The sequence below is a fragment of the Daphnia pulex genome, chromosome 12 (genome assembly GCF_021134715.1).
Source record: "Daphnia pulex isolate KAP4 chromosome 12, ASM2113471v1".
Classification (NCBI taxonomy): domain Eukaryota; kingdom Metazoa; phylum Arthropoda; class Branchiopoda; order Diplostraca; family Daphniidae; genus Daphnia; species Daphnia pulex.
In genome coordinates, this window is record NC_060028.1 from 4,602,614 (window position 1) to 4,742,560 (window position 139,947).

The 139,947-nt window shown below is 38.6% G+C and overlaps 12 protein-coding genes and 8 long non-coding RNA genes across 35 annotated transcripts in view; 8 read left to right on the top strand and 12 right to left on the bottom strand.

Annotated features, from left to right (window-relative positions):
• Positions 1-1,806: 1,806 nt before the first annotated feature.
• LOC124209956 lies at positions 1,807-2,578 on the bottom strand. Its single transcript, XM_046608207.1, has 4 exons — positions 2,454-2,578; positions 2,321-2,392; positions 1,994-2,258; positions 1,807-1,933 (listed from the first exon to the last, which is right to left on the bottom strand). Exons 1-4 carry the CDS (start codon positions 2,464-2,466, stop codon positions 1,807-1,809), a joined length of 477 nt encoding a protein of 158 aa, XP_046464163.1. The 5' UTR covers positions 2,467-2,578.
• Positions 2,579-23,553: 20,975 nt separating this feature from the next.
• On the top strand, positions 23,554-24,645 carry LOC124209100. Its single transcript, XR_006880776.1, has 6 exons — positions 23,554-23,643; positions 23,755-23,834; positions 23,902-23,985; positions 24,060-24,133; positions 24,422-24,499; positions 24,571-24,645. It is a non-coding gene; the product is annotated as an uncharacterized LOC124209100 (long non-coding RNA).
• A 976-nt stretch (positions 24,646-25,621) lies between these two features.
• On the top strand, positions 25,622-33,140 carry LOC124209958. Its single transcript, XM_046608208.1, has 3 exons — positions 25,622-25,694; positions 26,442-32,922; positions 33,013-33,140. Exons 2-3 carry the CDS (start codon positions 27,054-27,056, stop codon positions 33,138-33,140), a joined length of 5,997 nt encoding a protein of 1,998 aa, XP_046464164.1. The 5' UTR covers positions 25,622-25,694; positions 26,442-27,053.
• Positions 33,141-35,708: 2,568 nt separating this feature from the next.
• Positions 35,709-36,582, bottom strand: LOC124208979. Its single transcript, XM_046606847.1, has 4 exons — positions 36,458-36,582; positions 36,325-36,396; positions 35,998-36,262; positions 35,709-35,937 (listed from the first exon to the last, which is right to left on the bottom strand). Exons 1-4 carry the CDS (start codon positions 36,468-36,470, stop codon positions 35,811-35,813), a joined length of 477 nt encoding a protein of 158 aa, XP_046462803.1. The 5' UTR covers positions 36,471-36,582; the 3' UTR covers positions 35,709-35,810.
• Positions 36,583-40,816: 4,234 nt separating this feature from the next.
• On the top strand, positions 40,817-41,903 carry LOC124209102. The gene is made up of 6 exons (XR_006880778.1): positions 40,817-40,906; positions 41,018-41,097; positions 41,165-41,248; positions 41,323-41,396; positions 41,685-41,762; positions 41,834-41,903. It is a non-coding gene; the product is annotated as an uncharacterized LOC124209102 (long non-coding RNA).
• A 981-nt stretch (positions 41,904-42,884) lies between these two features.
• Positions 42,885-50,403, top strand: LOC124209959. The gene is made up of 3 exons (XM_046608209.1): positions 42,885-42,957; positions 43,705-50,185; positions 50,276-50,403. Exons 2-3 carry the CDS (start codon positions 44,317-44,319, stop codon positions 50,401-50,403), a joined length of 5,997 nt encoding a protein of 1,998 aa, XP_046464165.1. The 5' UTR covers positions 42,885-42,957; positions 43,705-44,316.
• A 2,670-nt stretch (positions 50,404-53,073) lies between these two features.
• Positions 53,074-53,846, bottom strand: LOC124209960. The gene is made up of 4 exons (XM_046608210.1): positions 53,722-53,846; positions 53,589-53,660; positions 53,261-53,525; positions 53,074-53,200 (listed from the first exon to the last, which is right to left on the bottom strand). Exons 1-4 carry the CDS (start codon positions 53,732-53,734, stop codon positions 53,074-53,076), a joined length of 477 nt encoding a protein of 158 aa, XP_046464166.1. The 5' UTR covers positions 53,735-53,846.
• Positions 53,847-57,107: 3,261 nt separating this feature from the next.
• LOC124208532 (protein dimmed-like) lies at positions 57,108-59,772 on the bottom strand. 3 transcript variants are annotated; one of them, XM_046606348.1, is made up of 5 exons: positions 59,423-59,772; positions 57,983-58,120; positions 57,611-57,843; positions 57,415-57,551; positions 57,108-57,320 (listed from the first exon to the last, which is right to left on the bottom strand). In XM_046606348.1, exons 2-5 carry the CDS (start codon positions 58,110-58,112, stop codon positions 57,215-57,217), a joined length of 606 nt encoding a protein of 201 aa, XP_046462304.1. In that variant the 5' UTR covers positions 58,113-58,120; positions 59,423-59,772; the 3' UTR covers positions 57,108-57,214. The 3 variants fall into 3 exon arrangements, with proteins under 3 accessions (XP_046462304.1, XP_046462305.1, XP_046462306.1); XM_046606349.1 differs by having other exon boundaries at positions 57,611-57,720; positions 59,423-59,573; XM_046606350.1 differs by lacking the exon at positions 57,983-58,120 and having other exon boundaries at positions 59,423-59,544.
• LOC124208535 lies at positions 59,677-61,943 on the top strand. Its single transcript, XR_006880497.1, has 2 exons — positions 59,677-59,800; positions 60,368-61,943. It is a non-coding gene; the product is annotated as an uncharacterized LOC124208535 (long non-coding RNA).
• A 517-nt stretch (positions 61,944-62,460) lies between these two features.
• Positions 62,461-63,716, bottom strand: LOC124208533 (mitochondrial import receptor subunit TOM20 homolog). Its single transcript, XM_046606351.1, has 4 exons — positions 63,386-63,716; positions 63,223-63,317; positions 62,987-63,160; positions 62,461-62,672 (listed from the first exon to the last, which is right to left on the bottom strand). The coding sequence occupies exons 1-4, from the start codon at positions 63,516-63,518 to the stop codon at positions 62,613-62,615; spliced, it is 462 nt and encodes a 153-aa protein (XP_046462307.1). The 5' UTR covers positions 63,519-63,716; the 3' UTR covers positions 62,461-62,612.
• A 455-nt stretch (positions 63,717-64,171) lies between these two features.
• LOC124208531 (poly(A)-specific ribonuclease PARN-like) lies at positions 64,172-67,345 on the bottom strand. 2 transcript variants are annotated; one of them, XM_046606345.1, is made up of 14 exons: positions 67,175-67,345; positions 66,980-67,108; positions 66,633-66,866; positions 66,379-66,532; positions 66,154-66,273; positions 65,862-66,051; positions 65,720-65,771; positions 65,585-65,654; positions 65,380-65,498; positions 65,206-65,316; positions 65,071-65,140; positions 64,947-65,002; positions 64,792-64,878; positions 64,172-64,511 (listed from the first exon to the last, which is right to left on the bottom strand). In XM_046606345.1, exons 1-14 carry the CDS (start codon positions 67,218-67,220, stop codon positions 64,177-64,179), a joined length of 1,773 nt encoding a protein of 590 aa, XP_046462301.1. In that variant the 5' UTR covers positions 67,221-67,345; the 3' UTR covers positions 64,172-64,176. The 2 variants fall into 2 exon arrangements, with proteins under 2 accessions (XP_046462301.1, XP_046462302.1); XM_046606346.1 differs by having other exon boundaries at positions 66,949-67,108; positions 67,175-67,342.
• A 1,409-nt stretch (positions 67,346-68,754) lies between these two features.
• On the top strand, positions 68,755-73,202 carry LOC124208518 (uridine-cytidine kinase 2-B-like). Of its 11 annotated transcripts, none has more exons than XR_006880488.1 (11): positions 68,760-69,006; positions 69,087-69,126; positions 69,190-69,309; positions 69,392-69,488; positions 69,555-69,700; positions 69,764-69,861; positions 69,969-70,017; positions 71,306-71,455; positions 72,290-72,608; positions 72,677-72,687; positions 72,808-73,202. XR_006880488.1 is itself a non-coding variant. In XM_046606285.1 (9 exons), the coding sequence occupies exons 1-9, from the start codon at positions 68,791-68,793 to the stop codon at positions 72,295-72,297; spliced, it is 924 nt and encodes a 307-aa protein (XP_046462241.1). In that variant the 5' UTR covers positions 68,760-68,790; the 3' UTR covers positions 72,298-73,202. The 11 variants fall into 11 exon arrangements, 3 of the variants coding, with proteins under 3 accessions (XP_046462242.1, XP_046462241.1, XP_046462240.1); XR_006880491.1 differs by having other exon boundaries at positions 72,681-72,687; XR_006880487.1 differs by lacking the exon at positions 72,677-72,687 and having other exon boundaries at positions 72,290-72,367; positions 72,479-72,608.
• On the bottom strand, positions 69,354-70,094 carry LOC124208519. Its single transcript, XR_006880492.1, has 2 exons — positions 69,952-70,094; positions 69,354-69,879 (listed from the first exon to the last, which is right to left on the bottom strand). It is a non-coding gene; the product is annotated as an uncharacterized LOC124208519 (long non-coding RNA).
• LOC124208517 (discoidin domain-containing receptor tyrosine kinase B-like) lies at positions 72,023-81,803 on the bottom strand. 3 transcript variants are annotated; one of them, XM_046606280.1, is made up of 21 exons: positions 81,494-81,803; positions 81,275-81,422; positions 80,205-80,310; positions 78,030-78,261; positions 77,746-77,893; positions 76,610-76,798; positions 76,389-76,492; positions 76,295-76,327; positions 76,092-76,200; positions 75,904-76,002; positions 74,714-74,836; positions 74,396-74,571; positions 74,205-74,334; positions 73,894-74,099; positions 73,655-73,789; positions 73,315-73,565; positions 73,042-73,134; positions 72,780-72,921; positions 72,673-72,702; positions 72,482-72,601; positions 72,023-72,400 (listed from the first exon to the last, which is right to left on the bottom strand). In XM_046606280.1, the coding sequence occupies exons 2-21, from the start codon at positions 81,372-81,374 to the stop codon at positions 72,263-72,265; spliced, it is 2,664 nt and encodes an 887-aa protein (XP_046462236.1). In that variant the 5' UTR covers positions 81,375-81,422; positions 81,494-81,803; the 3' UTR covers positions 72,023-72,262. The 3 variants fall into 3 exon arrangements, with proteins under 3 accessions (XP_046462236.1, XP_046462238.1, XP_046462237.1); XM_046606282.1 differs by having other exon boundaries at positions 74,420-74,568; positions 76,610-76,795; positions 81,275-81,803; XM_046606281.1 differs by having other exon boundaries at positions 74,420-74,571; positions 81,275-81,803.
• A 9,966-nt stretch (positions 81,804-91,769) lies between these two features.
• On the top strand, positions 91,770-93,697 carry LOC124208797 (trypsin alpha-3-like). Its single transcript, XM_046606666.1, has 8 exons — positions 91,770-91,906; positions 92,119-92,191; positions 92,272-92,369; positions 92,428-92,513; positions 92,766-92,898; positions 92,966-93,113; positions 93,193-93,323; positions 93,398-93,697. The coding sequence occupies exons 1-8, from the start codon at positions 91,886-91,888 to the stop codon at positions 93,545-93,547; spliced, it is 840 nt and encodes a 279-aa protein (XP_046462622.1). The 5' UTR covers positions 91,770-91,885; the 3' UTR covers positions 93,548-93,697.
• An 11,991-nt stretch (positions 93,698-105,688) lies between these two features.
• On the bottom strand, positions 105,689-108,609 carry LOC124209961. Its single transcript, XM_046608212.1, has 6 exons — positions 108,467-108,609; positions 107,247-108,159; positions 106,676-107,133; positions 105,987-106,520; positions 105,799-105,929; positions 105,689-105,738 (listed from the first exon to the last, which is right to left on the bottom strand). Exons 1-6 carry the CDS (start codon positions 108,607-108,609, stop codon positions 105,689-105,691), a joined length of 2,229 nt encoding a protein of 742 aa, XP_046464168.1.
• Positions 108,610-108,838: 229 nt separating this feature from the next.
• On the bottom strand, positions 108,839-109,233 carry LOC124209041. The gene is made up of 3 exons (XR_006880749.1): positions 109,178-109,233; positions 109,032-109,109; positions 108,839-108,973 (listed from the first exon to the last, which is right to left on the bottom strand). It is a non-coding gene; the product is annotated as an uncharacterized LOC124209041 (long non-coding RNA).
• Positions 109,234-136,865: 27,632 nt separating this feature from the next.
• Positions 136,866-137,938, top strand: LOC124209068. The gene is made up of 3 exons (XR_006880766.1): positions 136,866-136,959; positions 137,015-137,178; positions 137,308-137,938. It is a non-coding gene; the product is annotated as an uncharacterized LOC124209068 (long non-coding RNA).
• Positions 137,779-138,721, bottom strand: LOC124209070. Its single transcript, XR_006880768.1, has 3 exons — positions 138,478-138,721; positions 137,971-138,400; positions 137,779-137,911 (listed from the first exon to the last, which is right to left on the bottom strand). It is a non-coding gene; the product is annotated as an uncharacterized LOC124209070 (long non-coding RNA).
• Positions 138,722-138,800: 79 nt separating this feature from the next.
• LOC124209069 overlaps positions 138,801-139,947 on the bottom strand; it is a 1,907-nt gene continuing 760 nt past the window's right edge. Inside the window, exons 2-5 of the long non-coding RNA XR_006880767.1 lie at positions 139,767-139,947; positions 139,190-139,677; positions 138,978-139,109; positions 138,801-138,908 (exon numbers count right to left, since the gene is read on the bottom strand). The exon at positions 139,767-139,947 is cut by the window's right edge and continues 263 nt beyond it. This is a non-coding gene — a long non-coding RNA (uncharacterized LOC124209069). The remainder of the gene's footprint in view (positions 138,909-138,977; positions 139,110-139,189; positions 139,678-139,766) is intronic.

A 139,947-nucleotide genomic window follows, 5' to 3' on the forward strand; every position in this document is an offset into this window, starting at 1 on the left:
TCAAAAATCGAAAATAACACAAAAACCAATAATATTTTCAATATTTCAAATTTATGCAATGTTCCGTGGTGTATGATGAAGCAGATGCTAATGAAGCAAATAGTCTTATTATTGAAAACTTCAAAATCCGATGTAAATAAAATTTCTTTGCTCACGCTGGGTGATAACTATGACAATGTGTAAGTATGCGCTATCCAACTGGTCACATCGGATATTATTTGTAAACACCGTTGTTGATGTAGTGGTTATAGCATTGCATTAGTAGGTCAAAAGTGTTTGGTTCAAACCCCAGCTCAGGCAAGCAAATAGTACCCGAAACGATGAATTCTTAAAATGAAGTAAATAAATTATTTTTGTTCTTGCTGGGCGATGACACTGAAAATGAAGAAGTATGCACTATCCAGCGGATATCGTCAAGAATTGGAAGAACACACCGCCGATGGGGTAGTGGTTATATCAATGGATTAGTAATTCAAAGGATGTTGGTTCAAATCCACTCTCAGTATAACTATAAAATAGCACTCAAAAAACAGCATGCAAATGAATGGCAAGCTGGAAAAGAATAAATCTTTACATGAATGATTTACTATTAACGTAATTTCTAGATCTAAAGCTTTATAATATAAAATACGTAAACCAATAAAATTTTCCATATTTCAAATTTATGCATCGTTCCCTGGTGAATGATGAAGCAGATGCTTATGAAGCAAATAGTCTTATTATAGATAAATTCAAACTCCGATGTAAAAAAAATGTCTTTGCTCACGCTGTGTGATATCTATGACAATGTGTAAGTAGGCGTTATCCACCTTTAACGTCAGATATTTATTGTAAATACCGTTGCTGTAATGGTTATAGCGTTGAATTGGTAATTCAAAGGTGGGTGGTTCAAACCCCCACTCGGGCAAGCAAATAGTTCCCAAAACAATGAATTCTTAAACTGCAGCAAATAAATTGTTTTTGTTCTTGCTGGGCGATGACACTGACAATGAAGAAGTATGCACTATCCAGCTGGTATCGTCAAGATTTGCAAAATACCACAGCCGATGGTGTAGTGGTTATAGTATTGGTTTGTTAATTCAAGGAATGTTGGTTCAAACCCACTCACAGCATAACTATAAAAATGCACTCAAATTGCATACAAATGAATCGTAATTTGGAAAAGAACAAAGTTTTACATGAATGACTTACTATTAACGTAATTTCTAAATCTAAAGCTTTATCGAAAAAAATACAAAACCAATAAAATCTTCAATATTTCAAAATTATGTATCGTTCCGTGGTGTAGCGGTTAAAGTAATGAAATGCGATTCCTAAGATCAATGGTTCAAATCTAAATTTCGAAAATAATGAATTCATATTAAATTTTCAATATTTATGTAATAAGGATAATGATAAAAATTATAGTGGTTGAAAAAACTCTTACTCATACAATGTCCAATTCAAAGTACAATGTTCTACTTTTCTTCTTTTGAGTTCCATCAAAAATAAAAAAAAAAACGAATATAGCATTAAACATTTGATATTAAAATAAGTCTCCATAGTGTAGTGGTTAAAGAGATGGAATATAAATCCTTAAGGTCAAAAAGTCAATGGTTCAAATCAAGAATCAAAGAGAAGTAGTGCTACGTACTTATATGGATTTTAAAATATTAAGAACATCAATTATGAAGTTGGAAAAATAAAAAAAGCAAACTAAATGAATATTCTAATACTCTGTTTATTACTGATCAATAACCAACAAATCAACAAAATTAACAAATAAAAAACAAAGAAAAAAAATTAAACAAATCGAAAAAAAAAAATCTAAATCACATCTCCAAACATTCTCTGTGCCTCAGCTTCATCCTTGCACATTTTGGAGCGGAATGAGGCCAGCTCCTTTTTGGCCCATGCCTCATTCCGCTTAGATCTTTCCAAAGCAGCTTCAGCACTAAAATGAAAAAAAAAATTACATAAAAAAACAAACATGAAATAACTTGGATAAACTTACTTCTGTCGGTTTTTCTTAAATTTTTCGTGCCGAGTTTTCAGCTGCACTCCACGTAATAGATTGGATCTTCTCCTATCTTCAATCCTCTGAAATTCTGAAATCGTCCAAGATTGAAGAAAGGAGACAGGTGGGGAAGACGGCGGGGTATTGAAATCCATATCCATGGATGCTAAAACCCCGTCAACTTCGTCATCACCCAGTGGATTTTCTTCAGGGACAACCACTTGAGGAGACAAAGAGACGGGGGGAGAAACAACAGGCAAATCTATCAAACAAAAAAAAACAATGAATAGAACAGAAATATTGGATAACATTAAGGAGACTTACCAGAATTGGGTATTCCATCACGGACAACCACTTGAGGAGACAAAGAAACGGGGGGAGAAGCAACAAGCAAATCTATGATACAAAAAAAACAATGAATATAACAGAAATATTGGATAACATTAAAGAGACTTACCAGAGTTGGGCATGTTGTCAAGGGGAAGTTCAGAGAGAATGTGAAAAACAATTATTCGTTGACTTACCAGCAAGATAATAAGCCGCCAAACGAAATAAAAGCACAAAACATAAGCTTCCCTCCAAAAAACCACGCCCACTGGTTGCAATTTTTATCGTTGATATAATGATTTTGAACACGTGAAAAAAATTAAGCATTGCCTCTCCCCAAACCAGGTGTTGAGGGTTGGATTTTTTTTATTGATATTCAATGTCCTCCAATATTTATGTATGTGTAGTACTTGGGGTTTGAACCATAATCGGTGAGGTGTTACCGCCACATACATGTAAGGGCATGGCATTGTAACACACACTCTAACCACTACACTATCAGAACTAATATCATTATCGAGTTCCAATTTCGACAAATGGTTGTCGCGCTTCACGTTTTTTTTTATTAACGTGTAACTACGACATATTTATAAATCCCATTACTTCTATTAAATTCCATCTCTTTCATGGTGTATTGGGTAGATGTGATAGGTGTATCGTAGATGTCCGAGTTTCGATACTTGGTTAAGGCGCTTTAATTCAATATTAATTCAAACATTTATTTTCAATTTTGAAATTGGTGTTTTTAGGGAATTGAACCCGAACATAACGCATAGAAAGCGAACTCGCTAACCAATCGATCACCAATTGATATTCAATTCTGATCTCATTGACAAGTGGTTTCAAACATCTCTGCATCTCGCGTTGCAACTGGCACACAGGTGAGCGCGACGAACCGTGTCTCTACGACATATTTATACATTCCATAACATATAGTGTATTCCACCTCTCTCATTGTGTATTGGTTAGCGTGCTTGATTGTCGTGCGAGAAATTCGAGGTTCAAACTCCGGGTAAATTCACAGTTGCTAATTATTAATTCGGTCATCAATATATTTTAGAAACTATTGTTTATCGGGAGTTGAACCCGGGTACTCACTCATAGTAAGAGAATTCGCTAACCACTTGACCACCTATTGATACCAATACCGATTGATCCTACAGAATCCATTTGGCCATGATTGGATGTATGAGAAATCTAATGACAGTGGTTTAACTGGTAAATTATTTGTCCACAGGCAGAAAATTTAAGCGCACGCTCACGCTTAACGGGCAGGGAATTTTAAATGTCCTTCAGAATACGCTGGGCCATAAGTGGATGTATAAGAAATCTATTGACAGTGGTTTAATTGGTAAATGCGTAACTGAGTTCAACGGGCAGATAGTGTCCAAGTTACAAAAAAACGAGGATACCTTCATCGCGATTCGAGCCCGTGGCGGTGGGGCCCCCGAAGGGGCACCCCCGCGGCCGCGAGAGCTCGTGGTGAAGGAATTCGAGGGAATTTGTCGGGGCAAACGCAAGGTATTAGAGATTCAATAACATTGGTTCAACTTGCGAATGATTTGTCCACGGCAGGAAATTTAATTTAAACTGTTAAAAAACGTGGAGGAAATTTTAAGTGTCCTACAAAACACGTTGGGTGAAACATAACATCTACAAATTTGTTCACATTGGGCCACGAGTAATTGCAACTAATTCGCTAACGTCGGGTGATGAATTTTTATACCTAGCAAATTTTAATGTTCAAAATCGATGTTGCCTTACATTGGTCGATGGCTTCCTTTTAAGAAAATGTGTCAACACATCTCATTAGCCAAGTTGTTAGAGAATAAGATTCAAGTAACGATGGGCTGTTGTTCAAACCGGCAATGAGGAATGTATAGACGAAAACAGGAAATTATGAGGTATTCAGATTGAAAGCCAAGTAAATTATTTCAAACACTTTGTCAATTTTTATTTTCACAATTTATGAGTATTGAACCTAAAGACATAAATGTGCTATGCGAACACTCTAACCAATACACCACCAATAATGTATTTGACTATTACCTCTCAAGTGGTTATTCGAATTTTATATGCGAAGCTGAGTTTTGTAAGTTTCATTAAAATACAGGAGCAAATACTTACTGGCCAAAGAATTACGTCGTGCGATTAATATTTATTGGTATTTAGGGAAAATCCGAATTTACTTAAGTGGCTGATGACTTTTCCCCCTGTTTAACTGATAATACAACTCAACAGCTCAGTGGTTAGAGCATTGGATCCAGGATACAACGGCCCGTTGTTCAAGCCCACATGGAGATAAGTAAGAGATACATGTGAGTCTAAGGGAAGGATTACATGAGGGAGGAGTGTGCAGAGAAGGGATGGTGAGGGTGGGGATGGTGAGGGAGGGGATGGTGAGGGAGGGGATAGTGAGGGAGGGGATGGTGAGGGACGGGATGGTGAGGGAGAGGATGGTGAGGGAGGGAAGATAGAGAGGGGGAAGGATGAGAGAGGGGAGGAAGATGGGAAAAAGTGGGAAGAAATAAATTGGAAGGGAAGAAAGTGAAACGGGAAGATGAGGAAGGAGAGGAAGAAGGAGTTGAGGATCAGAATGGGGTGTTTAACGGTCCAAACGTGTTCAAGATTCAAAAAACCATGGAAAACTTCACCGAAACTCGAGACCGTGGAAAATGTGTCAAATACAATACAACCAAACTCTGAAAAATAAAAGTCCCAAAATAAAACCAAAACTCAACCGATACTTGGTTTCAACGAAAAAAAAACAAGTCCACAAAAAAACCCCAAAAGACCAACTGGCTCACGGTGGAAGATGTACAAGTCCATAAATGGATGAAAAAAAAAGTCCCGGACAGTAAGGAATTGGCCAGTGGGATTATACGAGTGGCGTTTTGGTCCATGTATACTGTGCGCTTAGGTGATTATGTCTAGCCGCCTGGTTCGCCGTCCTTGGACGGGCCTAGGTATACTAGTCTTCGACTGCTCTATAAACCGCGGGCGTGGGTAGGTGACCTTGGCCTGTCTGTGATTCGGTGTGTTTGTTTGTTTGTTTGTTTGTTTGATTGTTTGTCCGTTTTGGGTTTGTCTGTATCGGCGAGACGCAACCAGTGGCGAAAGTTTTTTCGAATTGACTTGGCGAGGCGATACACACGTCAGCTTTCCTCATCGTTTGTCAGTTTGCGCGCGCCCTTCTCGCCACACACACACACACGGGCTCGAACCGTGTGCGTTTTTTTTTTTTTTTTTTTTTTTGGGACAGGGGGAGGGGGAGAGGGGGGGGAGAGGGGGGTAGAATTTGTTAGTAGTCGGGTAGGTTTTTTTTCCATCGGTTATATGTCGATGTCCTCTATTAGATTCGAGTGTACTACTTGGGGTTTGAACCATGGTCGGAGAGGTGCTTCCGCCGCACATCCGATTGGGATGGCATTGTCGCACACACTTTAACCACTACACTATCAGAACTGATATCCATATCGAGTTGGAATTTGGACAGATGGTTGTTGTTGTTGTTGCGCTTCCAGTGTTTCGTGCGCGGCGCGCGCCGTTTGTCTTGGACATGTATTTTTACATCCAATTTCCTCTATAGAATTCCATCTTTCTAATGGTGTATTGGTTAGCGTGCTCGGCTACCATGCGAGAGATCCGAGGTCCGATCCCGGTACAAGGCATTGTTATGAATTGTTAATTTGTAAACTTCAATTTTCAATTTAGAAATTGGTGTCTATCGGGATATGAACCTGAAAACTCACGCATGGTAAGCGAACTCGCTAACCACTTGCCCACCAATTGATATTCAATGATGATTTCATTGAAGTGTGGTTTCAAACATCTCTGCATCTCGCGTTGCGAATGACACACAGGTGAGCGCGACGCGAAGCACCATATCTCTACGACATATTTATAGATCCCGTTACTTACTTTGAAATCCATATCTCTCTTGGTGTATTGGTTAGCGTGCTCGGCTAACATATGGCTAACATATACAGACCTCTCGGTCTGAGGTTCGATGCCGGATCAAGGCGCTGTTAATATTTATTAATTTGCAACGTTTTATTTGCAGAAATTGGAGTGTTTATCGGGATTTGAAACCGAATACTCACACATGGTATGCGAACTTGCTAACCACTTGACCACCAATTGATGTATTTTCTTTGATCTTATTGACAAGTTGTTTCAAACATATCTGCGTCTCGCGTCAAGTCGCTGATGACGCACAGGTGAGCGCGAAGCAATGCACCGTGTCTCTACGACATATTTTTACATCTAATTTCCTCTGTTAAATTCCATCTCTCTCATGGTATATTGGTTAGCGTTCACGGCTACGAAGCGACAGGTCCGAGGTACGATCCCGGGTCAAGGCATTGTTATGAATTGTTTATTTGTAAAGTTCAATTTTCAATTTAGAAATTGGTGTCTATCGGGATTTGAACCTGAAAACTCACGCATGGTAAGCGAACTTGCTAACCACTTGACCACCAATTGATATTCATCACTGAGCTCATTTAGAGGTAGTTTCAATTATTTTGGCGTCTCGCGTTACACACGTCGCGTAGCTCTTGCCTCACACAGGTGAGCGCGACGTGACGCACCGTATCTGTACGACATATTTTTACATCCAATTTCCTCTATCAGATTTATCTCTCTAATAGTGTATTGGATAGTGTGCTCGGCTAATATGTGAGAGGTCCAAGGTTTGATCCTGGGCAAATGCTTTGTTTTTGATTATTAATTTGCAATGTTCAATTTTTAATTTAGAAATGGGAGGGTCGATCGGGATTTGAACCTGAGTACTCACGCATCGTAAGCGAACTCACTAACCACTTCGCCAACAATTTAAATTAAATGTTGATCTCATTGAAGAGTAGTCACCGTATAGTGGTTGTTCATGCCGAGTTGAAAATTATTCACTATTTTTCGCTCACGTCGGGCTGAAAAGAATTCACCCTAAGTTGCTCACGACGGGCTGAAAAGAATTCACTCTATTTCGCTCACGACGGGCTGAATATAATTCAATCTATTTCGCTCACGACGGGCTGAAAATAATTCACCCTACGTTGCTCACGCCGAACTTAAAATTATTCACCCTATTCCGCTCACGACGTGCTGAAAAGAATTCACCCTTATTTTCTCACGACGGGATGAAAATAATTCAACAAAAGTCAATCACGACGGGCTAAAAGTCAAGTGGGATGATTAACTTTCCTGATTTGGCTCACGCTTAACAAGTAGCTACAAAGAATAGTTGTAAAAAAGTGAGAATGCGTGCGACGGGCGAAACGTGTTCAAGGTACAAAAAACCGAGGATACCTTCACCGCGACTCGAGCCCGCGGGGGTGGGGCCCCCGAAGGGGCACCCCCGCGGCCGCGAGAGCTCGTGGTGAACGAATTCGAGGGAATTTTTCGGGTCAAACATAAGGTATCAGACATTCAATGACAATGGTTTAAATGGCAAATGATTTGTCCACGGGCAGGAAATTTAAGCGCAAGCTCACGCTTAACGGGCAGGAAATTTTAAAATTCCTTCAAAATACGCTGTGCCATGAGTTGATATATGAGAAATCTAATGGCAGCGGTTTAACTGGTAAATGCGTAACTGAGTTCGACGGGCGAAACGTTTTCAAGGTACCAAAAACCGAGGATACCTTCACCGCGACTTGAGCCCGCGGGGGTGGGGCCCCCGAAGGGGCACCCCCGCGGCCGCGAGAGCTCGTGGTGAAGGAATTCGAGGGAATTTTTCGGGTCAAACACAAGGTATCGGAGATTCAATGACATTGGTTAAACTGGCAAATGATTTGTCCACGGGCAGGAAATTAAATCTTTTAAACTGTTAAAAAACGGGCAGGAAATTTTAAGTGTCCTACAGAACACGTTGGGTGAAACATAGCAACTAATTCACTAACTTCGGGTGATGAATTATTCTACCAATTTATTGCAAATGCAACTGTTCACTATCGATGTTGCCTCATATATGTCGATGACTTTCTCCCAAGAAAAAACATCAATAACTCTCAACAGCTATGTGGTTAGAGAACAGGACTCAAGAAACGATGGGCTGTTGTTCAAACCGGCAATGAGGAATGTATAGACGAAAACAGAAAATTATGAGGTATTCAGATAGAAAGCCAAGTAAATTATTTCAAACATTTTGTCAATTTTTATTTTAACAATTTATGAGTATTGAACCTAAAGACATGAACATGCTATGCGAACACTCTAACCAATACACCACCAATCATATATTTGACTATTACCTCTCAAGTGGTTGTTCGAATTTTATATGCGAAGCTGAGTTTTGTAAGTTTCAGTAAAATACAGGATTAAATACTTACGGGCCAAAGAATTACGTCGTGCGATTAATATTTATTGGTATTTAGAGCAAATCCGAATTGACTTAAGTGGCTGATGACTTTTCCCCCTGTTCAACTGATAATATAACTCAACAGCTCAGTGGTTAGAGCATTGGATCCAGGATACAACGGCCCGTTGTTCAAGTCCTCATCGAGATAAGTACGAGTTACATGTGAGTCTAAGGGGAAGGGTAGCAATAGGGAAGAGTGTGCAGAGAGGGGATGGTGAGGGTGGGGATTGTGAGGGAGGGGATGGTGAGGGAGGGGATGGTGAGGGAGGGGATGGTGAGGGAGGGGATGGTGAGGGAGAGGATGGTGAGGGAGGGGAGATAGAGAGGGGGAAGGATGAGAGAGAGGGAGGAAGAGGGGGGGAAGTAAGACGGGAAGATGAGGAAAGAGAGGAAGAGAAGAAGGTAAGAATCAGAATGGGATGTTTGACGGTTCAAAGGTGTTCAAGATACAAAAAAACCGTGGAAAACATCACCGAAACTCGAGTCCGTGGGAAATGTGTCAAATACAATACAACCAGACTCTGAAAAATAAAAGTCCCAAAATAAAACCAAAACTCAACCAATACTTGGTTTCAACGAAAAAAAAACAAGTCCACAAAAAAACCCCAAAAGACCGACTGGCTCACGGTGGAAGATGTACAAGTCCAAAAAATGGATGAAAAAAAAGTCCTGGACAGTAAGAAATTGGCCAGTGGGATTATACGAGTGGCGTTTTGCTCCACGTGTGCTGTGCTGTGCGCTTGGGTGATTGCGTCTAGCAAGGTGGTTCGCCGTCCTTGGACGGGCATCTGGTATACTAGTCTACTACTCTATAAACCGCGGGCGTGGCTAAGTGACCTTGGCCAGTCTGTGATTCTGTTTGTGTGTTTGTTTGTTTGTCCGTTTGTTGTTTGTCTGTATCGGCGAGACGCAACCAGTGGCGAAAGTTTCGAATTGAGTAAGCGAGGCGATACACACGTCAACTTTCCTCACCGTTTCTCCGTTTGCGCGCGCCCTTCTCGCCACACACACACACACGGGCTCGAACCGTGTGCGTTTTTTTTTTTTTTTGCGGACAGGGGGGGAGAGAGAGGGTTAGAATTTGTTAGTAGTCGGGTAGGTTTTTTTTCCATCGGTTATATGTCGATGTCCTCTATTAGATTCGAGTGTACTACTTGGGGTTTGAACCATGGTCGGAGAGGTGCTTCCGCCGCACATCCGATTGGGATGGCATTGTCGCACACACTCTAACCATTACACTATCAGAACTGATATTCATATCGAGTTGGAATTTGGACAGATGGTTGTTTGTTGTTGCACTTCCAGTTTCCGTTTGTCTTGGACATTTATTTTTACATCCAATTTCCTCTATAGAATTCCATCATTCTAATGGTGTATTGGTTAGCGTGCACTGCTACCATGCGAGAGGTCCGAGGTTCGATCCCGGTACAAGGCATTGTTATGAATTGTTAATTTGTCAACTTCAATTTTCAATTTAGAAATTGGTGTCTATCGGGATTTGAACCTGAAAACTCTCGCATGGTAAGCGACCTCGCTAACCACTTGCCCACCAAGTGATATTCAAGGATGATTTCATTGAAGTGTGGTTTCAAACATCTCTGCATCTCGCGTTGCGAATGGCACACAGGTGAGCGCGACGCGACGCACCATATCTCTACGACATATTTATAGATCCCGTTACTTACTTTGAAATCCATATCTCTCTTGGTGTATTGGTTAGCGTGCTCGGTTAACATGCGAGAGGTCTGAGGTTCGATGCCGGATCAAGGCGCTGTAAATATTTATTAATTTGCAACGTTTTATTTGGAGAAATTGGAGTGTTTATCGGGATTTGAACCCGAATACTCACGCATGGTAAGCGAACATGCTAACCACTTGACCACCAATTGATGTTTTTTCTTTGATCTTACTGACAAGTTGTTTCAAACATATCTGCGTCTCGCGTCACGTCGCTCATGACGCATAGGTGAGCGCGAAGCGATGCACCGTGTCTCTACGACATATTTATAGATCCAATTTCCTCTGTTGAATTCCATCTCTCTCATGGTATATTGGATAGCGTTCACGGCTACGAAGCGACAGGTCCGAGGTTCGATCCCGGGTCAAGGTATTGTTATGAGTTGTTTATTTGTAAAGTTCAATTTTCAATTTAGAAATTAGGGTTGATCTGGATTTGAACCCGAATACTCACGCATGGTAAGCGAACTTGATAACCACTTGACCACCAATTGATATTCATCACTGAGCTCATTTAGAGGTAGTTTCAATTATTTTGGCGTCTCGCGTTACACACGTCGCGTAGCTCTTGCCTCACACAGGTGAGCGCGACGTGACGCACCGTATCTGTACGACATATTTTTACATCCAATTTCCTCTATCAGATTTATCTCTCTAATAGTGTATTGGATAGCGTGCTCGGCTAATATGTGAGAGGTCCAAGGTTTGATCCTGGGCAAATGCTTTGTTTTTGATTATTAATTTGCAATGTTCAATTTTTAATTTAGAAATGGGAGGGTCGATCGGGATTTGAACCTGAGTACTCACGCATGGTAAGCGAACTCACTAACCACTTCGCCACCAATTTAAATTAAATATTGATCTAATTGAAGAGTGGTCACCGTATAGTGGTTGCTCATGCCGAGTTGAAAATTATTCACTATTTTTCGCTCACGTCGGGCTGAAAAGAATTCACCCTAAGTTGCTCACGACGGGCTGAAAAGAATTCACTCTATTTCGCTCACGACGGGCTGAAAATAATTCAATCTATTTCGCTCACGACGGGCTGAAAATAATTCACCCTACGTTGCTAACGCCGAACTTAAAATTATTCACCCTATTTCGCTCACGACGGGCTGAAAAGAATTCACCCTTATTTTCTCACGACGGGATGAAAATAATTCAACGAAAGTCAATCACGACGGGCTAAAGGTCAAGTGGGATAATTAACTTTCCTGATTTGGCTCACGCTTAACAAGTAGCTACAAAGAATAGTTGTAAAAAAGTGAGAATGCGTTCGACGGGCGAAACGTGTTCAAGGTACAAAAAACCGAGGATACCTTCACCGCGACTCGAGCCCGCGGGGGTGGGGCCCCCGAAGGGGCACCCCCGCGGCCGCGAGAGCTGGTGGTGAAGGAATTCGAGGGAATTTTTCGGGTCAAACATAAGGTATCAGACATTCAATGACAATGGTTTAACTGGCAAATGATTTGCCCACGGGCAGGAAATTTAAGCGCAGGCTCACGCTTAACGGGCAGGAAATTTTAAAATTCCTTCAGAATACGCTGGGCCATGAGTGGATATATGAGAAATCTAATGACAGTGGTTTAACTGGTAAATGCGTAACTGAGTTCGACGGGCGAAACGTTTTCAAGGTACAAAAAACCGAGGATACTTCACCGCGACTCGAGCCCGCGGGGGTGGGGCCCCCGAAGGGGAACCCCCGCGGCCGCGAGAGCTCGTGGTGAAGGAATTCGAGGGAATTTTTCGGGTCAAACACAAGGTATCGGAGATTCAATGACATTGGTTTAACTGGCAAATGATTTGTCCACGGGCAGGAAATTAAATCTTTTAAACTGTTAAAAAACGGGCAGGAAATTTTAAGTGTCCTACAGAACACGTTGGGTGAAACATAATATCTACAAATTTGTTTACGTTGGGCCATGAGTAATTGCAACTAATTCGCTAACGACGGGTGATGAATTATTCTACCAATTTATTGCAAACGCAACTGTTCACTATCGATGTTGCCTCATATATGTCGATGATTTCCTCCCAAGAAAATACTTCAATAATTCTCAATAGCTATGTGGTTAGAAAACAGGACTCAAGAAACGATGGGCTGTTGTTCAAACCGGCAATGAGGAATGTTTCTACGAAAACAGGAATTTATGAGGTATTCAGATTGAAAGCCAAGTAAATTATTTCAAACTCTTTGTCAATTTTTATTTTAACAATTTATGAGTATTGAACTTAAAGACATGAATATGCTATGCGAACACTCTAACCAATACACCACCAATCATATATTTGACTATTACCTCTCAAGTGGTTATTCGAATTTTATATGCGAAGCTGAGTTTTGTAAGTTTCATTAAAATACAGGAGCAAATACTTACTGGCCAAAGAATTACGTCGTGCGATTAATATTTATTGGTATTTAGGGAAAATCCGAATTTACTTAAGTGGATGATGACTTTTCCCCCTGTTTAACTTATAATACAACTCAACAGCTCAGTGGTTAGAGCATTGGATCCAGGATACAACGGCCCGTTGTTCAAGCCCACATCGAGATAAGTACGAGATACATGTGAGTCTAAGGGGAAGGATTACATGAGGGAGGAGTGTGCAGAGAAGGGATGGTGAGGGTGGGGATGGTGAGGGAAGGGATGGTGAGGGAGGGGATGGTGAGGGAGGGGATAGTGAGGGAGGGGATGGTGAGGGAGGGGATGGTGAGGGAGAGGATGGTGAGCGAGGGAAGATAGAGAGGGGGAAGGATGAGAGAGGGGAGGAAGATGGGAAAAAGTGGGAAGAAATAAATTGGAAGGGAAGAAAGTGAAACGGGAAGATGAGGAAGGAGAGGAAGAAGGAGTTGAGAATCAGAATGGAGTGTTTGACGGTCCAAACGTGTTCAAGATTCAAAATACCGTGGAAAACTTCACCGAAACTCGAGTCCGTGGGAAATGTGTCAAATACAATACAACCAAACTCTGAAAAATAAAAGTCTAAAAATAAAACCAAAACTCAACCGATACTTGGTTTCAACGAAAAAAAAACAAGTCCACAAAAAAACCCCAAAAGACCGACTGGCTCACGGTGGAAGATGTACAAGTCCATAAATGGATGAAAAAAAAAGTCCCGGACAGCTAGGAATTGGCCAGTGGGATTATAAGAGTGGCGTTTTGCTCCATGTGTACTGTGCGCTTAGGTGAACATGTCTAGCCGCCTGGTTCGCCGTCCTTGGACGGGCCTAGGTATACTAGTCTACTACTCTATAAACCGCGGGCGTGGGTAAGTGACCTTGGCCTGTCTGTGATTCGGTGTGTTTGTTTGTTTGTCCGTTTGTTGTTTGTCTGTAGCGGCGAGACGCAACCAGTGGCGAAAGTTTTTTCGAATTGAGTAAGCGAGGCGATACACACACACGTCAGCTTTCCTCATCGTTTGTCCGTTTGCGGGCGCCCTTCTCGCCACACACACACACACGGGCTCGAACCGAGCGCGTTTTTTTTTTTTTTTTTTTTTTTTGGGGGACAGGGGGGGAGGATTTGTTAGTAGTCGGGTAGGTTTTTTTTCCATCGGTTATATGTCGATGTCCTCTATTAGATTCGAGTGTACTACTTGGGGTTTGAACCATGGTCGGAGAGGTGCTTCCGCCGCACATCCGATTGGGATGGCATTGTCGCACACACTCTAACCAGTACACTATCAGAACTGATATTCATATCGAGTTGGAATTTGGACAGATGGTTGTTTGTTGTTGCGCCTCCCGTATTTCGTGCGCGGCGTGCGCCGTTTGTCTTGGACATATTTTTACTTCCAATTTCCTATATTTTTCCAACTCTCTCATGGTGTGTTGGTTAGCGTGCCCTGCTACCATGCGAGAGCTCCGAGGTTCGATCCCGGTACATGGCGCTGTTATGAATTGTTAATTTACAACGTACAATTTTTTCAATTTAGAAGTTGGTGTCTATCGGGATTTGAACCTGAAAACTCACGCATGGTAAGCGAACTCGCTAACCACTTGACCACCAATTGATATTATTCACTGGGCTCATTTAAGAGTAGTTTCAAACATTTCGGCGTCTCGCGTTACACACGTCGCGTAGCTCTTGCCTCACACAGGTGAGCGCGACGTGACGCACCGTATCTGTACGACATATTTTTACATCCAATTTCCTCTGATGAACTCAATCCTTCTTATGGTGTATTGGTTAGCGTGCTCGGCTATCATACCAGAAGATGTCTGAGGTTCGATCCCGGATCCAGGCGCTATTATTATTTATTAATATGCAATATTCAATTTGCAGAAATTGGAGGGTCTATCGGGATTTGAACCCGAATACTCACGCATGGTAAGCGAACATGCTAACCACTTGACCACCAAGTGATGTTTTTACATTGATCTTATTGACAAATTGTTTCAAACATATCTGCGTCTCGCGTCACGTCGCTTATGACGCATAGGTGAGCGCGATGCGATGCACGGTGTCTCTACGACATATTTATAGATCCATTTCCCTTTATTGATTCCGTCCCTCTAATGGTATATTGGATAGCGTGCCCGACTACGAAGCGAGAGGGTCCGCGGTTCGATCCCGGGTCAATGCGCTGTTATTAATTGTTATTTTACAATGTTCAATTTTTTCAATTTAGAAATTGGTGGCTATCGGGATTTGAACCTGAAAACTCACGCATGGTAAGCGAACTCGCTAACCACTTGACCACCAATTGATATTCATAACTGAGCTCATTTAAGAGAATTATCAAACATTATTCACTCTTTTTCGCTCACGACGGGCTGAAAAGAATTCACCCTAAGTTGCTCACGACGAGCTGAAAAGAATTCACCCTATTTCGCTCACGACGGGCTGAAAATAATTCAACGAAAGTTAATCACGACGGGCTAAAAGTCACGTGGGATGATTAACTTTCCTGATTTGGCTCACGCTTAACAAGTAGCTACAAAGAATAGTTGTAAAAAAGTGAGAATGCGTTCGACGGGCGAAACGTGTTCAAGGTACAATAAACCGAGGATACCTTCACCGCGACTCGAGCCCGCGGGGGTGGGGCCCCTAATGGGGCACCCCCGCGGCCGCGAGAGCTCGTGGTGAAGGAATTCGAGGGAATTTTTCGGGTCAAACATAAGGTATCACACATTCAATGACAATGGTTTAACTGGCAAATGATTTGTCCACGGGCAGGAAATTTCAGCGCAGGCTCACGCTTAACGGGCAGGAAATTTTAAAATTCCTTCAGAATACGCTGGGCCATGAGTGGATATATGAGAAATCTAATGACAGTGGTTTAACTGGTAAATGCGTAACTGAGTTCGACAGGCGAAACGTTTTCAAGGTACCAAAAACCGAGGATACCTTCACCGCGACTCGAGCCCGCGGGGGTGGGGCCCCCGAAGGGGCACCCCCGCGGCCGCGAGAGCTCGTGGTGAAGGAATTCGAGGGAATTTTTCGGGTCAAACACAAGGTATCGGAGATTCAATGACATTGGTTTAACTGGCAAATGATTTGTCCACGGGCAGGAAATTAATTCTTTTAAACTGTTAAAAACGGGCAGGAAATTTTAAGTTTCCTATAGAACACGTTGGGTGAAACATAGCAACTAATTCGCTAACGACGGGTGATGAATTATTCTACCAATTTATTGCAAATGCAACTGTTCACTATCGATGTTGCCTCATATATGTCGATGACTTGCTCCCAAGAAAATACACCAATACCTCTCAATAGCTATGTGGTTAGAGAACAGGAATCAAGATAGGCAAATGATTTGTCCACGGGCAGGAAATTAAATCTTTTAAACTGTTAAAACACGGGCAGGAAATTTTAAGTTTCCTATAGAACACGTTGGGTGAAACATAGCAACTAATTCGCTAACGACGGGTGATGAATTATTCTACCAATTTATTGCAAATGCAACTGTTCACTATCGATGTTGCCTCATATATGTCGATGACTTCCTCCCAAGAAATTACACCAATACCTCTCAATAGCTATGTGGTTAGGGAACAGGAATCAAGATACGATGGGCTATTGTTCAAACCGGCAACGAGTAATGTATAGACGGAAAGAGGAAATTATGAGGTATTCAGATTGAAAGCCAAGTAAATTATTTCAAACACTTTGTCAATTTTTATTTTCACAATTTATGAGTATTGAACCTAAAGTCATTATTATGCTATGCGAACACTCTAACCAATACACCACCAATCATATATTTGACTATTACCTCTCAAGTGGTTATTCGAATTTTATATGCGAAGCTGAGTTTTATAAGTTTCAGTAAAATACAGGAGCAAATACTTACGGGCCAAAGAATTACGTCGTGCGATTAATATTTATTGGTATTTAGAGCAAATCCGAATTGACTTAAGTGGCTGATGACTTTTCCCCCTGTTTAACTGATAATACAACTCAACAGCTCAGTGGTTAGAGCATTGGATCCAGGATACAACGGCCCGGTGTTCAAGCCCTCATCGAGATAAGTACGAGATACATGTGAGTCTAAGGGGAAGGGATACATGAGGGAGGAGTATGCAAGGAGGGGATGGTGAGGGGTGGGGAGATAGAGAGGGGGAGGATGGGAGTGGGGAGTAGGAGGGGAGAAATTGGGAGGGGAGAAAGTGGGAGGGGGAAAAGTGGGAGGGGAGAATGAGGAAAGATAGGAAGAAGGAGGGGAGGATAAGAGTGGGCAGTTCGACGGGCCAAACGTGTACAAGATACAACAGAAGAAATCCGAGGAAATGTGTCAAATCCAATACAACCAAACTCTGAAAAATACAAGTCCCCAAATAAAACCAAAACTCAACCGATACTTGCTTGCAACGAAAGAAAAAACAAGTCCACAATAAAAACCCAAAAGACCGACTGGCTCACGGTGGAAGTTGTACAAGTCCATAAATGGATGAAAAAAACAAGTCCCGGGCAGTAAGGAATTGGCCAGTGGGATTATACGAGTGGCGTTTTGCTCCATGTATACTGTGCGCTTAGGTGATTATGTCTAGCCGCCTGGTTCGCCGTCCTTGGACGGGCCTAGGTATACTAGTCTACTGCTTCTTTCTTCTATCTTTCTTCTACTGCTCTATAAACCGCGGGCGTGGCTAAGTGACCTTGGCCAGTCTGTGATTCTGTTTGTGTGTTTGTTTGTTTGTCCGTTTGTTGTTTGTCTGTATCGGCGAGACGCAACCAGTGGCGAAAGTTTCGAATTGAGTAAGCGAGGCGATACACACGTCAACTTTCCTCACCGTTTCTCCGTTTGCGCGCGCCCTTCTCGCCACACACACACACACGGGCTCGAACCGTGTGCGTTTTTTTTTTTTTTTGCGGACAGGGGGGGAGAGAGAGGGCTAGAATTTGTTAGTAGTCGGGTAGGTTTTTTTTCCATCGGTTATATGTCGATGTCCTCTATTAGATTCGAGTGTACTACTTGGGGTTTGAACCATGGTCGGAGAGGTGCTTCCGCCGCACATCCGATTGGGATGGCATTGTCGCACACACTCTAACCATTACACTATCAGAACTGATATTCATATCGAGTTGGAATTTGGACAGATGGTTGTTTGTTGTTGCACTTCCAGTTTCCGTTTGTCTTGGACATTTATTTTTACATCCAATTTCCTCTATAGAATTCCATCATTCTAATGGTGTATTGGTTAGCGTGCACTGCTACCATGCGAGAGGTCCGAGGTTCGATCCCGGTACAAGGCATTGTTATGAATTGTTAATTTGTCAACTTCAATTTTCAATTTAGAAATTGGTGTCTATCGGGATTTGAACCTGAAAACTCACGCATGGTAAGCGACCTCGCTAACCACTTGCCCACCAAGTGATATTCAAGGATGATTTCATTGAAGTGTGGTTTCAAACATCTCTGCATCTCGCGTTGCGAATGGCACACAGGTGAGCGCGACGCGACGCACCATATCTCTACGACATATTTATAGATCCCGTTACTTACTTTGAAATCCATATCTCTCTTGGTGTATTGGTTAGCGTGCTCGGTTAACATGCGAGAGGTCTGAGGTTCGATGCCGGATCAAGGCGCTGTAAATATTTATTAATTTGCAACGTTTTATTTGGAGAAATTGGAGTGTTTATCGGGATTTGAACCCGAATACTCACGCATGGTAAGCGAACATGCTAACCACTTGACCACCAATTGATGTTTTTTCTTTGATCTTACTGACAAGTTGTTTCAAACATATCTGCGTCTCGCGTCACGTCGCTCAGGACGCATAGGTGAGCGCGAAGCGATGCACCGTGTCTCTACGACATATTTATAGATCCAATTTCCTCTGTTGAATTCCATCTCTCTCATGGTATATTGGATAGCGTTCACGGCTACGAAGCGACAGGTCCGAGGTTCGATCCCGGGTCAAGGTATTGTTATGAGTTGTTTATTTGTAAAGTTCAATTTTCAATTTAGAAATTAGGGTTGATCTGGATTTGAACCCGAATACTCACGCATGGTAAGCGAACTTGATAACCACTTGACCACCAATTGATATTCATCACTGAGCTCATTTAGAGGTAGTTTCAATTATTTTGGCGTCTCGCGTTACACACGTCGCGTAGCTCTTGCCTCACACAGGTGAGCGCGACGTGACGCACCGTATCTGTACGACATATTTTTACATCCAATTTCCTCTATCAGATTTATCTCTCTAATAGTGTATTGGATAGCGTGCTCGGCTAATATGTGAGAGGTCCAAGGTTTGATCCTGGGCAAATGCTTTGTTTTTGATTATTAATTTGCAATGTTCAATTTTTAATTTAGAAATGGGAGGGTCGATCGGGATTTGAACCTGAGTACTCACGCATGGTAAGCGAACTCACTAACCACTTCGCCACCAATTTAAATTAAATATTGATCTAATTGAAGAGTGGTCACCGTATAGTGGTTGCTCATGCCGAGTTGAAAATTATTCACTATTTTTCGCTCACGTCGGGCTGAAAAGAATTCACCCTAAGTTGCTCACGACGGGCTGAAAAGAATTCACTCTATTTCGCTCACGACGGGCTGAAAATAATTCAATCTATTTCGCTCACGACGGGCTGAAAATAATTCACCCTACGTTGCTAACGCCGAACTTAAAATTATTCACCCTATTTCGCTCACGACGGGCTGAAAAGAATTCACCCTTATTTTCTCACGACGGGATGAAAATAATTCAACGAAAGTCAATCACGACGGGCTAAAGGTCAAGTGGGATAATTAACTTTCCTGATTTGGCTCACGCTTAACAAGTAGCTACAAAGAATAGTTGTAAAAAAGTGAGAATGCGTTCGACGGGCGAAACGTGTTCAAGGTACAAAAAACCGAGGATACCTTCACCGCGACTCGAGCCCGCGGGGGTGGGGCCCCCGAAGGGGCACCCCCGCGGCCGCGAGAGCTGGTGGTGAAGGAATTCGAGGGAATTTTTCGGGTCAAACATAAGGTATCAGACATTCAATGACAATGGTTTAACTGGCAAATGATTTGCCCACGGGCAGGAAATTTAAGCGCAGGCTCACGCTTAACGGGCAGGAAATTTTAAAATTCCTTCAGAATACGCTGGGCCATGAGTGGATATATGAGAAATCTAATGACAGTGGTTTAACTGGTAAATGCGTAACTGAGTTCGACGGGCGAAACGTTTTCAAGGTACAAAAAACCGAGGATACTTCACCGCGACTCGAGCCCGCGGGGGTGGGGCCCCCGAAGGGGAACCCCCGCGGCCGCGAGAGCTCGTGGTGAAGGAATTCGAGGGAATTTTTCGGGTCAAACACAAGGTATCGGAGATTCAATGACATTGGTTTAACTGGCAAATGATTTGTCCACGGGCAGGAAATTAAATCTTTTAAACTGTTAAAAAACGGGCAGGAAATTTTAAGTGTCCTACAGAACACGTTGGGTGAAACATAATATCTACAAATTTGTTTACGTTGGGCCATGAGTAATTGCAACTAATTCGCTAACGACGGGTGATGAATTATTCTACCAATTTATTGCAAACGCAACTGTTCACTATCGATGTTGCCTCATATATGTCGATGATTTCCTCCCAAGAAAATACTTCAATAATTCTCAATAGCTATGTGGTTAGAAAACAGGACTCAAGAAACGATGGGCTGTTGTTCAAACCGGCAATGAGGAATGTTTCTACGAAAACAGGAATTTATGAGGTATTCAGATTGAAAGCCAAGTAAATTATTTCAAACTCTTTGTCAATTTTTATTTTAACAATTTATGAGTATTGAACTTAAAGACATGAATATGCTATGCGAACACTCTAACCAATACACCACCAATCATATATTTGACTATTACCTCTCAAGTGGTTATTCGAATTTTATATGCGAAGCTGAGTTTTGTAAGTTTCATTAAAATACAGGAGCAAATACTTACTGGCCAAAGAATTACGTCGTGCGATTAATATTTATTGGTATTTAGGGAAAATCCGAATTTACTTAAGTGGATGATGACTTTTCCCCCTGTTTAACTTATAATACAACTCAACAGCTCAGTGGTTAGAGCATTGGATCCAGGATACAACGGCCCGTTGTTCAAGCCCACATCGAGATAAGTACGAGATACATGTGAGTCTAAGGGGAAGGATTACATGAGGGAGGAGTGTGCAGAGAAGGGATGGTGAGGGTGGGGATGGTGAGGGAAGGGATGGTGAGGGAGGGGATGGTGAGGGAGGGGATAGTGAGGGAGGGGATGGTGAGGGAGGGGATGGTGAGGGAGAGGATGGTGAGCGAGGGAAGATAGAGAGGGGGAAGGATGAGAGAGGGGAGGAAGATGGGAAAAAGTGGGAAGAAATAAATTGGAAGGGAAGAAAGTGAAACGGGAAGATGAGGAAGGAGAGGAAGAAGGAGTTGAGAATCAGAATGGAGTGTTTGACGGTCCAAACGTGTTCAAGATTCAAAATACCGTGGAAAACTTCACCGAAACTCGAGTCCGTGGGAAATGTGTCAAATACAATACAACCAAACTCTGAAAAATAAAAGTCTAAAAATAAAACCAAAACTCAACCGATACTTGGTTTCAACGAAAAAAAAACAAGTCCACAAAAAAACCCCAAAAGACCGACTGGCTCACGGTGGAAGATGTACAAGTCCATAAATGGATGAAAAAAAAAGTCCCGGACAGCTAGGAATTGGCCAGTGGGATTATAAGAGTGGCGTTTTGCTCCATGTGTACTGTGCGCTTAGGTGAACATGTCTAGCCGCCTGGTTCGCCGTCCTTGGACGGGCCTAGGTATACTAGTCGACTGCTTCGACTGCTTCGACTGCTCTATAAACCGCGGGCGTGGGTAAGTGACCTTGGCCAGTCTGTGATTCTGTTTGTGTGTTTGTTTGTTTGTCCGTTTGTTGTTTGTCTGTATCGGCGAGACGCAACCGGTGGCGAAAGTTTCGAATTGAGTAAGCGAGGCGATACACACACGTCAGCTTTCCTCATCGTTTGTCCGTTTGCGCGCGCCCTTCTCGCCACACACACACACACGGGCTCGAACCGTGTGCGTTTTTTTTTTTTTTTTTTTTTGCGGACAGGGGGGGGGAGAGAGAGGGGTAGAATTTGTTAGTAGTCGGGTAGGGTTTTTTTTTTAACATCGACTGCTCTATTCGGTTATATATGTCGATGTCCTCTATTAGATTCGAGTGTACTACTTGGGGTTTGAACCATGGTCGGAGAGGTGCTTCCGCCGCACATCCGATTGGGATGGCATTGTCGCACACACTCTAACCACTACACTATCAGAACTGATAGTGATATCGAGTTGGAATTTGGACAGATGGTTGTTTTTTGTTGCGCTTCCAGTGTTTCGTGAGCGGCGCGCGCCGTTTGTCTTGGACATATTTTTTTAACATCCAATTTCCTCAATTGAATTCCATCTTTCTAATGGTGTATTGGTTAGCGTGCAGTGCTACCGTGCGAGAGGTCCGAGGTTCGATCCCGGGTCAAGGCACTGTTTTGAATTATTAATTTTTTAAGTTCAATTTTCAATTCAGAAATTGGAGTGTCTATCGGGAATTGAACCCGAGTACTCACGCATGGTAGGCGAACTCGCTAACCACTTGACCACCAATTGATAATTTTCTTTGATATTATTGCCAAGTTGTTTCAAACATTTCTGCGTCTCGCGTCACGTCGCTCATGACGCACAGGTGAGCGCGACGCGATGCATCGTGTCTTTAAGATATATTTTTACATCCAATTCGCTATACTGATTCCATCTCTCTAAAGGTGTATTGGATAGCGTGCTCGACTACGAAGAGAGAGGACCGAAGTTCGATCCCGGGTCAAGGCACTGTTTTGAATTATTAATTTTTTAAGTTCAATTTTCAATTCAGAAATTGGAGTGTCTATCAGGATTTGATCCCGAGTACTCACGCATGGGAAGCTAACTTGCTAACCACTTGACCACCAATTATTATTCGGATTCGATCTTATTGACGAGTTGTTTTAAAGATATCTGCGTCTCGCGTCACGTCGCTCATGACGCACAGGTGAGCGCGACGCGACGCACCGGATCTCTTAGACATATTGGTAGATCCCATTCCCTTTATTGTTATCATCGTTCTAATGATCTATTGGATAGCATGCACGGCTACGAAGCGAGAGGTTCGATCCCTGGTCAAGGTGCTGTTATTAATTTGCAATTTTTTGCAATTTATTATTTTTTGCAATTTATTAATTTGCAATTTTCAATTCTCATTATAGAAATTAGTGGCTGTCGGGATTTGAACCCGAGTTCTCACACATGATAGGCGAACTTGATAACCACTTGGTCACAAACTGATATTCATCATTGAGCTCATTTAAGAGTAATTTCAAACATTTCGGTGTCTCGAATTTCACACGTCGCGTTACACTTGCTAAACACAGGTGAGCGCAACGCGACGCACCGTGTCTCTACGACATATTTTTAGATCCAATTCTCTACGTTGAATTTCATCTCTATAATGGTGTATTGGTTAGCGTCTTATGCTACCATGAGAGAGGTCCGCGGTTCGATCCCGGTCAAGGTCAACTTTATTTAATGTTTACATGAATTAATTTAGAAATTAGGGTTATATCGATATTATATCGAGTCACGTTGCTCATCGAGCAGACGATGGTAATCATTGTTGTTTACAACAACTGACACGTCAAATTTTGTCTCGAGTAATAGATTTCTTCGATTTTGATTTCTCGATTGCGATTGATTTCATACTCCAAACTGTGTAAATTCGAGACAAATTGGGTAAGTCAAACTGGTGTATCAAATAGATACAGTGTAAATATACAATTCTTTCATCATTTGTCAAACGTAAATATTTGTGATTGACTTATGTTTTGACTTACATGTAACAAGACAAAAAGTTTGACGAATTGGTGACTTCATCGACTCTTTTCAAACTTTCAGCCAAATAAAGCAATACTCTTAATTGCCAGGTGACTGATATAGATTTCATTTATCTCAATTCCAACAAATTCAACTGTTTCATGTTTGGCATTATAGATTTCTCGGCCTGTTGTATATATAATCACAGTGACTGTGTTTCTACTTCAAGCCTGCGACTGGCATCTGGATTTTCATAGCCAGGTACAAGTATTGCTATTTTATTTCATTTCAATTACAAAAAAAAAGATGATGAAAATATTTGTTTAATTCACCAGTTTGTAGTGTACTATCGAAAGGACTGCATTCCCTTCTTCGAGCCCATGACTGGCATCAGGATTATCATAGTCAGGTAAGATTTTTCAGTTCACTTTTATCCATTTGAACAAGCCCATGGTTTGAATCTTTGCTACGAACTCATAAGTGATTGTCTTCGACGATTTTCTTCCCATTTTATCCGCTCTCGGTGTAGTGGTTAGCGTGTTGGATTTCAAACACTGGGGTTAATGGTTCGGTTCTCGATAACAGCACTTAAATTTACGATGGTGAAAATTGTTGTAGCTACCAAACACGACCCTTTGAATTGTTTTTGAACACTCGAGTTCTTATACGTGTATGTAATTTGCATTTTAATTTTCAGCCTGTAGTGTACAATCGAGGTGAGTGCCTGCCTTCCTCACTTGCGGCCCATGACTGGCATCAGGAATTTAATTGTCAGGTACAAACATTGCAGTTTATTTCATTATAATTAAAAACAGTAGGATTAAAATATATTTTTGCATTCATTAGCCTGTAGTGTATTATCGAAAGGACTGCATTTCCTTCTTCGAGCCCATGACTGGCATCAGGATTATCATAGTCAGCTAAGATTTTTCAGTTCACTTTTATCCATTCGAACAAGCCCATGACATGAATCTTTGCTCCGAACTCATAAGTGATCGTCTTCGACGATTTTCTTACAATTTACATCCGCTCGTGGTGTAGTGGTTAGCGTGTTGGATTTCAAACACTGGGTTCAATGGTTCGGTTCTCGATGACAGTACATAAATTAACGATGGTGAAAATTGTTGTATGTTCTACCAATCACGACCATTTGAATTATTTTTTTTCCTGTTTTTGAACACTCGAGTTCTTATACGTGTATGGATTTTGAAATTTAATTTTCAGCCTGTAGTGTACAATCGAGGTGAGTTGCTTCCTTCCTCACTTGCGGCCCATGACTGGCATCAGGAATTTAATTGTCAGGTACAAACATTGCAGTTTATTTCATTGCAATTAAAAATAGTAGGATTATAACATATTTTTGCATTCATTAGCCTGTAGTGTATTATCGAAAGGACTGCATTTCCTTCTTCGAGCCCATGACTGGCATCAGGATTATCATAGTCAGGTAAGATTTTTCAGTTCACTTTTATCCATTCGAACAAGCCCATGGCATGAATCTTTGCTCCGAACTCATAAGTTATTGTCTTCGACGATTTTCTTACAATTTACAACCGCTCGTGGTGTAGTGGTTAGCGTGTTGGAAATCAAACACGGGGGGTTAATGGTTCGGTTCTCCATGACAGCACATAAATTGGAGATGGTGAAAAATTGTTGCACGTGTTAGCAATGACGACCATGTGAATTATGTTTTGTATTAATTTTGAACACTCGAATTCTTATATGTGTATGTATTTTGCAATTTGTTTTTCAGCCTGTAGTTTACAATCGAATTGAGTGCCTTCCTCACTTTCGAACTACGACTGGCAACAGGAATTTAATAGTCAGGTACATTTTTTGTCGATTCCATTTATTTTAATGAAAAGAATTAGCTTTCACAAATATTTTCATCACCAGCCTGTAGTGTTCCGTCGAAGTTACTCCGTTTCTCGCTTCCAGCCAACGACCGGCATCAGGACTTTAATTGTCAGGTAAATTGTTTTTATTGTACCTTTTTTCCATTAGAACATGTTTATAGCACGTTTTATTACCTGCTATAAAATTGGTAGTTGATAACTTTAGAACTTTTTTGCCAAAAATTATTCTGAGTTGGTGTAATGGTTAACGTTCTAGCATGGTAATCTCGATCAACAGAGGCTCTGTGTTCAACTCTCGGGCGGTGTGTTTTAATTTAGAAGGAATGTTGGTCGATAATTGAAATTTATGTTAGTGGTTTGCTATGTTTTCGACTGTGTCCAATGCTCAACAAAAGAGACAGAGTTCAATTCAGTAGCTCTAGGCTACAATTTTTTTGTCTTCGAATCGCCAACCAATTTGTACCCAAACATGGTGTAGTGGTTATCACCTTTGGTTTCTAATCGAGTGGTCAAATGTTCGAATCTACTTCCATTCAAATTCGTTTTGGGTCTTTGTGAAGAATTTCGTTATTCTGTTGAACTTTGATTAAGTTGGCAATTGTTTATCATGCACTTCCTTCGAAAAAAAAAAGAAACCAGAAATCGACAGGTAACGGTGATTTTGTCGTCGATTTACTACATTTTTGTATCGGAACGTGGCGTTGTGGTTAGTGCGTTCGATTTCAAACGCACAGGTTGATGGTTCAAGTCTGGTTCCATAAAATAAACTTTACCAATAAAAAATGTGCGCGTCAATTACTGAAGTTGGATAAGATGTTTGCAATTTTTTACTGATACAAGCTTTTATTTTGCATTAAATAGCCTGTAATGCATCGAATTTGTGACCAGATCTTCAAGTCGCCATTCACTTCCGCTCCGGGATGTCTTCCAGCTTACTTCTAACTTCCTACGGCATCAGGACACTCATTGCTCAAGTAAAGTACTTTCCGAATTCCAACAATTTAAAGTCCGTAGCATGTTTTTATTAGCCTGCTAAAGACTTATTAGTTGTGGTGTCCGACGGTTTTCAGCCAATTTGTGCTGGTCTTGGTATAGAGGTTAGCATTTTGGCTTTTAACAGTCACAATTGCGATAAAAATCCCGATCAAGTCAGCATCAAGTTGAGCGCAAATGAAAATAATTGCATAATTGTTGACATTTTTGGGGGTCAGTCATTGTAAAACGAACAGTCGACAACCGGAGAGGAGCTAACCTGCGATGCGTATTTGTTTATCAGATGTGAACCTTAACCGGGCTGTACCACTGGGATATTGAGCACCGGTTGTGTCGACGGCTTACGTTCGAATTTGTGTTTAATTTTAAGCTTTTTGAAATTTTTGCGGTGTAAAGCCCTCCAAAAGCCCTCCAAAAAGCCCTCCACTGATAGAAGCGAATTTTTTTTGATAAATTAGGGGTTATTTTGCTGAGTTGAAAATGCCACCGCGTCGCGAATTAACTCGAGAGGAAAAAGATGAGAAGAATAGGAAGGCTAGGGAAAAAAGAAGTAACGAAGACCCGGAGGCAAAGGAAGTGCGATTGGCGGCTAATAGGGAAAGGGCCAAGATCGCTCGTGAAGAGAAGCGACGTCGGCTCAATCCCGAAGAAGTTCAGGTTGCAAAAAATTTGAATGCGAAAAAGGCTAGGGAAGAGCGTCAGGCAGAGGCACCTGACGAGAGAGCGTTGAGGCAGAGGTTAGATGCTGAGCGGAAGAGAGTCGCCCGTGCTAACGAGACTCAGGTTGACCATGAAGCTAGACTGCATGATCAGCGAATCCGTCAGCAACTCCTTCGACAGGAACAAGCGGAAGAAGAAAATCGTGCTCGACTGTTAGCCGAGGCGGAGCGGCAAGCAGTTTTTCGTCAAGAAGAAGAAAATCGTGCGCGACTGTTAGCCGAGGCGGAGCGGCAAGCAGTTCTTCGTCAAGAAGAAGAAAATCGTGCGCGACTGTTAGCCGAGGCGGAGCGGCAAGCAGATCTTCGTCAAGATGAACAAATTCGAGCTCGATTGCAAGCCGAGGCAGAGCGGCAAGCTGCTCTTCGTCAACAAGAAGCAGCAATTATTCTACGAGCGATGAATCAGAGACCTGCATGTGATCGCCCAAGAGTTGTTCTTGCTAATGATGCTGTGGCAGAGCGTCCAGCAAGACAACAACATCAGGCAAGAAAGAGAGCTGCTGACGACACCGAAACTGCTGAAGAACAACGAGCTAGGTTGCAAGCCCAGGCATTGCGGAAGAAATATCTGCGGAGAGATGAATCGGAAGCAGAGAGATCAGCAAGACTTCAAGATCAGGCATTGAGGCAAAAATCTCTGCGGAACGAGGAGTCTGAAGCAGAGAAATCTTCTAGACTTTGTGAACAGGCTTTGCGGCAACATTCTCTGCGGAAAGAGGAATCTGAGGAAGAAAAATGGGCAAGACAGCGAGCGCAGGCAGTACGGCAAAAAAATTTGCGAAATAAGGAGCTAGAAGTAGAAAAGCAGGCACGACTTCAAGATAAGTTATTACGTCAAAATGCTGTTCGCGACAAAGAAACTGAAGAAACTACTTTGGCTCGACTTTGCGATCAGTCGTTACGCCAAGAAGCTGTACGTGGCAGAGAAACAGGAGAAGAAAGATTGGAGCGCGCTATCGCTGATAGATTCCTTCATCAAGTAAATCTCTTCGAAGAAACTGAGGAAGATACCGCAGAACGACGTGAGCAGCACACGGAAGTCATGACTGATTATAGAGCGACTGAAAATGAGGAAGAAACAGCTGATAGGCGTGAAGAGGATAGGTTGCGAACAGAGCTACAGCGAGAACATCAATTTGAAAGAGAGCGAGAAGAGGAAGAACTGCGAGCAAGAAATGCGCTTCAACACGCCGAAATTGTTCCCGTTGAAACCGCAGACCACGAAGCTTTTCTTCGTGAGATGCACCTTGATCGCAACCGTGCTGGAAATCGGCGAACGCATCGGATAGCTTGCAAAGACATTGTTGTAGAGGATCGGGTTCATTTGCTTGACATTGGAGATTTGACCAAGATTTGTGCTGAGTGTGACGCCAAACACTTTGAAAAAGAGATGCCAAAAGATCAAAAGTTCCAGCGATGCTGCGGAAAGGGAAAAGTGATTATTCCACCACCAAAGCCATGTCCGCAACCCTTGGCCAGTCTCTTGCAAAATCAGCATCCAAAGTCCAAGCAATTCATGAAGCAAATTCGAAACTACAACAGTGCTCACGCTTTTGCTTCGCTTGGAGCAAACCAATCTCCACCACCAAACCGAGGTCCCTACTGCTATCGAATTCATGGCCAGATTTACCATCAAATCACTCCGCTTGGTCCAACACCAAATCCCAGATATGCAGATCTGTATTTTTTGGACTCGGCGCAGGCCACTGATTATAGGGCAAATATCCAGGCAATGTCGGGTTGTTGTAGAATATTGATGGAAGAATTGGACGCTATGCTTCGAGAGAAGAATCCGTACGCCTTGGTTTACAAGATGATGCGCCAAGTTCTTGAAGAAGAATACGTTCAACGCCAGGCCGCAAATCTTCCTCACTACACTGTCGGCATGATCATCACTTGTGATAGAAGAAATGTCGACCAGCGGCGCTACAACTGCCCGACGGCCCACGAGATAGCAGTAGTATTCAAAAGCTCTGATGGAGCTCCGCCATCCAACAGAGATATTCGTGGCCATCTCTATATTCCCGTCAGAGGCCGACGTTTCATCCAGATTAACACACAGAAGCCCATGTGTGATCCGATGTGTTATCCTCTGCTATTCCCCAACGGTGAAGATGGTTGGCATACTCACATGAATTATAACACCACCAGTCGGAGGGAAAGAGATGAAGCAGCAGCAATGGCAATGATTGTTGATGAGGATGAAGAGGAGCAGATTGATCCCCTGTGGCCCAACCCCAGAGTTTTAATTCGTGAAGAAGTCGCCGCAGCAGATGGCAATGCTGAGATTGAAAATGAGCGAATTGTAGAACCGGAACCAGCCGAAGCAGACGAGAACGATGATCAACAATCAAACAGGAACAGAGGCCCACGCTCAAGAGTGACGCAAGCCGAGTTCTACAGTTCAATCATGTCAATCCGCGGTGATTTCAATATCGTTTTGTCCGGGGGTGCCCTCACTCAGCAATATTTTGTCGATTCTTACGTCAAGACCGAGGGGAATCGCATAGATTGGCTCAGAAAACACCAGACAGAGCTGCATGTTGAGCGCTACTGCGGTCTGATGGATTACATCAACAATCGAGCGGAAAGAGAAAATGTGGAAGTTGGCACTATCTACATTCTCCCTTCGTCCTTCATTGGCAGTCCTCGAGCCATGAAGCAAAATTATCAAGACGCGATGGCAATTGTTGCCAAATTTGGGAAACCAACTTTTTTTTTAACGTTTACTTGCAATCCCAAGTGGAGAGAAATTACGGCAAATATTGCGAACTATCAGACAGCTTCTGATCGTCCCGATATGGTCGCACGAGTCTTCCACTTGAAGAAAAAAGAGTTGGTCGACGACATCGAGAAAAAGCAAGTTTTGGGTTTCGCCACAGCTCATATCGAAGTCATCGAATTTCAAAAACGCGGTCTTCCTCATTGCCACATGCTGATCTGGATCGATAAGAGAGATGCCCCTTTATCACCAGAAGATATGGACAAGACCATTTGTGCGGAAATTCCCGACAAGTCTCTCCATCCAAGACTCTACGCCGCTGTTATGGCTCACATGATCCACGGCCCGTGTGGAGCCATCAACAAAAAGTCTCCTTGCATGGATGTTGAAGGGTGCACCAAAAAGTTTCCGAAAGATTTCATCGCAGGAACCATCATCAACGACAACGGCTATCCGACTTATAGAAGAAGAGACACTGGAGTTAAACATCCGTTGAAAAGAGGGAATGTCGTCTATGAAGTAGACAACAGATGGGTTGTGCCTTATAACCCTTGGTTGCTGCTGAAATATGACTGTCACATAAACCTCGAATCCTGCGCTTCACTCACCAGTGTCAAATACATCTTTAAGTACGTGTACAAAGGCCATGACAGCGGAAACATTGAGACAAAAAAGGGAACGCATCAGCAAGTTGAAGGTGAAGATGAGCCGACATTCGTGTGGGACGAAATCACTACTTTTTTGGACACGCGTTACGTCAGCGCACCAGAAGCCGCCTGGAGAATCAATAAGTTTCCCCTCAGCAATCGTTCCCATGTCATCTTTCGACTTGCCGTACATCTTCCATTGGAACAGTCCGTCTTTTTTCACCCGGGGAACGAGGAACAAGCAGTCGCCAACGCCGCTTTGAAAGAAACGACTTTAACTGCTTTTTTCATCTTGAACCGGGATAATGAAGAAGCGAGGCAGTATTTTTACAGAGAGATTGTCAACCATTTTGCTTTCGTCAAGGTTGGTGGCCGTAATTTCTGGAAGCGACGAGTTCAAAATCTCAAAATCATTGGCCGATTGTACACGGTGAGTGTCCGTCAAATTGAGCGATTCTGCCTGCGCTTGCTCCTCATTAACGTCAAAGGACCGACCAGTTTTGAAAATCTTCGAACAGTCAACGGTGTAATTTTACCGACGTTTAAAGCAGCCGCCGCTGCCTTAAATTTGTTGGAAGATGACAGCGTTTGGGAGAGGACACTGGACGATGCGGCCGCCTTTGAAATGCCAGAACGATTGCGACAGCTTTTTGTTGACATTTGTCTGTTTTGCAATCCTACGGATGCTCTTTATCTCTTTGAGCGATCTTTGCCTCAGCTAATGGAAGATTTTATTCGTAATGGTCACGACGCCGAAATAGCAAAAAACTTGACTTTGAAATTTATTCAAGACAAGCTACTTCTCAACAATCAAACGATGGAAAATCTCTCATTGCCTGTTCCTGATTTTCAGCTTATTCATCGTCTTATCGCGGCTCAACTCGAAGAAAATGCTGAAATTACTATGAGAGAGAAGAGAAGATTGGGTGAATTGATGGTTAGTCAGTTGAACGAAGGTCAACGGGCTGCCTTCGATCAAGTCATGGCTGCCGTCAACGATACTGAAAATGCAATTCCGCATCAGTATTTCTTGGATGGCCCTGGAGGAACGGGGAAGACGTTCCTGTACAACACTCTCATCACCGTACTGCAGGGACAAGGGAAAACAGTGATCGCCGTTGCGTCTACCGGCATCGCTTCTACGTTGTTGATTGACGGCACAACGTATCATTCCCAATTCAAGATTTACCCTCCAATTACTGAAGCGACCAGATCAAAAATCGAAGATGGTAGCTTCCTCGCCCATTTGATCAGAAGTGCAGTTCTCATCATTTCTGACGAAGCCACCATGAAGACAAATCACGCCCTTAGTGCTTTCAATTTCCTGTTCCAAAAGTTGCACAAGAACAATCTTCCTCACGGTGGTAAAGTGCTCCTTCTTGGTGGCGATTTTCGTCAGTGTTTACCGGTCGTCCGACACGGAAACAGGGTGACAGTGCTGGAAGTCACTATCCGAAACAATGACACTTGGCCTCAGTTTCGACAACTTCGTCTGACTCAAAATATGCGTACCGTGGCCGGCAGTCAAGACTACGCCGATTGGCTCATTCAGCTTGGAAACGGAACTCTACCGACGCATCCAAAATTGAACATCCCCGATATGATTGAAATTCCTAAAGAATTTTTCAATTATAACCGGAGTTTAGTCGAGCACGTCTTTGGTGATCCTGCTCAACTGTTAGATCCCGTCGTATCTCAACAAATATGCAGTCGCGCTATTCTTTGTCCGAAAAACGGCGATTGCTTACGAATCAACAATCAGATCATCAAAGACATGCCCGGTACGCTTCATGAGTACAGAAGCATCGATACCATCGACTCTGACGACCCTGAAGAAATTTCAAATTACCCAACCGAAGTTCTCAACTCCTTTGACGTCTCCGGAATTCCCACCCATTTGCTGAAAATGAAAGTGGGAGCCGTCATCATTCTTCTGAAGAATATCGATTCGCGTCAGGGACTTTGCAATGGGACCCGGCTCATCATCAGGGCGCTTAGAGAAAATCTGATCGTTGCAGAAATTGCTGCTGGAAAAAACAAGGGGCACATCGTCTACATCCCGCGGATGATGATGTCCCCAACTGATTCGGATCTTCCAGTCATCCTCAAGAGGCTCCAGTTTCCCGTTTTGTTGGCGTTTGCGATGACCATCACAAAGTCACAGGGCCAAACGTTTGATCGGGTCGGAATATTACTTCCAGAACCCGTCTTCAGTCATGGCCAGCTGTATGTGGCCTTCTCCAGAGCTACATCGAAAGACGGTTTATTTTGATTTCTTATACATTTTTAAAATTAATAGTTTCATGAAATATTCAATAATTCTAATATTTTTTGTGTTCCCTCCCAAAAAGGAGTCCGAGTCGAGATTGCTGAGTCTGGGAAGCAAGGCAAGCTTCTCAAAAATCATCCGACAGCCACCGAAGAAGAAAAGAAAAAGGTGTTTACTTTAAATGTTGTCTTTAAAGAAGTTTTATTGTAACCATTTTAGACAACTGCAATTTAAACATTTAGTCAAACATTCTCAAATCTAATTAAGAAATATTGATTTTTTGGTGAATACATTAATACATTCCCTTCCATTCCTTTCCTTCCCAAGAGGAACTAAATTCCGCCTCGGCCTATGGGCCAAAAAAAGGAGCACGGGCATGGCCATGGGGGCAGTTCCCATGTGCGCTCAACCGTGAATTAACAAACCTTATAAATAATAAACAATGGTCTTTCTCAAGATTTTATAAAACTTTTATTTTCATAACTATTTCTACAAGAATTTTTTATTTGTACGAGCAATAATGAACACTCAAAACAAAATTTTTCAAGACTTGAAGCCTAAGACAGAAATAAGCAATAACTGTTGCATGGCCAAAATTCATCAATTTTATTTCAGATTTAAATTTGATCATTTCAATTTATTTTTTTCCATTTTATCCTAAACAAATTTCATCCACTTGAATTAGCTATGTCACTGATTGAACAACATGACGTTTTTTTTCTGGAAAGATTGACTTTTACTTAACATACCTAAAGTCGTTGACGGATGAATAGGAATCCTTATACTACTAAAAAGTCATGGACGGATGAATAGAATGTCAATACTACTCACACTCTCCTTTAACACAGAAAAGGACTCAAATTTTTCAGCAAACACAACGTAGTCACATGGTGTAGTGGATAAAGTGCCGGACTATAAAGAAAGCGGTCTACGGTTCAAGTCCAGACCAGTGGTTTTCAATTTATCACTTAGGATAGAGCAGTAGAAATTAGTCATATAATGTTAATTACTACTTTATTATTTGTGCGTTTACATGAATGATTTACTATTTACGTAATTTCTTAATCTGAAGCTTATCAAAAATCGAAAATAACACAAAAACCAATAATATTTTCAATATTTCAAATTTATGCAATGTTCCGTGGTGTATGATGAAGCAGATGCTAATGAAGCAAATAGTCTTATTATTGAAAACTTCAAAATCCGATGTAAATAAAATTTCTTTGCTCACGCTGGGTGATAACTATGACAATGTGTAAGTATGCGCTATCCAACTGGTCACATCGGATATTATTTGTAAACACCGTTGTTGATGTAGTGGTTATAGCATTGCATTAGTAGGTCAAAAGTGTTTGGTTCAAACCCCAGCTCAGGCAAGCAAATAGTACCCGAAACGATGAATTCTTAAAATGAAGTAAATAAATTATTTTTGTTCTTGCTGGGCGATGACACTGAAAATGAAGAAGTATGCACTATCCAGCGGATATCGTCAAGAATTGGAAGAACACACCGCCGATGGGGTAGTGGTTATATCAATGGATTAGTAATTCAAAGGATGTTGGTTCAAATCCACTCTCAGTATAACTATAAAATAGCACTCAAAAAACAGCATGCAAATGAATGGCAAGCTGGAAAAGAATAAATCTTTACATGAATGATTTACTATTAACGTAATTTCTAGATCTAAAGCTTTATAATATAAAATACGTAAACCAATAAAATTTTCCATATTTCAAATTTATGCATCGTTCCCTGGTGAATGATGAAGCAGATGCTTATGAAGCAAATAGTCTTATTATAGATAAATTCAAACTCCGATGTAAAAAAAATGTCTTTGCTCACGCTGTGTGATATCTATGACAATGTGTAAGTAGGCGTTATCCACCTTTAACGTCAGATATTTATTGTAAATACCGTTGTTGTAATGGTTATAGCGTTGAATTGGTAATTCAAAGGTGGGTGGTTCAAACCCCCACTCGGGCAAGCAAATAGTTCCCAAAACAATGAATTCTTAAACTGCAGCAAATAAATTGTTTTTGTTCTTGCTGGGCGATGACACTGACAATGAAGAAGTATGCACTATCCAGCTGGTATCGTCAAGATTTGCAAAATACCACAGCCGATGGTGTAGTGGTTATAGTATTGGTTTGTTAATTCAAGGAATGTTGGTTCAAACCCACTCACAGCATAACTATAAAAATGCACTCAAATTGCATACAAATGAATCGTAATTTGGAAAAGAACAAAGTTTTACATGAATGACTTACTATTAACGTAATTTCTAAATCTAAAGCTTTATCGAAAAAAATACAAAACCAACAAAATCTTCAATATTTCAAAATTATTTATCGTTCCGTGGTGTAGCGGTTAAAGTAATGAAATGTGATTCCTAAGATCAATGGTTCAAATCTAAATTTCGAAAATAATGAATTCATATTAAATTTTCAATATTTATGTAATAAGGATAATGATAAAAATTATAGTGGTTGAAAAAACTCTTACTCATACAATGTCCAATTCAAAGTACAATGTTCTACTTTTCTTCTTTTGAGTTCCATCAAAAATAAAAAAAAAACGAATATAGCATTAAACATTTGATATTAAAATAAGTCTCCATAGTGTAGTGGTTAAAGAGATGGAATATAAATCCTTAAGGTTAAAAGTCAATGGTTCAAATCAAGAATCAAAGAGAAGTAGTGCTACGTACTTATATGGATTTTAAAATATTAAGAACATCAATTATGAAGTTGGAAAAATAAAAAAAGCAAACTAAATGAATATTCTAATACTCTGTTTATTACTGATCAATAACCAACAAATCAACAAAATTAACAAATAAAAAACAAAGAAAAAAAATTAAACAAATCGAAAAAAAAACATCTAAATCACATCTCCAAACATTCTCTGTGCCTCAGCTTCATCCTTGCACATTTTGGAGCGGAATGAGGCCAGCTCCTTTTTGGCCCATGCCTCATTCCGCTTAGATCTTTCCAAAGCAGCTTCAGCACTAAAATGAAAAAAAAAATTACATAAAAAAACAAACATGAAATAACTTGGATAAACTTACTTCTGTCGGTTTTTCTTAAATTTTTCGTGCCGAGTTTTCAGCTGCACTCCACGTAATAGATTGGATCTTCTCCTATCTTCAATCCTCTGAAATTCTGAAATCGTCCAAGATTGAAGAAAGGAGACAGGTGGGGAAGACGGCGGGGTATTGAAATCCATATCCATGGATGCTAAAACCCCGTCAACTTCGTCATCACCCAGTGGATTTTCTTCAGGGACAACCACTTGAGGAGACAAAGAGACGGGGGGAGAAACAACAGGCAAATCTATCAAACAAAAAAAAACAATGAATAGAACAGAAATATTGGATAACATTAAGGAGACTTACCAGAATTGGGTATTCCATCACGGACAACCACTTGAGGAGACAAAGAAACGGGGGGAGAAGCAACAAGCAAATCTATGATACAAAAAAAACAATGAATATAACAGAAATATTGGATAACATTAAAGAGACTTACCAGAGTTGGGCATGTTGTCAAGGGGAAGTTCAGAGAGAATGTGAAAAACAATTATTCGTTGACTTACCAGCAAGATAATAAGCCGCCAAACGAAATAAAAGCACAAAACATAAGCTTCCCTCCAAAAAACCACGCCCACTGGTTGCAATTTTTATCGTTGATATAATGATTTTGAACACGTGAAAAAAATTAAGCATTGCCTCTCCCCAAACCAGGTGTTGAGGGTTGGATTTTTTTTATTGATATTCAATGTCCTCCAATATTTATGTATGTGTAGTACTTGGGGTTTGAACCATAATCCGTGAGGTGTTACCGCCACATACATGTAAGGGCATGGCATTGTAACACACACTCTAACCACTACACTATCAGAACTAATATCATTATCGAGTTCCAATTTCGACAAATGGTTGTCGCGCTTCACGTTTTTTTTTATTAACGTGTAACTACGACATATTTATAAATCCCATTACTTCTATTAAATTCCATCTCTTTCATGGTGTATTGGGTAACGTTCTCTGCTATCATACAAGATGTCCGAGTTTCGATACTTGGTTAAGGCGCTTTAATTCAATATTAATTCAAACATTTATTTTCAATTTTGAAATTGGTGTTTTTAGGGAATTGAACCCGAACATAACGCATAGAAAGCGAACTCGCTAACCAATCGATCACCAATTGATATTCAATTCTGATCTCATTGACAAGTGGTTTCAAACATCTCTGCATCTCGCGTTGCAACTGGCACACAGGTGAGCGCGACGAACCGTGTCTCTACGACATATTTATACATTCCATAACATATAGTGTATTCCATCTCTCTCATTGTGTATTGGTTAGCGTGCTTGATTGTCATGCGAGAAATCCGAGGTTCAAACTCCGGGTAAAGTCACAGTTGCTAATTATTAATTCGGTCATCAATATATTTTAGAAACTATTGTTTATCGGGAGTTGAACCCGGGTACTCACTCATAGTAAGAGAATTCGCTAACCACTTGACCACCTATTGATACCAATACCGATTGATCCTACAGAATCCATTTGGCCATGATTGGATGTATGAGAAATCTAATGACAGTGGTTTAACTGGTAAATTATTTGTCCACAGGCAGAAAATTTAAGCGCACGCTCACGCTTAACGGGCAGGGAATTTTAAATGTCCTTCAGAATACGCTGGGCCATAAGTGGATGTATAAGAAATCTATTGACAGTGGTTTAATTGGTAAATGCGTAACTGAGTTCAACGGGCAGATAGTGTTCAAGTTACAAAAAAACGAGGATACCTTCATCGCGATTCGAGCCCGTGGCGGTGGGGCCCCCGAAGGGGCACCCCCGCGGCCGCGAGAGCTCGTGGTAAAGGAATTCGAGGGAATTTGTCGGGGCAAACGCAAGGTATTAGAGATTCAATAACATTGGTTCAACTTGCGAATGATTTGTCCACGGCAGGAAATTTAATTTAAACTGTTAAAAAACGTGGAGGAAATTTTAAGTGTCCTACAAAACACGTTGGGTGAAACATAACATCTACTAATTTGTTCACATTGGGCCACGAGTAATTGCAACTAATTCGCTAACGTCGGGTGATGAATTTTTATACCTAGCAAATTTTAATGTTCAAAATCGATGTTGCCTTACATTGGTCGATGGCTTCCTTTTAAGAAAATGTGTCAACACATCTCATTAGCCAAGTTGTTAGAGAATAAGATTCAAGTAACGATGGGCTGTTGTTCAAACCGGCAATGAGGAATGTATAGACGAAAACAGGAAATTATGAGGTATTCAGATTGAAAGCCAAGTAAATTATTTCAAACACTTTGTCAATTTTTATTTTCACAATTTATGAGTATTGAACCTAAAGACATAAATGTGCTATGCGAACACTCTAACCAATACACCACCAATAATGTATTTTACTATTACCTCTCAAGTGGTTATTCGAATTTTATATGCGAAGCTGAGTTTTGTAAGTTTCATTAAAATACAGGAGCAAATACTTACTGGCCAAAGAATTACGTCGTGCGATTAATATTTATTGGTATTTAGAGCAAATCCGAATTGACTTAAGTGGCTGATGACTTTTCCCCCTGTTTAACTGATAATACAACTCAACAGCTCAGTGGTTAGAGCATTGGATCCAGGATACAACGGCCCGTTGTTCAAGCCCACATCGAGATAAGTACGAGATACATGTGAGTCTAAGGGGAAGGATTACATGAGGGAGGAGTGTGCAGAGAAGGGATGGTGATGGTGGGGATGGTGAGGGAGGGGATGGTGAGGGAGGGGATAGTGAGGGAGGGGATGGTGAGGGAGGGGATGGTGAGGGAGAGGATGGTGAGGGAGGGAAGATAGAGAGGGGGGAGGATGAGAGAGGGGAGGAAGATGGGAAAAAGTGGGAAAAAATAAATTGGAATGGAAGAAAGTGAAACGGGAAGATGAGGAAGGAGAGGAAGAAGGAGGTGAATATCAGAATCAGCTCCAAACGTGTTCAAGTTACAAAAAACCGTGGAAAACTGCACCGAAACTCGAGACCGTGGGAAATGTGTCAAATCCAATAGAACCAAACTCTGAAAAATAAAAGTCCCAAAATAAAACCAAAACTCAACCGATACTTGCTTGCAACGAAAAAAAAACAAGTCCACAAAAAAAACCCAAAAGACCGACTGGCTCACGGTGGAAAATGTAAAAGTCCATAAATGGATGAAAAAAAAAGTCCCGGACAGTAAGGAATTGGCCAGTGGGATTATACGAGTGGCGTTTTGCTCCAGGTGTACTGTGCGCTTAGGTGATTATGTCTAGCCGCCTGGTTCGCCGTCCTTGGACGGGCCTAGGTATACTAGTCGACTGCTTCGACTGCTCTATAAACCGCGGGCGTGGCTTAGTGACCTTGGCCAGTCTGTGATTCTGTTTGTGTGTTTGTTTGTTTGTCTGTTTGTTGTTTGTCTGTATCGGCGAGAAGCAATCAGTGGCGAAAGTTTCGAATTGAGTAAGCGAGGCGATACACACGTCAACTTTCCTCACCGTTTGTCCGTTTGCGCTCGCCCTTCTCGCCACACACACACACACGGGCTCGAACCGTGTGCGTTTTTTTTTTTTTTTTTTTTTTGCGGACAGGGGGGGAGAGAGAGGGCTAGAATTTGTTAGTAGTCGGGTAGGGTTTTTTTTTTTTACCATCGGTTATATATGTCGATGTCCTCTATTAGATTCGAGTGTACTACTTGGGGTTTGAACCATGGTCGGAGAGGTGCTTCCGCCGCACATCCGATTGGGATGGCATTGTCGCACACACTCTAACCACTACACTATCAGAACTGATATTGATATCGAGTTGGAATTTGGACAGATGGTTGTTTTTTGTTGCGCTTCCAGTGTTTCGTGAGCGGCGCGCGCCGTTTGTCTTGGACATATTTTTTTACATCCAATTTCCTCAATTGAATTCCATCTTTCTAATGGTGTATTGGTTAGCGTGCAGTGCTACCGTGCGAGAGGTCCGAGGTTCGATCCCGGGTCAAGGCACTGTTTTGAATTATTAATTTTTTAAGTTCAATTTTCAATTCAGAAATTGGAGTGTCTATCGGGAATTGAACCCGAGTACTCACGCATGGTAGGCGAACTCGCTAACCACTTGACCACCAATTATTATTCGGATTTGATCTTATTGACAAGTTGTTTTAAAGATATCTGCGTCTCGCGTCACGTCGCTCATGACGCACAGGTGAGCGCGACGCGACGCACCGGATCTCTTAGACATATCTGTAGATCCCATTCCCTTTATTGTTATCATCGTTCTAATGATCTATTGGATAGCATGCACGGCTACGAAGCGAGAGGTTCGATCCCTGGTCAAGGTGCTGTTATTAATTTGCAATTTTTTGCAATTTATTATTTTTTGCAATTTATTAATTTGCAATTTTCAATTCTCATTATAGAAATTAGTGGCTGTCGGGATTTGAACCCGAGTTCTCACACATGATAGGCGAACTTGATAACCACTTGGTCACAAACTGATATTCATCATTGAGCTCATTTAAGAGTAATTTCAAACATTTCGGTGTCTCGAATTTCACACGTCGCGTTACACTTGCTAAACACAGGTGAGCGCAACGCGACGCACCGTGTCTCTACGACATATTTTTAGATCCAATTCTCTACGTTGAATTTCATCTCTATAATGGTGTATTGGTTAGCGTCTTATGCTACCATGAGAGAGGTCCGCGGTTCGATCCCGGTCAAGGTCAACTTTATTTAATGTTTACATGAATTAATTTAGAAATTAGGGTTATATCGATATTATATCGAGTCACGTTGCTCATCGAGCAGACGATGGTAATCATTGTTGTTTACAACAACTGACACGTCAAATTTTGTCTCGAGTAATAGATTTCTTCGATTTTGATTTCTCGATTGCGATTGATTTCATACTCCAAACTGTGTAAATTCGAGACAAATTGGGTAAGTCAAACTGGTGTATCAAATAGATACAGTGTAAATATACAATTCTTTCATCATTTGTCAAACGTAAATATTTGTGATTGACTTATGTTTTGACTTACATGTAACAAGACAAAAAGTTTGACGAATTGGTGACTTCATCGACTCTTTTCAAACTTTCAGCCAAATAAAGCAATACTCTTAATTGCCAGGTGACTGATATAGATTTCATTTATCTCAATTCCAACAAATTCAACTGTTTCATGTTTGGCATTATAGATTTCTCGGCCTGTTGTATATATAATCACAGTGACTGTGTTTCTACTTCAAGCCTGCGACTGGCATCTGGATTTTCATAGCCAGGTACAAGTATTGCTATTTTATTTCATTTCAATTACAAAAAAAAAGATGATGAAAATATTTGTTTAATTCACCAGTTTGTAGTGTACTATCGAAAGGACTGCATTCCCTTCTTCGAGCCCATGACTGGCATCAGGATTATCATAGTCAGGTAAGATTTTTCAGTTCACTTTTATCCATTTGAACAAGCCCATGGTTTGAATCTTTGCTACGAACTCATAAGTGATTGTCTTCGACGATTTTCTTCCCATTTTATCCGCTCTCGGTGTAGTGGTTAGCGTGTTGGATTTCAAACACTGGGGTTAATGGTTCGGTTCTCGATAACAGCACTTAAATTTACGATGGTGAAAATTGTTGTAGCTACCAAACACGACCCTTTGAATTGTTTTTGAACACTCGAGTTCTTATACGTGTATGTAATTTGCATTTTAATTTTCAGCCTGTAGTGTACAATCGAGGTGAGTGCCTGCCTTCCTCACTTGCGGCCCATGACTGGCATCAGGAATTTAATTGTCAGGTACAAACATTGCAGTTTATTTCATTGTAATTAAAAACAGTAGGATTAAAATATATTTTTGCATTCATTAGCCTGTAGTGTATTATCGAAAGGACTGCATTTCCTTCTTCGAGCCCATGACTGGCATCAGGATTATCATAGTCAGGTAAGATTTTTCAGTTCACTTTTATCCATTCGAACAAGCCCATGACATGAATCTTTGCTCCGAACTCATAAGTGATCGTCTTCGACGATTTTCTTACAATTTACATCCGCTCGTGGTGTAGTGGTTAGCGTGTTGGATTTCAAACACTGGGTTCAATGGTTCGGTTCTCGATGACAGTACATAAATTAACGATGGTGAAAATTGTTGTATGTTCTACCAATCACGACCATTTGAATTATTTTTTTTACTGTTTTTGAACACTCGAGTTCTTATACGTGTATGGATTTTGAAATTTAATTTTCAGCCTGTAGTGTACAATCGAGGTGAGTTGCTTCCTTCCTCACTTGCGGCCCATGACTGGCATCAGGAATTTAATTGTCAGGTACAAACATTGCAGTTTATTTCATTGCAATTAAAAATAGTAGGATTATAACATATTTTTGCATTCATTAGCCTGTAGTGTATTATCGAAAGGACTGCATTTCCTTCTTCGAGCCCATGACTGGCATCAGGATTATCATAGTCAGGTAAGATTTTTCAGTTCACTTTTATCCATTCGAACAAGCCCATGGCATGAATCTTTGCTCCGAACTCATAAGTTATTGTCTTCGACGATTTTCTTACAATTTACAACCGCTCGTGGTGTAGTGGTTAGCGTGTTGGAAATCAAACACGGGGGGTTAATGGTTCGGTTCTCCATGACAGCACATAAATTGGAGATGGTGAAAAATTGTTGCACGTGTTAGCAATGACGACCATGTGAATTATGTTTTGTATTAATTTTGAACACTCGAATTCTTATATGTGTATGTATTTTGCAATTTGTTTTTCAGCCTGTAGTTTACAATCGAATTGAGTGCCTTCCTCACTTTCGAACTACGACTGGCAACAGGAATTTAATAGTCAGGTACATTTTTTGTCGATTCCATTTATTTTAATGAAAAGAATTAGCTTTCACAAATATTTTCATCACCAGCCTGTAGTGTTCCGTCGAAGTTACTCCGTTTCTCGCTTCCAGCCAACGACCGGCATCAGGACTTTAATTGTCAGGTAAATTGTTTTTATTGTACCTTTTTTCCATTAGAACATGTTTATAGCACGTTTTATTACCTGCTATAAAATTGGTAGTTGATAACTTTAGAACTTTTTTGCCAAAAATTATTCTGAGTTGGTGTAATGGTTAACGTTCTAGCATGGTAATCTCGATCAACAGAGGCTCTGTGTTCAACTCTCGGGCGGTGTGTTTTAATTTAGAAGGAATGTTGGTCGATAATTGAAATTTATGTTAGTGGTTTGCTATGTTTTCGACTGTGTCCAATGCTCAACAAAAGAGACAGAGTTCAATTCAGTAGCTCTAGGCTACAATTTTTTTGTCTTCGAATCGCCAACCAATTTGTACCCAAACATGGTGTAGTGGTTATCACCTTTGGTTTCTAATCGAGTGGTCAAATGTTCGAATCTACTTCCATTCAAATTCGTTTTGGGTCTTTGTGAAGAATTTCGTTATTCTGTTGAACTTTGATTAAGTTGGCAATTGTTTATCATGCACTTCCTTCGAAAAAAAAAAGAAACCAGAAATCGACAGGTAACGGTGATTTTGTCGTCGATTTACTACATTTTTGTATCGGAACGTGGCGTTGTGGTTAGTGCGTTCGATTTCAAACGCACAGGTTGATGGTTCAAGTCTGGTTCCATAAAATAAACTTTACCAATAAAAAATGTGCGCGTCAATTACTGAAGTTGGATAAGATGTTTGCAATTTTTTACTGATACAAGCTTTTATTTTGCATTAAATAGCCTGTAATGCATCGAATTTGTGACCAGATCTTCAAGTCGCCATTCACTTCCGCTCCGGGATGTCTTCCAGCTTACTTCTAACTTCCTACGGCATCAGGACACTCATTGCTCAAGTAAAGTACTTTCCGAATTCCAACAATTTAAAGTCCGTAGCATGTTTTTATTAGCCTGCTAAAGACTTATTAGTTGTGGTGTCCGACGGTTTTCAGCCAATTTGTGCTGGTCTTGGTATAGAGGTTAGCATTTTGGCTTTTAACAGTCACAATTGCGATAAAAATCCCGATCAAGTCAGCATCAAGTTGAGCGCAAATGAAAATAATTGCATAATTGTTGACATTTTTGGGGGTCAGTCATTGTAAAACGAACAGTCGACAACCGGAGAGGAGCTAACCTGCGATGCGTATTTGTTTATCAGATGTGAACCTTAACCGGGCTGTACCACTGGGATATTGAGCACCGGTTGTGTCGACGGCTTACGTTCGAATTTGTGTTTAATTTTAAGCTTTTTGAAATTTTTGCGGTGTAAAGCCCTCCAAAAGCCCTCCAAAAAGCCCTCCACTGATAGAAGCGAATTTTTTTTGATAAATTAGGGGTTATTTTGCTGAGTTGAAAATGCCACCGCGTCGCGAATTAACTCGAGAGGAAAAAGATGAGAAGAATAGGAAGGCTAGGGAAAAAAGAAGTAACGAAGACCCGGAGGCAAAGGAAGTGCGATTGGCGGCTAATAGGGAAAGGGCCAAGATCGCTCGTGAAGAGAAGCGACGTCGGCTCAATCCCGAAGAAGTTCAGGTTGCAAAAAATTTGAATGCGAAAAAGGCTAGGGAAGAGCGTCAGGCAGAGGCACCTGACGAGAGAGCGTTGAGGCAGAGGTTAGATGCTGAGCGGAAGAGAGTCGCCCGTGCTAACGAGACTCAGGTTGACCATGAAGCTAGACTGCATGATCAGCGAATCCGTCAGCAACTCCTTCGACAGGAACAAGCGGAAGAAGAAAATCGTGCTCGACTGTTAGCCGAGGCGGAGCGGCAAGCAGTTTTTCGTCAAGAAGAAGAAAATCGTGCGCGACTGTTAGCCGAGGCGGAGCGGCAAGCAGTTCTTCGTCAAGAAGAAGAAAATCGTGCGCGACTGTTAGCCGAGGCGGAGCGGCAAGCAGATCTTCGTCAAGATGAACAAATTCGAGCTCGATTGCAAGCCGAGGCAGAGCGGCAAGCTGCTCTTCGTCAACAAGAAGCAGCAATTATTCTACGAGCGATGAATCAGAGACCTGCATGTGATCGCCCAAGAGTTGTTCTTGCTAATGATGCTGTGGCAGAGCGTCCAGCAAGACAACAACATCAGGCAAGAAAGAGAGCTGCTGACGACACCGAAACTGCTGAAGAACAACGAGCTAGGTTGCAAGCCCAGGCATTGCGGAAGAAATATCTGCGGAGAGATGAATCGGAAGCAGAGAGATCAGCAAGACTTCAAGATCAGGCATTGAGGCAAAAATCTCTGCGGAACGAGGAGTCTGAAGCAGAGAAATCTTCTAGACTTTGTGAACAGGCTTTGCGGCAACATTCTCTGCGGAAAGAGGAATCTGAGGAAGAAAAATGGGCAAGACAGCGAGCGCAGGCAGTACGGCAAAAAAATTTGCGAAATAAGGAGCTAGAAGTAGAAAAGCAGGCACGACTTCAAGATAAGTTATTACGTCAAAATGCTGTTCGCGACAAAGAAACTGAAGAAACTACTTTGGCTCGACTTTGCGATCAGTCGTTACGCCAAGAAGCTGTACGTGGCAGAGAAACAGGAGAAGAAAGATTGGAGCGCGCTATCGCTGATAGATTCCTTCATCAAGTAAATCTCTTCGAAGAAACTGAGGAAGATACCGCAGAACGACGTGAGCAGCACACGGAAGTCATGACTGATTATAGAGCGACTGAAAATGAGGAAGAAACAGCTGATAGGCGTGAAGAGGATAGGTTGCGAACAGAGCTACAGCGAGAACATCAATTTGAACGAGAGCGAGAAGAGGAAGAACTGCGAGCAAGAAATGCGCTTCAACACGCCGAAATTGTTCCCGTTGAAACCGCAGACCACGAAGCTTTTCTTCGTGAGATGCACCTTGATCGCAACCGTGCTGGAAATCGGCGAACGCATCGGATAGCTTGCAAAGACATTGTTGTAGAGGATCGGGTTCATTTGCTTGACATTGGAGATTTGACCAAGATTTGTGCTGAGTGTGACGCCAAACACTTTGAAAAAGAGATGCCAAAAGATCAAAAGTTCCAGCGATGCTGCGGAAAGGGAAAAGTGATTATTCCACCACCAAAGCCATGTCCGCAACCCTTGGCCAGTCTCTTGCAAAATCAGCATCCAAAGTCCAAGCAATTCATGAAGCAAATTCGAAACTACAACAGTGCTCACGCTTTTGCTTCGCTTGGAGCAAACCAATCTCCACCACCAAACCGAGGTCCCTACTGCTATCGAATTCATGGCCAGATTTACCATCAAATCACTCCGCTTGGTCCAACACCAAATCCCAGATATGCAGATCTGTATTTTTTGGACTCGGCGCAGGCCACTGATTATAGGGCAAATATCCAGGCAATGTCGGGTTGTTGTAGAATATTGATGGAAGAATTGGACGCTATGCTTCGAGAGAAGAATCCGTACGCCTTGGTTTACAAGATGATGCGCCAAGTTCTTGAAGAAGAATACGTTCAACGCCAGGCCGCAAATCTTCCTCACTACACTGTCGGCATGATCATCACTTGTGATAGAAGAAATGTCGACCAGCGGCGCTACAACTGCCCGACGGCCCACGAGATAGCAGTAGTATTCAAAAGCTCTGATGGAGCTCCGCCATCCAACAGAGATATTCGTGGCCATCTCTATATTCCCGTCAGAGGCCGACGTTTCATCCAGATTAACACACAGAAGCCCATGTGTGATCCGATGTGTTATCCTCTGCTATTCCCCAACGGTGAAGATGGTTGGCATGCTCACATGAATTATAACACCACCAGTCGGAGGGAAAGAGATGAAGCAGCAGCAATGGCAATGATTGTTGATGAGGATGAAGAGGAGCAGATTGATCCCCTGTGGCCCAACCCCAGAGTTTTAATTCGTGAAGAAGTCGCCGCAGCAGATGGCAATGCTGAGATTGAAAATGAGCGAATTGTAGAACCGGAACCAGCCGAAGCAGACGAGAACGATGATCAACAACCAAACAGGAACAGAGGCCCACGCTCAAGAGTGACGCAAGCCGAGTTCTACAGTTCAATCATGTCAATCCGCGGTGATTTCAATATCGTTTTGTCCGGGGGTGCCCTCACTCAGCAATATTTTGTCGATTCTTACGTCAAGACCGAGGGGAATCGCATAGATTGGCTCAGAAAACACCAGACAGAGCTGCATGTTGAGCGCTACTGCGGTCTGATGGATTACATCAACAATCGAGCGGAAAGAGAAAATGTGGAAGTTGGCACTATCTACATTCTCCCTTCGTCCTTCATTGGCAGTCCTCGAGCCATGAAGCAAAATTATCAAGACGCGATGGCAATTGTTGCCAAATTTGGAAAACCAACTTTTTTTTTAACGTTTACTTGCAATCCCAAGTGGAGAGAAATTACGGCAAATATTGCGAACTATCAGACAGCTTCTGATCGTCCCGATATGGTCGCACGAGTCTTCCACTTGAAGAAAAAAGAGTTGGTCGACGACATCGAGAAAAAGCAAGTTTTGGGTTTCGCCACAGCTCATATCGAAGTCATCGAATTTCAAAAACGCGGTCTTCCTCATTGCCACATGCTGATCTGGATCGATAAGAGAGATGCCCCTTTATCACCAGAAGATATGGACAAGACCATTTGTGCGGAAATTCCCGACAAGTCTCTCCATCCAAGACTCTACGCCGCTGTTATGGCTCACATGATCCACGGCCCGTGTGGAGCCATCAACAAAAAGTCTCCTTGCATGGATGTTGAAGGGTGCACCAAAAAGTTTCCGAAAGATTTCATCGCAGGAACCATCATCAACGACAACGGCTATCCGACTTATAGAAGAAGAGACACTGGAGTTAAACATCCGTTGAAAAGAGGGAATGTCGTCTATGAAGTAGACAACAGATGGGTTGTGCCTTATAACCCTTGGTTGCTGCTGAAATATGACTGTCACATAAACCTCGAATCCTGCGCTTCACTCACCAGTGTCAAATACATCTTTAAGTACGTGTACAAAGGCCATGACAGCGGAAACATTGAGACAAAAAAGGGAACGCATCAGCAAGTTGAAGGTGAAGATGAGCCGACATTCGTGTGGGACGAAATCACTACTTTTTTGGACACGCGTTACGTCAGCGCACCAGAAGCCGCCTGGAGAATCAATAAGTTTCCCCTCAGCAATCGTTCCCATGTCATCTTTCGACTTGCCGTACATCTTCCATTGGAACAGTCCGTCTTTTTTCACCCGGGGAACGAGGAACAAGCAGTCGCCAACGCCGCTTTGAAAGAAACGACTTTAACTGCTTTTTTCATCTTGAACCGGGATAATGAAGAAGCGAGGCAGTATTTTTACAGAGAGATTGTCAACCATTTTGCTTTCGTCAAGGTTGGTGGCCGTAATTTCTGGAAGCGACGAGTTCAAAATCTCAAAATCATTGGCCGATTGTACACGGTGAGTGTCCGTCAAATTGAGCGATTCTGCCTGCGCTTGCTCCTCATTAACGTCAAAGGACCGACCAGTTTTGAAAATCTTCGAACAGTCAACGGTGTAATTTTACCGACGTTTAAAGCAGCCGCCGCTGCCTTAAATTTGTTGGAAGATGACAGCGTTTGGGAGAGGACACTGGACGATGCGGCCGCCTTTGAAATGCCAGAACGATTGCGACAGCTTTTTGTTGACATTTGTCTGTTTTGCAATCCTACGGATGCTCTTTATCTCTTTGAGCGATCTTTGCCTCAGCTAATGGAAGATTTTATTCGTAATGGTCACGACGCCGAAATAGCAAAAAACTTGACTTTGAAATTTATTCAAGACAAGCTACTTCTCAACAATCAAACGATGGAAAATCTCTCATTGCCTGTTCCTGATTTTCAGCTTATTCATCGTCTTATCGCGGCTCAACTCGAAGAAAATGCTGAAATTACTATGAGAGAGAAGAGAAGATTGGGTGAATTGATGGTTAGTCAGTTGAACGAAGGTCAACGGGCTGCCTTCGATCAAGTCATGGCTGCCGTCAACGATACTGAAAATGCAATTCCGCATCAGTATTTCTTGGATGGCCCTGGAGGAACGGGGAAGACGTTCCTGTACAACACTCTCATCACCGTACTGCAGGGACAAGGGAAAACAGTGATCGCCGTTGCGTCTACCGGCATCGCTTCTACGTTGTTGATTGACGGCACAACGTATCATTCCCAATTCAAGATTTACCCTCCAATTACTGAAGCGACCAGATCAAAAATCGAAGATGGTAGCTTCCTCGCCCATTTGATCAGAAGTGCAGTTCTCATCATTTCTGACGAAGCCACCATGAAGACAAATCACGCCCTTAGTGCTTTCAATTTCCTGTTCCAAAAGTTGCACAAGAACAATCTTCCTCACGGTGGTAAAGTGCTCCTTCTTGGTGGCGATTTTCGTCAGTGTTTACCGGTCGTCCGACACGGAAACAGGGTGACAGTGCTGGAAGTCACTATCCGAAACAATGACACTTGGCCTCAGTTTCGACAACTTCGTCTGACTCAAAATATGCGTACCGTGGCCGGCAGTCAAGACTACGCCGATTGGCTCATTCAGCTTGGAAACGGAACTCTACCGACGCATCCAAAATTGAACATCCCCGATATGATTGAAATTCCTAAAGAATTTTTCAATTATAACCGGAGTTTAGTCGAGCACGTCTTTGGTGATCCTGCTCAACTGTTAGATCCCGTCGTATCTCAACAAATATGCAGTCGCGCTATTCTTTGTCCGAAAAACGGCGATTGCTTACGAATCAACAATCAGATCATCAAAGACATGCCCGGTACGCTTCATGAGTACAGAAGCATCGATACCATCGACTCTGACGACCCTGAAGAAATTTCAAATTACCCAACCGAAGTTCTCAACTCCTTTGACGTCTCCGGAATTCCCACCCATTTGCTGAAAATGAAAGTGGGAGCCGTCATCATTCTTCTGAAGAATATCGATTCGCGTCAGGGACTTTGCAATGGGACCCGGCTCATCATCAGGGCGCTTAGAGAAAATCTGATCGTTGCAGAAATTGCTGCTGGAAAAAACAAGGGGCACATCGTCTACATCCCGCGGATGATGATGTCCCCAACTGATTCGGATCTTCCAGTCATCCTCAAGAGGCTCCAGTTTCCCGTTTTGTTGGCGTTTGCGATGACCATCACAAAGTCACAGGGCCAAACGTTTGATCGGGTCGGAATATTACTTCCAGAACCCGTCTTCAGTCATGGCCAGCTGTATGTGGCCTTCTCCAGAGCTACATCGAAAGACGGTTTATTTTGATTTCTTATACATTTTTAAAATTAATAGTTTCATGAAATATTCAATAATTCTAATATTTTTTGTGTTCCCTCCCAAAAAGGAGTCCGAGTCGAGATTGCTGAGTCTGGGAAGCAAGGCAAGCTTCTCAAAAATCATCCGACAGCCACCGAAGAAGAAAAGAAAAAGGTGTTTACTTTAAATGTTGTCTTTAAAGAAGTTTTATTGTAACCATTTTAGACAACTGCAATTTAAACATTTAGTCAAACATTCTCAAATCTAATTAAGAAATATTGATTTTTTGGTGAATACATTAATACATTCCCTTCCATTCCTTTCCTTCCCAAGAGGAACTAAATTCCGCCTCGGCCTATGGGCCAAAAAAAGGAGCACGGGCATGGCCATGGGGGCAGTTCCCATGTGCGCTCAACCGTGAATTAACAAACCTTATAAATAATAAACAATGGTCTTTCTCAAGATTTTATAAAACTTTTATTTTCATAACTATTTCTACAAGAATTTTTTATTTGTACGAGCAATAATGAACACTCAAAACAAAATTTTTCAAGACTTGAAGCCTAAGACAGAAATAAGCAATAACTGTTGCATGGCCAAAATTCATCAATTTTATTTCAGATTTAAATTTGATCATTTCAATTTATTTTTTTCCATTTTATCCTAAACAAATTTCATCCACTTGAATTAGCTATGTCACTGATTGAACAACATGACGTTTTTTTTCTGGAAAGATTGACTTTTACTTAACATACCTAAAGTCGTTGACGGATGAATAGGAATCCTTATACTACTAAAAAGTCATGGACGGATGAATAGAATGTCAATACTACTCACACTCTCCTTTAACACAGAAAAGGACTCAAATTTTTCAGCAAACACAACGTAGTCACATGGTGTAGTGGATAAAGTGCCGGACTATAAAGAAAGCGGTCTACGGTTCAAGTCCAGACCAGTGGTTTTCAATTTATCACTTAGGATAGAGCAGTAGAAATTAGTCATATAATGTTAATTACTACTTTATTATTTGTGCGTTTACATGAATGATTTACTATTTACGTAATTTCTTAATCTGAAGCTTATCAAAAATCGAAAATAACACAAAAACCAATAATATTTTCAATATTTCAAATTTATGCAATGTTCCGTGGTGTATGATGAAGCAGATGCTAATGAAGCAAATAGTCTTATTATTGAAAACTTCAAAATCCGATGTAAATAAAATTTCTTTGCTCACGCTGGGTGATAACTATGACAATGTGTAAGTATGCGCTATCCAACTGGTCACATCGGATATTATTTGTAAACACCGTTGTTGATGTAGTGGTTATAGCATTGCATTAGTAGGTCAAAAGTGTTTGGTTCAAACCCCAGCTCAGGCAAGCAAATAGTACCCGAAACGATGAATTCTTAAAATGAAGTAAATAAATTATTTTTGTTCTTGCTGGGCGATGACACTGAAAATGAAGAAGTATGCACTATCCAGCGGATATCGTCAAGAATTGGAAGAACACACCGCCGATGGGGTAGTGGTTATATCAATGGATTAGTAATTCAAAGGATGTTGGTTCAAATCCACTCTCAGTATAACTATAAAATAGCACTCAAAAAACAGCATGCAAATGAATGGCAAGCTGGAAAAGAATAAATCTTTACATGAATGATTTACTATTAACGTAATTTCTAGATCTAAAGCTTTATAATATAAAATACGTAAACCAATAAAATTTTCCATATTTCAAATTTATGCATCGTTCCCTGGTGAATGATGAAGCAGATGCTTATGAAGCAAATAGTCTTATTATAGATAAATTCAAACTCCGATGTAAAAAAAATGTCTTTGCTCACGCTGTGTGATATCTATGACAATGTGTAAGTAGGCGTTATCCACCTTTAACGTCAGATATTTATTGTAAATACCGTTGTTGTAATGGTTATAGCGTTGAATTGATAATTCAAAGGTGGGTGGTTCAAACCCCCACTCGGGCAAGCAAATAGTTCCCAAAACAATGAATTCTTAAACTGCAGCAAATAAATTGTTTTTGTTCTTGCTGGGCGATGACACTGACAATGAAGAAGTATGCACTATCCAGCTGGTATCGTCAAGATTTGCAAAATACCACAGCTGATGGTGTAGTGGTTATAGTATTGGTTTGTTAATTCAAGGAATGTTGGTTCAAACCCACTCACAGCATAACTATAAAAATGCACTCAAATTGCATACAAATGAATCGTAATTTGGAAAAGAACAAAGTTTTACATGAATGACTTACTATTAACGTAATTTCTAAATCTAAAGCTTTATCGAAAAAAATACAAAACCAACAAAATCTTCAATATTTCAAAATTATGTATCGTTCCGTGGTGTAGCGGTTAAAGTAATGAAATGTGATTCCTAAGATCAATGGTTCAAATCTAAATTTCGAAAATAATGAATTCATATTAAATTTTCAATATTTATGTAATAAGGATAATGATAAAAATTATAGTGGTTGAAAAAACTCTTACTCATACAATGTCCAATTCAAAGTACAATGTTCTACTTTTCTTCTTTTGAGTTCCATCAAAAATAAAAAAAAAACGAATATAGCATTAAACATTTGATATTAAAATAAGTCTCCATAGTGTAGTGGTTAAAGAGATGGAATATAAATCCTTAAGGTTAAAAGTCAATGGTTCAAATCAAGAATCAAAGAGAAGTAGTGCTACGTACTTATATGGATTTTAAAATATTAAGAACATCAATTATGAAGTTGGAAAAATAAAAAAAGCAAACTAAATGAATATTCTAATACTCTGTTTATTACTGATCAATAACCAACAAATCAACAAAATTAACAAATAAAAAACAAAGAAAAAAAATTAAACAAATCGAAAAAAAAACATCTAAATCACATCTCCAAACATTCTCTGTGCCTCAGCTTCATCCTTGCACATTTTGGAGCGGAATGAGGCCAGCTCCTTTTTGGCCCATGCCTCATTCCGCTTAGATCTTTCCAAAGCAGCTTGAGCACTAAAATGAAAAAAAAAATTACATAAAAAAACAAACATGAAATAACTTGGATAAACTTACTTCTGTCGGTTTTTCTTAAATTTTTCGTGCCGAGTTTTCAGCTGCACTCCACGTAATAGATTGGATCTTCTCCTATCTTCAATCCTCTGAAATTCTGAAATCGTCCAAGATTGAAGAAAGGAGACAGGTGGGGAAGACGGCGGGGTATTGAAATCCATATCCATGGATGCTAAAACCCCGTCAACTTCGTCATCACCCAGTGGATTTTCTTCAGGGACAACCACTTGAGGAGACAAAGAGACGGGGGGAGAAACAACAGGCAAATCTATCAAACAAAAAAAAAACAATGAATAGAACAGAAATATTGGATAACATTAAGGAGACTTACCAGAATTGGGTATTCCATCACGGACAACCACTTGAGGAGACAAAGAAACGGGGGGAGAAGCAACAAGCAAATCTATGATACAAAAAAAACAATGAATATAACAGAAATATTGGATAACATTAAAGAGACTTACCAGAGTTGGGCATGTTGTCAAGGGGAAGTTCAGAGAGAATGTGAAAAACAATTATTCGTTGACTTACCAGCAAGATAATAAGCCGCCAAACGAAATAAAAGCACAAAACATAAGCTTCCCTCCAAAAAACCACGCCCACTGGTTGCAATTTTTATCGTTGATATAATGATTTTGAACACGTGAAAAAAATTAAGCATTGCCTCTCCCCAAACCAGGTGTTGAGGGTTGGATTTTTTTTATTGATATTCAATGTCCTCCAATATTTATGTATGTGTAGTACTTGGGGTTTGAACCATAATCGGTGAGGTGTTAACGCCACATACATGTAAGGGCATGGCATTGTAACACACACTCTAACCACTACACTATCAGAACTAATATCATTATCGAGTTCCAATTTCGACAAATGGTTGTCGCGCTTCACGTTTTTTTTTATTAACGTGTAACTACGACATATTTATAAATCCCATTACTTCTATTAAATTCCATCTCTTTCATGGTGTATTGGGTAACGTTCTCTGCTATCATACAAGATGTCCGAGTTTCGATACTTGGTTAAGGCGCTTTAATTCAATATTAATTCAAACATTTATTTTCAATTTTGAAATTGGTGTTTTTAGGGAATTGAACCCGAACATAACGCATAGAAAGCGAACTCGCTAACCAATCGATCACCAATTGATATTCAATTCTGATCTCATTGACAAGTGGTTTCAAACATCTCTGCATCTCGCGTTGCAACTGGCACACAGGTGAGCGCGACGAACCGTGTCTCTACGACATATTTATACATTCCATAACATATAGTGTATTCCATCTCTCTCATTGTGTATTGGTTAGCGTGCTTGATTGTCATGCGAGAAATCCGAGGTTCAAACTCCGGGTAAAGTCACAGTTGCTAATTATTAATTCGGTCATCAATATATTTTAGAAACTATTGTTTATCGGGAGTTGAACCCGGGTACTCACTCATAGTAAGAGAATTCGCTAACCACTTGACCACCTATTGATACCAATACCGATTGATCCTACAGAATCCATTTGGCCATGATTGGATGTATGAGAAATCTAATGACAGTGGTTTAACTGGTAAATTATTTGTCCACAGGCAGAAAATTTAAGCGCACGCTCACGCTTAACGGGCAGGGAATTTTAAATGTCCTTCAGAATACGCTGGGCCATAAGTGGATGTATAAGAAATCTATTGACAGTGGTTTAATTGGTAAATGCGTAACTGAGTTCAACGGGCAGATAGTGTTCAAGTTACAAAAAAACGAGGATACCTTCATCGCGATTCGAGCCCGTGGCGGTGGGGCCCCCGAAGGGGCACCCCCGCGGCCGCGAGAGCTCGTGGTGAAGGATTTCGAGGGAATTTGTCGGGGCAAACGCAAGGTATTAAAGATTCAATAACATTGGTTCAACTTGCGAATGATTTGTCCACGGCAGGAAATTTAATTTAAACTGTTAAAAAACGTGGAGGAAATTTTAAGTGTCCTACAAAACACGTTGGGTGAAACATAACATCTACAAATTTGTTCACATTGGGCCACGAGTAATTGCAACTAATTCGCTAACGTCGGGTGATGAATTTTTATACCTAGCAAATTTTAATGTTCAAAATCGATGTTGCCTTACATTGGTCGATGGCTTCCTTTTAAGAAAATGTGTCAACACATCTCATTAGCCAAGTTGTTAGAGAATAAGATTCAAGTAACGATGGGCTGTTGTTCAAACCGGCAATGAGGAATGTATAGACGAAAACAGGAAATTATGAGGTATTCAGATTGAAAGCCAAGTAAATTATTTCAAACACTTTGTCAATTTTTATTTTCACAATTTATGAGTATTGAACCTAAAGACATAAATGTGCTATGCGAACACTCTAACCAATACACCACCAATAATGTATTTTACTATTACCTCTCAAGTGGTTATTCGAATTTTATATGCGAAGCTGAGTTTTGTAAGTTTCAGTAAAATACAGGAGCAAATACTTACGGGCCAAAGAATTACGTCGTGCGATTAATATTTATTGGTATTTAGAGCAAATCCGAATTGACTTAAGTGGCTGATGACTTTTCCCCCTGTTTGACTGATAATACAACTCAACAGCTCAGTGGTTAGAGCATTGGATCCAGGATACAACGGCCCGTTGTTCAAGCCCTCATCGAGATAAGTACGAGATACATGTGAGTCTAAGGGGAAGGATTACATGAGGGAGGAGTGTGCAGAGAGGGGATGGTGTGGTTGGGGATGGTGAGGGAGGGGATTGTGAGGGAGGGGATAGTGAGGGAGGGGATGGTGAGGGAGGGGATGGTGAGGGAGAGGATGGTGAGGGAGGGAAGATAGAGAGGGGGAAGGATGAGAGAGGGGAGGAAGATGGGAAAAAGTGGGAAGAAATAAATTGGAAGGGAAGAAAGTGAAACGGGAAGATGAGGAAGGAGAGGAAGAAGGAGTTGAGGATCAGAATGGGGTGTTTGACGATCCAAACGTGTTCAAGATTCAAAAAACCGTGAAAAACTTCACCGAAACTCGAGACCGTGGGAAATGTGTCAAATACAATACAACCAAACTCTGAAAAATAAAAGTCCCAAAATAAAACCAAAACTCAACCGATACTTGGTTTCAACGAAAAAAAAACAAGTCCACAAAAAAACCCCAAAAGACCAACTGGCTCACGGTGGAAGATGTACAAGTCCATAAATGGATGAAAAAAAAAGTCCCGGACAGCAAGGAATTGGCCAGTGGGATTATACGAGTGGCGTTTTGGTCCATGTATACTGTGCGCTTAGGTGATTATGTCTAGCCGCCTGGTTCGCCGTCCTTGGACGGGCCTAGGTATACTAGTCTGATACGCTAATATCGACAAGTAATGCCGAGGTCGCGAGTTCGAGCCTCGCCTGGAGAATTGATTTTGAAATCGATAAATACGGGACGCCTAAATACAGGCATGGAATATAAGCAAATTGCTCAAATTAAAGAATGTTCTACCCACCCCGTGGTCCAATTGCGTCCAGATAAAGTCTTCCGTCGCCCTTCGGTCGCTCTTGGTATTTAAATTACAATTCCCAATGGACAATTGAACCAACCAATGATAACGGGAATACCCGAATTATAAGCGTAAAAAAGTCCAAAACAAAAATGCCGCCATCACCAGGAGGAGATGAAAAAAAATCGCAATTATCCCTTGCTAACGCAGGTGAGCTGACAATTCTACATTTCTTCATTTGGATTCAAAAAGACTACCAAAAGCCGTCACCAGATGGGGGTTTTAGCACTGACAGGGCAATAGCCATAGAGGGCTATTGCCCTGTCGGACTACCATGGCAATAGATTTCACGCATTTTAAAATGCAGACGTCGGAGTGTAGACCATTAGACAAAAAATTAAATGAAAAACAAACTGTATATTTGTAAGAATTACATAAAGTCAGCAAATTATATCACACCATTTTCCTTTTTTTCAATTTGATAGAAAAAATATGCTATTAATTCTAGCGGTTAGAATCTTGCTTCTCATAGTCGTCGGCGGCACTAACTTGTTCATCGCTGATATGTTCTTCGTCGCAATCACTACCACTCATTTCTGTTGTAACGAATCTGCAAACCAGTTTTCTTGTAAATTATTTTTTTGCCGAAAATTACGGTAAATCTGTTGTTTCAATTAAGTGCGAAGTTCAGTATTATTTTTTACCTGTAAGGTTTTTCGTCACCTCTGATGTCACAAATCACATTTGTAAGCGCCATGATGTAATTTTTGGCCAAAGTTAAGGTCTCGATTTTGGAAAGTTTTCTTTCTACTTGAATGTGTGGTATAACTGTTCTTAATTCCTGCTTCCAAAATTTAGATAAATTTCCATTGTTTTTACAATCCGATTTAGGTAATTTACCTCAAATGCCGCATTCAATCCATGCATTCGCAGTCGTTCGCGTTCATTACTTTCCAGACGCCGGAGATTTCTTTCCCTCGCAGAAGCTCGCGGTTTTTTTCTTTTCAATTCTACTAAAGGGTTAACATCCCGAGGCGTTCTACTATGATTATCCATCGTTAGTTGGCATGATCTACTTAGGCCATGTGTTCCAGGAATGTTAGTGGTTGACAAATTTTCAAATGTTGTTTTTTCTAAAGGAGACACTTTGTTTAGTACTAATCATTTTATAACAAACAGAATAATCTCGAGAATAATTTAAACATTTAAAAAACTTATTCACAAAATTGTGAAATCATTACTATAAAATGCTTTATAAATGGATGCAAATACCTCCATTCTTTTGAGAATTTCTTAGTGGTGAATATCTCTCACATCCAAACTTTAAATCGTCATCTTCCCAGGTTGAAAGACTTGATTCTCTCTCAGAAGCATTTTCGCTAATACTTTGTTTTGTTTCCATGGTTAATTCTGTTAAAATATTTTATACAAGACCAATTGTGAAAAATAATTCTAAAAATTGGATAATAGATGGTAGGGTATCATTGCGCTGGCGCGTGGAGTGATTTTTTAATAAACTAAAATCTTTACATGGTGCAGGTGGGAATGATCTTCTTTTTCTCATCAAACTTGGAATCATCAAAGGGATATGGAAGGGATTTTGAAATAACTTTCATATTAAAAAGTAACTATTTTGCGCTATTTTGCGCTTGTGATGAGAAAAGTTTCCCCGCTGGTTTATCTGTTCTGTAGCTTACACTTGTTTTTTTGTTTTTTTTTTACTTTTGAAAAAGCCGGTTCTATCATTATGCTTATAAGGCGAAAAAGGGTATAAGTGTAACAAATAAAATGAACGATAGTGACGAACTGACGAAGCGCCCGCGTTCCAAGACTTCGGATTCTTTGATTTTTCCGGTTGAAATAAGTTTGAGAAAAAAAAATTATGTTTTTTCCCTTCAATTTCAAGATTCTAGCAGTTTTTCATTTATTTTTTATAGGTTAATTCGAGAAAATAGCTGGTTTGACAATCACGAATACGGTTTACTCAAAATGGAAATTTGAACTAGCTAGAATATACTTGTTTTAAACTTAAATGTAAAAGACAAATAATCAGTTGAAGGCCTTCAATGGTTATTATTACCACAAGCTTGAGATGCAGATGCCTTTAAGTAAGTCAAAACTGTTGCCAACGTTTTCCCCCTAGAGCTATATATACAGACCGCACCCTCACCTGCAGGGCAAGGTACAAACAGCAAGCGCATTCTTCAAACCTTAAGTTGTCCGCCCCACTTATTTTCCGGTTTTGGAAATTAGTTCAACTTTATTCAACATTTAAAGGAGAACAGAAGGTTTTGCTATGTACAAGGGAAATTTGAAAATGTGTGTCTAAAACCTGTTGTATCCCCCACTCGAAATATCCAATGAGCGCAGTCCAACACGACCATGCCGGTTCATACGATGCATTTTTTTTTTTTTTTTGTTTTGTTTTTTTCCACCCAACTTAAAATCTAAAACAACGAAATCTTAATTAACTAAATTTTAATTACCCTGCACTTTTACTCCTAACTCGTTGTTTGAGAATTATTGTTCAAAGCAAGAAAAGTATGAAAACATGAACATTGGTTTTGGATTCGATTGTTGAAGAGCTAACCACGTTATTTAAAATTCCATCATTGTAAAATTAAGGATAATCATTTAAAATTTTGCAACCAGTTTTTTAGGCATCGGAATTTTAAATTGATTTTTTTAAAGAAGACTTGAATGTTAACTTACCATTAAAGTTGAAAGTACGAATTTATCACAAAAAGCACATTTCATGAGAGAGAAACCTGCTTCAAGCTGAACACGAGAATATTGGGAAGTAAACTAAAACTCATTTCACTGGTTGAGCAGCATTGATGCCAGGGGAAAGGAGGCCGACCCTTGTGAATGCTGGTGTAGTGATAGAAAGGAGGAAGGGAGGACTATTCACTTTTTTTCTTTCCAGTACAATCGTTACGGAGAAAGCAGTTCGAAACAACACCAAAGCTCCGCTATGTCACGCTCATCTGAAAATCAACCTCAATATCAATCATTCGTTAAGAGCCCTTAAGGAAGAACCCTCGGCTGTGAATGCCAAATGACTATTGGCTACCTGGAGTATATGTTTGAGTAAGTTTGCACTATCGCTGCGATGGTGATTAAAATTACACTTACTATAGAAATGCGGTAAAACAAAGTTTCAAAGATTTTAGGCTACATATAATGAAGTATGAATAGAATTGAACTAATTCGAATTTAGTTCAAATGTAAAGGCAGTTCAGAGATCTAACCTTTAAAAAATTCTTTATGAATTAGCTGAAAATCTTTGAAAACAGTTTCTGTAACCAATCACTGTTATGAAATTAGGTACACTTCAATGGAAAAAGTTTCATTTGGGAGAATAAAGTTTAGTCGATTTTTGGAATTAGAAATTATTTGAAAAAACCCGATTTTACGGAGCATGTTTCTAAAATAGCATTTCAGAACCGGTTACTTCCATTCGTTGGGCGTGGTCATATAACGCTGTCTTTTCTAAAGTAATAATTAACAATCAGTTCTACATTTAAATGTATTTTCTACTTTACAATGTTCGGTTGCAAGTTAGTTCAGTTCAGTCCGTATTGTTTTATTACTCTTTTTAGCAATAAGAACTGCCTTATTTAGTTATTTATAAGAGAATCTTGATACTTGATATAGGAAAGGCAAGAGCAAGAAGGAAGGCAAGAACAATGCTCCAAAGACACTGTTTCAGGTGCATAGCTCCAGGCAAAGGTAATATCCGTATTTGAAAAGAAAACAAGCAGTAAAAATGAAAAGAAAAGGGACACATTTTGAATCGAACTATTTATTTCCGATTACCGAATTAATGAAAATCAAATCATTTTAGGTATAACAGTGATATGGTCATAAGGATCTAATCTAGTTATTAAAATTTTGTGATTTGTTTTCTTCCAATAGAAGAAATTTGAATATTGACTTTATCGGCATGAAAAATAGTTACATCATTAGATTTCCAAGAGTAACAAAAGTAGATCAGAATTAGAATGTGTCCGTTACTTAACGGTTTTATTGGCTGGTCAGACGTGAAGGCGTGCAAGTGGAAGCAACAAAATCTACAAATTCAGCGTACGCAACCAGTTTGCCTGACGAGAGAACATGGTTCGGTCGGTTGGTGTCTTAATGCATGTTTGGATTTATGTTTAGTGTAATTAAATAGTTTTGTGGTCAGAAAACAGTTTGTCCTCCTTCCAAACCCCCAACTTTTATTTTCAAAAGCTGAAACTGCATTGAAACTGTTACGTTTAGCAATTAACCCTTTCTAAAAAAAAGTGATGGGACCTTTTCTAGCCGTTTTGCAGCTTCACAATTCGGTATCAAATATGAATATTATATGAACGGTAAAATGAATTCTAAAAATTAAACATTAGAATTTTTACTATTTCACACTTCATAATTAAAACAAAAACTCAATTTGGATATTTATTTTTTTTTGTTCAGAATCAAAGCCCATTGTTCACTGTAAATTCAAAAGGCATATGTTGTATTTAATTACATTACTACTTCAGCGTACTGTGATAACTAATAAGATTGCTGAACCGCTCCTCTAGGCTCTCTAGGCTTTAACTTTAATCAAGCGCCTCTAGTGAGAGCGGTGAACAACTCCGTTTTACACTTGTTAACAACATTCACTTAAACCTCGTATCAAAACACTTCCAAAACCAATGATTGACTACGATGACAACCGCATTAACGTTGCCATTTTTTAAAAAGGGATACAGCAATCCAAGTATGACAATACGGGTAGGCCGGGTAGGCACGGTAGATATGTTGGTTGTAGCAATCCGTGTGCAAGGTTCTAGCAATCCGTGACATATATACCAATTGCCATTGGTAATTATAGCTACCGCTATATATGTCATGGATTGCTAGAACCTTGCACACGGATTGCTACAACCAACATATCTACCGGGCCTACCGGCTATAGCTGTCATCAACTCCCGTTGAATAAGAGTCAGGGCAGATACGCAGTCATTTCTTAAATGGCTTTTAAGCATTTGATTATCTTTTTCTTAATATAAATTATGAGAAAAGGTACGAAGAGATAATATACTGTAATGCGCATCCAATGAAAAAAAAACGGAGAAAGGTTTCAAATTCCTTATTTGAAAACCCCGGTATTGTTTATTCAAAGTTGTCACGCTGGACGAAAGAATGTATCCCATTGTATTTTAAAAATCCATACGGCAATCAGAGCCGCAATGTTTTTACTTTTCGGGATTTAGTGGATCAGCTGTTGATTTATGTAAAATACTGGCCTGCTAAGTCCCAAAAAGTGAAAATTCACAAATTTTACAGCAGCAATTCCATTATTTCCATACTATTCTAATACTATTCTATATTATATACTATTCTAATAGCCCAAACCCAAAAGTTCTTGAAAAATAATGTTACTAAATTGTTTTGATTCCATGTCTTCGCGAAATTTTTCCTCGGTACTGACTGATTTTTCCGACTGTAACAAACTAATAACGGTATGCATAAATATTATTAGCCACTTTTCGTTTGATCAGTACAGATAAATACAATTAAAATGTGTTGTTAAATGTTATACAAATGTGTTTGAAGTGAACTTAATCCCAACTTATACTATTTAAAATATACATTAAACCTGTATATATATTCTGCAGTACCTGTACAACCCCCAAAACCAACCCCCATCACTTTGGATTATTGAGTTCTCCTAAGAGTTCCTTAAAAACTTATATTGCTAATAAAGCTTCAAGTGAGGCTATGAACATTACTCATTTTTATTCATTTAATTTTTTTGAATGTGATTACCAATTGCTACACAGATGATGGGTAGTTTACTAGAAAGAACTCTTGCTCATGACAATGTTATTGGACTTCATATAACAAGGATTGTACCAAAACATTTGACAGTCTACTCAACATCATCTTCAGCCATTCCTAATCCAGACTGAGCTGCATTCACCATTAACCTCTATAAGAAAAACAGACATAATCATTAGCCAATGAAGGTTATAAATGCTCACAATACATCAGGTCAGATTTGCTATATCAAGAAAGTTAAAAAAAGAAAAACTATTTAAAAAAAAATTTTAAACAAAACCATTAAACTTAATATTTGAACTACAGTTTTCAAATCTTCTTGTTTAAGAGAAAAAGATTTTGTCAGCTTAAAAGTGATTTCCCAACTGAAGTCTATAAAATCATTAATAACCAATGTCATCCCTTGGATTTCCTAAATTTGACCTTGAAATGTTTTATTTCTTTAAAATTGTAACTAAATAATACCTGTCCAACCACTGGCAAACGCTCAAGAAGTAGGCGGAAAACCTGAGGTGGTAATGTTTGTTGAAGAACTTGAAGTAATTGTTGAGGTTGACCACAGACAGCAACTGCATTGCTAAGATGTTCAACTCCTTCTTCGATGTCACCTTGGGCAAGTAATTCTTCACCCATTTGAACCTACATTTCAAATTAAACAATTACATAACCTTCCTAAATTTATTCAAGAAACAGCAATTTACCTCACGAAGGAAAAATTGCTGGACAGCTTCATGATCTTTCAGATCAGGAAGAACTGTAGAACCATCTTTTGAGACATTCTTACGGCGTTTGCGCTCTAAAAAAATATTTTTAACATAATTTTAAACGCCATAAAAGAGAATCTTTTTTAAAAAGATTACGTACTTTCTTTCAGTTTTTTTCTAAATTCTGGATCTGAGCGTCGCTTACGATCGAAATAGATACAATAAGAGACAAACATGGTGCCGGCAACAGCAGCCAAAACAGATATGGATGTTCGAGAAACGAGTGCAGACATTGTGATATTTCGAAAATTTGTGAAGTTTTACAAAAACATGAGTGAGTAATCTGAATCTGAATACTTCATTCAGTTTCGATCGTTCGTTGTTTCGTCACGTCGATCGAGCACGTTTCTGGATGTAACTTGGGCTCGGTTTAAACAGGCCTGGCTCTACCCGTTGAAAAGTGTGGGTAACGCCAGGGGTCTCACCGTCACCGGTCTCAGATGATCTGAATCAGACCATCAGGCCATGATCATTCAGACATTTACTGTTTTTTGCTTTTCATATCTTCTTGAATGTTATAAATAATAATCCAGTTATCCAGAATGTCCCCTTAAAAATCAACGGCGAAGGTCGGGGTACCATGATAATGCTTATGAACTAGTGACGAACATTTTTGAAAATTTCGGAAAAGGAAAAAAGTTAGTGTTAGCCACCTACAATAGAGGCGCTGTATAGGGGGAAATGTTTTTGTTTTTCAAAATCGATTCCAAAAAGAAATTGATTTTTAATTCAAAAATTCGGCCATGTTCGTTTGAACAAGTTTTGAAATGATGAATTTCCAAGAAAAAATGGAAAATTATATGCAAATCAACATTTTTTGAAACGATCAGCGAATGCGTGTTTAGTTAGTTACAGCTCACAGGAAATTATGGAATTAAAAAAAAAGTTGTTTTAATCCCAGTCTGCAGAAACCGCAAACTGTGTTTTATTCAATTTTGGATTTTCTGAGTCTCGACGAGATTTTTTAGGAGATGGTAGAGCAGAACTATTACTATGCATAACAGATCCAGAGCGTTTCCGTGGTGGTTCTTGTTCTTGAACTTCGGCAGCTTGTGAACTTGCAACATTCTTGTGTTTTGAGTTCACATAAGTTTCATATGATATGACAGAACATCCTACAGGCAGTGTGCTCTCATTCATTGCACTCAAGACAAAATGACAGTTTTCCTTCCTATGCAGAGTCACAAATGCTGAAGTATCACCTGTCCAATCAACTCTAACTGTACCTGTAAAAGAAAATAATGATATTCAATATTGACCTAAACCTCGTAATGTGAAACAAAGTACTACTATGTCAAAGCGAAATTGAAAGCTATTTTTGGACTTTCAAATTTCTGACTCGTATCGCGATTTGAATCTATAAGTCTAAAAAGTGTTTGTTTCAAAACTCAAAAGTGACATTGGCGATAAGAAGACAGAAAAAGAGCGATCCTCAAACGCTTAAAAATATGGGACTCTTAACTAGTCAACTGAACTTAATGCAGTACGTTGCTATTGCTAATTTACCGTGAACTGAAAATAAATGGAAAATATCGTGGAGCTTCCAGCTTTTTGGAAATGTCACATAAAAAATGTGTTCGCGTGAAGGTTCCACTATCCAAAAACAAAAAAAAAGGTTAATCATGAATATTTCGATTTGCATAAAATAACGAAAATCTTACAATCGGGGCCAGAGAGTGTCATGTATGGGATGTCCGTTACCATCATCATGTAAATTCTATAAATACATTAAAGAAATTTTTTCAGGATAATAGGAGAATTTAAAGGGTAATAGTTACGGAATACTTTTGATAAAATGGTGTGATAAGGGATGATTCATGAACAACCGCTGCTTTATGAGAAGCACTGATATCTTCTACAATTGATTTAAAAAATGTGTATACTTAACAGTCAATGTGTTCTACTACTAAAACAATTTACCTAAATAATTCGTCAAAGCAATGAGGCAGCGACCGGTTACAAATGCATCATAACCAGCTTCATGTTCTTTAAGGCTATCATCTTTGTATGAAGGGAAATCTTTTGCAGTAACTGAATATCAAAATTTAATAATTTTTCATTGGGGAAATTATTTTTTAAAACCTACTACCGTACCTATTTCCGTGTTTCTAAAAGGAGCTTTGAGTAACGCTTTTAACAAAGGTCCAAGGGCCGAGTTGGGTAGAAGATCTCTAAATGGCTTCGTTGTAGCCATTACCTTAGTGTCAATAACTCTTCAAAAAATACAGGAATAATGCGGAATAATGCGCATTAATTAATAAAGTTTAATACGATGTCGAGAAATTAGGACGTGACTCACCTCGGAAAAAATGTGTTCGTCATAGCTTTAAATTCTTCATAGTCTTCAGGTAAAGGTTCGCAAAATTGACCTTTTGTTTAAATAGTAAGGGAAAATGTAAAGAATTTGAATTTTTTGCACGTCTCTCATTCTTACCCAGGATATGACACAAATCCAGTAACATGTTATGTCCAACAACCAATTTACCCTGAATGTACAATGCGTTAAATTTAGAAATATATAGAATTTCCAATTTATAAGATTTCTAATACACTACAGGCATACCGCCTACTCTTACCGAATTTGTTATTTTACGAACAACTTCACTAAAACCCACGTAATCTTCAATGCGGGGTTTTTCAGCTGCTGGTAAGCTCTTCTTATCAAATGACTCCTTCTCCAAGTTACATGACGATGCAGCCTTTTTAACGGTAACTGTGCAGCCACCGCAAGTTTTCTTTGCACTTACAAACAACAGATTTGGGTACCTTTTTTGGATCATTTATGTATACAAGTAAAGTTAGTATGCTATCTTATCAATCAATTAGAACTTGCATGATTGGCATGTCATGGCTGTCATATATATTTACCTAGTTCTTACATGGGAGAAAATAAGTTCACTCTGAAGTGAACTGCACTGAAACTCCAATATTGCAGGACTTTTTTCTTCATCATTTCCATTACTCTCGAAAAATGTTGTGACCTTTGAGCTATTGCAAATTATTAGTGAAGATATGAATTAAAATGAGAAAGAATTGCAACCAATTTCATAAATTAAGTTTAGGGTAGGTATAAAATAAATAAATGTAACCTACACAATATGATCAACATATCCTTTCTGGTCTGGGGGAATTTCCGATATTTCATCATTGTGACAGTGTACTTTTGAATCCACATTTGAAAACTTGTTTCTTTTTTCCAATTTAAATTTTACTTTTTCTTCCTCCAGCAAGTTAAGGTAAGGAATTCCTAATCATAGAATAAACCAAAAATAAAGAAAAAAATAACAAACATAGAATAAAATAGTAGAATATTGACATGATCATAATTTTTTTTAAATATTTCTTACCTTCTTTAATGAGTTTGTTGAAATCAAACCCTTGATTTGCAAGAAAACTCAAAGAAGATGCTTGGGACATAAACTTTTTATCACACAATCCACCCATTGAGGTGTGAGGAAATATGTAAAAATTGTATGTTTTATTCACATATTTTGACACTTTTTTCTCAAATGTAAATATGCTTAATCCAAACTGAACAACCAGGAATTCTGACGAACCATTTAGAACCTTCTTGTATCTCTCTGAAAAACAGAAATCACAGAAATGTTGTTATATAAATTTTGTAAAACTAGAACTTAATAGTTAAGAAATCTGTGTATTTACATTATTTAATTATTGATAAATATATCTGAACCTGCAGGTGTATCTAGCGACGAGAGTTTGTTGGAACCTCCATCGTTCAATCCTGTAAACTCCGTATCAATGGCAATAAAGGAAGCTTTTTCCAGTTCATCATCTAGTCCTTCCAATACACTCCGAAAGTCTTTAAAAAATAAATAAATATCGCATGTTATTCTAGCTTATTTTTGGAAATATTTAAATTTAGTACTGCTTTTGGTCACGTCCATTGTTGAAAACCCATGTGAAAAACACATGTAAACATGAAACACCAAATCATAACAACGGCCCGTCTAGTCTGCTCAGTTCATTAGTTCATCCTTTTTATGAGTTGTTAACACGCAAATTAAACACAACAATCAACCAAAATTTACTATTTCTCTAAGGCAAAATTTTCGTAAATATTTAATATCAAAATAAGAAATATTACTGAAGCGCTGTCTGAAGCCAAAGAATAAAAATTTAACGTCAGTGAAACGGATATGAAATGCCACAGTGGGTAAGTGGCAGCACCTACCAGTACCGTGCCGGAAGTTATACCAGAGGTATGGATGGAGAGATCTCTCCATATCCATTATACACTTACCGCTTTGGAGAAAAAATAACTTCTTTTGTTATCTACAAAACTACAATGTTACATTGATAAAATTAAATTTCTGTAATCAGTTATTCACGTCAATTAAACGAGAGCATAGGCCTAAGCCCATAGCGAGGGTCTAATCTGTGGTCTTTTCAAAATTCCATTTTGGCGGGAAGACATAATGAAGTTTCCGAAGATCTTCGTGCAAGTCCCGAGAGATATTTTCTAATGCGAAAGCTATTAGCTAGCAGCCTAGCAGGTCTACATGTTCAAAATTATTTATTTTATCTTTGGAGATTCTATAAAGTCTGATGGTTGAAAAATTGGATCTCCTTCTCCTTGTCTCCTACGTTTAGGATTTGCAACCTTACTTTTTTGTGTATATTTGAAAATCAATTAACAGTTTAAACTCTATGTTTTAGTTTCTTTTAGGCCATAGTTTTTTTTAGTGAAGGGCTTATTCGTCGAAAATGTGTCTGCAGTTTTAGTACCGGCAACTGCGGGTAAAATTCGGAAAGGTGCGGTAATGGGGAATTTAGCGAGACTGAGGTGCAAAATGATCACTAACGCGCGACTTTCCTCGGCGTTCAACAAGTAAACATTATACCGGCCCATTTTCATTAATGTTCTGAAATATTCGCTTCGAAAATATGTCAGCGTTATTCTTCGGTTTGAAGAAAGCTCCTCGGGCTGCTTTCGATTTCCTCTGGACATCGTCATAATCTCTTGCTTGTTTTGTGTCGTCTATGTCAGTGGTTTTGAAATGCCTGCTTTTTTCCTGGGTGCTCACGTCTTCTTCTTATAGTTTTTACTTATATCAGTTTATTAATAATTTAATTCAAAACTCTTGCCTTCTTGCCACTATACTGTTTGCTATTGGAATTAGCATTAGTACTTGTATTGCCATTACATTTTAGCTGTAAGGAGTGCCTTACAGCTACAGGGGGGGGGGGGGGGCATTTCGAGAAGAGTTAAATTCAATTTGTTAATTTTGTTTGAAAAATAGGGCTAAATAAAGCGGGCCTATTGCCTCATTGCCAGTAAATTAGTGATTCGCTATTTTATTTTAAATGAGTCTGAATCTGAAGTATGAAAAATGTAAACAAAAAGTTAAATGTGTGTTACATCTTTTCAGATTTTTTGGATTCCTCCATTTATTCCAATATCGTCACTCTTATCTTATAAGGATTAGGTAAATTTTGTAACGCTGTCTTATCGACCGAATTTCTCTCGTTAGGCTCTCAGGCATGGCAGCTGCTTCAGCTATACGCCATGCGGTAAACCATAGCATAAGAACTCAGTTTAGAAATCCTCACAAGCTATTTTTCTCTCCGCCGACTCTGTTAATGTCAGCTATGGCTTCAGACAGAAGGTTTTCCTACAACGGATTAAAAAATTTTAATGGATATGGTACCAAAACACCATTTCTAATTGGCGTAGCTGGTGGAACAGCATCTGGCAAGGTAACTAATCGCACAGAACGTGATTAAATTTGCAATGGCTGGGATGGGTATGACATTGATTTTCTTACTGTCACTTGCAGTCAACAGTTTGTTCAAGAATCATGGAAAAACTTGGACAAGGTTTGTTAAAAATTTAAAGATTCTCGCTGTGCAGAAGTCATTAACCCTCCTTTCTCTTCCTAGATGAAATTGACCACAGGCAACGACAAGTTGTCTGTATCAGTCAGGACAGTTTCTATCGAGAATTAAATCCTGCAGAAAGCATCAAAGCTTCTAAAGGTCTATTCAATTTCGATCATCCAGGTTTGTTCCACCCCATAAATTTTTTAACAATTTTTAGTAGTATAAATGTTTTACTAAATGTTTTATTAATTTTTAAATTTAGATGCATTTGATAATCAACTTATTTTAAAGACACTCAAGGATATCTTGGATGGAAGAGTTTGCAAAATTCCTGTTTATGACTTCAAGACCAACTCAAGGTTTGACAAATTCTAACTAATTGTAACGTCATGGAATGTTCATCATGTATTTCATATTTTTTGCAGAAAATTGGATGAATTTGTCACCATTTATCCTGCTGATGTCCTGCTATTTGAAGGAATCTTGGTCTTTTATTTCCCTGAAATAAGAGAAGTCTTTCATATGAAGCTTTTTGTTGACACTGATGCTGATACTCGCTTATCAAGAAGAGGTTTTAAGATTACAATTCCTCATTGTTAACTAGTAATATAATTTTTGTGTAATCCATTAATAGTTCTTCGCGATATTCGAGAGCGTGGAAGGGATCTGGAGCAAGTATTGGCTCAGTACACTATGCTAGTTAAACCAGCTTTTGAAGAATTCTGTTTACCGGTAAACCTTGTTTAGAATCTGATGACGTGAAATTTAAAAAAGATGAATGAAGTTATCAATGCTGCTGCCATTAAAATTGAAGTTAATAACCTGAAATTTCTTTTTAGACCAAAAAGTTTGCTGATGTCATTATACCTCGCGGAGCGGATAACACAGGTCAGTTGGCTTGGTACAGTAACGTAGTTCTTAATTTACTTTCCTGAATGGAGATGGCGTGCATGATAAGAAATATTTTGAAGTTCTTTACCAGCCGAAACTACACAGTTTATTTATCATGGTGGTTCACTACAATATTTTCAATGCGCAACATCGCACCCACGCATTTATGCGTGAGACTATATATTCGCAATAATATAAGAGAAAATCCTGTTCTCATATTTTTTCAGTATTCTGATTGTAAAAGTCATTGTTGATTGATGCCATCTTTCCAGTTGCTGTAGGGCATGCATTTGCTATAGGCTATATTTTTATTTTCAGTGGCCATTGGATTAATCGTCCAGCACATAAGAGACATTGTTATCTGCAATGCGAATCTGACTGGAAGTAGGGGATCCTTTTTACAAAGTGCTGCTATGATGTCTTCTTGAAGATGGGATATATGGAGGGACCTAGTACAGTTCGTTCGTGAGATGCGTAAATGGGGTTAGGGATTTGGAATGCTTAGCTTACCATTGGCGGCGCCCAAGTCATTACCATTTGATATGCGTTCCCTGTAACACCTCTCATATATATGATGGTTTTAAAATCCTCATTCCGATTATCATACCCATTTGACTTTTCTTTTTTGTCTTGTAACAGAACATATTGTTCGTCACGGTATCCCTTTTTTGTCTGATTCTTTTTTTTCTCAGACAATTCAAATGTGCCTTATTAATTTTTCTCCATTTCTCATTGGTGTACTGAATCAAAGTAATATTTTGCGTTCTCTCCTATCACGAAGTGGAAAATGAAAGAAAATCTGACAGCTCAGAGATCTGTGATTCTAACTGTGACGTATCGCGCTGCTGGATTTCTTATTCGTGAAGGGACTGTAATTGAAATGGACCGATAATACACTTTATTGTTGAATTGCCTTGTTTCATCAGAGCGTTTCGTTCAAGACGTTCTGTTGCGACGTTGTGTAGATTTCAAATCGTTAGAAATATTCGTCATTCAAGACATAAATACAGGGGTGATCGTGTTTCTAAATATAAAAAGCTATACATAAATCACATCCTTGCCTGGTCCTTCGTAACGAACTCGACATAACTAGTCATTATTGCGTAATATAAAATATCCTATTCGCACACGAGAGATAAGACAACCAGCACATCGTCGTCTCAAACTATTTCAATAAGTTAAGATTTTTGTTTTCTAAATGGCACACAGGGTTCTAAATATGTCACATGAATTGATTGTTATGCGTGGAACGAAATAAATAATCTCGATGGATTTTTATTTTTAGTGGCCATTGGATTAATTGTCCAACACATTCGTGAACTGTTGAACTATCGCAACGGCAACGGACTTCAGCAGCAAAGGAATCGCCAGATCGCCCAACAGCAGCAACAGACTACCCAACAGCAACAACAGCAGTCGCAAACAGAAGAGAATGGTAAAAGAAATCGCCACAACTCAGATTCATTTTTCACGCGCCCCCATTAGATAAAAACAACTCGGTCGAACAAAGTGATCTGACTTCCTTTCCCTTCCCTATTTTATACGAAATCCGGCACACAATATTTCTCGAGAGTTGTGGGCACGAACAACTTAAACTTCGATAACTAAAAATTTGCTGTTGTACATCTCATCTAGTCTGGTCTAAAAAGTTAAAAAACGGATCTCATGTCTGTGTGGTTGAGAACCGCATCCGCTTATCGCCAAACGGCGATTAAAATTCGAACACGCAGTAGATTAAATAATTTCATTGATCAATGGTCATCGTTCACAAATGACTCCAAGCGATTTAAGAAATAATTTTTAGGCGTCGTTGGGAATTACTGGTTTTTTAGTCAACGGGGTTTTGGCATGTAGAGTTCCATGAGTGTGTTTTCTTCCGATCACTGTCCGCACCAAATGTTTTTCATCCGCTTTATCAACGTTGTTAGGCACCCTTGTTCAAACCCAGTTCAACTGTTAAAATGCTCTCGATTTGAATAAAAAAAAACTTTTAAGAAATTGGTTGATCGTGACCTAATATGTAAATATTTCGTTCGATTACTACATCTAGTCATACATTTACATACGGTATACAATTATAGATATACAAAGATTACAAAGAACAAAGTTATGCCCCAGAATGGCTAACAGATTTATGTGGAGTAAATTAGCATTAGTCTTAGCTCTATTTAGTATCAAAACAGAAGCTGACAGAATATTCATAATCTGGTCCTATAAATAACGAATAAAAAGGTGCACGTACTTAATAATCTTTTGTTAATTGATCCAGAAAAGTGACTGATTCGTTTAAAGAAGGTCGTTTTGCTTCGTCTCGGGACCAACACATCGCCATCCATTTGTAAAGCTGGCAAGGCCGTCCTTTTGGTTTGGGCAAAATCACCTGAATCGAAAAGGGCTTAATCAGCTAGTATACATATATTTGCATGGAAAATTAATTTTGGTTAAAATAATTATATAGTACCTGCTTGCCGTCTGCATAAAAAAAGTGATCGGCGTTCAAAATCACTTGCGTATCATTCATGGAACCGTACGGCTTCTCTTTCGCCACTGTGGAAATTTCCCACACCGTTACAGCTAACATCTTTAAGGTAGAATAAAATACGTTTTTTTCAAAAAAGACTTAGTGGCAAAGTTGATTTTTTGTTCGCATACCCAGACAGAGCTGCTGTAAGTGAATTTGTCCTATTCAATTTGAAAATTAATGTTTTATCGTCATCATAGTTCCTTACAAATTTTTTTTTGTAAATTAAAATATTTACCATTACGATGGTTTCCCACGCAATCCAGCGGATGGGAAGAGATTTTCGTCCACGAACTTCGCCGTAATCGTCCTTGAATGCGGCGCAAATGATAGCCAAATCACATATTTTAATTTGCAAGTCGGGACCCACTAAGCAATTCCTGGATGGGCAAACAAAAAATAATGTAAACCTTCTTATGTAATATGCATTCCAAATGTACTATTGTTAAAGAGACATTATCAATTTGAGTTCATTTATGTATTCATAAAATGAAATTTACCTTGTGGCAAGATCCTTGTGCACCATTCCTTTCTCTTCAAGGTATTTCACAGCCCGTGCTATTTGACAAGATAGTTTGAATACGCTCTTGTTGCTGTAAATAATCCAAACTACTTTTTAAAAAATAGTTTCTTGGCAAGAAATAAAACATTCTTTAGTAAATACTAATTTAACAGTTTCAATTCCAGCTTCCATATGTTCAATAGAGAAATGTGTTTGCTGGTACATGCAACGATTTTAAATTTCAAGATCCTTAATCCTTAATCTTGATTACCTTATTAGAGGTAGATGCTTTAAATAACTGTTGAGATCTCCGTATATGGGACATTCGAAAATTGCGTAACCCATTCCCGCTGAGTAACTGTATGCAAGTAGAAAACAGATGTTTGGATGGTCGATGGAAGACAACAGCCTGATCTCGTCCATGAAGTGATCCATTTCTTTGACGGCACCCCAGCGCACCATCACAGGTTTCTGGATGAGAACATTTCCGCCACCGCTTTTCTCCACATGGCATATGTGGGCCTAGACGATTAAATTCGAACATGTCATAGTACGGTCGGCAGTGCTATAATTACGTGTTATAGCTATTTAGGCCTATATAGAAATTTTACTTCTCCGTCGGCAGATGACCCAAGCCATTCTAACGATTTCAGGGATTGTTTGGGGATTTCAGGAACGTGAGCCTCTGGAAGATTATCGACAGCAAATCGGTGAGACTGAGGTTTGATGTTCCAAGCGATGCTGCTCTGCAGATATGATACGTTCAATTTTAATATCATTTACCGGTAATTATTCGCATTCTAGTCGTGTTGCAAGAAATCAGCTAAGAACGTCAACAATTTTAACTAACCACATCCGACGACCTCGTCGCCATCCGCCCAGACTTTCCGTCTAATATTCCTTTGTTGGGAATTGTGGCTACACAGGGGTTGACGTAGCTATTGAAACTCGAAGCCTTATCACGGCGTGTGGTAGGAATAATATTATGCAAAGTATTGTATTGTTGCTGAACCCGAATCGGCTGAGTTGCGGTCCATGATTTCGTTGGTGATGACACTTTATAAAGATAATCATATATATGTAAATAGTTGTTATGCGCCGCTGATTAAATTGCCTTATTAGCCTAATTTATTTTAAATGGTGTAATTTTTTTTTACTAACCTGCATATTCTAAGATAAGATCCTTTTTTTCATTCACCGGCAGAACGTACTGAAATTTGGAAATAGTATTCGTCTTTTCGGTAGTGCTACTAAATCCCATAACAGATTCCTTTCCGTTCAAAGTGTCGATCTGTATCCATTATGACAAAATAAAAGTAAAATAAGTCATTCGGTCACGTAATGTGAAATACATCAATTGTGTTTCCGCTACTAACATCAAACGGAACGTTGAATGCCACTAGGTTTTCTTGCACAGTTTTTTTGCGATGTGACATAACAATGATAATAACAATCGCTGTTATGAGTAGAAGCATGGCAGCCGATAAAGCTCCCACAATGGCTTCAAAGTAGCCACGGAATGAAGCTGCTGATTAAATAGTGAAAGAATGGAATTAATAAAACGAGTGAATGAAGCCAGCGAAAAACGTGAAACTAAAGACAAATGATTGGCTTAAATTGTGTTTTGTTCGGCTAATAATGGCATAATACGGTGAAATATAGGCAGGTACTATTTAAAATTGTCGATTCCGAAGGTGGTCTTGATTCATTTTGCAGCAACACATCCTCGTTTTGTTCACTGGCTGCAACATCAACCAGCATCATGTTTTTTAATTTATGCTCCTCAATAACATCTGGAAAAAAAAAGTCAGTTTTATTTTGGAGCTAGATGTCCCTACATACATAAAAAATGAATCTGAATAATATCGATATCAATATCTCGCACGAAAAAACTGTCTTCGAACCAAAAATGGATTTATCAATTAAGGGAGGGTGAGACTTGTCGGGACACTTATTTTAATTTACCCCTATCTATAACTGCTTAGAAATAAAAAAATATTAACTACTCGTCATGATTGTCTTTGTTCCCTTATTCCGTATTTTTGAAAATTAAATTTAGTTTAATTCTTGACATTTACCAGCTGCTGGTCGACAACGTAACTGTGTTAATCTCGGGAGGAAAAAATCCTCGAATTCACTGAGATACAAATTCCAACATTTTTCTTAGTGAGCACGGAAACGAGTCGTGTCAAGCGCGACAATAAAAATTCCCTATCTTGAATTTATAAGGATGCTTATCGAATGCATTCTTCGCGCGCGGGTATTTTTTTTCCAGTTCCTCAAGTCAGAATCATTTGCAAATCTAAATCCGCTCTTCTTCCGCTTCCTTTATGCAAAGAATTGGCAATATTCACGTCAAGTTGATTGGGTACAGAAGCGTCAAAAGCTTTTGAAAATTGTTCGGAGGCCACAAGGAAGCCAGAAGAAAGCGACATCGACAGGGTGTCGCAAAGGTTGAACTGCACAGCTAGTTCCGCTTTCGGTCAACCGGTTCCTCTTACGGTAAAATTAAAAAAATACCTCGGAATAAATCGATTGTTGTGAATCTTATCGATCAATGCGTTGCTGAATTTAACCAACTCGCTCGAAAAGGGGAAGGAGTGGGACTGTGGGAGATAAAAAATAGTTTCCCTAATCTCATTATTAGAAGAAAGAATTTCGTGGTTCTGCTCCCGCTAATTATCAAATTAAAAAAAAAAAAAAAAGAAAGAAAAGTTGATATTGATGAATGGCTAATACAGCGAGAAAAACAAAAACATCTCTATAATTTCTGTAATCTGTATTGCAACTGGGAAGACAGAATACTTCCTGTTTGAGGATGGTTGGGTATTAGCTGAAACTACCGGTGGGGTATACATACTTGAGTCAAAGGTAACTTCGCTTATCATTATCCACGGAGCAGCAAACCACAATTGGATTTTCACGAATGCAGCGCACAGGTGTGGGATCCGAATGGTGACTATAAAGGAAATAAAGAATTTTCAAACAAATTCGGTTAATTAAATCAATCAAGGTGAATCAAGAAAATTTCGCAGAAAATGTACGTACCATTACGAGGGTTTTCCAATGCCAAATCTTCCATATAGAAGTAATTAATGTATTGCTGACTGAACCTCAGCCCACTGATACTGAATCTCAAACTGGCTTTAGAGAAGACCTAGAAATGTTTGTAACATATGTTCAACTACAACTTTTAACTTTATATGTTTTGCTATGTAGTAATTTAGGTTTTTCAATGGAACTTAACGTACTTGAACACCTTTCGCAAACTGATTTCCTGTGTGCTGTAAAATTTGAATCCTTATTTATTATTACTGTTATAATAATTATAAATTATTTATTTACGATGTGGACAGCCGAAAAATTCCGAATAGCTCCAAAGTTGAACACTAGTTCGATCGGTTTCTCCCTGATTGAATCGTGAGTTTTCCATCCCACCCATCCTTGCCCTGTTAGAATTCGGACACGATGAAACATATGAAATGCCAAAGGATTCTGATGAGGCTACAGCTTGAAACGGCTTAAATACTTGAGCCCGCTTCGATTCGAGACCAATAAAGATATACCTTCTAGGCTGATCGAGTTCACTTTGAAATTTGTCAGTCCGTATTCGCCGTCCGTTAACATCCACAAGCCCCCAGACCGAGTCAATTGGCTGTGGTCTTTAAAGCCATCGTAACTCTTATCTTCCACAATTACGGAATCGCTCACTGAAGCTCTCCCCGGAGTCGAGTAAGTGGTTGATACATTTTCTGCTTTTACCAAATGCAAAACATGAGTTAGACAGTTTTAGTTTAGAAACGGAAATGACGTAATTATCTGAGTGGTTATTAATTATTATTTATGGAAACACACAAACGCGGCACTTTTTTTGTACAATGAGACAATATGTACAATGAGGAATATAGTAACTAAGCGATTAAAAATAAAAGATAAGTAAGTAAACCGTCGTTTTCACTTTGAAATCGAGAGTTTCATGTCTGAGCTTCCTGAAAAACTGCATATTACGCATGCGTCTGCGTATTCTCCCCTCACATGAAAGAAAGCATCAAAGCTTTGGTACTATTAATAATTGCTAAATATGAATATTAATGGGTAAACAGCTAAAACGCTGAGCACGGAAAGCTATATTGTGCCAGCAGCGGAAGTAGAAACATCAAATGATGGAGCCACTCCGGTTATTCCCAAGCACAGTTGATATGAATTTTTTAAAAATCCTTATCTTATTCCTATATTCCTTTATCTTATCCCCTTATAGTGTCACTGTAGAAAGCTTTTGGAAGTCTACGATGAATACTCCCAAGCACAGAAGTTGATGCATCATTAATGTCAGCTGAGACGGCGCCCTTAATTTAATTATATGTGAGTGCTCAAGTGTAAGTGTTGAGATGGGTCGAGATGAAATGGATCGGAAAAATATTGCAGCAATCTGAAGGTCATTTGCTTATGTCCGTATGCGGCGTGTCTATTGTCTTTGTCCCGTGTACCAAAATATAGATTTTTTAAAGATTAATCGTAAGATCGTCGTGAGCTTATTATCAAATAAAAAAAAATATTAATAAGCAATTTGTTAATTATCCGAGACTTCAATAGGGCTCGATTGTGTTAGTCACTATTTTCTTCCCTCTCAGATAAAATATCTAGGTAGATTAAACATATATTTGATAGCATCATGTTTCATTCATCTAACGATACATTTTACCATTCCAAATGCATCCGTAAAGTTCCGTCCGCATGCACACAGTTCTTGGATGGACTCCATAAGGGATGACTCGAAGGCTTTTTGTGATAATTGGTGGATAGAGATCATGATGAATGACCGTTGTCGTGTCCCAGTTGCCTTCAAAAATCTACAAAACAAACTAATCAGCTACACTGTGTCATCATTGATTGAAAACAGAAATTGTTTTGCACAATATGCCATCATTAGAGAATAACCTATAAACGAAACTGAATACGTTATTATATGGGATCCTCATCACGTACATCGTTACCGTCTCGTTGACGATAGGTATGCCATAGGTCCAATTCCGGTCGCCAGTATTCTAATTTAAACTGTTCGGCGTATTCTTGGCCCCGCCCGTTGCCGTATCGACCCTGAGTTGCTATTCCGTTGATGACAGAGACGTTGGCCAAGTTAATCTGTAAATATTCCTTCACGTTTTCGGCTATTTGTTGCTTTGGGCACCAGGCACCTCCACTCCGATCAATATTCAGCCTATCGACGTAAAAATTGGGGGAAAAAAAAGAATTTTTCTTCAATGACTACATAATTTTACGCGTATAACATAACGAAGATTAGGTAATGAATATTAACAATGATCATTTTAGATTAAATGATCAACATTAAAGATTAGCGCGGAAATAAGTTGTTTTCAGAACTCACTGCATTGTCTCCATCACGTCCGTCATATAGTGGGGACGAGTAGTAATCAATATATGTTCTGATTATTGGAAAGTTCAAAGATACTTTGCATTGACGAACAGATAAGAAATATAGGGGAATGGAAGAGGGGGAGGGGAGGGGTGTGCTCTTCACAGGGTTTTCAGGACGTCCTGAAAGGATTATCGTTTGATATACAATTCTCTATCCCTTATATATAAAAGTCTAGCACGGACTCTGTACTTTTCTCATTGTTTAATCTTATATGCAGCGCGCAGATACTTGCCCAGATATGTTTATGGATTCACTGGAATATTTTATGACACGGATTTCACATTTCGTCATGATGATGAGACCAGACCACCATCAAAAGTGATTATTGGATTACGGCCCGTCATGCTTTTCTTTTTCCGGATCTGGCAAATGTCACATATTCGAGCACGCCCGACGAGTTTTATTTCGGATGAGCGCCGGTCACGAAATCTCCGAACGCATCGTGCGCCGGACGACTATAGATTATATTTTATGTAGCAAACTAGCAACCATGCGATTTGAAGGAGTTCTATTGACGAATTTGTATACTGTAAAACTATTGTATATGTAAAGACTATATATGCAGCCCGGGGAACAACCTCTATACGAATATTTCTCCCATGACTGTATAAATGAGACTTTGGTAATCAGCCGTTACGAATTCGAAAAGCCAAACATATTATGTCCAATAAGATCAATGTTAGCTGCAGGCTCTTCTCCCTCCACACAGTCACGCAAAGTCTAATTTCGCCGGCCTTCGTTCAAAGTCGAAACACGACAGCGGTAGGTTATGCGTCGTTGGAAAACCTTGCTGCTCACTTTTTTCGATCTTGCACGACAACTTGTGAGAAAAAAGAAAATACACAAAATTGATAGGCATGCTATATACGCTTGATCCATTAGGAAAAGCAATCCAAAAATAATGCAAGTATACAAGTCACATATGTATTCGTCATTTCGTTATTCAAGCTAACGCGAAAAAGCAATTTTGCTCGGTCTAAAGTCAATAATTCACGTGACTAAACTTCTAGTTTGCTAAATTTCCCTTTTTTTTAGGTCTCCCGCAATTGATGCCAGTGACCCCCATTGAGCGGCCCAGTATCCGGCAGCTCTTGTCTGGCCTCTATTATCGCTCCGGCTTTCCGCGTTGTGTCTAGCCATGTCTGTCTGTGAATTTTAGCTTTTTTTCAGAGGATATCTATGTCTAGCATATTATTTCTCGGCTGACCACTTTCTTTCTCCTCTATACTCAACTTTACACTTTGACTATTGGTATAGTATTTTCATTGTTGCGTTCACGGAAAACATGATATTAAACGACATTCGTCTCTAAATACATAAAAGTTGTTTTCTATAATAACGCGATGTGCTTTCAGCGTAATAAAGGAATAAAGTTGAAAGCACTTCTAACAACTTGGCAAGGCATCGTTCTTTCCTTCGCCAGAATGTCTTAGGGATTATTGGGCGTTACCACCTCAAACGCACGCTAAATGTATTGCGCGGAGAAAACGGTACAGGCCTACAAGCTAAAAACAGTTTGACAGCCGAGTTGCGTTAAATGACGACTAAGCAATTCTGCAACCGAAAGTGCAGTGCAATAACAATGATTATCATTTGTTATTGATAACGATTGATGATATGTGCTACGGCTGTGCACCAGACTGGAAATTAAAAACAAGGAAATAAAAATTGAAAGAAACGGAAACAAAAAGGCGAATATGTTAGAAATGTGGGTTTTCTCCTACCGCGCGTGCTGAGGGCCGAGTCGAATGTCAAACGCGGAACTGCTGCTTAATGCCAAGTCCGGGATGGTTCCAGACTGCATTCCCATTGGCTGTTGATGACATCCTTCTATGATGGGAAAACAAAAAAATTATTCATATGAAAAGAAATGCAATGTTTGCGCCTCTTTGTGCACTGCTGCATATATGTTATGGGGTGCGGGTGGCCACTAGATGTATGCAGTTGCAGCCTATCAAAAAGTGGTATAAAACAGTATATTCCCACGTATCTCATTCTCCATATGGTATTTCAAATCGAATTTCTGAAAACTTACGTTTTGAACGTAAAAAAAAAAAGTTTCAAACTGCAAGTGAAAAGTACCGTGGGCTAGGAAAGAGTTCCCGAAGGCGGCTTTCAATCATAAAATCGGAAAACCCCATCCTTCAACCTCGCCCCCCCCCCTTCCCCTTTCCTAAAGCAGAGTATGTGCTGTTCTCTGTATTAGAAATTAAAAGCTTTTTTGAGTGAGTAGCCTATTCCACTAGGCGCTAGTGCTGTTCCGAGAGGAAGCTTGTAGATAGACTGGCGGCGGTCCGCACCACTTAGTCAGATGGAACTGAGAAATGAATATAACTTTTTCGGAAATGGCTCTGCCCTAGAATAGTCAACCTACCCAGTCGAGGAAGTACGAGACTAATAATTTTGGATGGCCATTACTATATAAAAGAAAAGGTTAATTGTCGCCACACGTCGGTCGACTTTTTCCGCCTTCTCCTGGTTGCTCTTAGCCTATATAGCTAGTTGTATTTGCAACCGACGAGCAATTGAACATGGTCCGCTCTTTTGAATACTGGAGTAAAAATTGGCTTATAGCTGCATTGCTAGAGTGCTTCCCTCCGTTGTGATCGATCACACACGCAATAACGTAACGCAATAACGTAATGGCACCAGTCAGCGAACAAGGCATACTGGGTAATTTTTAGGTAGAATTTCGAAAAAAAGAAAAATGTATATTTCAATAAATTCTATGAAAAATACTCGAGCTAACTGCTAAATTATTCGAGAACGAGAAATTATTCGATTATTTACTCACCGGTATCTAGTGATACAACTTTAGAAAGAGTACACATCCACGTTAAAATCAACACACACGCGTGATAGCTGTTATGGCATTTTCTCTTCATTTCGTCCATTGAAGAACTTACATTGCAGACGAAGTCAATTTAAATAGTTCAAAGTATCTTGAAAATGGTTAATACAAATTTTTAATCAATAACACATTTTCGAATTGATTAAAGAAAATTGTAGTTACTGATGAATAAAGAAGTTAGCAAATTCTGAGCAGCTAATACATACATATATTATTTTACTTGATGATTATGTGGAATCAAATAAAAATTTGTATCACGCACTGCAAAATAAGCTAACTCGAAATCGGTAGGTCAATGAACTCAAATTTTAGTTAGTTCCGGTATACTGCACGGCAATTAGTGGCGGTATTTATATAGCTTAAGGTGAACACGCAAAAGAATTGCTAGCTTTGCCCCAGCTCGCACCAACAACACCAACGGCTGCTTTGCAACTAACAAACTGGACGCTTATGACCCTTGATGTTTACAGGGTTCGGCAGCGCAGGTCTGTGTGTTGAGTCCGTCTAGGTCGTGCCTGTTTACATACTCAGAGTGACGGAGAAGGGCGGGTCAACGTGCAGCAACCATTCCCAAGCACCCACAAGTTTCTATCAGCAAATTATCACGCATCAATTTCACTTCTTTTCTCGAAATATTATGTAAGGGAAGAGAGGGGAGTCAACTGTCTAAGCGCATTTTCTAATAATCGTGTCTGGATTTTTACCTTTAGATAATACTCTGTAATCAACGTCCAAACTTTAGTACAATTCCGATATTGACGACTTTCTAATTCGATTTTGCGTGTCTTCAGACCGCATCAGCACGTCTACTTTTTTTTGTTCTCAAGATTTCTGTCTGGATACTTTAATCCTTGCTCAGGCTCAAGAGAGAGAGAGAATCCTAAAATTAAAGTAGGCTAATTCGTTTTCATCCTGAATTTAATTCGTCATCATAAATGTGCAGAAATTGATTATCGGGATCGTGAGTAAAAAAATGAAAACTGTGCGGAAGGAGGAACATTGCCTGGCATTGTCAAATAATTGAAGCGAAATATATACATAGGTTTTCGTGCTATTGATTTTGATAGTACGCTTATTAGTCAAGTCACTATATACTGGGTGATTCCATATAAAACGACCAAAACCTGTGGCGACCATCTCACGGATTTGATCGCCACTAGGCTTTTTCGATTCATAACTATAAAAAAAATTTTCCTCGAAGGATTTTGAAAAAAATGGCGCGTTCGCCTGGCGCGAAGGTTGGAATTTTTTAAAAGTCCGCTTGACCGTATAATCATTTAAATGTTTTTAAGTACATTGAAATGCGTTGTTTGGCTGATTTATCCATCAGAACATGTTGTCATATGGATAAAAAAATTTGTAAGACCAAGCGCGACAAAATCCAAGGTTGCACCACCTGGTGGCGCGAAATTTAAAAAGTTTAAAAATGATCAAATTTGATTTGATATAAGTAAAGTTAAAATTGACGCAGGTTCAAAAAATTGATGGAAATGTCAACGAGGCTGTTAGTAATGTGTGTTCAAAATTTCAAACTCGTAGTTTAAGTTGAAAGTATTATTATTAAATTTTAAAAGTACAAAAAATGCGATTCTCGTCAAAATTGACGTTTTTCAACTAAAAAAATCGGAATTATCGACCAAACGAAATTCTTTCATTTTTTCAGGAATGTACTTAAAAACATTTTAATGATTATACGGTCAAGCGGACTTTTAAAAAATTCCAACCTTCGCGCCAGGCGAACGCGCCAATTTTTTTTCAAAATCCTTCGAGGACATTTTTTTTTATAGTTATGACTCGAAAAAGCCTAGTGGCGATCAAATCCGTGAGATGGTCGCCACAGGTTTTGGTCGTTTTCATATAGAATCACCATACTTCTACACTTGCCTTTATTCTGAGTAAAGTGCGCTGCTGAGGTATGTAGAACTCTTTAGTTGCATCAAATTTTTTCACTTTCTTTGTTTCACACGCTCGGCCTTCTAACTAGAATCTTTCATTTAACAAGCGACGAGTTTCATTGAACAGGGAAGGGGCAGGAGGGGTTGGTTGAAAGAGAAAAATATCGCCCGTATCACCCCTGTAATTTCCGCTGAATAGAACAACCAAAAGTGATTTAATCTGTGACAGTCCTGAGACACGTCGTCTCAACGATAACGTCATAACAAGAACCGAGCATGGTGGAATCAAAGAGAACCTGAAAAGGGACAATAAAGACGACGATACCAGACCGGTAGAAAAAAAAAATCGTCGAAGTATAATCGATGAAGGAACGTGTTCAAGATGAGAAGAGCCACACACTTGAACTTTCCCTATATCACATAGATCAGAGAAAACAAAAAGTCGGTTTTATATCCGTCGGCTCAACCTTTCATTTTATTTTTGTCTGTGTAACTGAAAACCCTTATGTAATGTTTAGATCGACAGCGTAGTTGTCGTGGTGTTAGGAAGTTGAAAAGGAAGGATTTGTACTCGTTTTTTAACATGCGATACCCCATTCAAATGAACCAAAAGCTTGTTATACACTTTTTGTTCTCAATTAACTTGCTAAATATACCGACGGCAACGCCGAATAAAAAATGTCTGAAAAATTGGTCGAAATGGGGGTATCACGAACATCGTGATATCTCAGACATCTGTACAAATTTTCAAAAAACCTCTTGGATTCTGGAAGAGGGATTAATGGGCTACATTTTGTAAGAATTAGTTTTTTTCTACGAGCCGAATATACGGATAAAAGCGATGTAGTCAGAGGGGGAGACTTTGGGTTTTCGTGATATTTCACGAATTTCAATCCTGATTATCTCGGGAACGAAAAAAGATAAAAATCTGGACTTAATTCCGTTGGAATCGCCTTGCGAATCTAAACAGAATTGACCTAGTCCGGATTTTTACAGTCCCTTTACGGATTACGTTCCGAAAACTACATCCGAAAAAAGGAGGTACGTATTTCGGACGCCTTGACTCGGAGATCGCTTGTTAAAATTTCCAAACAATTACCGCAAATGGGTATTTATGTACCCACCCAAAATAATATACACTTGGGAGTTTTTCGGCCTATTTTACATGGCCCCTTATGGCACTACGCCCTCTTCCTTTTTTAACTTTACGAATCAGCCGAAACAGTTATAAAAATAAAATAAATCTGCATAGGGAGGCCCATGTGGGGCTAGGGGGCTAGGGGCTATGATGTAGGGGAGAGCGGGGTCACTCAGGACAAAAAAATTATTTTCCCAATATCTCTTAAACTATACATATTTTTTGAAAACAAATTAACAAAATTGTTAAACCCCCCAATATCTATGTCCCCTATATTTTTCATAAAGATCAGATCATTAGTTTAGCTGTAATCAAGCTTTGAAAAAAAAAATAGGAAAAAAAAATTTCAGGAGGGAAAAGTGGACAGATAGGGGGTGATAACAGACATGGTTATAACTCTAATGCTATTGCAAAACTATTGAAAATAAAATTCTTAATAGTTATATCGGTCATTAAAGTAATATAATATGTCAAAAAAAAATAATGATGATAATATGTTATCAAACTTTGGTCTTTAATGCTTGGGGGGTGGAATGGACAATGCAGCGCTGAAAATATAAAAAGAGGAGGGGCTTAGAAAGTTTCGAGTATTGAATCACAAATAAAAGCAAAGATGGTGTTTTTTTTTACAAAATTATGTTGTTTTTTTTACAAAAAAAATGTTGAAATTTTTATAGCTTACTGCCTTTGCAGTCCATTATTACCCCCAAAAAGATTCCATTATTACCCACAGCAAAGACATTTTTTAAACCATTATTATTCTTAAACGGTTGACCGTAACAATAAAATTTTTGCATAACATGAAAACAGATAAAGTGCTGGTCACCTTTGAGAACCGCCCGATCAAAGAAACATTCTGGTTATGGAACCGAAATGGCTGCGCCGTGTTTCAGCGCCTCCCACGGCAGCACGTCACATTGAATAACTTAATGTTACTTGATGTTACTTTTACTCAATAGGATTTTACGTATATACAAAATCGACGGCAGATGGCGCTGGGATCAAGTGCGTGGTTATAGAACCACCCGGTTATAGAACCGCGCACAGGTCAGTTCTATAACTGGACCACTACTGTAGGCCTAAAGTATTTTATTCAACAATTAAAAAATTTTTAACCGTAGAGGTTGTTTAGTTATACAAAAAACTATGGCAATGACAAACATAAAATTTGACCACCATTTTTTTATTATTGCTATAACTCAAAAACTATTAGCAGGATTTTACTTAAACTTATACCTTGTAGTTGTTATGTACTACTATTTTTTTCCTCATCCTCACCGTCAGTTATTGAGCTTTTCCCACCTGGTACGTGTCCAGCATGGCCCCGCTCTCCCCTACATGGCAATTTTATTATGTAAAATTTGTTTAAAATTATGAAATAAATACAGCGTCTGTATTCTTCTTCTTTCTCTCATTTTTTTCCTTAAAAGATTAAAAAGGGATTAAAAAATGGGGGAGTAGTTTGATTCTCAGTATACCTTGCTTCAACTTGAAATAAAAACATATAGAGCAATTTGCTGCTCAAGAAATTAACAAGCGTGACTGTATATCGCCGGTATTATTTTAAAATATCGTTAAAAACCCTGCATACAGTACCAGAGTACCTATACTTAAAGTTTGGGAAAGCGCAAGAGAACCTTATTGAAAAAGGCGATTTTCTCGGCGTTTCCAAACATTCCATTTTCCTTCATTCTGACGAATAGGCAGACAACCAAAAAACGCTAAAAATTGAAAACAATATTTATAATTTTTTTAAAAAAGAAAAGTGAATAAAAAATATAGATATATGATAAATTCATTGTTTAATTACTTATGGGATGATGACAAAAACTTATTTTTCAAGTTTAAACTGAAAAACAACAGTGTTTATTTAATGACACCCCAAAAACCCATAATAAATACATAGACTCCAAAAATGATGTGATCAAGAATATGGCCACCACGAGGTTGCCTACAGTGTCGCCGCGATTGAAATCAATTTTTTATCGAACTCAAACTCAATCTCAAAAATTGATCGATCGATCAAATCATTTGAAGATGAGTTTGAGGGCGATCATACTAAAAAATATGATCGAACGGAAACACTGGTTGCCTAGGGTAATGTACGCACTGTTAGTATGTTCTAAATACTGTTCCTTTTGGTCCATGTTGGAGACCGGGGCTATGTGGGACACTTTTTTTTCTTTACGCTGCCAATTTTTTAAATATTAGAATTAAGAAAAAATAAAAGTATAGGAGTGATTTTCATGCATTTCTCTACATTAGGTTATTTTTTCTTTTTTTGTTAAAGTATTCAATAGTTTTTTAATTAAATGTCAAGAGGAAAAAATGAAAAAAAAAATAAATTTTCTTAGGGTTAAACGGAACAGAGCCAGGGGAAAAATGGAACACTATTTTTCTCTGAAACGGATGGATACAATTTATAAAAAGACGAACTAGTGAAAAGGAAATTCATTTCTCTTTCAGAAGTACTGTCATTTTATTGATTTCTTAATTCTATTGAGTATAAGTAGAGATACAATAAAAAAATAAAGATGTCTTTTTTTTCGATCTTTTTTCGTCGTTTACCTGGCAACAGATGGGTGTACCATTTAACCCGGACCCAAACAACATCAAATGAACTAAATTATCAAATACTTAGAAATAAGTTTAAAAATAGAAAATAAAAATACTATCTTAAACTAGAAAGAAGCCCTATCAAATAGCTATCTGGGTTTTATAAACATATTTGTAGAAGAATAAAAAAAATTGAAAACTAAACTTCAAAAAATATTTTTCCGATTCCCATTTGTTTGTTTTTCTGATAAATCTCACCAAATTAATCAGAAATTCAGGAAAAAAAGTTTATGGGATAAATAAAACATTATTTAAAATACGCTGTATTTATTTCAGAATTTAACTGCACTCGCTAATTTCAAACGTCTTTCTTCAAAGAAAACATAAAAATAGTAAATCAACTCGTTAATACAGTTCAAATCTCTTTTTAAACAATGAATCCGACATTTAACAAGCAATCCACGACTCAATTACTCTAAATCATGGATCCCTTCTTTCCAACTTTCCGATGTGGGATCTAATAATAGTAATTACAAAAAAAGGATTGTTCATTTTTGTATTTACCTGTTTTTAAGGAATATGAGACATCCCTGTCGTTCAGGAGATATTTAGAACTTTTTTTTTATTTTTTTTACCCATCAATTTGGTTGTTTCTTTGGTATATTAAAAAAAGGCCTTGGCGTTGAAAACTGGGTGCCTTCTGGCTTAATCTTCGGGGCAAAGTTTGAAAACAAATTAACAGTAATAGTAAGCCTTAGTTCTAAAATGGTCATTTTCTATCAAAATGAAATATAATTTCATTTCATTCTCATTTCATTTTTTCACACATATTTGTTTTTAAATGTGAAATTTTTTTATCGAATTCAATACAGTGGCGGTACATTCATCGTGAGACTTTAACACTTGAGAATAAGTTTAATGTTATTGAATTTGCCCAATGAAAACAAAAGTGAGATGTGTGCTGCTGAAATAATGGGCGTTTCTCGTTCACAAGTAAACAGAATCAGAAAATCTCGAAAGAAAATTGAAATAAGGAAAAAGTGTTCCAACCAACAAGTAAAATATTGGCCAATAGATCTCTCAATGCTGATCTTGACGATTCTGTTTACAATTAATTTCGTGAAATGAGAAATCCTCTCGGTCGTCGTAAGTCTCTTTCGTTGTCCCGGGCAGTAATTCGGGGGTGTGCTTTACGCGAAGCAAAAAAGATCGGGATAATAGAATTCAAAGCCCGATGGATGGTTTAGAAATTGGCGACGAAGATATGGAATTGTTATTGATATGTGAATATCGAGGAAGTAGAAATATTGATCCAGGTTATTTAATTTCTTAAATATAATTTTTGAAAGACTCCCTCCATTTATTTTTTCTCTTCAGGTTATTTGAGATAAACTTAGACAGTACAATTCTAAAATATTTAAATATGGATGAATTTGGCTTACTGTATCTAGCTCTGCCTACGAGCAGTTATGTAAGCTTGGAAGAGGGAAGCAGGAAAACAATTAGAGGAACCAAAGCGCTTCCGGCAAAGGATCGTGTCACGTTGGTGCTTTGTGTCAATGCAACAGAAACATGCAAAATTGCTCCTTTAATCGTTTGAACCTCCAAAAATCCACACTTTTTCCCTGATTGACCCTGTCCTATTCCGTATGTGGATCAGCGACATGTTTGGGTCGACCGGGAGGTTTACAAAGGGTGGTGGCTTGATATATTTTTACCAGCAATAAGAAAATTTACAAAAGAACCTGTTGCCTTGCTTATGGACTATTGCCCTATGCATGACTGACTGATCCAACTGGCAAAGTGGAGATAATTTTATTGCCACCAAACTGCACGCCGGTCTACCAACCTTTAGATCAAGGCATCATTTCAACTTTTCAACACTTTTCAAGAGTGAAATGTTGAGTGAGTTCGTGAACGAGTACGAAAATTTTGACGAGCTTCAAGCTAAAGCCAGCCAGGTAAAATAAAATATTTTGATGTTTAATCATCTAATTTTTTACTACGTACTTAGGCAAAAAAAAGGTAGAAAAGGCCTTCGCTTTAGCAGCCCAGCAAACATTTTAGACGCTGCGCGCTTGGTAAAAAATGCTGGGATTCCATCACCACCCAAACAATAGAAAGCTGTTGGGTTCATGCAACATGGTTGCCCCATCTCCAAATTGATATTTGTGCAAATAGAGGGCTAGAATATAAAAAAACAGGTTCAGCGAAGGTTGTTCACGAAATCTCTTCTCTGTTTTCTGACTTGTCGATTACTAGTCGCGAAAAATTAATTTCAATCTACCCGAAATTAAAAATGACCGTGAAGGAGAGGCCATTGTTAATAGATTGTTGGATCTAGAAACAACCCTAGAAGTTTTACCTTCAGAAGAGCTAGAATTGTTTGAAGCGACAGAGAAAAATTAAGATTCTAATTCACTGTTGAATGTTGAAATGTTAGAATCCACACCAAGAAAAAAATATGATCTTACTCTTAGTCCCTTCCCGTCCCTTCCCGTCCCTCCCAGTCCCTCCCCGTTCCTCCCTGCCCCTCCCTGTCCCTCCCCGTCCCTCCCCGTCCCTCCCCGTCCCTCCCCATCCCTCCCTGTCCCTCTCTCTCCCCGTCTCAGATGATGCCCATTTTAATGTTTCAGAAGAGACTAAAAAAATATGTTGCTAAAATACTCGTTATCAGCTTTAAAAAATGTAAAAGATCCCGTGTTGTTAGCAATGGCGGAAGGAATGTGATTGTTTTTAAGTCAGAAATGATTAACTTTATCTACCAATTTACAATTCTGTTTGTTGTTTTCTCATTTATGTTTTCATTTTAACGTTACATGTGAAGACTATGACGTAGTATTCGTTGTATTTAGTCTCTTTTGTGTTGCGAAAAAATGTGAAAAAATATTAACCGACCATCCATATAAAGTACAGAACCGTAAATTGTACATGTGTTTCCCTCATTCGCACCGTGGTGGCTCTGTGATCTGTGATGTGAAGGCTCGGTTATAGAGCCACCCTCTCATGGGGCCACTGCACCGTATTTTTAAGATTACATTTTCAGTGTTTCAAATAGTACAAGGTCTCTCCGTGTTCCATATAACCCCGAAAATTTTCCTCGCCCCTTTTTTTTGTATTTTTAACAATCTAAGAGACAGGTAAAGTAATTAAGCTAAAAAAAGTAAAAAATAGCAGAGATTTAGGTAGTTAAATATTTTTTTTACAAATCGAATAAAACAGGAAACGGTTATGCGTAACTAGTACAAATTACCCCACTCTCCCTAACAAAAAAACAACGTCCAGAAATTAAATTCACTATAAATCCAGTAATTATTTTTTTGCGGAAGTAAAAAAAAACATTATGGGGGTAGAGAAAATACGACCACATATTGCATATTGTTATATTGCACCACATTGTAGTGAACATAATTCCAGATAAAAAACTAAGATATTTTGCGGTCAAAGAAAAGAAAAATGAGAGAAATTAAAAATAAATGTGATAGGTAACTCGTCATTCTTTAAAAAAAAACATTATGGGAGAAATTTGATGGGAAAAAATAATTTAAAAATGATTGTAAACAAATTTCTGTAAAAATAAAATACATTAAAAATGTATATTAAACTGTCCCGCTTATTCGATATCTTGATGACATAAAATAGGAACGACGTTAAGGCCAAGTTATTTCCCCCACTTTTATTGGGCCTGAACTTCGCCAAAATTGGGCCTGAAAGGCGGACTTGAATGTCATTCAGGCCCAATATTATTTTTTATGTTATTCATATTCATGCAGTGTTAAATATGTTAAAAATACATTTCATACATATGAACAATCGGGCAAGTGTTTTATCGTGAAGAAAAAGTGAGAAAACATGGGAGGTCAATGCGTGCACTATGGTATTGTGTGGGAAGAGTAAAATAGACGTCAATTTTCATAAAAGATTTTTAAAAGTTTCAAATCTATGATTGGGAATATAAAAAATTTAGATTTCACTTTTGTTCATTGACAAAAATGTTATTTTTTTTTAAATTTAATATTAAAGATGTGCCAGACCGTAACGGATCATCCAATTCCGCGACAGGAGTCATTTAATAGATGAGTGACCAATCTTTTTTCTCGACTCATTATACTGATATATTTTTACTATTATGATACTATTTCATATGGATGCCATATTTCAGACAAATTTTCATGTGCCAAAATTGATAAATTATTTTCATGTTCAAACGAATACTTTGTGAAAACATGATTGATTTCCAAACGATATTATTTTTTATATTTGCTTATGTCTAAAAATCGATGTTTAAAGTATTTCAACAACATATCAAAATGACATCAAAATTTTTACCTGGGTACTCAGATTTTTGTTTATGCTGTGTTACAGCATTTGTCTTCGTCATAAACTTAAAATTATTGCGATCATTTTTGTAAAGAGATACTGAGGCGTAGAAAAAGGAACAAAAACTTCAACAGGTTGTCACCAGATATATAGCATAGGTACACATCCTTGTTCTATTGCTCCAATCAACTGGGTGGATTTTTTTGTTCTATGTGGTACCTCGTGTTAGTTCTATGTTTCAGTATCTATCTATATTTACACACCTGACCTAAATGTAGGCACTGCCCTGGTTGCAACATTTGTACAGCACATAGGTTTACACAGGTTCAATGTGAAACCAATACAGGTGAAATCTATTTACTCAGAATCAGCTTGCATTTAGAATTATGTGTTTTCGAATTCCCTGTGGCAGTAACATAATATAGGCTTGCTTACGCGTATTACACTGATTGGTCAAAATGATGTAGTCACTGGATGTCCCAACCAATTGTTGCTGTTGTGGGTGGAGACAACCAAATGTTTTATGCCCACACAACCCACAACACAATAAAAAGTTCGTATCGGCGTTATGAATAGGTTTAAAAGCCCACTGTTTCTCCATTTGGTCATTATTGTTCATTTTGGCGTTACCCTGCACCTTACTCCATGATGCGTATCACTTATTTGGTATGTATATTTCTACTTTAAAAAATGTTTATACTTAGATATTCTAAGAAATTATAATAATTACAAATATAAATGATAAATATTGAAATATTTCAATATTTGAAATATAATTTGTAAAGTGCAAAAGATAAGAAATTATAGGTGTTTTTGTTTTTGTTTTCTGTTTTTTGGATATACCGATTTAACATAATATATATGTATTGTAAAATTAGACTCTTGGGCTATTTTGCCTAGCCGGGTGCATGTTTTCTAATGCTTTTCCTGAAATGGAAAGTTCCAATACCGGTAGGAAAATCATTGTCCAAATTTGAGAAAAAATTCTATAATAAGATTACAAATTTATTATTTGCACCTCTTGCCAACAGTTGAAACTGACTGGAAAAGTTTGAGAGAAGTAGATGATAATGAAACTGATCATATCGTTGGTGGGACCGCAGCTGCCGCAGGAGAAATTCCTTACCAGGTATAATAATACTCTGCCTAGATGATCCTAACAAAATTAACAAATTTATTATTACTAGGCTGCTTTACTTCTCGGAAATAGCTTATGTGGTGGAACCTTGATTGCTCCCTCCATTATTTTGACAGCAGCTCATTGCTTAGCCGGGTAATTTTTTTCTGTTGATTGCATACACTTACTTAAAATTACATCATAAAACAGAGTTGGAAGTCAGAAAAAATTAAACAGGTTATTCTTCGCTTTTTGTATGAAAGGTCAAATTTCTTAATAGTTAAGCTTTCAGTTGTCTAGATCTATCGATATTATTGGTTAAAAAAAATTAAAAAATCATTTTTGGATTGATATTAGGAAATATGTCATATAAATGTTAAATTTGTTACTTAATTGCATATTCGGCAGAAAAACTCAGGCATCTGTGAGCTCATTTACCGTAAGAGTTAATACACTTGCATTGAACGGCGCTACCGCTGGTTCAGTTAGTAGAGGAGTATCGAAGTTCGTAATTCATCCTTCGTACACCTCTAGCACTAACGTAAGAATTTATTTAAACGACCTCGAATAAAATTATAATAATAGATACAAATTACTTTTACCATCAGGATAACGATCTTGCCCTAATGAAATTAGTCTCCCCTATTACAAATGTCAAACTCGCTACCCTTCCAGCTGCTGCAATATCTTGCTCCCCAGCCAGCACTTACGCAGGTCAATCGGCCCTTATTTCCGGATGGGGAACTACATCTTCAGGTATGTGTCCTGTTTTTCTATGTTAAAGTGTTGAAGTATGTTTTCAAAATATTGATCAAAATGCTTATTTTATCAAAAGGGGGTAGCATTTCTCAAACGCTGCTCAAGGCAAACGTTCAAGTTTTAGATAATACGGCCTGCAAGTTGCAATACAGCACACTTACCAATAACATGATCTGCGCTGCTGCTCCGGGTAAAGACACCTGTCAGGTAAGTTTTAAATATCTAACTTTGCATTTTGGACTAAAAATATTTATGATTTCCACCCTTGTTGTCTAAAATAGGGTGACAGTGGTGGTCCAATGATGGTTGGAGGTGTTCAAGTTGGCATAACCTCATTCGGAAATGGTTGTGCTCTGCCAAATTTCGCCGGTGTGTACACCCGAGTAACCCAATATCTTGGCTGGATTTCTTCCACCTCTGCCTCAATGTAAACATGTTTTACATGAGATCATCAGAATTCCGATACATGGAGCTGAACTGAAACTACCAATTCTATCTTTAATACAACTTCCGCCTTTCAATATTATATTCTATAATTGACTAATGCATACTTTACGAAATATATCAGCAATATTAACGCATTCTTTTGGTTTCCCATTTTTTACAATACGTGACGACTACTTATAGCTGACACAGAAAAACTAATCAGCAATTATAATTCACTGAACCAGAAAATTTATTAATGGAATTTTATCTTCCATCAATAAGAAAAGAAACATTCCCCCTGTGCATATTCTGAAGAACACTCTATTAATCTTTGTAGTAGACCGAAATATGCCTTTGTATTCCATTCCGTGAAGTCATTGAAAAAAAACTCTTGGCAGAGCATCGTATTGGGATTGGAAAACTAGATTGCGGTTCAACTAGACGCATGTTGCGTAGAAGTTTTCATCCGAGAAAATCCAAGGATTTTCCAGAGTAAGAAAAAAGTAAAAACAAAAAATTACTCATCGTAAGTACTCTATGCTACGTCTCACCTTGAAACGAGGCAGTCTAGATCGGTGAATAAGGTGTTTTTCCTATTTTCACCAAATTCCTTTTTTCTTGTAAATTTTCCTGTAATCTTGTAACACAGTTCTTTCAATTTAATTGAGGCGGGTTGTTCATAATTTCTAAAAGGTCTACCGGAATGTCTTTTTCGGCATCAATTGGTTTTCCTATAAGCTGTCTTACTGCAATGACAGAGTGCAGCAAATCAAAGCGATCGTGCATCAACCTCTTAGAAACAGGAAGGTTTGATTTTTAAGTATATGCTCTTTTTGCGCGATTGACAATACACAATATCATGAAGAGATAAATGATTTTTATTTAAAGATTCTCCATTTATCCCAGAAGATGAAGTTACTGCAACTAGTGGAGTATATTTTTCATTTCATTTTCGTAAACAAAAATCACTTGTTAATTTAGTCTGCTATTCGGAATTCCTTATGTGCTTGTAATAACGTTTTTCATTGGCTTGTACAAATTGAAATAAGCTCCTTTCTACTGAAGTCTGAGTCTACTTTTGCTACCTAGTACTTAACTAAGTAAAGGCAAAAATTGTAGTTAGTAAAGTAATACTTAGTTAAGTATAAAATTTTCTTACTTAACTTAAAACTTAAACTTGACTTTAAGCCTAATAAATAATTAATTAAGTAATTTAATTAAGCCTAATTAATATTGTACACTAGCGCTCCCACCCGAAGAGATGGATATTGTTTGGGTACTTTCAAATGGACAAATATTCTATTATTATTGAATTATCACTGAATCCAGTCGATTCAAGTGATATTCAACTGCAATTATTTAAAACAGTTAAAATTATAGATGTTTTAGTGTAATATTTCTTGTCTAATAAATTTATTTTTTTTATTTTTCTTGATTTCATTCGAATCGATTCGAATTCCATTCGAATGCATTCGAATTGAGTTTCTGGCAATTTGAATCAATTTATATTCAACTCGAATTGCGTTTTCAAAAAAGCAATTCAGCTCGAATTGCGATTTTTGACGCGAATTGATTCGAGTGGGAGCGCTACTGTACACATTTGAGTGACGCTATCGATTAGCAGATTTAGTGTGGTTATTAACTATCAAATTTAGTGATAGATAAGGAAGTTGACTTTAATCCTTTTCGTCCTTCAAAAAAATACTATATTCCGTTTTACGAAAGTTGAGTATGATGATTCCATTCTTGAGCCACGTCTCGTACACAAATAGGTAACCTTTAAACTTAATTTACTTTTACTTTAAGCTTTTACTTTTTTAAGCTTATTTACACACCAGAAGCGACGGGGGAAGCGGCAAGATTAAAACTATTCCGTTAGCCATGACCCATTAAAAATAATGAAAACAAATCGTTTAGTGGCCATCAACCATACGCTGGGTATATTTTAAACAAATCAAATCAAATTTATCTTGGTTACATTTGTACATACGCGATCTAACAGTAGTTTTTTAATAGAAGACATCTTTAATAAAACCGATTGAGAACCTACTGACGCGCTATCACTAGTTAATTTAAACCCTTTGTGAAATCCTGACTCACCGTCAGGTGAAAGGAAATTAACCTTATATTCTTGGTTGACTTGGTCAATTTGAGAGATTTGCGCAACATACCATAATACATTTTCTTCATAAATACAGGCAATATAATCATTGACAGAACAGGATTCAAAGTGGAAAACATCATGATTAGGCAATACATCATGATTAGGCAATACATCAAATATCTTAAATTCTGACTCTAAACCGGAAAGAGAGGAAGCACTGATTTGGTATAGGTTCAGTGGAATGTAGCAATGATACCCGCGCGTTCCTCGTACTGGGATCGATTCATCCATTCTTTGTTGAATGACATCTTGATCAGTCATTACTTCATCTGAGCTTACATAGAATGTTTTAAAATCAACATTTTCTGTGGCCCAGTGGAACAGTTCTTGTGGTGTCGTAATTTGGTTGGCCGAATGTCGCTGAAGACTAGCTAATCTAGCTAGACGTTTAAGAGTGCCACCTATGCCATCACATGCGCTTTTGCCGTGGCATGACGCAAAAAAATGCCACTCGGCAGATAAACCGAAATCAACTTCATGGCAACATAAGTTGGCAAATTTTTTCTTGTTTTTGTACTGACTCGCTGCTCCATCGGTCCAATAAATAATTTTCTTCAGAGAAGGGTTAATATTTGTAAGGTAGGTTTGAACAGGGCTGAGGAATGCATGGACAGCAATGGTATCGTGAGTCAGATAATTACTGATCACGCAAATGGGGACATTAAAAACGGAACCATCCTTTTTTTTCTCATACAAGCCATAAAAGGTAATAATGTTGCGTGATCAATCATCCAGTAGTATCCTTGTACGCAATCTTGTATGACAAATGTGAAGTTCTCGGAGAAGTCACTGACTAGGACACCAGAATCGGGCTGAATCTCACTTTTGCAGAGGGCAAAGTGGACGCTTTTACATCGGGGGACGTAGTGGTGCTGGGTGAGTTTGCTAATCATTTTCACCAGCGATTCGATGAATTCTTCTTTATCTTCCGTTATTGTTTCTAATTTAGTTCCGTCTGTCTGGGTCCATTTTTTGTACGAAATATCATCGTCTTCTTCCGTGGTCAACTCAATCAGAAATTCCTGTAGAGCCGCTTCTCCTGGGCAAAGCGAGCAGCGGTCCACCATACAAGTCTTGTTAGATACAGAGCACACAATCTTGTCCATGAAGCAGTGGCGCTCGTCATTTATATGTATCGCCGATAACATGAGCTTTACGTTTTGGTGGTACACGCACACACATACTGAATGAGTCCCACTCGAACCAACAGTCACGACATTTGCTGGCCTCTTTGATGCGAAGACGGAAAATCCAAATGTTTGGTATCCCAGCACCGTAGACTGTTTTTTTTATATTCCGCGTACAATTCGTTTAAATTCATCAGCAGTAATCGTTTTTGCACTTTCACTCTTTTATTTCCTTGCTTGATGCTCTTCACATTTTTCATTCCTGGTAGTTGCCGAGTATATTCGTCTGATGTGTAGAAATCCACCATCCGTTGAATGTCATTTTCTGTGATTATTCTTCCACACACTTTGGGGCCCTTTATTTCTGGTAATATTCCGCTCTCCACCGTAAGCGCTGCTGAAATCTTCGCTGCGTGAAGAGTCACGTCGAAGTAGGTTGCAACTTGAGGGACTGACAAACTGTGGGGCGCCAATGTAACTAGAGAATAACGTTCTTTTCGGTCCTTAGAAGTCAATATTTTATTCCGCACTGCATCCAATAAACGAGAATAATCTTCCAGTTTCAGAGAGGAAACGTCGGATTCACCCAAAACATTCTGTCTCACGGAGTTAATCACTTTATCGAAAATGACTAATCTCTAAGCTCTGGACGATTTTATTAGATTTTGCACCGGACTAATCACAGCCGAACTCTCTAGAGCTTTGATGACTTTTGTGGGGGTGAATGTGTTTTCGCGTGCCCAGTCCTCCTCTGGTACGTTCAAATTTTCCTCAATATCATCATCTGGCGATGCATTTTTCTTCAGTGACTGTAATGCATGTTTGACTTCGTTCAAACATCTTGAACAAAGTTTCTTTTCCGGGATCAGGGCCAAGGTCAATCTTAGGCAATTCACAGAATCACTGAAAGTCAAGGTAATCTTGTACTGACCCTTAATTGTCTTCTTATGCTTCGAAAAGGGATCACTACACACAGCATGTCTTTTTTCGTAGGAAGTATGATAAATATAAAAATGGAAAGCACAGATTGTTTCGATATGACACTGAAAGTGTAGTTTTATTGTACGTTGATCACACTCAGATAACTCTTCAATCAATATGAGCTTCTTTTCTTTAATGTAACAAGTTTGATGACAAGCACTATTTGGAAACAAAGAGTGAACACAACACGTTTTTACTTCACTATCCTATGTCAATACAGAGCAGAATTAAGGACAACTTGAGTGGTCTAGAACTGTCCAATGACTGAATGCTCATCATTACATCAATGGCTTCATTACATACTCTATTAAGTCGCAAATGGCCTAGAAAAAGGTTAGATAACTACAAACGAGGTAGCTTTTTTGTTGCCGCATCCGCAGTGTGTCTCGTGGGAGGTTTTCATCTTGCCGCTTCCCCCGTCGCTTCTGGTGTGTCTCGCGGGAGGCAGCTGCAAGCGCGCAGCGCATCACACTAGCTACCATGGGCGAAAACACGATACTTTAAATAATTATAAGTTAGAAACGGCGAATGGTAAGTAGTTGGAACATTTTTTATCTTGTTCTCTAGAACGAGAGCTTTACCGTGTTTTTTTTTTCAATTTTCCGACAGTGGTCGTATATAACCACAATTTTAATGTTAATTTCAAATCTTAGAATGTAAATTTGAGTTACTAAAATAAGGACAAATATGAACTCAGCTAATTCATCTAGTAGATAAAAATATGCTCTTTAAAGCTCATTTTTTAAAATTACAATATCTCAACCCGGGGCCGAGTTATATGCCATTTAGTTGTAAAAACGGTCAGGCGGAATAAAAAAAAACAGGAAAATTTGAACCCTTGTATTTCGATGCCAGTCATCAGAAAAAATCTTAAAAATTGGGAAATGACTTCTAATGTCATCTACTATACCCTGTAAAATATTCAGAACATTCCTGAGTTGGTCGCGGAAAAATCGGTCGAATCTGGGTGGAATGACCCGGGTGACACCATTAAAAAGGGAGGTGTTTTCCCGGAAAGCTTTTTTTCCGTATTTCCCTTGCAATCTAATTTCACTTCACATTGTCTGTTCCATCCCAGACGACAATCCTCATAGTAATTGAAATAATTGAAAAAATCTGATCATATACCGTGAAACAATTATCGGACTAAAGTAATTATTTAATTTTATTTTTTTGTTCAATTCTCGCTTTTTCTTTGAGCAATTTCAAAATAATGTAATTAAAAATTCTTTGATAGAAAACGACATGTTTTATTTTTTATTCCGTCAGCAATAGGCTCTCCTCTCTTATGCCATAGAGTTAGTTACAAATATACTAAATGAAAATCGTAATTAGTTTCATAATGCATCAAAAACCATAATCTTATTATTTTGGATTAATTTAATTTAAACAACAAACCTACAGCTAAGAGTTTGATTTTTTTTTCATTTTATTGAATAATCATGTAACTTATGACCTGTAAAAACAAAAGAGTGCATGGAGTGTATCGTTCTACTGGGATGGTGGTTATGGCAACCCAACATACATAATACCCGTCAAAAGACAAAAGAAATATTCGTTTTAGGTTTAACAGACGTCACACAACCTATCGAGAGTACTCATAAGACTGCTTTGAGATCGAGGAAACGGTCAGAGAAATTTGCCCAATTGTCATAATTCATTCCAAGGTATAGATTCATGTTTTCATCTGAATACTTGACAGTTCATATCATTTTTTTTTAATCTGAAAAATTTTATTTCAGATTCAGGAGAACTTTTTACCCTTGTTTCGAAACACACACCCACCGGTCAACAGCTTGCGGAATTTGAACGTTAGTTTTCCAAAATCAGAGGGACCCATCAAGTTGACTGAGCTTCAGCGTATAAGTGCGCCCCTAAACCAAGCAGATTATCAACGCATCAAGAATATGAAAGAATTCATAGGTGTCGTCCTAATTGGAGCCCGCATTCAGCACGAGGCCATGGTGACATCTCTACAATGCCGGGAATTTCCTGTTTTAGTTGAAGTGGTCTCTACGACACGACACCACACCTCTATATGCTAAAGCTTATAAATCCACTTTATCGTAATATCTCAATTGACAATTCATCCGTCATGCGAGAGGCTTTAAATTCCATTAGGTCACAGCTTCTATTAACGGCCGATGTAATGGAAAAGGAAATTGACATCATGAATGATATCCTGGCTGTCCCTCCCAATGCAACAGACATTCCAGCTGGGGAAACCATTGAAGTTGCAGAGACGCAAGAATTGGTAGACCATCTTCGTTTGTATCGAGATATATCCCGGTTGTTGTGGACCCTAATATATCTTCTCGTGCTGCATTTCAAGGTGTAATTGTTACAATCACTGGAGAAGAAGAACATAAAGTAACTGACAACGAAGCGACACCCTACAACGAATTTGAAGAGTACAGTTTGCCTTTTTATTCCTCATTTCCATTCATTTTATTTTTGGTCAAGGTCTTCCTTCTTCTAGCTTAGTTCCCAACAGTTTTGACGTCATATACTTCTGCAGTTTGGTGGTCGATTTTCTGCTTGCCATCGACTTATCTTCTTATTGTTTGATAAGTTACAGCGCCATGGTTGTTTAAAGGGATTGCTGACAAAGATATCAGGTAAAATTCCACCATGACATTCTTCTCGGAAACGACTACAATTGCAATTGTCTCATTTGTCATCTATATGTCCTGCAATAGCTGAACCGAATGACCAGACAACGCACATGTCCTTATTATCACCACCTCCCAGTAGACCGGGTGTGAAAGCAGCTAAGCCCTCCAGGAGAGTCGAACTCAGTTCACTAAATGACACTATTACCTGACTCCGCTTCATCCCACTCAACCACCCAATCTATTATAATCAGTAAAATAATAGCATATCATTTCGCTTTAACGATAGACGTGGAATCTGGAGCATAATATGATTAAAACTTTAATACAGGTAAATTGCAATTGGTTTCACATTCTCCGATTCAGTTTAGCCAGGAGGTGCTGGTTTATAGCGTGACATTAAAAAAAAGATGTGCAATTCCTCCAATTCCTTTCTTTGCCATTTCTCATTTTTCTCTGAATTGCCTTTGGGTTTCGACTTCCTTTTCCGACCGGGCCCATCTTTTGCCCCCAATTCCACATCTTTGATTTATTCAATGGATGTGGCAATTGCCGGTCGAGTTTACAACCCATGCTATGATCGCGAAATTATCGGTGCAACTCAATTACTGATGACTTTACGAAGTTGTTTTTTGTATGTGTTGATTCGCCTATCTGCCTGCTCCAATTCTATCTGATTCGATTCATTAGGATTTTCCAAGTTTCTGTTGTTTTTATAAAGCATAAAGATGATAAAATACTATTATAGTGTCGAATTCAGCGGAATTTTAAAAGGAAATTTTTCAGAGGTTGTTTTTCTGCAATAAAATTATTTTCACAGCTTAAAATTTTATGATAGAAATGTTATTCTAATTCTAATGGAAAATCTGCCAATCTTGACACAGTCTTCCGTCTTGGGAAAATTCATCTTCAAATTCTTTACGTCGAATGCCGATCGGCTCACGTTATCGTATAATCAAAAACTCCTATACCATGACAGTGCAGACACCGTTGGGGAATCGGACTTGGGCCATTGTCAAGATTCACTTTACGGCTCATTTTCTCGATATCAAAAGATTATTATAAAAATCTAACTGTAGTTTATGATGGCTTGTGTTATGGTTTTTACTTCTAAATCTAAACTTAAAACGATGTAAATGAACAACCCGCTCCTGGAGAGTTCAACCAGTCAACAACGACTACTGACAATGAATGAAGTTAATTTGTATACTGATAGATGGCGTACATTACATTCGAGGGCAGGATTCGCGGGATTTTCGATTTCAAACAAATAGTATATTTTTACTTGTGTCCAAAATCAGCCCATTTCATCGTGACAGAATTCTTGTTGGAAACTAAAATGTTTTCTGGTTTGATTGTAGTGTAATACTCTGGGACCTTGGTGAGGAAATAAACCGGAGCCTCTGTTTGGTATTGGTTGGAGCAGAGTAATACTTTGGTTTTTCGGTATAGTAAACTGTGGCAGCAAACGCGGTTGCGTAATATTCGGCCTTTTCGGTGTAGTACTGGGGGACTTCGGTGTAGTAGCTAGGAGTAGCGTAGGCGGTGGTGTAGTAAACTTGAGTCACAATATTTCGGCTCAACGTAGTACGAAGGAGCAGTCGCTGTGTAGTAAGTATTTGCTGCGTAACAGTGGACCGCCTCAGTTGTAGTTTCGTAGCTCGGGGCAGAGTAGTATTTGTGCGCTTAGATGTAGTACTCAAATGCTTTGGTGACGTAATAAGCTGGAGTTTCGGTGTAGTAGCTGGGCACAGAGTAGTACTTGGAAGCCTCGGTGTAGTAGGCTGGGACAGCATACGTAGTCTTTTAGCAATCCAATACCTAGGTGGTGTAGTACTTGGAAACCGCGGTGTAGTACTTGACCTCTTCGTTGATGTAACTCGGGGCAGAGTTAAACTTCAGGGCTTAGGTGTAGTAGCTGGGAGCATCATAAGGTGTGGTGTAATACTCTGGTGCCTTGGCGGTCTAGTAACTGGTAATTGCGTATGCTGTGTAGTAAGGCGGCGGCGTTGCGGTTCGGTATCCGCCATACCCAGGAGACATGAGTACACCAGGTCAACCCAGTCGTCAACGGTAGCTACCCGGTCCCCCTGAAGCTAGGGGGAGACCGCACAGTACATTCTCCACAACATTCTCCCACACAAATGACTTATTTCCTATTCATTTTAAACGTATTGATGTAATAAATAGGCTAGCATACTAACACGAAGGCGAAGCATCCATTAAGAGAGAAATTCTCCGAAACCGTAACACCATAAGCCTGGAAACTGATTGAAGGAGAAATGCAGATATGAAATTGAAAACGTACGACTTTGTCATGAATGAAGTAAGTCAATATTACAATGTTGTTCGCCAAACGTACTAACTACTTTATTTTTTAGGAACTGGACACGTACAGCATCACCTCTCGTCACACCAGGTACAAGATGAAACAAGACATGACTGGCTGTAGTTGCAAGTTCTTCATGGACTTCATGCTCCCTTGTCGCAACGTCATTAGCTTCCACCTCAAGAAGAACATAGAACTCCAGGCGGAATCCTTCCTGGAACGTTGACGTAATCAGTGTTTAGAGGTTAGACCTTCGTTTCATTTTAAAAATATGTCGTTTTTGTTGCTTGACTACACTACACTTGTTGCTTGACTTGTTGCAATTTTTTGTAAATAAACAATTAGGCCAACTTGGTATGGCAGGCTATTTGTCCGAATGGTATGTGTCCCTCTAGCAGCCGGACTCAATAGTAAATTTGGCTATTGTGTCCAGGAATCCGGGACCCAATAGGTGCGACCAAAAGAAACCTGTATGGGAAATGTTAATTTTCAATTTCAATAATTTGTAAACCGTTAAAGAAGAATTGACCTTGTTGCCTAAAACTTGAGCAAAAGCCATGGCGAGGGCAGTTTTGCCAGTTCCTGGTGGCCCGGCAAACAACTCAGCCCTTTCAGACATACGTTTAGACCTGATCAACGTTCCACCACCAAACCAGCTGCCTGTGAAATGTAGAACAAACAGTTGTTGTGTACATTTCTCTTAGAACATTAAAAAGAATTGTGTGCTGTGTTACCTCTCTGGCTCGCGTTTGGCCAACAAGGCCGGCAGCATTGTTTATGGCATTTCCAGATTCATCCAAACCGAGACCCTTCACGTTGTTGTGAGCCGAACTTCTTTGAGTTTTGAGATCGTGCTTCTAACTTTTTCAATCTTCATTCGATGTTATTTATAAAAGACTTTCAAATTTACAGAAAAATGTGGACGCCTAGAGGAGGACACGAGACGAAGTCGCTTCACGGTTTTTATGGTAACAACCGAACCGGGCAACCGGCAGTCCCGCCAGATTAAACGCCACCTGGTAGACGTCGATTCAACTGTGTAGTGAAATGACATTGATGACGTCCAATCGTTTCCGCAGACATTTGGTTAATAATTCAAACCTTGCTTGTCTGGCGATGGTTTCCGGATCATCAACTTGGTTGAACTTAACAACACCCTTTTTCTTTACAATAAACAAGCATACAGTCTCTGACTGATTTCGACTAGATTGTATTGTCAATTTGTCAGTACTTCGGCTTGTTGTTTTGAAAAAATTGCGACTAGTGACACCATCTACTGGCGGATAAAAATTGGATGCAGTTAGCCATTTATGCAAATTTTCATTAACGTTCACTTAACTCTATGTTTTTCACTCTTTGTTTTTCGCTCTGGACATTATTATTTCAAGTCTTTGTTTGAATATGTTGCTGTTGATTCTTTTTTTATTAGAACTTTCGTGTTAGTTGGTGTTTTAACTCAGCAATTTTGATGTTTAAGAAAAACAGGGATTTAGTTAAAAGAAATGTTGGATTAAAACGACTTTGAAATCCAATATATACTAAATTTTCCCCAACAACCTCGAACACTAACCTGTAAATCGACGGAGGAAGAAAAACGAATGTAACAATTCAAGTATTCAACGTGTTTCATTTGTAACAGTCACAAAATTTCAGATCTCTCGGCGTCGCGCACAGAAAAAGGTACAATAATTAAAAATACAACACGCGATTTCCGAGATCAGAAACAAAGTTTTTGGAGTTGATAACCCTTGGACAAACCGCACAGCGTTTTGTTTCTTTTCCTTGAAGGCGGACCATTTAGTAACAGAACTTGGCGCTGAGTTTGTGACACGTGACAAAATTAATAGATAACTCAAAAACGGCAATGCGCGCAAGAATTTTGTGTCTGGAAGAATTTGAGATGAGGGGGCGAACACAAGAATTCTCTAAATGAAACCAAATTTAATCAACGTCATCGCCAGATGTTCTTGCTCTTTGTTGTTCTGTATAATATTGGAAATCTTGGATGTAGTCCGGAAGCTTGCGTCTGATGTGTTTTTGAATGTAGCGGCGCTGTGAGAGCAGATCGGGCAAGGAAATGAAGGAACTACACGGCACTCGTAATGAAGGTGAGCAACTATTGAAAAATAAATAAAAAAACGATAATTACCTCTGATCAAAGAAACACTATTCTTGAAAACAAACCGGCGTTGTTCTTCCGTTTGTAACGCCGGCCACATCGAGGACAAGAAAAAAGTCTATCACCACCATCAGTATCTTTTAATATGACAGGTTCAGCTGCTCCTCCTTCCTCTTCTAAGATCAACCCAGTTGCAGTTGGTAAGATAAAAAAAAATTAACGACTTGATAAGATCTGCTCACATTGAGAGGAGTCGGACATGGGTGAGATCGCAATTAGTTTCAGACTCTCCAGCGCCGGTTTCTGAAACCCAAGTTTCATTACCCGTTTCTAATAATCAAACCAAATATTGAATTACAAAATAAATCAAAGAATGAATTGTATTTCACCCCACCCCATGAGCAATAGCCATTTCTCCATAAGAGCCGGAAGCAGAAATTCCGCTGAGACTATGCTGTGAATTCCCGGCGCTCTAGCATTCATCGTCTTCGTCCTACAGTGACAGAATATTATTTTTTAAAATAATAATTATAAAAAAATAATTATAAAAAATAAGGTAATTTTCTCTCAATTCTAATTACTTTCATTATTTTCTGTCAAGGTATAAATATTTGTATTTCATTTATCAAAACGTTCGTGTTCTTAAAACTGATCTCCTACCGAGTTCGTGCAACTGCTTGGCTGCACCTGAACTAACCTGAACGAATGAATTTCCGGTGGCGTGTTCATGTCGTCGTTCAAAAGTAGCAGAGTCATAATAATAATAATAATAATAATGTATTAAATTTTTATAGCGCCTTTTCCATAAACATGTTCAAAGGCGCTTTTCACGACGAGCACGGCTATCAATTTCATCTTTAAACGCTACAGTAATCAAATGTGTTTTAAGTCATGAAAAAAACTGGGCAAGGGAAGTTGCATTACGGACAGTCGATGGAAGGGAATTCCAAAGCTTAGGGGCATAAACTGTAAAGGATCGAGAACCATATGTCTTTGTGCGGGGTTTAGCAGTTATAAGTCTATCACACGCCAGACGAGCAATCTTATAGTCAATTCTAAAAACAATGGGGAGCCAATGCAGATCAAAGAGAATGGGGTGGATTGAGTCAAACTTCTTGGCATCATGAAGTAGACGAGCAGCAGCATTTTGGACACGTTGAAGGCGATCCAATGAAACCCTCGATAGGCCAGCAAGAAGAGAATTCCAGTAGTCTAGCCTGGAGATGACAAAAGCATGGATCAGTTGAGTAAGGGCTGCTTTAGAGAGGAACTTCTTCAGCTGGGAAATTCTTCTTAGGTGGAAGAAAGCATTCTTGCAGATCAAGCGTATCTGGCCATCCATCGATAGATGGGAGTTAATTGTGACCCCAAGACTTCGGACAGATGACACAGGATTGGTTTTCTTATCGCCAACCTCCAGGGACAAATCAATTGGCTTTGCACCGCCGTATTTAGAAAACACCAACAGAACCTCCGTCTTCATATCGTTATATTTCATCCGATTAAGAGCACCCCACCTTTTCGTCTCTTCAATGCAGGCAGACAGGGAAGAGAATGCCTTGCGCTGTTCAGCTCCAGTAGGTGTTATCCGGAATCGAGTATATTTCTGATCATCGTCGGCATTCTGATGATCATCAATACCGTGCCTGGTAGATATGTCATGAATGGACTGGTGTACAAATTGTAGAGAACAGGTCCAAGAACAGAGCCTTGGGGGACACCAAAGGGGAGATAAACAGGAGAGGACGTATTACCAGACACACTAATTGATTGACAGCGACTAGACAGGTAGGACTGAAACCATGCAAGACTAAGACCATGAAAACCAAAACGGACAGCAAGGCGATCAATAAGAATATTGTGATCAACCAGATCAAAGGCCGCGCTTTGGTCAAGAAATGCCATCACAACACCAGTATCGTTTTCATCAACAGAGAGAAGGAGATCATTAAAAACTTTCAATAGCGCAGTCTCAGTGGAATGGTAAGGTCTGTAGGCCGATTGGACAGGGACAAGGAGGGACTCGGAGTCAGATTCTAAGTGTGCATACAGTTGTTTAACAACCACCCGCTCAATGAGCTTCGATAGAAATGAAAGATTAGAAACAGGTCGATAGTTGCTTAGGATTTCCGGGTCGATGTTTGGCTTCTTCAGCAGCGGAGTGACCAGGGCTAATTTCATGGTATCCGGAAACACACCCGATGACAGAGAAAGATTTACAATCTTAGTTATTGGGGCAACAAGGACGTCGACCAGGTTCTTTAAAAGATAAGTGGGAATAGGATCAAGGAGACTAGACTTCGTAGGACAGCAGATGTAACGTGTAACATGTAACGTGGATAGGAGAGTGATGTAACCTCATTAGTAGTTACTGGAGAGAACGATGAGAAAGTACGAGACGTCAAAGAATGCTCAGGTTCCAGGTCCGAGCCAGATAACACGAGACTAGACCAGATATCACGAACTTTAGTAAGAAAGAAGTCACCGAAGTTCTCAAGAAGGGAAAGCAGGTCATCATGTGACGGAAGTCGAAGAGATGGCTTCTTGAGGAGGAATGAATCGACAATCTTAAATAACGACTTCTTCCCAGTTTGCTCGACGATCTTGGAGTGGAGAAAATTCACTTTTGCGGTAGAGATGAGACTCCGCAGGTCAGCTAGAGCCTGAAGTAAGATCTCCTTATCAATCGCCAAACCGGAAAGTTTCCATCTTCGTTCTAACCACCTCACTTGCTTCCGCATGGAGTGGATGTCAGCATTATTCCATGGGTTGTCCGGACGGATGGTGAACATCCTTTTCTGAATAGGTGCGTGCTTGTTGAGAACCGCGGCTAATCCTTCGTTGTACCAATCTAGAAGAGTGGTTACGTCGTTAGTCTCCGCAGTGAAAAGTTGGAGATTGAGCAGATCAGTCACGAATAGATCCAGATCTAAGGATTTGAGGTCTCTGAATGTGACAGCTTTTTTCGGACGAACTGGACGACTAGCCACAGCAAACCAGTGGACGGCAGAGTGGTCAGTGAGTAAATCAGAGACATGACAGTCAAGGACTAGATTATCGACTGACCTCGACAATACTAGATCTAGAGTGTGGCCACCGTGATGAGTAGATTCACCGACATGCTGAGATAGGTCACACGATTCGACGGGGGAAAGAAACTTCTGACCGAATGCATTAGATTCAGAGTCCACATGAATATTAAAATCACCCACAATCAGTAACTTTGAAGGATGAGGCAGGAGAAGTTCAAGCAGGTCAGCGAAGTCAGTCAGGAATTGGTTTGGACTGAGAGATGGAGGTCAATAGATAACGACTAGCCACAATGTCACACCATTTACGCATACAGAGGCGTATAGGTATTCAAAAGAATCTGGACAGAAGTCAACGGAGAGAATACCGACACGGAGAGAGTCACGAAAAAACCAAGCCACTCAACCACCACGGCCACGAGATCTCGGGCAGTGAATAGCCGAGTAGCCAGATGGACAAACCTCTCGAAGTATGGTTTCACCGTTTTTTTTCATTAAGCCAGGTTTCAGTTACAGCCAGGACATTAAGACCGGTTACAGTTAGATGATGGGAAATGACATACTTGTTGCTGACGAGAGACCTGGCATTGACCAAGCCATAATATAGGAATTTCTTAGCAGCTCTGTTAATCTTCACCAATTTGCCTCCTCTAAGACCACGACGAGAAGGAAATACAGCCGGGATGCCCAGTGATCTTACAATCATCAATGATTTATCAGAAAGTCGTGTCGGACACAGAGAGGAAAGACGAAGAGAAAATAAGGTCTGCTTCGAATACCGCCGTAGGGTACTTTGGCAAAACATTGCACTGCACAATCACACTGACGATACAGGAGAGACACAAGCAAAGATCTGCCAAGAACAAAGTATTCAGCAAAAAAAGTAGTCAATAATGACAGTTAACACATCAAAAAACACATTCAAAAACAGAAACACTACTAGAATCATTGAAATTGTCGGGAGCTAAATTTGGTGCTGCCTCAGTGGGCGCGACTCAGCAGACGACGATATCATCTCTTGCGATTAGTACTCGTCTCTTCTTCATGAACTCCATCATTGCTAGCGCACCCTGTAATAAATAAGAAAATGATCGCCAAGTTTTAACATTGTTGAATTTTAAAATAAACCTCCTGGGCGATACGATATCCACAATCGATGCCTTTGTTTTCACTGCGCGCGAACATTTTAATTCCTGTATTGATGATCTAATATACCTATAAAAGTTATGAATTTGGAGATAAAATCCTCTAGAATTAAGATATTTCTTTCATACCGTTAATCGGTCTTCATTTGTTCTAGTCAAATCGCGAACCATTGGACTAGTGTAGTCTTTCCCTCTTTTCAGCGAGTCAACAGTAACTTAGGGTCCATTGCATCACTTGATCCGTAAAATTCTCTGGAAATAAATAAATGTAAGAAAGCCGATGCGAAACCAACACAACAATGAACGTTACTTGATACAATTCTTCGTCTTCGTCGAAAAACAGATAAGGGTCTTCCTTAAACCTTCGAATCTTTTGCCTCTTTCTGGCAGGTGAGGCTGGGGTAGAGGAGCGTTGTCTTTCGTCGATTCCACTTCTGTGCTTACCATAGCAGTGCTGCTAAGAGCTGCTACAACTGGTTTTCTTTCTTGTCTTCTTGGAAGAGGAGCCACCTTCTTCAATGCAGAAACAAAAAATCCACCAGTGTTCTGTTGATGAGGGAGAATTCGCAAGCAACGTTCCAGGTGAAATCTATTGGCATCTTCAGGTTTAGGGGGGGGGAACAAACATTCCTCGAGGAATGTGCTTCATTGCTTCAAAAACTTCTTCCGGTGTTGCATAGGCAGTCAATACCCGCCTCATAACGACCCAGTGAGACACTCCAGGAACATACTTCAGTCCAGGCAATTTGTCACTCACTTCTTCTAATTCCAGCGATCCCTTAGCTTCGACTAGCAAGCGGTGAATGACTGCCTCGTTTTCCATGGGATCCAACGAACATGTAGAATAAACCATTTCCCCACCCAAGGATAGCATTTTGGCTCCGCGTCGTGCAATTCGATTTTGCAAACTGATTGTCCCAGCAACAGGAAAGAATTAAAAATTGTTCTGAAAATTTATCAACCCATGATAATTTATGTAATACCCATGAAGACTTGATCCATTGGCGCTGTTCCATTTCATCCAAACATCCAAGTTTTTTCGTAGAGTACTACCGTCTCCAGAACAGTGCACATCACACAAAATTTGGTCAGAAACAGACAAAAATAGGCTAGCCATCAAAATAGACCATGAAAGAAGTGATTTTCTGAAGTAAACAATCAGCAACTACCGCTTTTTCTCTTTATAAAAAAAGCGCTTAATAGCTGAAGGTTAGTAATTCCAGTTATCATAACAGTTAACTACTAACTAATTTTAAAAATAGAGGATAATCAAAATGAATAACCCGAGAATCTAAAAATATTTTAATAAAATAAAAAAAAATTAAGTTTAATTAATTAAATAATTAAAATCTAAAAAGGTCGGACCTAGAGGGAAACTCGCGAGCGAAGCGATGGGTCGGATTATTTTGTTCGTTCACTTTTACTAAAAAAATATCCGTTCTAAAAATTTTAAATTTCGTTTTTTTTTTTTTCCAGACATTGAGAATGCTTCTCCTAAACAAAAAGGAGTCGGAATATTTCAGGATTACCAATTACACAAAGAGATAAAAGTTTAATCATCTGGGAAGTTGAACGAAAGAAAATTCTACCTGTGCAAAAGTATAGCATATTGCTTCTACATAAAAGGATTATTCCTTTAGATAATCTCACATATTTAAAGTTTATACACTCGATCCTTCCACTAAACAAAATTAAATTGAGTATTGTGTTAAAAGAAACGGATTTATCGTCAAATTTAACGAGCTGGTTACAGTCTTATGCCATAATAACGAAATGGCAATTGATTTTGTAATGCAGAATCTACTATTTATATCAGGAATGGAAGGCAGGGACAGGGATTACAGGCATTTCAATACAATACAGGAAGAAGAAGCAGATGACTGGTTCAGGAACTTAGATCTTGATTTTTTCAAAGCTACTCAAAAACCAATGTTGAATATCTTCAAAGAGATTTGTAAAACTTTCAACTTTAGATTACCAATTTTTCAGCAACCACAACCCCTCAGTAAAAAAAAACTCTGCGTATGAGTTTTACAATCAACAAATTGGGTATTTCAGGTAAACACCTATATTTCAGTTCTTGCCTCAACCAAGTTCACCTCTAAACCTATTTTACATCCAGTCGTAGGCATTGGGAGGTCCCTAGACAAAGCCAAGTGGATTGCTGCTCTAAAATTGTTAATGGAAATTAGGAAGGCAGCTCAAAATGGGGAATCACTGAACGGGGTTAAAACACCAGAACTTGTCAACTGTGGGGAATTGATGTGTGTTAAAAATGGTTCCGACCAGTAGAAGTGCGTTTTTCAAAGTCATGACATCAGCGCTATTTGGTCAATCCCAAAAAAGAAACTAAAATATCACCCCAACCCCGTTCTATTATTTCTAAAAAAAATATTTGTTGCATGATAAACTGTCACTATTAATGTTTTATTCGTCGTCCAAAAAATTAAGAGCAAAAACTTGCAAAGAAGAAGAAATCGGATTGGGTGATCAGAAGGAAACTGAAAAAGGAATAGACATCACACTGTCAAAATTCAGATACTATAGAATTTTTATCTTTTCACTATTTCACTACGTTTACATCATCATATTTTTTGGTTTTCTCAAGTAAAACATTTGAAACTTCCCAATGGATAAAAAATGGTGAAGATGATTTTCAAAAAACAAACAAAATTATTTGAAAGAATTCTTCCAAATTAATTTAAATGAAAGTTTAAGAAACCAGGATTACAATCTTATTACCCTTCACTTATTTAACTTAGAAATTTACATCTTCGTGCATTCTTAGTCGAAACATTAAAAAACGTACTGTTTTAACACATATAATATAAATTTTTTTTGGAAACGGACATCTAGATGAAAGTTGAAAAGTTGCCTCAAAAACGAAAAACAAGTGTACATTTTTCTATCCCGTGAAGTACTTAAAAACTGAACTTAATAACACCAACAAACTACTTCATTCTTAAACCCATGATTTGCTTGATAAAAAAAACTTGTTATTCAGTGTGTTTGGTCTCTTCTGTTTCTTCGTATGAACAAAAGCGGAATTTTTACTGTGGGCCTCGATCTTCTCAATGTATATGAGACATACAAAAAGTCAAAAAGAAATTCCATGTAAAGATCTTTGAGCTCTTTACTCGACCATTCGAAAAATTCAACTGGAAAATGTTGAAGTTTGCAGACGAAATATACAGCATTGCCAGTTATGATTTTTCTTTATTAAAATAAAAAGTTTTCCACGATGTTTCAAATAATTGAATTTTGGAACACCAAATTTAAATGTATTATTATCGCCGATTCCCCACCAATTTTCAACAAAATAAATTCTAAATTTAAATTTTCAACATAAGACGGAAAATAAAAGTAAAGTTGGTACGCAGTACCAGCTTCGCCGGTAGGTACTATACATTCTTTTAATCTTATTTTAAAATCTTATCAAAAAGTGCGTAAGACCTTGTTATCGGAAAATAAGTAAGAATGTCTTTTCTAAGTTTATGAAATGGAAATAATTGCAGTCTATGTTCCTATTTCCATTAAGACGCTCCTGTCCATCACTATCTGAAGCTAAAAAATATTTTTAGCCACATAGTAATGAAAACAGTCACTCGAGTACGTAATTTCAAGTTCAAGATATAGGCATGTACCTACCTTTTCCAAACCAAATCAAGTTATTTTGGGCTCTCTACTTGAACTTTTTTCATTTCTCTAATGTTTTTTTTTCGGTTCAAATTGAACTCGGAAACTTGGAAAAAATCGCACTAGTCAAGTAAGAAAACAACAAAACTAAATCAATTAATTAACTTTGCGAAGGCAAGAATCAATATCCTGAAAGTAAGGGATTCTATAAGTGGGGGATTGAAAAATGGTCAAGGCAGGCACCTTCAGCCTTGACTTTAAGATTGCTTTCAATGGTGCAATGCCAATCGCGCCATCCAACTAACATTTTTCTCTTCTTGCACCACCGCATCCTGGTGATGGTGGAACTCTATCTGCGTTTGCGCCTCACTTCTACAGTTAGAGCACAATCTAGAATAAGAGTAAAAAAGCACACGATCTACCTCTTTCCGACTGAGTCGTACCGGCAGTGTATCTCCTAGCATCAGCAAATATAAGTATCCTTTAACTATTTCAGTGCTTGTGTTATTCTTCTTAAGTTAGGGTTAGTTCTTCTTTCTATTGTGGTAAGTTAATCATCACAACTTTAACAATCAATCACCTCAAAGAAAGAATATGAATTAATGATGAGAAGAAAAAAACTTCGGTTCGAATTACGAAAATCAATGTACTTACAAGGAATTTTTCTTATTTTTTTAGGAAAAGATGGTTTCGTCTTCCAAAAATTTTATATTCATTACCCTTTATTTTACAGATAGGAAGGGTCCCCCTATTACGTCAACTTCTGAAGAAACAACTAGAACGATTTAAAACGCAAGCTTGTAAATTTGACAATTGCCTCTGGCGAAAATGAGATCAGGAAGAGCGAAGAAACCGTCGGCGCTTACCATCTCTTTTATCTTTGCCCTATACGTTTTCCTCAAAGAAAAAGGCAGCAGCAAAATAAGTGTGGGCGTATCTCATAATATTCTGACTTTCAGGATGTGGAGGAGCAGGATGGCGTTGGTATGAAGCATGTCAAATTATGAATTACCACCCATTAAAAAGGGGGTCATATAACCACGCCAAAAGATATTTCTTAGCTTCAGTGTAATTCTCCAATTACTGATTGGGAATTTGTGGACTTAGCGGTCAGAGTTTGAGACGACCCGTGTTAAATAAATCATTATAAAATGATATTATATCTGTTCAAATCAATTAGCTCCAAATTATTTACATTACAATTAGACAGGTAATAATCGATTAATTGGACTGTTTAGGGATGGCATCAAACTGTGAAGCTTGACTGATTGAGATTTAAAACATTTATTAATTCGACGTTGTGTTGGTTTGAAAATCTTGATGCCAATGATGGACAAGAATACTATTAACGACTTCTTAGTGATCAAAAGACCAAATATACCATATATAGTGATCAAAGTATAAAAGTTATGATTATTTGGTACCCGCAAAGTTAAGTTTTGCAATCTGTTTAGTTATTTCAGGTATTATTATGCTTTAGTCCCCTTTGAAGTTAGTTATTGCAACATAATAGGTAGTTGTTGAAGTTTGCTGCTTGCTTTTATTGTTGTTAGTTCGTTCTAGTGTCCCTGTGACACACGGCACAAGTTGTCTGTTGAATATTTACTTTGATCTGAATTGACTTTTCAATGTTTCTATGGCCGTTCTATTTGCCATTTCTATTTCAACAACAAATCTTTGACATTGAATGTCTATTGAGACCATAGGATTATACATGCGAGAGCTGTCCCGTCTTGCCTCTGTAGGAATGACGATCTGTGTAGAAAAATGTCATTAATATTTTGAAATCAATGAAATACTAAGATTTCTCACGCCAAAATACAAAACATATACTGTAGCGAGTTCAATTTCTAATTGACCTTGAACATCTGAATCGATTTTAGATGCTAATGCTAAGATGATGATGCATTTAAATCTGTATTATTTAACAGTCTTAATATTTTACCTTTCAAAGTCAAAGGTGAATGATCAACAATGTGATTATTAGTCACAATCTAAATGCTAAAACTGAAAACTCAGACGAAACATGAAGCCAAAATCTATTCAATCTGTGCAAGAATTTTGTTTTTATCTAAGAGATTTCTAAACGCAATTGAAAAATGTTACGTTATTTCTTGGAGGTATCATTTTATCTGATCGAACTGTTCAGATGTAAGGGATGCGTTCATCGGGATAACTCCGAATTTATAGGTGCGGATGAGCTTTTCATAAATTTAGGGGGTCACTTTTATTTCAAAAATTTTCTCCCTCCATGTATTGAAATGAAATTAGACACTTTTGACTTCAAAGGACCTCAATTCTTTCGTGTTGGCAGACATTTTTCTGAAAAAGAGTATACATACCAATAATTTACATGGTCATTTATCCATAATCCAATAATCATCATGTCATTCAAGGCTTTTTTCCGTTTGCTCATCAATTTTATAGGTTGTACTCAATCTATTAAACGTCTATATCGATAAATAACAATTCAAACGACAAAAATTATTTACTTAAGTGGAGAATTCAGACAATGTTTTAATAGTTCGTGAACGAATTGATGATTACATAATAAAACGTTTATGTGAAAAAAATGTACTTCTGAGAGAAAGTCAAGTAATTAGATTATTTTTATTCACAATAATAAACCTTTTGTTTAATCTTTTCATGAAACAAAATGATTCAGACAAATTTTATCTTTCCTGCAGTGATTTAGAAACAAGAACAATTTTTTTTATATAAAAAAAACTACGGCAGCTACCTGATATGACGATGTCCAATGGTCCAATCACAAGTCTATGTTTGTATTATGGACTCCCCAATCGTGCCATTGTGGGAAACCGTCGTAGAGCTCGCGGAAGAATTAAGACAAGCTTCTGCCGAAGATCGCAATTTTCTTGATGAGCATGAAGATCTTGAGCAAGAGTTGCAAGATACAATTTTTTGCTTAAACAAAGCGACAATGGAAGCTGTAAACAACAAGTCGGGGTACTCATTGACTTCATCTCTCAAGTCTACATGTGTAGCACACCTTCTTCAATTGGTGATAAAAGATGGTATAAAAGCAATGGGAGTAAGTTATTAATATTTGCCTATTTTCTTGGCTGTTGCATAAACGATATTTGTTTTCCTTTTATAGACAATGCTAGCACAGACTATCGAACACGCCAGTAAAAAAAATCAGTAAGACTCAGTAAGAAGAAGCGTTCTCGATACTGTGCTGATTTTGAACTTAGCAAAACTCTGACTTCTGGTGAGGAATGCTACTAGGTGGAATTCCCAACTCTACATGTAAGTGATCCTAATTCGAGTTTTCGCTATTGCCCCTGAACTAAATGGAAAACTGAACGCCAAAAAAAACATAGAAAATTTGAGCCATTTGAAATGAAAATAACCAAGGAGTTGATTCTCATTCTTGAAATGTTCTAAGAGGCTAGTGACAACTTCCAAGCCGACTATGAAACTTTGGGAAATGTGACCCCTTCCTACTTAGACTTGGTTAATAAACTTTTTATAACTAAGGAAAGAAATGGTACGGAGGTGAAAAATACTAAAGTCCCTTGAACGGTATAATCACAAACTGCAAGGCTGTTTCGAAAGGATTGCTCGCCTCTTTAACGTCAAGATTTTGCTATGTGCTGATGGACTCGTCCTTTGTTTTGTTAACTAAACATTTTTTCAGGTCTGAAACTATTTACTTGGATTTTTTATAAGTGTAATTCTTGATTTGCGTTTTAAAAAAACCTGGATTAAATCATCTGTTTCGGAATCTCAGGTGTTAGAAGCTGCTAGGGAGGAACTAGAAAGCAAATCAAGAACCCTGCGTAAGAAAATTTTTGAATTTAAAAATAACATCAATTCTCAAGTTGTTTTTCACAGGTGATCGCAATCATGGCAGTGCTACAACTAACTGTGCAGAATCTCAGCAAGCAGAAAACCCAAGTCTTCCCCCACGACCGAAGAAAAGCCGAAAGAGTTATCAACGAGCCAATCCTTCTAAATTCTGCTTCCCCATCTGTGGTTTTGGAAGAGTTTGAAGCTTACATTAATGAGCCAAATATGCCAATGGAAGAAGCTGTCGATCCTTTAAAGCCAGAAGGGCCATACAAACCAGTTAGACCACTAGAGTTTTGGAAACTAAATCAGAATCGTTTTCCTATTTTGGGGACCATTGCTTGGAGTCTTTTAATAATCCCAGCATCTTCTGGAAGTATCGAGCGTATGTTTAGCACAAGCGACATTATGTCTTCAAAACAAACACGAACTAAACAAGACTTTCTGGAGAAAGAAAATCTTCATTAAACGGAATAACAAATTGTGATTTTTCAATTTTCTTTACGTTTAAAAAAGACGAAATTTTGTTTATTTCGAATAAGTTTTGCAGGCAAACATTTGTTTGAATCAAAAAATAAATTGTACAAGTCAACCTTTTTTTGTCTTTTTCCCCGTTATCTTATCTTATCTTACACATATCTTTATGAAATTAGATAAAACAAAATTATATGTATCTTTACTGTTATCTTAACTTTTTTCGCATTATCTTCGGGTTTTCGGGAAAAAAATATCTTAAACTTATCTTTCAATTTTCCAAATTTTCAATTTCAACTTATCTTTCAAAAATCATCAGATGCAAAACGCTGCTATGCTCTAGTGCTAACATTGACCTCGAGTTAAGATATCACATTGGCGAAGATATTATAGAACCCTAACTGCGTGTGAAAATATTGACTGACTGATTGACTGTGAAACATTTTCTGTCTTGTGAGTGAAAATTACATTTGATTCCGGTGTGTCCCGCTACGTGGTGTCCAACATGGCGTCATTTCTACCGTCCTTTCCACCGTTCGACATGGATGAAGCCCCATCTTCAGTAGGACATTGCTGGTCCAAATGGATAAATCGTTTCGATAACTTTTCGAAACATCACTGACGATGCCATGATTCTTCACTATGGAGGGGAATGAGTGTTCAACATATTCAACACGCTGGATTGTAATTTTTGTGTAGCAACGCCAGCAACAGCAACTACGGCTGCAGTGATTGAAACGGTCTATGAAGTGGCAAGGCGTTCCCTAAATGACCATTTTACACCTCATTGGAACACAGATATTGAAATGTTAACGTTCAGCCAGTCACGACAACTAGATGACGAGTCCTTCAATACCTTCCACATGCGACTACAGCAACTTTCGAAGAACTGTAGATTCTGTTGGTGAATTAAGATTGTCGGTTCAAAGCCATAAAGGCATGGAACACAAACACACACAAGAAAAAGCCAAATCAACTGACAAATATTACTAAAAGTGTTTAATTGCAAAAGGTTTATTAAATTTAGAACTTGATTTAATACCTTTAGAAAGAAAAATTAGATGAAGAGATTTCTTACACTGTTAAAATTTTTGTTAACTTAAAAAGAGACCATACTTGAAGGCTGGTTAAAACACAAGAGAGAGAGAAATTTTCTTCTTTGAAGACACGAGATGTTTTTTTGACTGGTGGCCGAAAACAACAAAAGTCGTCTGCATAGGTTTCTGCAACCAACAGAACTTTTTTGAATCTTTGTTGCTTTTAAATTATTTGTGCCAACAGATTCACCGGCAAAGACAGATAAATCAAGGCTCAGCTGACCATCGGATGCAACTTAACTAAGCTCAGACGGAATATATTAGGAAAACTGAACATGACTCTAGACGCCGTCCTAGACAAAGCACGGACTATCGAAGCTTGAGTCACCCAAGCAGACAAAATGGAGAAGGGAACTGACCAAACAGCCCTAGCAATGAGCCACAACAGACCAACTCTAAAACAGAAAAAAACAAGACATCGACGACCAACGCGAAACTTTTAGTCGGCCGAAACAACCCATGGACAGAGGAATTTGCTCGTTCTGTGGTGTCCAGTTTAATCAACGCTTATTGACGTGTCTTGCCTGTTTTCATAAATGCAGCAACTGCCTGAAAATGTGTGTGTGTGTAAGACATCATCTGCGTCCACCTCTCTCTCTGTCTCTCTGTTGGCTGCTGGACTGACAGCCAATCAGGGCTGTGTCAAGAGAGAGAAAGTGAAATAAAAAATTTAAACGGTGACGGAATTGGCTCTAAATTTTTTTCAATCCCAGCGAAAGTGGGAGGAGCCTCGGCCAGGATCTAATCTGCGCATAAGGGGAAGACGTTTTTTTCGCCGGCCATTCATCTGCAAGGGCAAAGTCCGTGCAAGCGGCGCCTCAGCAATGACCAAGTCAGACAAGGTATCGGAGAAAAAGAGCGGCTGCGGTGGACTGGCTCAGTGTCGTTTCTCGTGTTGGACTGAAGAAAAGAAAGAAATAACGAAACCAAAATTTTCTGTTTTTTTTTTACTTCAAACTTTGGACAGTTCAGGTAAAAGAAGAAAATGAATCAAAGGAAATGTCGTTGTCTTTTAATTTTCTATTTGATGATACACACCAACCAGATTCAAATAACATTGTACAGCTATGGGACACACACACACTCTCTCTATCAGCCAACGGGCGCAGTACGCGGGAACACGTACAAAATTATGTTACGATGGGTGACAAGAAACTTTTTTTCCCATTTTCAAAAACAGAAGTATAAACAAGTATAGATTGACGCAATATCTAATGCACTCAACTACACTGTAGCGTCTAAGATCTAACGCGCATTTCGTAATGCTAATGAAATGATTTTTGAAAGGAAAAAAGTAGAAAAAAATAAGCGCGCCTCTTATTACCCAACAAATCGACTACACCGAGTAAGTCACAACACCTGACGTATAACGCCAATGCTGTTACTTGTTAACTGTCAAATACGCTTCAAACCAGCAATAAGAATCAAAATAAGAATAACTATCATGATAATCATGAATATTCACTCAATTACCGAAATTATTTATAGTAATCTACTAATGCCCAACAAGTGAACAGTGGATCGGAAGATCCAAAATTTTCTCTGGCACGACTCCTCTGTACAGTCTGCTACCCAATTTAGCAAGAAAGGAATATCCTTTGAAATACATGCAAGAGCAAGATTTAGCCTAAATAATGGAATTGACAATGTCCATTGTTGGATGGACTAACATTATCAACTTATCTTTGGCAGTATAATCCTTTACAAAAAGAGTAGTGCTTCGCTGGCTGAATGCTCGAACCAAAGTGGCTCCAGGATAACTATATCGCCACAGACTGTTTGGGAAACTTTTTTATTCCTTGACGGACAACACAAATTTCAAAATAACAGTAAGAATAATTAATATGATATAAAAGTTTACCACTAATATACGACGTTTGCAACTATTTCTCTTTGCAAGCTAAACCTAGCTGTTGACAATAAAGTGCAGCTGCGATTGATTGCAACATGTTTATGACTTCTCTGACAGTTACATTCATTAATTTCACAGGTTTCGCACTGCGTTTATGACCAAATTTCAATTCATCCATCCCAGTTTCTACACATCGTCATCTATTGCAGGTTCAGTGTTAGTGGTAGTTTGTCGTTATATATTGACCGAAATAAAAAACTACTTCAAGTTCCATTAACTATTCTCATCGTTATTTTAACGTACAGATCCACTCGAAATTTCGCCTTCTTTGCCAGTTCAATATGTACCGCTGTGAAAACGTTGGTCAACATTCAAACTCCATAAAAGGGGAAACTCAATGTATAGCAGCCAAGTCTTCTCTGGATTTCTGAACAGACACAACCATTTAAAGTAGAAAATTGATGTTGTACCTGACCAATCGTGACCTCATTAATGAAAACTAAATCGCTTAATTCTGAAACCCAGCCCTAGGTTAACAGTAGTTTTCCTCCTGACATACACTTATGTAACTTAACTATTGATATTTTGTGTTAAAAAATTCCGACGGCATGGAGACAAATTCTTGGATTGCCGTAAGGTTATATGGAAGCCATCCAAATACAGGATAATCGTCGGAGGATCGCTTATCTAATATAAGTGACGACCGTAACGTACATTACATATTCAGTATGTTTTGCAATCGAATGTTTTGAAGATTCTGGCTGAACATCACTGACGGAATGTTGGCCATCAACCGTGGAATGGCGGCAAGTACACTGGTGACGAGGGCCCCGTTTTGGGCAGGCTTTTAAAAAGTAGTTTTTCGTGGCTAGACGTTGAAACGGAGTTCGTTACCCATGTACCGGGGAAGGTGGTAACTTATTGAGTGGAAAAATGGCATTCAAACTTGGTTTAATGCACTTGGTCCAACCAACATCAGTCATGAGTGACGCCAGTAGCGTCTTCAACGAAAGTTTCGGATTTCTACCAACGGAAGTTACGCAAGGAAAAGCCGATTAACCAGGAGATCATCAGCAGCTTGTTCGTGTCACTGCCAACGAAGTCAATTAATAATTGCTCTAAGACAAGCAAGTCGAAAACAAACATGATTCCAAATTTTCTGGAGACTCAACACCACCAACTCTTCCAATTCAAAATCACACTCTGCCGGATGCTGTCGTCGTCACATTTGATTGAAACAATGCTGAGAAGCCGACACCTCAAGACGGAACTGATTTCCAGGGAGGGCCGGAAGCTCAGGCCATACATCACGCGATACATGCGATAGAGTCATTAGACGAACTATCCTCTCTCGCCTGATGAAGGCGAATATCCTCCTCTCCCGACTGATGAATACGACGATGAATTGATTGAACCTACCCCAGAGCGTCCCGGACCGCAACCAAAAGATGCCAGGACTCTTTCAACAGTGAGGAGAAAGGAGCATACGGCAAGAAACAAAACATCAACAAACAAGTTTAAAAAGTTCAAATTGCATTTTGTTCAACCTTGCAATCACACATGTCAATCCCCAAATTGTAATTTCCACGTTCATGTTCCCAGCGTTTTTCTAACCAAAGTAGGGAGGAATGTAATATTCCCTAATTTGGCAACGCCATCCCGCTAGCCACTAGCTGAGGCTGAGGGCAGTTGAAATATAGCCAGCCAGGAATAAACGTTCAAGCTAAAAGTTCAAGCTATCCTTCCAAATCATCTTTTTTCTAGTGGTAACTTCTAACATTGACCCTGACTTAAGATACTACAGCTACGTCCCAGTGGGGATACTTCGTCCTCTCTGATTGACTCTTCCCCGTTCAAAACCCAATCTTCTTCCGATCACAGGTCTATACTAGCCGCTTGACATTTGATAAAGTAAAACAATTAAAAGTAAAACAATTCAACGAAAAGATGGTTGGAAGATGAAGAACAAGTTAAAAGTGGTGGAAGCTAATAAGAGAACTATAAAATAATGAAACCAGAAGAAGAAAAACTCCTTTAAAAGTGGGCTGGAACTGGAAGAGCAATGATTTCCCAAAGTTGCATCCAAATTTTCAGTTGCGAAATTCTGCAATGAGAAGAGAAGAATAAAGGTGGTATAGAGAAGTACTAAGTAGTAGGTGGTAGAACTGCTTAGTTTTTTCAAAGTCTTAAGAGGTAATATCTTTAAGTCTTAATGGCAATTGATCTTGTAATGCAAAATCTACTTTTCATATCAGGAATGGAAGGCAGGGACAGGGATTACAGGCATTTCAATACAATACAGGAAGAAGAAGCAGATGACCGGTTCAGGAACTTAGATCTTGCTTTTTCCAAAGCTGCTCAAAAACCAATGTTGGATACCTTCAAAGAGATTTGTAAAACTTTCAACTTTAGATTACCAATTTTTCAGCAACCACAACCCCTCAGTAAAAAAAAAACTCTGCGTATGAGTTTAACAATCAATAAATTGGGTATTTCAGGTAACAACCTATATTTCAGTTCTTGCCTCAACCAAGTTCACCTCTAAACCTATTTTACATCCAGTCGTAATAGGCATTGGGAGGTCCCTAGACAAAGCCAAGCGGAGTGCTGCTCTAAAATTGTTAATGGAAATTAGGAAGGCAGCTCAAAATGGGGAATCACTGAACGAGGTTCAAACACCAGAACTTGTCAACTGTGGGGAATTGATGTGTGTTAAAAATGGTTCCGACCAGTAGAAGTGCGTTTTTCAAAGTCATGATATCAGCGCTATCTGGTCAATCCCCAAAAAAGAAACTAAAATATCACCCCAGCCCCGTTCTATTATTTCTAAAAAAAATCTTTGTTGCATGATAAACTGTCATTATTAATGTTTTATTCGTCGTCCAAAAAATTAAGAGCAAAAACTTGCAAAGAAGAAGAAATCGGATTGGGTGATCAGAAGGAAACTGAAAAAGGAATAGACATCACAACGTCAAAATTCAGATACTATAGAATTTTTATCTTTTCACTATTTCACTACGTTTACATCATCATTTTTTTTGGTTTTCTCAAGTAAAACATTTGAAACTTCCCAATTTACTTAATGAAAAAAAAACTTGTTATTCAGTGTGTTTGATCTCTTCTGTTTCTTCGTACGAATAAAAGCGGAATTTTTACTGTGGGCCTCGATCTTCTCAATGTATATGAGACATACAAAAAGTCAAAAAGGAATTCTATGTAAAGATCTTTGAGCTCTTTACTCGACCATTCGAAAAATTCAACTGGAAAATTTTGAAGTTTGCAGACGAAATATACAGCATTGCCAGTTATGATTTTTCTTTATTAAAATAAAAAGGGTATTTTCCGTGATGTTTCATATAATTGAATTTTGGAACACTGCCAAATTTAAATGTATTATTATCGCCGATTCCCCACCAATTTTCAACAAAATAAATTTTCTAAATTTAAATTTTCAACATAAGACGGAAAATTTTACTAGGCTTAATTTAAATGGGATACTCCGATGCAAAAGGACTGTTTGACCTTGTGTAAATTGCACCCGAGATTGGATTTCTTTCACCAATATGAGGAAATCAAAAAAATGAATCAAGGATATTTTAAAGCTAAATTTTATAGAGTGGTTCGTGGTTGCCATTTTCGTACGGCATTTGCCTGTTTTAGTGCAGCCACAAATGGAAAACATTGGTATTGTCCATAAGAAAAGTGTACGAATGGAAAGACAAAGGGAGAGTGAAATAAAGAGGGACTGACCCCTTTCTTCCCCACTCTATTCCAGTGTTCTGTATTTGTCAAATAAAATAAAATACAAATAAGATACAAAAAAAAACGGTATTTTTTATTTTATTTTCAGCGTTTATTTTTGTTTAATTTTCCCTGTATTTTATTTTGTATTTTCTGCGTTTTTATTAAAAAACTCAAATACTCGACGACAGAGCTATAGAATACTGGTACCGCCACTCATATGGCGAGCCCTTCCATGGCTTTTTTTCTCTGGAAGTGAAGCCTGCTTGCCTGCCCTGCTCCTTAGCTATAAGCGCCACGGCGGGTGTTTGGGGAAGTAGGGTAAGGAATGGAGGGAAAAGTGGAGGAGTAGCAAGGAGCGAGATCGATATCTTAGCTCCGATTTTCACTATCGATTGCTCAAGTTGGCTTCAGCCGCAGAGAAAATTTCCGAGAGGAGGAGTGAAACATGGTAGTGTGGCGCTACCAGTATTCTAATTCTATAGCTCTGTCGACGATTTTTTAAAAAAATTATGTCAATTCTCGACACTCTAGTTCCTTTTCCTACTTTGTAGTATTTAAGAATTTCACTAGCAGCCGACAATAAAACAGTGCCACCAGTGATATTCTAACGGCAAAGCGAATGCGAATTAAAGCTAGTTTGTTTGAAAAGTTACTTTGTTTCAAACATAATTCAAAGCTGATCAATTACCCTGTTGAATGACTTGAATCTCATTGACCTCAATCCATTAATGATTGATCAGTTAATTTAATAAACAGAACTGGACCACCCAACAAAGAATAACAAATGTCTTTTACTTTTTTTAAATTTTACTATTCACAAATTCACCAGATATTATGCGTAGCTTCACTAGCTTGACTAAGTAAACAAAAAAGGTCGTAGAAAAAAAAAGTATTTGTATTTTATTTTATTTTATTTGGTATTTTTTACTTTTCAAATAAATATTAAAATACTATATTTTATTTGGTATTTTATTTTATTTTATTTGGTATTTTTGAAAAACTCGAGAAATTGTATTTTCCAACCCCAGTATTTTAAAATAAATTATTTTATTTAAAAAATACGCTAATTTTTTTCAAATACAGAACAACTACTCTATTCTTCCCTTCCTTGACTGTCCTTCCTTTCGTGCCCGTTTCTTTTGGACAATGCCAACGCTTTCCATTTCTGGCTGCACTAAAAATGAAAAAAAAGAAAAAGAAAAAACGGCAAAATTTTCCGTCTCTGATGAAGAAGTTGCTTTGCATGAGAGACTCATCATTCGGAGAAAATTTTGCCATTTTTTTCTTTTTACACCCCTTAACTTTTCAAAAAAACAACAAATTGAATTACTTTAAATGAATATTAACTTATTCTTCATCGTTTGCGAAAAACTAAAAGGGCTTAAGTCTAGCGGCTATTTTTTATGATTTTTTTTAAAACAGGGACCTTTTTGCAGTGCCATAAGAAATGCACGGCAACTGCCCCAACTTTCGCTCGGCGAAGTTGTTACAGTTGGCGCCAGTTCCAGGGGGCAGGGAAATGTACATAAAGGGGTGGCAGCATTTTTTATGTTCTCAGTTTGGTTTCGACCCCCCCCCTCATCCAAAAATCTTAACATTACAGCAACTAGGTTGCTAATTAAAAACTAAAAACTTAAGTCGCGTAACGCCATAAGACGCCATGCTAAAACAACACGAAGTTGGTACGCAGTACCAATTTCGCCGGTAGGTACTGTACAGTCTTTTAATCTAATTTTAAAATCTTATCAAAAAGTGTGTAAGACCTTGTCATCGGAAAATAAGTAAAAATGTTTTTTCCAAGTTTATGAAATGGAAATAATTGCAGTCTATGTTGTTATTTCCATTAAGACGCTCCTCTTCATCACTATCTGAAGTTTGGTCTTCGTAACTATCAGTTAAATTCCACAAATCATCTAGAAACTCAATCAACACGCTCCTGTCATTCTCCATTTGGGTAAAAACGCTATTTAGAAATTAGTATAGCCAAAAAATATTTTTAACCACATAGTAATGAAAACAGTCACTCGAGTACGTAATTTCAAGTACAAGATATAGGTATGTACCTACCTTTTCCAAACCAAATTAAGTTATTTTGGTCTCTCTACTTAAACTTTTTTCATTTCTCTAATTGGTATTTTTCGGTTCAAATTGAACTCAGAAAATTGGCAAAAATCAAAAGTCAAGTAAGAAAACAACAAAACTAGATCAATTAATTAACTTTGCGAAGGCAAGAATCAATATCCTGACAGTAAGGGATTCTATAAGTGGGGGATTGAAAAATGGACAGGGCAGGCACCTTCAGCCTTGACTTTAAGATTGCTTTCAATGGTGCAATGCCAATCGCGCTATCCAACTAACATTTTTCTCTTCTTGCACCACCGCATCCTGGTGATTGTGGAAATGTATCTGCGTTTGCGCCTCACTTCAACAGTTATAGCACAATCTAGAATAAGAGTAAAAAAGCACACGCTCTACCTCTTTCCGACCGAGTCGTACCGGTAGTGTATCTCCTAGCATCAGCAAATATAAGTATCCTTTAACTATTTCAGTGTTTGTGTTATTCTTCTTAAGTAAGGGCTAGTTCTTCTTTCTATTGTGGTAAGTTAATCATCACAACTGTAACAATCTATCACCTCAAAAAAAGAATATGAATACATGATAAGAAGAAAAAAATTTCGGTTCGAATTACGAAAATTAATGTACTTATAAGGAATTTTTCTTATTTTTTTAGGAAAAGATGGTTTCGTCTTCCAAAAATTTTATATTCGTTACCCTTTATTTTACAGATAGGAAGGGTCCCCCTGTTACGTCAAATTATGAAAAAACAACTAGAACGATTTAAAACGCAAGCTTGTGAATTTGACAATTGCCTCTGGCGAAAATGAGATCAGGAAGAACGAAGAAACCGTCGGCGCTTACCATCTCTTTTATCTTTGCCCTATACGTTTTCCTCAAAGAAAAAGGCAGCAGCAAAATAAGTGTGGGCGTATCTCATAATATTCTGACTTTCAGGATGTGGAGGAGCAGGATGGCGTTGGTATGAAGCATGTCAAATTATGAATTACCACCCATTAAAAAGGGGGTCATATAACCACGCCAAAAGATATTTCTTAGCTTCAGTGTAATTCTCCAATTACTGATTGGGAATTTGTGGACTTAGCGGTCAGAGTTTGAGACGACCCGTGTTAAATAAATCATTATAAAATGATATTATATCTGTTCAAATCAATTAGCTCCAAATTATTTACATTACAATTAGACGGGTAATAATCGATTAATTGGACTATTTAGGGATGGCATCAAACTTTGAAGCTTGACTGATTGAGATTTAAAACACTTATTAATTCGACGTTGTGTTGGTTTGAAAATCTTGATGCCAATAATGGACGAGAATACTATTAACGACCTCTTAGTGATCAAAAGACCATATATACCATATATAGTGATCAAAGTGTCCAATTTATGATTATTTGGTACCCGCAGAGTTAAGATTTGCAATCTGTTTAATTGTTTCAGGTATGTTTATGCTTTAGTTCCCTTTGAAGTTCGTTATTGCAACATAATAGGTAGTCCTTGAAGTTTGCTGCTTGCTTTTATTGTTGTTAGTGCGTTCTGGTGTCCCTGTGACACACGGCACATGTTGTCTGGTGAATATTTACTTTGATCTGAATTGACTTTTCAATGTTTCTATGGCCGTTTCTATTTCAACAACAAATCTTTGACATTGAATGTCTATTGAGATCATAGGATTATACATGCGAGAGCTGTCCCATCTTGCCTCTGTAGGAATGACGATCTGTGTAGAAAAATGTCATTAATATTTTGAAATCAATGAAATACTAAGATTTCTCACGCCAAAATACAAAACATATACTGTAGCGAGTTCAATTTCTAATAGACCTTGAACATCTGAATCGATTTTAGATGCTAATGCTACGATGATGATGCATTTAAATCTGTATTATTTAACAGTCTTAATATTTTACCTTTCAAAGTCAAAGGTGAATGATCAACAATGTGATTATTAGTCACAATCTAAATGCTAAAACTGAAAACTCAGACGAAACATGAAGCCAAAATCTATTCAATCTGTGCAAGAATTTTGTTTTTATCTAAGAGATTTCTAAACGCAATTGAAAAATGTTACGTTATTTCTTGGAGGTATCATTTTATCTGATCGAACTGTTCAGATGTAAGGGATGCGTTCATCGGGATAACTCTGAATTTAAAGGTGCGGTTGAGCTTTTCATAAATTTAGGGGGTCACTTTTATTTCAAAAATTTTCTCCCTCCATGTATTGAAATGAAGTTAGACACTTTTGACTTCAAAGGACCTCAATTCTTTCGTGTTGGCAGACATTTTTCTGAAAAAGAGTATACATACCAATAATTTACATGGTCATTTATCCATAATCCAATAATCATCATGTCATTCAAGGCCATTTACCGTTTGCTCATCAATTTTATAGGTTGTACTCAATCTATTAAACGTCTATATCGATAAATAACAATTCAAACGACAAAAATTATTTACTTAAGTGGGGAATTCAGACAATGTTTTAATAGTTCGTGAACGAATTGATGATTTCATAAAAAAACGTTTTATGTGAAAAAAAATTTACTTCTGAGAGAAAGTCAAGTAATTAGATTATTTTTATTCACAATAATAAACCTTTTGTTTATTCTTTTCATGAAACAAAATGATTCAGACAAATTTTATCTTTCCTGCAGTGATTTAGAAACAAGAACAATTTTTTTATATTAAAAAAACTACAGCAGCTACCTGATATGACGATGTCCAATGGTCCAATCACAAGTCTATGTTTGTATTATGGACTCCCCAATCGTGCCATTATGGGAAACCGTCGTAGAGCTCGCGGAAGAATTAAGACAAGCTTCTGCCGAAGATCGCAATTTTCCTGATGAGCATGAAGATCTTGAGCAAGAGTTGCAAGATACAATTTTTTGCTTAAACAAAGCGACAATGGAAGCTGTAAACAACAAGTCGGGGTACTCATTGACTTCATCTCCCAAGTCTACATGTGTAGCAAACCTTCTTCAATTGGTGATAAAAGATGGTATAAAAGCAATGGGAGTAAGTTATTAATATTTGCCTATTTTCTTGGCTGTTGCATTAACGATATTTGTTTTCGTTTTATAGACAATGCTAGCACAGACTATCGAACACGCCAGTAAATAAATCAGTAAGACTCAGTAAGAAGAAGCGTTCTCGATACTGTGCTGATTTTGAACTTAGCAAAACTCTGACTTCTGGTGAGGAATGCTACTAGGTGGAATTCCCAACTCTACATGTAAGTGATCCTAATTCGAGTTTTCGCTATTGCCCCTGAACTAAATGGAAAACTGAACGCCAAAAAAAACATAGAAAATTTGAGCCATTTGAAATGAAAATAACCAAGGAGTTGATTATCATGTTGGTTCCATTCTTTATCCACGTCTCATACACAAATAGATGACTTTTAAGATTAATTTTTATTTTTCGCATTTTAGTCCAGAGCGATCACATATCCCGTATAGGGGAGTGGGGGTTTACTGGATTATTTGGGGTTACACCATTAAGAGAGGGTGTGTTTTCCCGCCGAGCTTTTGTTCCGTATGTCCTTGGCAATCTCTTCACATAGTCTGTACAAGGGAATCCCATACGACAATCCTCATAATAATTGAAACAATTGAAAAAATCTGAACATATACCGTGAAATAACTATCGTAATTAACAAAGCAATGGACCCTATAATTTAATATAATTGTTTTGTTCAATTCTCGCCTTATCTTTACACAACTTAAAAATAATGTAATTACAAATTCATTATTTCGTCAGCAATAGGCTCTCCTCCCTTATGCCGCAGAGTTAGTTACAAATATAGTAAATTAAAATCGTGATTAGTTTCATAGCGCATAAAAAAACATAATCTAATTATTTTGGATTAATTCAATTTAAACGACAAACCTACAGCTAAGAGTTTGATTTTTTTTCTTCATTTTATTGAATAATCATGTAATTTATTACCGGTTGTTGAAGTAACATTCGACAACCTGATTCGGAGTGGTTGCGTAAACCGAGGGTTGCTAGGCAACCATTGGGCAGACACTGTGATTCGTCTGCACCGGCAACCGGTAGCGTGGTTCTTTCTGTTCGACGACGTGACGCAGGTCTCACGTACCAAATTGTAGTTTCTTCCAACAATTTGTATTTCATTCTACCGTGTCAATTAATCTTGTGATCCACTGTGTGGGTAAGTTATACTTGTACTACCTGAAGTAAATCTGGATCTTACAAATAAAACTGATGTGTCTCAACACCGGTACACACAAAAGAGTGCATATCATTCTACTGGTATGGGGGTTACGGCAACCTAACATCATTATAACCGTCAAAAGACAAAAGAAATATTCGTTTTAAAATTCAAATGCAAGTAATTTTTTTATAAATCTTTGTAATAAAAGTTTCTATAGGATAAAATTGTATATGCAAATGGGAAAAAATAAAAGTCTACAAAAATTTTCAATCCCACGATATTGCGCTTGACCGGACTTCTGTTTCACCGTACTCAATTCTTATATGAACGTATTCTACTATGTTGAATACTCAAGGACATAGATCACTCTTATAGGTAGAGCTGCGGCAACACATTGAACAACGAAGACCATTTAACCCTGAGGGTACCAGGAGGTGCCGGTTTGGCGGCAGGTCTCTTGGTGTTGTCTTTTTGTGTGTGTGTGTCGTGACTGTTGTCTGCTTAACGATTGAAACAATACAATTCAAAAGCAGACGACAGTACGACACTTAAACTATAAGGGGGGGGGGGTTGGCCCCCAGTAGAAAAATCGCCTCCCCGTCTTATCTCCCCCTCCAAAAAAACCGACCCCCTTACCAAAGGAAGGGGGTCCATTTCACAAAACACAACCACCACTTCTAGAAAACCAGGCAAATTGTATTAATAAAAAATTAGTTATAAAATATTTTTAAAAAATTCAACAAACTTCTTTGTCTTTTTTATCTAAAGGCGTGTTTGGAGTACCTGTTGTGTCATTTTGTAGTACAAAAGAACTGACACACTGACTACCTATCCGTGTCGTCTGTTTGACTGGATTGCCTGGATGCGGATAAGCTGACTAGCCATCTTGCTAGTATTTTTGAGGAGGGAAAACTAGCTTTGATTGGAATGTTGAGCCAAGTTAACTTTGTGTGTACAACAGCCGATCTTTGGACAGCCCGTGGAGGGACATCTTTCATGGGTGTTACTTGTCATTGGTGGTCGAAATCTTTGGAGAGAAACTCTGTTTGTTTAGCTGTACGAAGAGTTACTGGGAGACACACTTATGACGTGTTGGCACGAATTCTCGATTCAATTAATATTGAATTCCAGTTGGCTGGGAAAATAGTAGTGACGATAACAGACAGTGGCTCAAATTATTTAAATGCTTTCAGGATCTTCGGCCCCGAATTAGAATCAGAGCAAGACGACGAAGAATTAATTGAAATAAGTGGAATTTTAAAAGAAACTGAAGTTGAAGACGAAGATGATACGGTATCGAATTTAATTTAAAACTCAAATGACTTTGCATTTTACGGTATTTTAAATCTTAATAGAATCTTGAGGAAATTACTGAAACACTGGATGTTTATGCTGACGGAGAAAATGACATTTTTGAGGAAGACGAATGAATTAAGCTACCGCCTCACCGCAGATGTGCTTGTCACATGCTTTGTCTTATTTGTACTACAGATGTCAAGAAAGCGTATAAAAACAAACCATTTCGAAAGATCTATCAATCCACTCTAGGAAAACTACAAATTCTTTTCAATAAGCAAAGCCGTAGCGCTTACTTCTCCGAAAAAGTGAAGGAACATCTGGGTAGCAAATTTTAACTCTGGTCAAGTTTTTTTTTCTTTTTTTTTATTGTTTTTTTTTTTCTTTTATTTGATCAGGTGTCTTGTTTGTTATTCCTAACGCGACCAGATGGAACGCTTTATTTGACTCAGTTCGACATGTTAAACAACTCATCGACTGTAACGAACCAAATGATCAAGAAAAAGTCAAGAAAGACACTAAAGCAAAGGAGAATCTAAATAATCTATGTTCCAGCGAAAAGCTACCCAAGTTCAAGCCAGCCGAATTTAAATTTATTTCTGAGTTTGTTTCTGTGATGACTCCTATAGCTTATGCGCTTGAAGTCTTGCAAGGAGACCAGGGAAACAACGTCACAGCCGGGAATTTACTCCCTACATTAGTCGTCATCAAAAGAAGTTTGCTTGAACTTAAAAGTGGGGGACAAATTAAGCACAGTTTACCACTCATTGAGAGTCTTTTGAATAGCTTGTCAACGAGGTTTGGTGAATTCTTTTCAAACACTGATTTACAGTTGGCATCTGCTGTGCACCCACGATTCAAATTAGATTGGCTAGATGAATCAGACCCATCCGAGAAATCACTTAAAGAAGCAATCACAATTAAATTGCAGAATCAGATGGCACAGCTGGTGCCTGGTTCAATGTCGATGGCAAAGCGGGTATCACCTGATGACCCAAAAGATTTTTATTCTTCTCTGAAAAAAACACAACAACCAGCTGTAGCAGATCCTATCAAGATTGAGTTGTCAAGATTCTTCAAAGAAAAAAATACCGGAAACCTTCAGGTTTTACATGGCTACCCAATAATCAAACAACTTTTTTTAAGATACAACACGGCGCTTCCAGCGAGAGCTGCTGTTGAAAGAATATTTTCTTTGGGAGGAAGAATTTTGTCACCTGTTCGCACAAGACTTGGCGACTTTAATTTTGAAATCCTTATGTTTTTGCGATCGAACCGGAAGGTTCTTGCAGCAAAGTAGTAGCCTTCATAAATGTGATTTGTTTCCCTCAAACAAAATAAAAGTACTTTCAAGCATTCGAATTTTTTTAAGTATCGCTTCAAGTAGCGCTATCGGTAACGGCGGTAGTTTGTCGCGATAGTATCGGTAGCGGTATCGGCGATAAGGAGGGAACTTAATAGCGCTATCGCAACCGGCGATATTGCAGAGAGTATCGATTTACAAGCCTGCTCACCACATCAGAAGAACCACGTCTTTTTAATCGTGAAGGAGGCTGCTATAATGTGAAATTTACATCAACACTCTTCTTCTTGCCGTTCTGTAAAGGCTGGTAAAAAAGGCATGTAGGTTTTGCCGGCCACAAGCATTTAGTAAACAAAACTCCATGCTGCCAAATCAAGCCGTGCCCTCAAAATCCAATTCAAACAAAAGGTTTAGCATTTTCATTAAATATTTTGTTCGTTAACTTTTACAAAAAAAAATCCGTTTTAAAATTTTCAGAATTTATTATTATTCCAGAAACAAAAAGGAGTCGATAGATAAAACAAGAGATCCTAATAATAACGTGGACACCGTGGACCCAGAGGCCGACCAAAATTTTCTAACTGAAAATCAAAAATGAGTATTGGATCGTTTTAGAATATTTTTCGTTGAAAAGAAAAATGCTAGAATCGTACGTATTTGTACGTACCACCCACCTTTTTTTACGTGCCTTTCAGGCCCAATTTTGACGTCATTCAGGCCCAAGTTAAAAAAAAAAATAAAATCATGGAAATTTTTTCATTTTCGTTCGCAATAAAACGTCAACGTTCGGGGGACAAGTGGGTGAGTCGAAGAAGGCGTCGCTTAGTGATCTGGAGTCGGGTCACTTTGGGTATCCGAGTTTGACTCCCCCTGATGAGCATAGTTGACTCCCACACCTGGGCACTACCACTACACGTACACAGTTCACACGCTACTTCATACAACACTTACACATCCACAAACATAGCTTCGGATGTCTCTTTAGAAAGTCCTAGAAGTCGGCCTGGACAAATATGAAGAGAATAAGAAAATTCAAATAAGAATACGGTGAATTGCAATGTCATTTCAAAAAGTGGTTTGGTTGAGTGGAAATGAGACCAAACTAATAAGTTGACGACGTTATCGAGTCCATACCATTCTGACCGATGTTTCTCCCTCGGCTAACATAATAACGGTGGTCTTATGGTCAGAACCTCCGGCTGTAATGTGAAAGGACTGAGGTTCGAGTCTCGGACAAACCGAGAAAGAAATTACCATTAAACTGAAATTTTATAAAGACAACGAGCAACCTGAGCCCTGTTCTAATCCGGGGAATTTTGGTCTAGCGTAAAGTCGGACTGTTTTGCTATTAGCTTTTCTGTAGCTTAATCATCTGTCCGTAATAGATTTTATCTTGGGAAATCTGCCCAGTACTTTACTTGAAGATTTCGTCATCAAGGCGATGCTATAGACATCTGGTGGTGATGCTGGTTGTTGCGTCATCACGGCGACGGCATTTGGTGTTGGGCGTGTTACGGCATGTTCCATTTTGGGGGAGGAGCGTGTTGACACATTGTGGACACAAACACAGGCTCCTCCCCAAAAAGCTTGTTCTTTTATTATATATGGATTTCACCAGTCACTGCTATATCATGCGGCCACATGCTGCATTACATTGGTCAGTGTGTTAGCTAAAGTAAACCGACCCATGTTTCCCCGACTTCTAACATTTCACCGGTGGTATAATGGTCAGCATCCCGGCTTGACATGTCGAAGGACCGAGGATCGAATGTCAACCGAGCAATTTCGAAATAATTGGAATTTTTTTAAATTTAAAAAGACAATAGTACCCCGAGCTTCAAAATTAGTGTAATCTAACAATTTCGAAATGTTCGACCACCGATCTTCCACTTCCATTAACTCCGGAAGCTTTTAAAGTTTAATTTGTCAAAAATTGAGTTTATTTTCCTAACTGACTTACCGAGATTCGGGATTTGAACCTCACTCCTTTGGCATGGCATCCCGGATTGCTGACCATTAGACTACCGTTGACTAATACAATTAAAGGGAATGCATGAGCCGTATGGTATAGCTAACCATCGATTAAAGATTTACTAATGTAATGCATCATGTGATCGCATGAAATAGCAGTGACTGGTGCAGTTGTCTTTATAAAATTTACAAATAAATTTCTATTTCGACTTGCCCGAGATTCGAAACTCGGACCCATTGCCATTACAGCCCGGGCTTCTGGCCATTAGACCACCGTTGACATGGTGGCATAGGGGGAAACATGGTGGTGTATGGTATGGCCCAGGTATACCTCCCTTTCACTCACCCCTCTCCCAGGGGTGCGCGCAGTCCCCGCCGCTCAACCTCAGCCGCTAAACCCTATATTAAAAATTATCAGTGTAAAAAGATCTTCATCTCTGTATCAATCGTTTTTCGATAACAGAAAACTTGTCTTGCTAGGGAACAAATCACTTTTGAATTATTCAAAATGCACGTCTGCTAAACACTGATTGGCTTTCGATATATTTATGTAGGCCTATTGTGTTATTATGTATAGCCTTAACTGATTGATCATTACCGATTGATCATTATTTAAAAAGGTTTAAATATTCATAGGTATGAAATGTATTTCCAATATATTTAACTGTGAAAAACATAAAAAATTATATTGGGCCTAAATGACATTCAAGTCCGCCTTTCAGGCCCAATTTTTGCGACGTTCAGGCCCAATAAAAGTGGGCCTGAAAGACGCGGGCCTGAATGACCGGGCCTGAACGTCATACACCCGTATTTGTGAACTAACCCCCTTACATATCTAATCCATGGAGGTCCAGATAATGAACTTATAAATCGCAATTGTAATCAATTACTTGAACTCTATTTTTATTATAGGTACAGGGAAACCATATATTGTAAAAAACCTAAAGTAGGCTGCAGAAGACTTTGGTTGGGTTAGTGATGGTTCTTACAGGAATTGCGGTGAGCAACTTATCTTGAACAAGAAAGGGAAATTTCTACTCTCGGTTATTTAGATTTTTTCCAACACCCAACAGGGAGATTCCCTTTTCAAATTTGACTGATTGATGGCGTGGCAAAATGAAGTGGCATGATGCAAAAAATCTTAAGAAAATTGCGAAATTTTTTCTGGATTTTCAATCGTTAATATCTCTGCTAATAAAGCTCAAATTAAAAACTGGGCGAGATGTGCAGATGGAAGAAAAATCTTTCACTCTGAAAAACTAGTTTTTTTTCAGTCTGGTTCGCCGAAAAACTGATGTCAAAAACCTGAAAAAACTCTACAATTTCCGGTTGGCCCCTTAGTTTTTATTAAATAATTAAAAAACTATTACAGCTAGAAAATCGCGGATTTACCCATTCGGTTTTCCGCAAAAATTCCGAATTAAATGTTTTGGAACTAACTGCGATGCCTCAGTCACCGTTTCCCAAAAAATCAAAACCCCCAAAACCCCCCAAATCCAGTATCCATGAGTGGTGGACTGTAAAGAGATAGTTTAAAGCCTTTTTAAAGAAATAATTACTTATTTACAAATTCAGATTTGTATTCTTTTTTAGGTCTATATTACAATGTTTCAAAAGGAGCCATTTTCAAAAATGGCCGAGTTTTCTAAAATGGATAGTATGGGTGTTTCGGGACGCTTAATGCAACGATAGTGTTACATTGATTTCATAAGTAAGAATTAAGTAGTAGGTGTAAGTAGTCAAATATTTTTGTATTGAATCACCTATTTCCTTTAGAGAAAAAAATTGTTACCAGAAGTGCACCTTGAATTGACTTCTTTAATCTTCTGTCACACAAAAACGAAATGGTTGGGTCCGGAACGACCGTATTTCCTAAGTTTTCTATTTAATGTGGTTGCTCTTCGATATTTTACTTGATCATTTTCACTAAATATTCAAATAATCGAATTTGACAAGGGACTCAATATATTTTTCGATCAAATCTGTTACTTGTGAAAATGTAGATCTTTCTATAGGATCTTTTTGCCAGCAATTCGTCATAATTTCTTGAGAATAGAAATTGGGCAAAAATTCTGGCTTTCCCATTCGGTGCTCATTTTGAATTTCTCTCACAAGTTCCCAGCAATTTTCCATCCCTGAAAAAATGAGTGGAATAATTTATTCGTTGTTGGAAACGAAAGACGTCCCCAACAGCTGACGACGAGATCCGGCCGAACAACCAGGATTCCGGCCCATTTAAGGGAATATTATCTTCGGGGCCCCCGATAGGTGGCCCCTTGTCACCCGCTTGATTGAAAATATTTCTTTGTGCCCTTTCCCCCCCCCCCTGGTGTCAATGTAATACTCTGTAGGGGGTCGGGCCTGTCTGTCTAAAATCATCTATCTAACAAGTCAGTCGTAATACAGTCAGCGTTCGCAATCTTTAACTTGTGTCATCATCTTCAATTATTTACAACTCAATTTGATAAGGTAAAGCTTGACACACGATTCCCTTCCGAACATTCGTTATACAAGTTCGTTTTAGGGGACAATTTTTAACCTGGATACGGAACTTTGCCGAGGGAAAAGATTTCCCACAAAACAATGCCGTAGGACCAAACATCCGATTGGCTAGAAAAAATATTATCCGTTAGGGATTCTATTGCCATCCACTTGACTGGTAATGGCTCCTGTTATTAAATCGGAAAAGTATTAGAAATTATAGTATAATATTTTGTCATCGACTTGATTACATCTCCCTTTTTCTCGTAACCAAAACCCTTCATTTGTCTCGCCATTCCAAAATCGGCCACTTTGACGATTCCTATCGGCTAAAAGTACGTTTTGAGCGGCCAAATCACCATGCAAAACCTATTGAGCACAAAAGGGAAGTTCAAATTGTTTTTTGCATTTAACGACAAAATGCGCCACCTTTTTACTGGCCAAGAATTACATCCCACTAGAAATTTGCAATGACCAGGAGATCAAGTCGCTCGTTTTTAACATTTTATTTAAAGTTCCTTCTGAATCTTCCGTTTTGGTCTTGCTGTTAACTTCCTGTGCTGGCTCTTTTTGTAATGAAACGGCATGAGAATTCGACATGTTTTTTTGCAAAACGTTTTTAATTTAAGGAAAAAAATTTGATAAGTTAACTCACGTTGAGATTTCGAATCTTCCTCTTTTAAATTCACTGCTTCATTCATCCGGCCTTCCGTTAAATCATTTGAAAAAGGATGACTTTCAAAATTAATAGGAAAATGTATTAATAGTGCACCGTTTGATTCGTATTTATTACTTTGCAGGTGGGGCGGTATCCATCTTGTTGCTGTCAGGTGGAATATTGACAACTCCGTTTATTGGTTAATGAACTTGTCCCGGTTATTAATTAAGTACGACTGTAAGTTACGGAATCGGCAAAAATTGAATATGACCAGAATTTTATCTACAAATAACAAAATTTTACATGGTTGTTTTCATATTTTTCATTCCATTATATTTTACCTTTAAGATTAGTTTTGGTGCAGGCGCCCATTAAATTTACAACATTTAAGTGCGGTCCTGAATAAATTAGAATTTGAAATTCTCTTATGAGAGCGTCAAGTGCGCCGTGAGAATTCGGTAATGATTTAATTATTTAACTGCTATTATTGTCACAGTTGTGTCCGAATCTTTTATGCCAATGGCTTCTGCTTTGACAACTCAACCGAAGCAACCGGATCCGAGTTCTTGACTTTTAATTTGAATTTGTAATAACTATTTTTCTGGTTATTAGAAATTGAATAGGAATAAAACAAATCTTAGTCTTTTCCTTGGAAATTCCCATTTTCCTATCGTAGGGCAGGAATTCCGTTTTATATTCCATTGGCATATCTGGGTCGATTCTACATAGGTCTCCATTCAGCATGATTTCTAGTTCTATTTCCGCATTTTTCTTCAAATAGAAATAAATGAATGTTTGGAATCTATTTGTGTGCAAAAGCTAACAAACTGTTAATGGAGATCACTAACTTTTTCGAGGTAAAATTTAGTGCCGATTCCGATTGCAACTATTGCGATCAGAATGACATAAAAGGCTGTGATAATGGTGCTAGTTGTCGTTTCCATTGGTAGCTCTTCGGCAAAACTAGCAGTGAATCGTTTTTGCCTCGCTTCACCTCGGCTATTGTTCCACCAACATTCATAGGTTCCCATTTCGTTTTTGTTTCCTTGTAGTTGCAAAACAGATACGGTTTTTTTCTCGTACACCGTATTGGAATATCTCTTTCCATCCTAGATATTTGATTTTTTAAATTTATAAATTTTAAACAACACAGAGAAAAAGGAATGATTTACTTTGAACCATTGTATTAACAAAATTTCCGATAAACGGTTGCAGGTCAAATTCTGTGCCATTTTTTTTTCTAACGTCACAGTATTATTCAATGGTTCGTAAGTTATTTCTGTATGGAAAAAGAAATAGACCCGTCAGATTGTAACTTGAATTGTGTTGCATGAAATTATTGTTTTACCTCTAATTGTAAAATAAATCTCTTTTGCTTCTTTATCTTCTGAGCATTGAAATTTTGTGTGTGGAGTGTTTAGGTTTATGTCAAATAATTGCAATATACTAAATGATTTATTTCCCGTTGTTGTTTGAATACCTATAAAGTTCGTCAACGGATGAAGATAAAATGCAGATTATATTTTGTATAAATTCCCTTGTCAAAAAGTTCTGCCAAACCTTGCGGTAGATTCGACTCGTTAATTTTTCGCATTTCTCAATTTTTTGTTTATCTGAAAAGACCAGGTGGGGGGAGTCAAGAAATAGAGGAGAGTGCAACACGTTAAAGTAACGTTGGATCCTTCAAACGGGTCGTCAGGCGCCCCTTGTCTTTTTAGTTCGATTCCGAATGGCGTCTCGTTAGTTCTAGGCATTACCCAATTTACGAGGAACATTATGATTTTTTTTTGAATACCTGATACCATCAAAATCCAGGATATCACGTCAGTAGTATTGAGTTTAAGCCGTTTGAAGTGCCAGCCAAGAAATTCTTTATAAATTTGATCATGAGGAATACTGAAACGTCTTCCGTTGACGGAATCCACATCCATTGAGCCAACAATCACATATACTGACTGGTCATAAAATGTAGGGTTTTTCAGTGTCAGTCCAGTTTTAGAACTGAACGCCCACCTTGAATTGTTTGATTGGGCTGAAGAATTCCATATCTTATTGAAGAAGAAGAAAAAATCTTGTTTGTAATACTAGTTATTTTTACATAATCTGCCAAAAACTTTCCTTAGTTATTCTTAATTACCTTGTCTAAGTTATCGTAGAATTCGCCATTATTAGAAAATATTTCCGTTGCTGCCTGACGGAGACGGAACAATGAGATGGTGACGTTGAGATGAGTTGTTTTGCAAGGGAAATCGAAAGGTTTCCCCACTTCGACAGTAAAAAAGGGTTGTTGTAGGAATGGATGAAAGATAAAAGAGTCC

What these genes read in the sequence shown, in the direction of transcription:
- LOC124209956 (XM_046608207.1), bottom strand. An exon ending in TGATGGAATACCCAATTCTG is followed by an intron (nt 2,259 to 2,320) that starts GTAAGTCTCCTT and finishes TTTGTTTGATAG; the next exon opens with ATTTGCCTGTTGTTTCTCCC. An exon ending in TTTAAGAAAAACCGACAGAA is followed by an intron (nt 1,934 to 1,993) that starts GTAAGTTTATCC and finishes TTTTCATTTTAG; the next exon opens with TGCTGAAGCTGCTTTGGAAA.
- LOC124209958 (XM_046608208.1), top strand. Translation starts at nt 27,054, where the DNA reads ATGCCACCGCGTCGCGAATTAACTCGAGAGGAAAAAGATGAGAAGAAT. An exon ending in CAGAGCTACATCGAAAGACG is followed by an intron (nt 32,923 to 33,012) that starts GTTTATTTTGAT and finishes CCTCCCAAAAAG; the next exon opens with GAGTCCGAGTCGAGATTGCT.
- LOC124208979 (XM_046606847.1), bottom strand. An exon ending in TGATGGAATACCCAATTCTG is followed by an intron (nt 36,263 to 36,324) that starts GTAAGTCTCCTT and finishes TTTGTTTGATAG; the next exon opens with ATTTGCCTGTTGTTTCTCCC. An exon ending in TTTAAGAAAAACCGACAGAA is followed by an intron (nt 35,938 to 35,997) that starts GTAAGTTTATCC and finishes TTTTCATTTTAG; the next exon opens with TGCTGAAGCTGCTTTGGAAA.
- LOC124209959 (XM_046608209.1), top strand. Translation starts at nt 44,317, where the DNA reads ATGCCACCGCGTCGCGAATTAACTCGAGAGGAAAAAGATGAGAAGAAT. An exon ending in CAGAGCTACATCGAAAGACG is followed by an intron (nt 50,186 to 50,275) that starts GTTTATTTTGAT and finishes CCTCCCAAAAAG; the next exon opens with GAGTCCGAGTCGAGATTGCT.
- LOC124209960 (XM_046608210.1), bottom strand. An exon ending in TGATGGAATACCCAATTCTG is followed by an intron (nt 53,526 to 53,588) that starts GTAAGTCTCCTT and finishes TTTGTTTGATAG; the next exon opens with ATTTGCCTGTTGTTTCTCCC. An exon ending in TTTAAGAAAAACCGACAGAA is followed by an intron (nt 53,201 to 53,260) that starts GTAAGTTTATCC and finishes TTTTCATTTTAG; the next exon opens with TGCTCAAGCTGCTTTGGAAA.
- LOC124208532 (XM_046606348.1), bottom strand. Translation starts at nt 58,112, where the DNA reads ATGGAAACAAAACAAAGTATTAGCGAAAATGCTTCTGAGAGAGAATCA. An exon ending in GATTGAATGCGGCATTTGAG is followed by an intron (nt 57,552 to 57,610) that starts GTAAATTACCTA and finishes TTTTGGAAGCAG; the next exon opens with GAATTAAGAACAGTTATACC. An exon ending in GGTGACGAAAAACCTTACAG is followed by an intron (nt 57,321 to 57,414) that starts GTAAAAAATAAT and finishes ACTGGTTTGCAG; the next exon opens with ATTCGTTACAACAGAAATGA.
- LOC124208533 (XM_046606351.1), bottom strand. Translation starts at nt 63,518, where the DNA reads ATGTCTGCACTCGTTTCTCGAACATCCATATCTGTTTTGGCTGCTGTT. An exon ending in TAGAAAAAAACTGAAAGAAA is followed by an intron (nt 63,318 to 63,385) that starts GTACGTAATCTT and finishes ATATTTTTTTAG; the next exon opens with AGCGCAAACGCCGTAAGAAT. An exon ending in AGCAATTTTTCCTTCGTGAG is followed by an intron (nt 63,161 to 63,222) that starts GTAAATTGCTGT and finishes TTTGAAATGTAG; the next exon opens with GTTCAAATGGGTGAAGAATT.
- LOC124208531 (XM_046606345.1), bottom strand. Translation starts at nt 67,220, where the DNA reads ATGTGTTTTTCACATGGGTTTTCAACAATGGACGTGACCAAAAGCA. An exon ending in AATGGACGTGACCAAAAGCA is followed by an intron (nt 67,109 to 67,174) that starts GTACTAAATTTA and finishes TATTTTTTAAAG; the next exon opens with ACTTTCGGAGTGTATTGGAA. An exon ending in GACACTCTCTGGCCCCGATT is followed by an intron (nt 64,879 to 64,946) that starts GTAAGATTTTCG and finishes GTTTTTGGATAG; the next exon opens with TGGAACCTTCACGCGAACAC.
- LOC124208518 (XM_046606284.1), top strand. Translation starts at nt 68,791, where the DNA reads ATGGCAGCTGCTTCAGCTATACGCCATGCGGTAAACCATAGCATAAGA. An exon ending in ATTCAATTTCGATCATCCAG is followed by an intron (nt 69,310 to 69,391) that starts GTTTGTTCCACC and finishes TTTTAAATTTAG; the next exon opens with ATGCATTTGATAATCAACTT. An exon ending in TTGAAGAATTCTGTTTACCG is followed by an intron (nt 69,862 to 69,968) that starts GTAAACCTTGTT and finishes ATTTCTTTTTAG; the next exon opens with ACCAAAAAGTTTGCTGATGT.
- LOC124208517 (XM_046606280.1), bottom strand. Translation starts at nt 81,374, where the DNA reads ATGGACGAAATGAAGAGAAAATGCCATAACAGCTATCACGCGTGTGTG. An exon ending in GGAATCGACAATTTTAAATA is followed by an intron (nt 74,572 to 74,713) that starts GTACCTGCCTAT and finishes CTATTTAATCAG; the next exon opens with CAGCTTCATTCCGTGGCTAC. An exon ending in TCTTATCTTAGAATATGCAG is followed by an intron (nt 74,100 to 74,204) that starts GTTAGTAAAAAA and finishes ATCTTTATAAAG; the next exon opens with TGTCATCACCAACGAAATCA.
- LOC124208797 (XM_046606666.1), top strand. Translation starts at nt 91,886, where the DNA reads ATGATGCGTATCACTTATTTG. An exon ending in AATGGAAAGTTCCAATACCG is followed by an intron (nt 92,192 to 92,271) that starts GTAGGAAAATCA and finishes TCTTGCCAACAG; the next exon opens with TTGAAACTGACTGGAAAAGT. An exon ending in CGGGTAAAGACACCTGTCAG is followed by an intron (nt 93,324 to 93,397) that starts GTAAGTTTTAAA and finishes TGTCTAAAATAG; the next exon opens with GGTGACAGTGGTGGTCCAAT.
- LOC124209961 (XM_046608212.1), bottom strand. Translation starts at nt 108,609, where the DNA reads ATGATTGTAAGATCACTGGGCATCCCGGCTGTATTTCCTTCTCGTCGT. An exon ending in CTACTTCATGATGCCAAGAA is followed by an intron (nt 105,930 to 105,986) that starts GTTTGACTCAAT and finishes CATTGTTTTTAG; the next exon opens with AATTGACTATAAGATTGCTC. An exon ending in TTCCCTTCCATCGACTGTCC is followed by an intron (nt 105,739 to 105,798) that starts GTAATGCAACTT and finishes TGATTACTGTAG; the next exon opens with CGTTTAAAGATGAAATTGAT.